The sequence below is a fragment of the Amphibalanus amphitrite genome, unplaced genomic scaffold (genome assembly GCF_019059575.1).
Source record: "Amphibalanus amphitrite isolate SeventyFive unplaced genomic scaffold, NRLGWU_Aamphi_draft 000109F_arrow, whole genome shotgun sequence".
Lineage (NCBI taxonomy): Eukaryota > Metazoa > Arthropoda > Thecostraca > Balanomorpha > Balanidae > Amphibalanus > Amphibalanus amphitrite.
Window position 1 is genome coordinate 9,540 of NW_024881604.1, and position 121,896 is coordinate 131,435.

A 121,896-nucleotide genomic window follows, 5' to 3' on the forward strand; every position below is an offset into this window, starting at 1 on the left:
AATTTACCCCCCCCAGCCCCGCGCGGGTTAAAAGCTTAAGACGACGAAGATATAGCCTGAAGTACACTAAATTTTCTAGGTGCAAAACCATAGGCGTAGGAACAGGGGGGGCCAGGTGGGCAAGTGCCCACCCACTTTTCGAGGTGGGGGGGGGGGGGCCAACCATGTGTTTTGGCCCACCCACTTTTTACTCGAGGCCCCTCGTCTCGATTTGAGAGGACGTCGTCACCTTCCAGAATAAACAAACTCGGTAAAAATAAGTTCCACGAATCCCCACGCACGGACTCCAAGGGGCCGTGATGGATCCAAGGAGGCCATCTGTTCATACTTGTCAGTCGAAGCCCCTGAGACTGATGGCCTGAGAGGCCCTAGTGGATCTGAGGAGGCCCCAATATCCACACTGGTCTGGGGAGGCCCCTGACACTGGCGGTCTGGGAGGCCCCTCTATCTACACTAGTCAGAGGTTTGAGACTGGTGGTCTGGGAGGCCCCTCCATCCACACTAGTCAGAATAGGCCCCTGACACTGGCGGTCTAGCCTAGGCCCCCTAACTTCGCTAGTCAGAGGAGGCCCCTCTATCCTCAATAGTCAGAAGAGGCCCCTGAGACTGATGTCTGGGAGACCTATCCATCTACACTGTAGTCAGAGGAGGCCCCTGAGACTGATGACCTGAGAGGCCCTTATAATCACACCAGGCAGAAGAGGCCCATGATACTGATGGACTGAGAGGCCCTTCTATTCATACTGGCCACAGGAGACCCCCAAAACTTTCGGTCTGGGAGGTCCCTCAATCCGGCACCAGTCAGAAGAGTCCCCTGAGACTGATGGCCTGGGAAGCCCTTATATTCACACTAGGCAGAGGAGGCCCCTGAGACTGATGGTATGAGAGGCCCTCATATTCACACCAGTCAGAAGAGGCCCCCGAGGCTGATGGCTGTGAGGCCCTTCTGTTCATATAACTGGCCACTGGAGGCCCCTGAAACCGGTGGTCTGGGAGGCCCTCTATCCACACTAGTCAGAAGAGGCCCTGAGACCGATGGTCTGAGAGGCTCTTATATGCATACTGGCCACAAGAGGCCCCTGAGACTGATAAGTCAGAGAGGTCCACTCGTAATGAATCTGAGGGGCCCTCTATCCACATTTACACTTTTCTAGGGAGGCCCCCGGGACTGATGGTCTGAGGCCCTTTTATTTATACTGTCCACAGGAGCCCCCTGAGATCAATGGTCTGAGAGGCTCTTCTATTTATACTAACCAGAGGAGGCCCCTAGGATTGATGGTCAAACAGGCCCTTCTATTAATACTAGCCAGAGGAGGCCCATGAAACTGATGGTCTGAGAGGCTCTTCTATTCAAACTAGGCAGATGAGGCCCTTGAGAATGATAGTCCGAAGAGCCATGCGGCGGCAACTGGCCGTGGCCATATTTCGGCTCGGTAGGGCCCCACAGAGCTCATGAGAGCACCTCAAGGGCTCCTAATCCCCATAATCCCCATAACGCTTATCCCCATAAGGGTGCCACGCTGGCTTCTGAAGGCTCCTTGTAGGCATCTAAGGGCCCTTTCCGGCCTCTGACGGTTCCATCCGCCTGTGATGGCTCCACACCAGTGTTTATGAGCGCCACACAGCGGCGCCTTTGAGGGTCATACTATGTACTAGTACTGTCCCATCCATTGTCCCATCCACTATGGATGCTGGCATCCGACTATGGATGCTGGCATCCGCTCATTTGGAACGTATTTGCCGTGACAAGACGCGACAGATGGTAATCTTTCAGGTCAATTTACGATCTTTAGTATTCGGATTCCGTTTTTTATAGATTTGCAAAAATTATTGCAAAAAAAGGCATGTAAATAAGGTCGTAAAGCTCAGTCGCATCGAAGTATTTTTCTTTTAAGAACGCGTCAAGGTCAGCCCTCAGCCACTCAGGTCAGGAAGCTTGTCAATGGAGGTCGCGTTGTGTTTTGTTTGATTGGGTAGCTCACGTTTTGGTGCCTTTTTCGATCCGCCGACTCAAAGTCGGTTGGAACATATTTACGAAAAGGCCTCAGATGACCTCAGTGACGTCATAGATGAAGCAGGACCTTGTAATGAATCATATTTGTTTGGAACTATTTACATGAATCAACATCAACGCAACACTGGCTGAAACACATATAGGTCCATTTTTATACTGATATTGTTAGATTATTCGTTGTTGACGTTTTAGGAACACTTCGTCTCAACAAGACAATAATCACCAATCACCATACCCGAAGTGCAGTACTACTGCTCTCCATTCTCTTCATTTTTTTGTGCAAGCTTTGACGTGAGAAGTCGTGACTCTGTGCCCGTTTCCACCGCTAACATGTGCATTGCGTAAGCAGCATCTTGTGATATGAATTGAGGTTTTACTTTTTCTTTTGCAGGATGTTTCTTCTACTGGTGCCTCCAGCTGTATTGTCCCAGTTCGTCAATTATGAGTACTCTATTATAGAGGTGAGTTGTCTCTATGAGCGCCGGGGCAATTCCCCGTCGTTCTCGCCTGGATTACCTACTCCAAGCGAGTTGAACTGAAGTGGGCACCGTATTGCACAACACAAGTCTGTTCAATCCCCTTGTCTCGTCACGCCTTGTGAACTTGTGTTAGTTTGGCTGGTGGGTTGGTGCGGTTCGTGTGGCTTCTGCGTGTATACATTGATGACAGATGGCCTGACGTCGCGGCACACAAGAATAAATGTATGTCAGGACTCAGGGCGCGTGTCAGTGCGCATGCCTTGATGAGGGAAGCTGGTTCGACTATGTGCCAATTCGCATGGACAAACTAAAAATGAGCACGGACCTTCTTACTCAAAACTAACAGGAGAATTTTACACACCGCACTCAATGCACATGCCATGCTTCCATCCAGACTGTTTGACCTCTAAGCTCCAACTCCATCTCGGGACCTCAATGTCCCGACACGATGTTCAAGCCGAGCCCAAAATCCCTGCGCTTCGTTTTTTGGGCGTCTTTCGTTACCCCAGCTGCATTCAATACCTGTTCTGTCCGGCTTTTCTTCAGGTGGGCTTCGCATTCAGTCAATTCCTGGAGGCTGTAGCCATGCTGCCGCAGTTCGTCATGGTCTGCAAGATGGGCCAAGCGGAGGTAACGGTGGTGTGCTATTTGAGGATGCTGGCCTCCTACCGCCTCCTGTACATCTTCAACTGGATTTACAGGTCAGTGCGAGCCTGGCCAGAGGCCCTTGTGCTGGCCACATTGTTGATACATGGCCTTAGCGAATGGCGAGGCAAGTTATCGCCTCTCGTACTATTACGACTCGAACCGGGGCCCACAACGCCGGGAGCGGACCGCTCCACCAAATGAACTACGGAGCAGACTTGTAGTATTGAGTGGTGACGCCTTGTTTGCTTGCGACCATGTTGTATTCTGACCTGACCTCAGAATCTCGTATCCAATGCTGAACTTTGTCGTTTTAGGTACGGGTTAGGAGTTCCAAAGCATGTGCTAAGATGCTGATTTTTGGTTCTGGCTTGTGTGTTTCCTAGTTTCAATGCCGCTAACAGAGTGGACAGGACTTGTGTGTTTCCTAGTTTCAATGCCGCTAACAGAGTGAACAGAGGATGGAGAGGTAGTCTGTCCGTGTTCATGCGTTCGTCTTCGGGCGCCTGGATTGTAGTTACGGGCTTATTCGTGTAACTGGATTTATGACTGCATATTTTTAATGATGATAGCAAATAGTGGCTTCCCTTAACTGTACCTAGACTAGTCTCATCCAAATTTTATTTGTTTTCAGATATAACATGGAGGGTTTCTACGATGGAATCTCCGTTGTATCTGGAACGGTACAATTTCTGACGTACGCGGTCTTTTTCGCCTTATTTTACAACGGTAAGTATTAGTAGCAGCTATTTAGCTACTAATTAAAGGGACTTCCTACCTTCAAAGAAGTTAATGAATTGGCATACAAGTGATGTACTGGTGGTTCAGAAACAGCAAAAATAAATATCTACTAAATTTTACTGAAAATATTCACCAATTTTTGATGGGTTTAACTGTTAATTTTGCTTATTTTTTAGGACTCCGCTCTTAATTTCTATGGCGTCATTTGGAAGCAATAATTACGAGCGAGCGAGCGCAGCGAGCGAGCGAGTTCATACTGAATTAAGGGAAAATCCTGAGTGCCGGCCGTGGGGACGCTCTTCAAAAGCTAATATCTTAGGAACGGGACATCCGATTGACAAGCGGTATTCTTTACTGAATGTCACTTGGACGTAAAAGTTCTGTGGTAGAATGGCCACCATGCGTTCTTGCCAATGCCAACCACCGCACGTGGCGCGTGGTAAAGTTGGACATTTTTTAAGAACCCCCAAAATTGCAACCTCAATAACGGCACAACGGTTGGGCCGATTGAATTGAAACTCGGTACACAGTTAGGTCTCCATCAGATAATTCATCTGCATGTGTTAGGGTTGGGGTGCTACAGCACGTGCGCACGTGCAGGGGGCGCTCCCAGATCTCGAGAACGGCTGGGCCGATTGCGCTCAAATTTGGTACACGGTTGGGGACCAGTTAGTAGGGTGCCGTGCAAAAGTCAGTTTGGACCCCGCTTGCACGTGCGCACGTGCAGAATGCGGCTTCCAGATCTCAGGAACGGCTGGGCCGATTGCGTTCAAATTTGGCACACCGCTAGGGACCGGTTAGAAGGGTGCTTTGCGCAAGCCAGTTGGAAGTACCCTCACGCCCTTCCGCACGTGCAGTGCTCACTATCTCGCTCGCTCGTTCTTCGCCCAAAAGGCGTTTTACTGGTTTTGTATCTTAAGTTAACCCTCGCCCGCGGTATGGGGGGGGTCGAACGGACCCCCCTTGGTTTTTCGCGAATAACTTGAGTAATAAGCGGCCGATCACGACGAAATTTTCAGTACCCTCGCATTGATCAATTTTACGCCTACCCTGAAAATTTCATGACCCTGACCTAATTGACCTTTGAACTGTGACCTACTTTCTGAGACCATGTTTGGCCGGAATCGCGATTCGGCGTATGTCGGCTCGCATTAGCCTCGCGTTTGCAAGCTTTTCGTGGTTTCAAACGTTCAAACATGTGATTTGATGTTGCTGCCATGCATTAGGGTGGGTGTCAAGGTCACCTGAAGGTCAGGTCAGATCATTGACTGACCTTAGGTGACCTCGGTTCACTTTTTCGAGTTTTACATGTTTCTAGGCTATTTTTTGGAGCTGAATTCGAATTTAGCAACCATATGAACTTTTACGAAGTAGTTTTGGTGCCTTCGTAACATGTTACAAAGCTGACGGAGGCGGTTGACACCTACTACGAATACCCGGTAGGACTCCTACTGGTTGACCTGGCCTGACCTGACCCGACCTGGCCTAAATGCATGAAGATATCATCTGTGATCAAAACTAACTTGATATTCGTGATCATCAACCGAGAAACCCCATAGCAGCCACACTTTACAACTTTCTAACAGGTCCCGATTTTTCCGACTTTTAGGTCATTGACCTGACCTGGAAAGTCAACCAATGACCTAGGACCTTAAAATTGGGTATCATCGGCTTCCTCTCGTGACGGGCAACACGCTCGTTTTTTTCCGCGAAGCTCTAGCTCGATCAGGGGCGAAAGGGCAAGGGGGGTCCAACGGACCCCCCCCCCCCTTATACGTTTGCGGCTGGAAAAACACCAATATACGGGCGAGGGTTAAAAGTGCGACATATGTTGTGCGAAAGGTAGCATATACCACCACACCAACAATTGTCTTTTACCAAGGTTTTAGTATAAGATTAAAAATCGCTAGATCTCCGCTGACGTCACAAGGTCAGAGGGGTATTCAAATGTATTATCCCCTCTGCTATCTCATCCATGCCTCTTTCTAGTGCTACAGGCTTTGAAAATAAATATTTCCGATTTAACCCTCGCCGGCACAGGCCATTTTGAGTCCTTCGACGGCACAAGGGGGGGGGGTACGACCCCCCCCTCGCGTTTGGCCCCTGATGGAGCTAGAGCTTCTCGGAAAAAAGAGCGTGTTGCCCGTCACGAGAGGAAGCCAGTGATACCCAATTTTAAGGTCCTAGGTCATCGGTTGACCTTCCAGGTCAGGTCAATGGCCCAAAAATCGGGAATATCGGGACCTGTTGCTTTGTGTTAGTAGCAGGGCCTCGGATAATATGTTAACTGGGTGGGTAATCGCCCACCCAGTAGCGATTTTTGCTCACCCAGTGGAGTGTGTTTGCCCACCCAGTAAAGACGAAGACGGAGCAGTTTTAACCGCGCTGGGCCGGTGCTCAGCGCCTTCCGCGCCGGGCCGGGGTGTGTGTCTGAACACCCCCGTCTAACTTCGGCTCCTGGGCCACGCAACGACATGCGGTAGGCGGCATTGGAAAGACAGTTAAAATGAAGAGAATACTTGGTCTTTATAAGGTCAGGTCAAAGCTCAGGTGGCCAGAGGTCATAAAAGGTCAACTTTGGATTGTTTGAACAGTTTTCGAAAACCTGGCGTATAATTTGGGAACTAATAGAGCTGCAGCGCCGCGGAAAAGCGCATTCGATAGCTCTTTCAACGCTCTTTCGCCAAAGTAGTCCTCAGATTTGACCTCAAGTCAACGGCTTAGCATAAACTCTCCATAGGGCAAAAACTCCAATAAAAGCCACTTATGAAAAAGGTTTTTTTCTGCCATAACTTTTTGCTCGAGAAAGTCATGACATTTATTTTGCCAGCCATCATGTTCTTCTAATCAAGACGCGTCGAATAAACTATAGTTTGACCTTGAAATTTCATTTTGAAATTTGACCCCGGGTCAAGGTCAAGACCTGACCGGAAAAGGTTATGTTGCATGTCAGTCGATCCGTTCAGTCGATCATGCGTCTACCAGAAGTTATCAACGAAAAACTGTTAGGCTCCCTTTTGTGACCTGAGATGACCTCTGGGATATAAGGAAGGGTCAAGTCATTTTCACGTTGGGTGTCATTTTCCAGGTCAGTGTGTCATGTTGAATTGTTAATAGGTGTTTGGAAGTGTTCAGAATGGTGTCCGTCTAGAAAAAAACGCATTTTAATTTCCTTCCATTGACACTGATGATAGATGTCGGACTTTCGTCCCGGTCTTGAGGTGAGATGTTCGTTTGTCTGGCCGCTATGTCTGCCTCGAGCGGTGGAGTATTAGTTACAACTGTCGCCTATCATCGGGGCAACCCGAGATCATTTCCCGCTGACCACAGGAGCTTTCGATAAGGTATGACGCGTACGGCGCAACGCCACCAACACTCAAGATCTTTTTATGGACCAAGGAACAACTGACGACGGCCGGAGAAGTAACTGGCCGAAATGTTGTGAAACTAACATCTCAACTCAAGACGGGAACGGAAGTTCGACAACTTACATCCGTGATACTAATGCCTCGTTTCAAGCATTCCGAAGAATTATCCCATGGACTTATAGGTAATGGGGAGGTGGCAAAATTGACCTGACCTTAGGTCACCGGTATCGAAGTTTCGAGATATACATTTTGTACAAACTGTTGGCCTTATCAATCGGTGAAATTTTCAAAGCAATCAGCCTGTCGGTGTGGGTATAACAGACATTTATACTTCAATCGTTATTCGTATAAAAAAATGTCTACCTTAAGCGCCGCTATTTTGACTTGTTTACTCCTGTGACGTCATTTTTTACCTGACCTGAAAATGACCTCAGTAAAACTTGTAGACTTTGTCCGTTTGTATCCCATGCCATTTACCGCCTGTTTCTATTTTGCTTCGTTCTCGAGATATCACGGGGAGCAGGTATCCGCCCCTCGTCGGTGTGAAGTTGGCGCGGAATGCGGATCCCCGTTGGTGCGCGGGTTAAACCATTATATTTCGGACCGAAAGACTTTCTCGCCACTCAGAGCAAAACTTCAGGACGTCCGGAACCGAAAACCCATTGACGCGGCACGAATGCGTCGATGGCTACGAAATGCTGCTGTCTGGTATAAATGAAGCGAAAAATTGTGTTCATTTTTTACAACGCATTCTGATGTACGGTAATTAGAGCAGGGGGCGCGGAAACTACTTTCAGAATGGGGGGGGGGGGGGTCGGGCACACCATAATTGAAATCAACCTAAGGTACTCCCAAACCTAGTTTTCTCACCGGTTATAGGCCACTTATTTTTCATCCCTTGGCGTTTTCAAAAAAAAATTGCAAAAAAGTGCGATATTCCGTCTTAAAGTTGTGGGGGCGGTGCCCCCACGGCCACAGAGTTAGGGGGGATAAACTGTCCCCACTGCCCCCCCCCTCGTTCCCGCCCGTATGAATTAGAGAAAGCAGTGCGTTCAAAGAATCGTAACAGTGATGCCAGTACCAATTTTGGTTGTGGGTGCCCAGAGCCCCTTGGGGGGTGCCCAACTCAGCATTGGGGGTGCCCGGGCACACCCAAAAGTATACAAATCGACACCTATGTCACGAGTCGTACAAAGGTCAGGTCAAACGCCCCAATTTGGCCTCAGTAGCGTGGAATTTGGGACTTCGTAATGAGCAATTGAGCATATATCGCCATAACCTCTGTTAAGGCCTGGCTACACTATGCGTTTTCTGCGTGCGTTTTTGCGAGTTTGCGTGATTTGCGGAACATCGTTCTTGAAAGTAAACAATACAATATTACGTTTTTGTGATGCTTTTTACATTGAATTTTAGTTAATATAAGAGTAATATTAACTTTTATATCTAACTAATGTAAAAATGATGTTATTTATAGCCTTTTTCTAGAACGATATTACGCAAAAACGCAAACCTGCAAAAAACGCACGCAGAAAACGCATAGTGTAGCCAGGCCTTTAGGATTGTGTAGAACCTTTCGCCAAAGTGGCACAACGAAACTGAAAATGTAGGAACGCCCCCCCCCCCCAGTCCCCAAGTAGCTAAGTCGCAGTTTAAAGTGCACCATTTCCTCACAGCATGCATCGCGACCATGCAGCAGTCTGGTATTGCAATACGATACACAAACAGAGTTACGTCAGGCGACCGCAACGTAAGCAGCTGAGTGTCATGGCGCGGCCGGTGTTGGCTCGGGGTGCTCACGGCTCGGCGGTGGTGTTAGTATGTCAGTGGAGGCCGGCTGCGAAGCGGTGTCGGAACGGCTGCGGCTCGGGCTCCGGGACAGCCTGGCACGGGCGCGGGGATCCGAGGGGCCGCAGGGATGTGGTCGACGCCGCTGGCGCTGGCGACCGCCGCAGCAGCACTGCTAGTGGCCCGCTGCCTCGCCTCGGGAATCGTGTTCGGCTTCAGCACCCGCTGCTACTTGCGCGACTTCAGCCTGGGCTGGTGCGTGGATACTGAATTGTGTGTGGCACCGAGCGGCCCTGCCCATGGCTGTCCTGGCCAGGTCTGTTGTGGCACCCTGGGTCTCGTCTGGTCTCAGCGGGCGCCGGGGAACTCCCCAACGGTCACCCAGCTGCCAGTCAGTCTTCCGCCAATCCCTCCACCGCCTTTCGCCCCGCCTCTGCCGGCTCCCGCACAGACACCACCGCCTACCGTGCTTTACCACGACTGCGGCAAGCTGCGAGACATCGGGAACGCTGGCAGTTCTTTTTTCTTGCCGAGCTTCGGCGCTATCACAGTGGTGCGCGGCCCTCCCGGCCCGCCAGGCCAGCCCGGCGCGCCAGGACTGCCGGGCCCGCCCGCTCCCGGCGCCAACCTTCCACCGGCGGGCGCCCCGCGTGCCGGTCCGTCCGGACCGCCCGGAGAGCCCGGAGTCCCGGGAGCGCCGGGAGCGCCGGGACTGCCCGGTGGCGCCACGTCCGAGCTGGGACCGAAGGGATATCCTGGCCCGCCGGGCCCGCCCGGTCCGCCGGGGCCGCCGGGACTGGCGTCGGTGGTGTATGGTCCGCCGGGGCCGCCCGGTCTGCCTGGGTTTCCCGGACCGCCCGGACGGCGGGGACCAGCCTCGCTGCTGTCGGGCCCGCCCGGTTCACCAGGACTGCCGGGCCCTCCTGGCCCGCCGGGCCCTCCCGGAAGGCCCGCACCGCCGGGCCACAAGGGCGAGCTCATCTTCCTGCCGGGACCTCCCGGACCGCCGGGACCGCCGGGGATGCCAGGCTTGCCGGGACTCAAAGGAGAGACGCTGCCAGAGGATGCGCTGCCAGCGAGACCCGGCCAGAAAGCTGAACGATCGGATGTTTCTCGGCCTGCACACTCAACGGAGGGCGGGGCCGCTGCCCTGCCTCCTCCGCCTCGTCCGGCGCCGCCGCCCGGCCCTCCGCGGCTGTCCCCAGGGCAGCATCGGCACCGGCGGGCGGCTGCCGATCCCGTGGCCTCTCCGCCTCTCCGCGAGCTCCCGGGGCCGGTGGGCGTGCCCGGCTCGCACGGCGCCGTGGGGGACGGGTTCCCCGGAATCGGTGGAGTGCCCGCCACCAAGGGCACCTGGCCCTGGATGGTGTCGCTGGGCGAGCGGCACGGCACGTCGGTGGAGTGGTTCTGCGGGGGAACCCTGATCTCGCCGCTGACCGTACTCACAGCCGCTCACTGTGTGCGTGGCAAGCAGGCGGACCGCCTCACCCTCCGTCTGGCGGAATATCGCCGAAGTGCCACTACATCCCCGGACCGGGACGGCGACTCGGACGCGGCGGGCACGGCGGTGGTGCGGCGTATCGTGCAGCACCCTCTCTACCACGCCAACCATCACGACCTGGCGGTGCTGCTGCTGCGCCGGCCGGCGGCGGTCGGCGCCGCCGTGGTGCCCGCCTGCCTGCCGCCACCGCGAGCCGACCACACCAACGCCACGGTCCATCTGGCCGGCTGGGGCGTGCTCGAGTGGGCCGGCGACCTGCCCGACCAGCTGCAAGACATCGAGCTGGTCGTGGTCGAGACGGGGCCGTGTGAGGACGCGTACCGCGCTGTGGTCGGCTTCGAAGGCGACTTTCCGGGCGGGTTTCAGGGGACCAAGCTGTGTGCAACCGGGACGGAGGGCACGAATCGAGACGCGTGTCAAGGGGATTCGGGCGGCCCGCTGGTCGCCAGGGGAGCGGATGGACGCTTCTCGGTGGTCGGCGTGGTCTCCGGCGGCAGGGGCTGCGGGAACCCGAAGTTTCCCGGGGTCTACACCAAGGTCTCCGAGTATATCGAGTGGATTCTGGAGAATAGTGAATAAATAGTGAGTGAGGCTTGCGCTGAAATGGCTTGTCTGTCGTCCGACTCTGAACGAAGCTTCCGGACCTCCTGCTCGTTTTACGGAAAGACCACTAAGTTTTTACGGCATTGACCTCAGACGGAAGCTAGAGGAGAAATGTTTTCCTGTAGAACTTTTGGCGACGAAGCAAAAAAACGAACCTTACATGGACAGTCAGAGTCTATGGAATATGGATATTGCTTTTGTGAATGGCTGGCATCTCGTTAGTGTGTGGTAGCATAATGACTAAGCGCCTCCGCTCTGCTGACGAGATACATCACGTCACGGCCTTCCTCGCCGGCCGAGGGGGGCGGGTGCCGCCCCCCCCCCATAGGTTTTTTTCGCGATAGCTCCGAACACGCTAGCGATAGAGAGCTGAAACTTGGCATACCTGACCTTTGATTCAAGCGGGATCTTTTGACACCAACCGCATTTTTGGGTCAGGTCAGGTCACTGACCTATGACGTCATAAGTGAACCTCTGCACGGTCTTCAGATGTCGCAACTTCGCAACGCCCTCACTGCCAGAGAAGATGTCACAGGGAAATGAAACTTGCAGGATCTAGTATCAATTATGAGTCTCACAGCTTGTATATCTCGGATTTTTCCTAAATGTCATATGAGGTCAGGTCATTTTCGTGACCTCACCATTATAAGTTAATGGGGAAAAATGAAAACTGCTATTCTGGAGCCGGGAACGATCTCCAACTATCTCAAGCACACAGAATCGTGATTTGATGAACTCCTTGCAAGGTTAGATGCGTCACTTTTGCAATGTTGACCTTGCGTGACGTTATTTATGACGTCATCAAGTTCATATTAGTTTTTCATCAATAACTCTTGATCAAAATGAGCTAGCGAGTCGGGAAAGCCACCAATGGGCTCAGGAAGACCTGCCGAATCGAATGATATGCAACATGACCTCTTTCGACCAACTTTGTGACCTACGGGCGTTGACCTGACCTTGACCTGAGGTCAACACCCCAAGTTGACCTGACCCGGACAAAAAGTATATCATTCGACGCGCCTGAGCGCGGCGAACACGATGTTGCCAAAATCGCGGCTCTGCGGCCGTTTTTTGCGAAGTTATTCACCAAAAACTGAACCGTACCTTGGGGCACTTGACCTGACCTCAGAGGTCATCGGTTGACCTAGGAACTTAAAATCGGGTACCAATCTCTGCGTCTCGTAACGGCGCACACGCTCGTTTTATCTGCGACGCGCTAGCTCCACCAGAGTCGAAACGGCGAGGAGGGGGGGGGGTCGTACCCGCCCCCCCCCCTCGGCCGGCGCGTATGTAGAAAACCAATAGGTCCGGCGAGGGTTAAAGATAGGCTGTCCGAGGACAATCTGGTAGCATCACGTGACTTCTTTTCAGCAGATTGTATATAATTTAAGGATATATTTACACGATTGCTGCTCTAAACATCATAAATAATACAATTGTAACATTCATTTTTTTCTGTTTAAGTCATAACATTGCAAAAAGCAAAGTTTATCATGGCAGTCACGTGATCAAAGGTATTGCAGGGGGTTTAGATAAACACTCGAAGGATTTCAAGTTTTTTTTTTTATTAAATTATATAAGTTTCATGATGAAATTGTACCTGTTTCTTATAGGTATCTTGGTACGGCCCCTGCGTAGTGTTTCGTTCCCACTCCTCGACCACTTCGCTTGTGCCTGATTCACCGATAAGATTTTGAGCCTCGTATCGCTTAACCCTCGCCCGGCGAGGGGGGTTGATGCACCCCGTAAGGTTTTTCGCAAATAACGTAAAACCGGGCCAAATTTGGCATACCTACCCTCTGGGGCAACATTTTCGCACCTTTCTTGAAAATTTGAAGTCCCAGTCTTTTTAGGTCAGGTCACCAGGTCACAAAAACCGGTACAAGGTCAGGGTAAAATTGGACTAGCTTAGCGGCAACTGAATTCCAGAGTTCACTAAAATTGGTAACAAAGTTTATCATTCGATGTGCACGGACGTCCTGAGTTCACTGGTGCTTTTATTTTTGCTCTATCTTTATTCTTTACTAGGTAAAAAGTTATAAGCGAAAAACTTTTGACATGTTTTAGCAAAATTTTTGCACTCATACCCCCCAAAACCCCCCTAAATATTGACTTAGAGTCACCAAACATTCACAGGGGCGAGATCTTCTAAGGACCCACCTACCCTGTAAATTTTGCGTTTTTAAGTGCCATAGGAGCCAATCGCGAGGGGGGGTCGTACCAACCCCCCCTCGCCGTCCGTGTTATGGAAAAGGCCCTCGCCTGTCGAGGGTTAAGTTCCCGTATCGCTACGTTCCGAGTACCGAGTGGCTGATCACTTGGCCTTCGTACCATTCACCGTTTAGTCTAAATTAGAATTTATCTACATAGCTTGCAGTCATAGCGAGTTGTACAGGATCCGACATAAGTTTTGTCCAATAAAAAAAAATGTACTATGAATTGCTACATAAAAGGTATGTCAATTGTCAAGGCTGGCGGCCGGCTTCTGTTTGCCCAGATCCTGCTGGACAATAGCCCAAAGTTTCTGGGTCAGGCTTAAGGCCGCCCCACACTGGACATGCGGGTTGCGAGTCTGCGGGTTTTGGATTCGCTGGTATAATACTCATTCTTGGAGTGATTAAACCATGCTTTTATGGTCACTACATGCATGCAATGAAGTCGGTACACCCTCAGAAAATTGCATATTATCGCAGTAACAGCACAATGAACCTAAATTCGACTTCAATAAAACACACCAAAACTCGCAGCCCTCGCAGCGAGGAAAATCGAAAGTTAACTCTAAATCAGCTTTTGGAATGCGATGCAAGTTGGCTCGCACGCTAAAAACATGCAGACTCGCTGGTAACATGGTGGTGTGGGTCACTCAGCATAGAATGTATTCTTTAATTTGGAAGAAACCCGAAAACCCAAAAACTCGCTACCCGCATGCGAGGTCCAGTGTGTGGTTGGTAGGTCCGGATGGTAGGCGGCTAACACCTCTTTCCTTCTGAAGTTCGACAGGCTCGATTCGTTCCTCCGCGGGGCCTTGGCAAAACGATGAGCTGGCGCGCCTTCCTGCCTGAAAATGCATGTTGATTAGTCAATCGTATACCAACTTTTTGGTAAACCGATACCAAACTGATACCTACCGGCTTGTTATGTGGTATTTCAATCCTAATATTGTGGATACTTTGTTGGTATTATGATCTGGGACGACCAGCAACGCTGCCAGCAGCCGTATGCTTATCTCTTCCCATAGACCTCTGTACACCATGTACCACCATGTACCACCATAGACCTGGTGTACAGAGGTCTATGCTCACCCTAATACCCTGTATACCCTTCACTCGATGTACCCTGTATCCCACCAGCGCCGAATTGTGCCGACATACCTATGTCCCAACCGATCGGCAATGCTACGCTGTGTCATTTCGACCTGGAGCATGCCGACGTCTGGTTCAGCTTCCCGAGACAGAAATTTCTGACCTTCATTTTGCAACGCGGCCGTTCGGGTGGACAGTGTGCGTGAAACGGCCGCAGCTCGGTGATCCATGACCCGAGGTCCGTTCGCGACCTCATTTCCCGCGGACAAGGACCGTGCAGTGCAGGGTTGCAGCCATAACCGTTATCCCTTTGGGGTAGAAACGATTAGGAATCGGATATGTGTTGCCATAGGTAGAGGACAAAACTCTTGCCGGATCCTGTGCACATGCAGTGCACGAGTACCTTGTTCGTAGTACTTAACAGGGTTGTTCAGACCGATATGAATTTCTTACATCATCACGAGCGAGTGCGAAGCGCGAAGGGAGTCCTTCCAATATAACGAAAAAATATCAGTACATTCCCCGGTAGTGACATCCCTTCTTCCCCGTAACCGACTAGTGTCGAAGCATTTAGCTGACTGTCGTGGCACGTGCCATCTGAAAAGCCAAGGGTGTTGAAGTTGTTCTGCTGAACTGAGGATTTTGAGAGGCCTATATCTCGGCAACCGTTGGACGATTGACTTGCGGTTATTTTTGTAGGGTAGTTGCATCCCTTCTTTCAAACATCGGATGCTCTATACCAGTGGGTCACCTCCAATGCACGTGCAATGTGCAAAAAGAAGGGGTGTCAAATTTGTTCTCATTACAATAACTCGGCAATTACTGGGGCTATTTCGCTGAAACTTGGCATGCCGGTAGGGGCCCACCAGGCAATGCATTCCGTGTTACCGTCAGTGTGCTACTGCAGGTGCGCACGTGCAGGCGACGCCTCCAGATATCGAGAACGGCTGGGCCAACTGCGCTCAAATTCGGTAATCGGTACGTGTTCAGGGACTGTTTGGTAGGGTGCCGTGCAAAAGCCACTTTGGACCCAGTTTGCACGTGCGCACGTGCAAGGTGCCGCTTCCAGATCTCGAGAACGGCTGGGTAGACTGCCTCCAAAATTGGCACATCGTTAGTGACCGGTTAGTAGGGTGCCGCGCACAAGCCTGTTTGAGGTACATACCTCTCGTCCTTCCGCACGTGCAGGGCTCACTCTCTCGCCCGCTCGTTAATCCCCCTCCCCCCAAAGGCGTCTTACAGGTTGTATCTTATTCACAGCGGGCATGAAGTCTCCAACATCTGAAGCTGAGCCGATGGACACGACGGTACTTGTTTCGCCCACTGACTCTGCTCAGCCACGCAGGGACAACTTCATACAAGCCAAGTAAGGCATACGATCGTATGTCATTGCAGCACACGTACAATTTTTTTTTAGTGTTGCACAAGGTATATAAAAACACTGTGTTGCATTGCAAGCTTTTCTAACTCACCGGTCACCGAAGTCCTCCGATTTAGTAGTTTGATTCATTGTAGGTGACCTAAACCTATCAGCAGATTACTGCTTTGCTTAGCGTTTAGCTCGATTTTTTAAAGGTAATAATCCTATTATGCAATCCTGGAGCCTTTAAAAAGGAAAACGCTTTAATTAAAAAGATCGGTCTTTATCCGTCTATGTCCTACGTGGCAATTGCCATTTTACGGATGTTACTAAGTATAACTACTAAAAATTCAAGTGATAGTTATGCAGGGCTGAAAAAAGTGTTTCGGTGGTTGTCGTCCAAAGGCAAACGGGCTTATTTGGTTGTCAACTCAAGATGTCTAACCCGCGCCCCGCTGAGGGTCCTTTATTTCCACGCCCTGCTCGGGAGGGGGGGGGGGATCAAACACCCGCCCTTTTAACTCGGATACTGGGTCACGTAGTGACAAGCAGTAAACGGCATTCGAAAGAACGTCCAAAATAAGGGCGAAAATATGACATTTGTTTTTAGGCTAAGTCAAAAGTCAGGTCACCAGAGGTCATTAGATGAAAGATATTGCTTTTCATTTTTTTTTTTAAACACCGGACGCACAACTCGGGAGCCAACCTATATAGAGCTATACAGCGCCGCGGAAAAGATTAGATAGCCCTTTTGACCCTTTCGGTGACCCTTCGATGGTGCGACTGGTCGACTTCACTCACATTTGAACAAAACGTGCTCAGGTTGGTACACTTCAGTCGTGCAGACGCCACGGACCCTGCGTGCGAATGTATTATAATTCCGCTCCTTTTTGTTAGCTCAGGGCGCTCAGCCGTCAGGCTCAATTGCCCGACGATCCGTGTCCCTCGACCTCGGTAGTCCTCTATCCTCGTGGGTATGACATGGCGTGCCCTCCCCTCGGCCTCATCAAAACATTACCTACCGGCACTGACATGGTCCCACTCAAGATGTCCTGCCGCGGACCTACCCCCAGGCGCCACCGGGGTGGGTTTTGACGTCACAAAAGGAGCCCCGGCGGATTGGAGGGGACGCTAACTGGCCGCCGGCCGGGGGCGGCGCTGAAGGGTGCGGGCAGGGGCCGGTCGAGTCCTGGAATGTACTAGATTTGCCAGACACGTGTTGCCAGCGGACAACCACGGCGACCACTTGGTATGCCATTGGTCGTCTTTATGAGGGTCGCCGATCGGCCGTCCGAACGATGGTCGAACGACGCAGTATATACTAAATAGCTACGGGGAGTTGGAATATGTCTGTAGCTACCAGGAAATTTTCCACTGGGATGCCGCCGCGTACGGGAAGTAACGGACTCGAGAACTACGTGAGTAGATGTGATGGGGAGGGACAGAGAATGGTTTGCGTGGGCAGAGGCGATTGGGTTGCGTGGGCAGAGGCTGATGGATTGTGCGCTTCTAACCGCATTAAGCGGAAGGAGTTAATCAGTTCAGGCGCTGCGCGTGGTCGCCATAAGATCGTCTTATCGGTTGTCGTCGACAACGACAAAACGATACAATTTTTCACCCCTGTAGTTATGATAAAGCTTTAAATTATAGCATAAAAATAAAACTACCAGATTATGTAATTATTTGTAGTGCTGGCGCGAGGTTAGGAGTCCCAAAACCTTTATGGGTTGTCATGCATAAGAAGATTTTTTTTTTTTACTTTTGTTCTGCTATGGTTGATATGTTACAACTTCTGCTGACAGGGGCTTGACGAAGTACTACGACAAACTTGCCTCACTGTGCAATTGTATTCGACTGGTCATCGCGAGGGAGTGCTTCGCTTTTTGCGGCAAACGACTGGGTAAGATTGGAGTTAAAATATTATGTTATTATAGTCATGAATGGCTGTGTAACAAATGTGTGAATAAAAAGTTTCATTAAAGGTTTTAGATACGATTTGGATTGTGCTCTTTTCCACAGATAACCTCCCGAACAGTGAAGAAGCTGGAGAAAAACAGTGCATTGTCTCAGTCGATCCCGGGCTGGCCGCCGAGAATGCAATAAATGGTAACGCTAGAAGGATGCTTAGTTTATGGTAAAGGGAAACCAGGAATGATTGAACTCTGGACATGCATGCTACAAGTAAAGATGACATCCTTTTTGCAATGCCCATGGTCCAAATCGAAGGTTAACCCTATATCTTCCCCATCGATCCAGTTAAAGTATATGTCATAACAGTAAAGAAACCATAATGGTGACAAAACATGCGCTATTATACACGTACAGGGTGGAAAGTAATTACGCGAACATACTTTTTCGTCTTATAGCAATGGAAAAAGCGGCGGTGACATGAAAATTTCATCTTTTCATATATTCCTATTTATGTGCGATACACTGACAAAGGCGTTCAGGCATAATTGACATGAGCATGTCAAGCACTGTTGGCCAAAGCTTAGTCCACGCCTCCTGGAGCTGTCTGGTGAGGCAATCGATGCTGGTGGCTACTAGCAGCTCTTAGACGCTCTCCTGAAGAGTCGCCTGGATATTTTTGATCAAATTGAGGTCTGGGCTATTCCCAGATTGACCATTATATGCCCAGAAGAAGAACGGGTTCTCAAAGCACCAGTCTTGCGTCTTTTTGGCCGTGAGAGGAAGGACTTTCTCAATCATGAAGAAGAGTTTCTTTGCGTCGGGCACAAAAGTGCGCTCAATCATTTTGCCCCTTTTGGTGCATTGATGGATTAGATAAAGAGACTCGTCTGGAAGGATGTTCCACTAGTTGTATACTTTATTTTTGGTGGCCTTGTTGGTCACTACATGCAATTCTGACACCATCCGGGCGCTCATAACACGCTGATGTGTGTTCCTTTGCCGGATGTTTGAAGGTTGGGACGGGCGGGACATCGGACGCATCAGCAGCCCCCAACGCGTTGTTCTGCAGGTTTGACGGATGAAATAGCTTCGAAGATGTCTCACCCAACCACAAAGCCAGCTGCCTGTCCTCCTCTGTTCAGGTTTGGCGGTCTTTAGAAAACTTAAATTGACTTAAATTAACAATTCTGCTGTTAATTCATGAATTTTGGCCATCTCGATTGTTTGTACGGCTTGATTTTCGAATTTTCACGGACTTATGTATGACTCGTGATATCTTAGATCGGGTACCCGGCCAAAGTAAACCATTTCGCCTGTTTTCGGGTCGACTGTTGTCGTTTGGTCGCGGAAATGGTGACCACCCATTCGGCGCCTGAATTCGCCGAGGTTTTACTGCCGCCAACGGCTTTGCTTTTTAAGTCCTCTTAAGTTTTATCATGCTTCAACCAAACGTGTAATTGAGTAATGCTGGTGCCGAGACCGTTCCGAGTCCCTTCCGCACCAATCCAGCCAAAATAATCACAAACGCTTTCCCTGGCAACTTCAAATTGAGCTCTTTGCCCATTTTGGTCTTGAGCAGCGTATGGCGTCAGCACCACTCGAAGCCGAGAGGTGTTGTAGACCTTCCAAGTCATTTTTCAAAGTAAGGTCACTTTTGTTAGATGAGGCGACAACAAACACGACCAGTCATGTTCCATAACAGCCCGCGTTCATACAAAATCTCCACTGACGGGCGAAATTGTAAGAAAATACATGTTCGCGTAATTACTTTCCACCCTGTATAGTGACAGTGATTTGGATATTGACGTCCAGGCCAGGTCCAAACAACATGTTCTTTGTAACCCGTCGTCCCTGGTTGTGGCAGGGGATGGGGACGCAGCTGATGGCTGACCTCCGTTTCAGCTCAACGGGCCGAGAGCTGCGTACCGCCGGCAGCTGACCCAGCGCCTTGTCATCCCCTCCCGGAGCGCTCCGAAAAGTCTACTGTGAACACCACGACTTAGAATGATGCCCTGCGCTGAGACGAAGCATCAGTGTGGCACCCCTTCGGTGACCGACCGGCCAGGACAAGGGACCAGAGGTGTGTGCGTGTCGGCGCCGCGACTCGTGCAGGACTATCGGAGAGGACGTCTCTGCGAGGGACTCCCCTCGGTCAACACTTCTAGACGCGGTGGCTCTGGGGCGTCTCTGTATGCGTATTGCCTAGAGTCTATGTGCTTGAATCACGCGGGTGATATCGAATACGCTTTTTGAATGTTGTTGCTTACTGCTTACCTAGACGGCTGTGGATAGTTTCTCACGATAGTGCGCGGGTCTATATTATTCATATACACATTTCTAGCCAGTCTTGTGGTGAAAGCTTTGACGAGACTTGTTATTTACATGCTGCAGTCAGTTGCCTGTAGCGCAACGATAGCTATGGGCGGCAGCAGATCGTCACGAATGACGAAGGCATAGTGTGTTTGACGTTGAGAGAAAGCTAATATGACAAATATAACAAATAGATCCATTCATTCAGTCTCCCAGAAAACTTCAAGGTCCTTTGGTGGTTCTCGTCACAATGCGGCTACATGCCGATTGGGCGTGTATTTGGCTGAACGTAGACTATTGGTCTGCGTTTGGCCGAAGCAGACGAACGGACGAACCAGGTGAGCTAAATCGACCGAGGCGGCAACCCGTCGACTAAGCACACCCCTTTCACAGCCTTGTGCACCGAGGAAGCAGTATACAGAGCCGCAGCATCGGTCGCTCTGGCAGTCGGTCTAGAACCATGGACCGGTTACATGCCCCGGCACCGGTGGGTGGTGGGATGGGACGATTCCGCAGCGCTAGGATGACGAAAAGTGACTGAGAAACCTAGGAACGCGTACGCGAACGTTTATTGCAACAGGGGCGGCGGCCAGCGGAACGGACCACTGGCCTTGCACTAGCCACTGGTCACTGGGCCCACGGCACGCTGCTGCCCGCTACCCGATGTTGCCAGGCATCGGCGCTAGGTTGCCATGGAAACATAAGCAGAATGATCACTTATGCTCACATTTACGTTTTTATGGTTCCGTGGGACATTGGTCCGCTACATTTTGCATTTACGATGCGTAACTTGGGCGTCGTTTCAGTCAAGGATTCCTTTGTTTCAGTATGGGTGAAAGAAAACTTCAGATTGGTAGTTGGTAGCAGTCTTGGGCTGCCAAATTTAGTCGAACACGGCGGCGCACGTGACACCAATACGATTGACGCGAATGTCGTTTGGGTATGCGTGGGAAAGGTGGGAAGGTATCTTAAATTTCTTATTTTTTAAGGTCTTCGATCTCGGCCTGCGGTGCTAGTACCTGTTAAAAGAAGTGTTATTGCAGAAAAACATCTGCAAAACCAATTTTTAACTCTTGGCCAAACCCCGCATCTAATAATTGTGATTGTAATCTCAGGACTCATTTCCTTACCTTACCTTACCTTACCAATACGGGAATTTTGATGGCCACTATGGCCTGTAGGGTCCCGCTCGCATCGAGCTCCTGAACTGAGGACTCTCGTGGATACTAATCTGGGATGAAGTATTTGATTCGGTTCCAGTGATCGTCCAATCTGGCCTTGAACTGGTTGAGAGTGGATGCCAGGATCACAGAAGGAGGAAGCGCATTCCAGTCATTCACAGCTCTTGTTGAAAGTGCGTGTCTTCTGACTCTTGATTGGGCCTGGGGCTTCCTCAACTTCTTGTTGTGACCTCTTGTACCAACTCCAGGGGCAGGTGTGAAGAATTTCTCAGGTTGGACATCTAAACCTCCACTGAAGATCTGGTACATGGCGATCATGTCACCCCTTCTCCTTCGGTAGTAGTAAGTAGAGGGATGGCAGGCTCAGGCATTTGAGGCGCTCCTGGTATGGTAGGTGCTTGATGTCCTGAACAAGCTTTGTGGCTCTCCTCTGCACTCGCTCGATCAACTTTTGGTCGGCTCGGTTGAAGGGTCCCCATATCAGGTTGCCATACTCTAAGTGGGGTCTTACAAGTGTCTTGAACAGCAAGGGTAGGGTAACCCTGTCGATACAAAGAAAGGATCGCTTGATGAGAGCAAGTAACTGGTTTCCTTTTGAGGATGCTGCAGCGGCTTGCATGCGGAACTTCAGCTCATCATCAAGGAAGATTCCAAGATCTTTCTCTGCACGAGTATGCTCTAGTTCGGCTCCACCCATCTTGTAGGTATGGCAGGGGTTTCTCGGTCCCACATGAAGTGACCTGCATTTAGCATCGTTAAATGGGAGCTGCCACCTGTCAGACCATGTGATGACCGCCTCAAGATCCCTCTGGAGTTCCTCTGACCCACTGCTGTGAGACACACTACGGTATATCTTTGTGTCGTCAGCAAAAATCTTGATGGCGCTGTCGACAACTCTGGGCAGGTCATTAATATATAATATAAACAGGGTAGGGCCGAGAACAGAGCCCTGAGGCACGCCGCTAGTGACTGGTGCCCATGGAGAGGAGCAGCCTCTCACCACAACCTGTTGCTGGCGATCTTGAAGGAATGAGGCGATCCATCTCTTGAGAGTTCCCGCGATGCCATAGCTCTCCAGCTTGCTCAGTAAACGCTGGTGGGGCACCGAATCAAATGCTTTTTTAAAATCAAGGTATATGGCATCGACCGGTTCTCCATTCTCTAAGCACAGAGACCAATCCTCGATCACTTCCAGGAGCTGAGAGGTGCATGAGCGCCTAGGCCTAAATCCATGCTGGTCGCTGTGCAGAAGTTGGTTGGCGGTGAGGTGAGTCATGATATGGTCTCTGATGAGTGACTCTAGTATCTTGCATGGTATGGCAGTCAGACTCACAGGACGGTAGTTGCCTGGTTCCTGCCTGCTACCCTTCTTGAAAATTGGGACAACAGTGCCAAGCTTCCAATCATCTGGTAATGACCCAGTGTCAATGGATTTCTGAAACAGAATAGTGAGGGGCCGAGCCAACTGTCCAGCTGCCTCCTTCAATAATCTCGGGTGGATTCCATCCGGGCCGGGAGAACTGGAGGTTTTCAAACCTTGCAGTAGTCTTTCAACCATGGTCTCGGTGATGTTGAGATCCACAGCCTCAGCAGGTGAGCCCCCGGGAGACAAGACTGGGACAGCGGCTAGATCTTCGTCTGTGAATACTGAAGAGAAGAAGTTATTTAGAACTGTAGCCTTCATCGTGTCATCGGTGCACAGGTGACCATTTTCATCCTTCAGGTCCTCTATGCCAGGCTTGGTTTTCAGCCTCGAGTTTGCGTACTTCCAAAACACTTTTGGATTGGATTTCAGCTCAGAAGAGATTCTTTGTTCAAATTCAGCTCGAAGTTTCCTTGTGAGGCTGCGAAGCATGTTGCGACAGTGGCAGTATCGGGCATAATCGAAGGGATCTCCTGATTGTGCATAGGCTCGCCACAGAGAAGCCTTCTTCCTTTTGAGCTTCATTGCCCTGCCATTAATGTACAAGTTCTTGCGTGACCTGGGCCTTGCTGGTGGAATTGATTGTTTGATTGCATCTTGCAGGGATTCCTTGAAGAAGCTGTAGGCCTGGTGCACGTTGCTATCATGCATCCTCGACCAATCAACTTCCCCAACCAGGTCCCTCAAAAGGTTGTAGTTGCCCTTGTTGTAGTTTGGCACAGCATCAGGCGTCCGTCGTTCCGTGTAGCATGCTAATTCAAACCTCAGAGAAATGTGATCACTGTGACCCAGGCCTGGCATGTAAGTTAAGTTTCTCATCATGCCTTCTTCATTGGTGAGAAGCAAATCAAGGGTGCTTGGGGGCTGCCCTGGTCTAAATCTGGTGGGTCTTGCCACATGCTGGGTGAGGAAACAGTCCTGAACACACTTGATCAAGTAGTGAGAGTAGTGGCCTTCTGGTTCTGGAGAGAAAACATTGGCCCAGTCAATTTGGGGAACGTTGAAGTCGCCTCCAATCAGCATGTGTGACGGTTTTGAATGTGATGCTTTCTTCAATACTTCTGTAAGCTCCAGCATGCTTTGATGTCTGTTGGTTGAGGGGCTTATATATATGCAGCCTATCAGGAGTTTGTCGCTGTTCAGTAAGTCAACATTGACCCACAGATGCTCAATGGTTGCTATGGTGCCAAATGATGTTTCTGCACAGCGTAGAGTCTCTTTCACATAGATGCAGAGCCCACGATACCCACTGCAACCCAGCCTTGGTTGGGTAATTTCAAAGTTAGTGTACAAGTTGTACCCGGCAATAGCGAGAAGTGCAGGTGAAAGGGGGAGCAGTTGTGCTTTGGGGATTACCTCGGTTATCATGATGATGTCGGGCTCTGTACCTGCTATTTGCATGCACAAGTCATCACGCTTGTTCACTAGTTGATCTGCGTTTGTATAATAAACAGACAGCTCTCTTCTGTTAACAATCTTACCATGGCTTGTTCTCTGATAGCGTCAATTTTGAGAGCATGGGTTGCGTTCACTGTTTTCGGAGGCCTCCACTGCACCTCCAGTTTGGGTCGGTTCTTGACTCACTGTGACGGGGGTTCCCTGCGCAGCAGATGATCTGGTTACCTCAACCGAGGGTGGCACCTTGCCTGCCGTCTCCCCCTTTGAGGCCTTGCTTCTGCTGTTGCCAGCCTCTTTCCTCTGTCCAGAGGTTGTAGTGGAACCCTCATCTGGCACAGTCACTATCCTTCCCCTCTTGATCACAATGTTTGTCTCACCAGTTTGCCGTCGAGCAGTGAGTTCTTCCCTCAATCGCTTTCCTTCCTCCCGTTCCTTTTTGGATAAATCAGGTGTGACGTAGATCCTCTTCCAAGTAGTTAAATGCCGGAGTATTTAACTACTTGGAAGTCAACTTGGAGTCAATTGTATTTAAGTGAAATAGACAAGATCGGCAAGATGAAGTTGTTACCTGCCTCTCTATCACACTCACAATGCAATCTGTCGCTGTATATTTTTGATTGCATGCATCACCTTGACCTCCATGTCAGCTCAATTCAATGCATTGAAATGTAAAATACTGGGGTTGCCGGGCGCAGATATCGGGATTAGGTATTGATTATCTCCGGATAAATCAGGAATGAAAGAGGTGTCCTTCATCTTGATTGGAGCAATTCTTTGGATGTGCTTAGGCCTTATAATTCAGATATACTCTTGAACGACATACTTGTCTGAACTTGGTCTGAACGGTCTGAACACGGACGATGGTGAAAACAGGGTGCCTGGGGCGATTTGATCAAGGTTTGTGAAATTTACACGTGATGTTTTACATGTAGAAGGCCCATGAAGGGGAGAACTTCCAAATGTCTCGTGAATAATATGCCCCCCGGCGCCCATTTTTCACCGGCGTCGCTGAACACAGGTTCCAGGCTTTTCACTCTGAAGGTAGAGCTACATTATCAGTGATCGTTCAGGAAATTACGTGCATGATCTGCAGACCTGTGATTGCGAGACTCCCTTGATATCGGTTTGCGATTTTAAGAATGCTTGTCACTCTATACCTAATAGGAGCATGGCTTTGATTTTGCTTGGCCTTATGAAAGTCAACAAATATAGTCCTGGAAATACAGGAATAGAGAATAACATTGAACAATGCATGTTTCAATGTCAACAGACTGTCAGAATCAGTAAGATTTTGTTAAATCCAATTAGCACTTAGCTTAGCCCTAATGAATAAACAAATGTTAACTCCATTTCTAAATGGCCCCATGTCCACAGTCCTGATGCCTACATTATGTGAGGGTAGAGCATTAACCCGCGCCGGGCCGGGGGTGTTTGAACACCCCCTATGTGGTTTTTCGCAGATATCTAAAGAACAGCCGTGCTTGGCACACCTGTTCATGCATCTTTTCCGCACATGTGAAAATTTCAGACCCAGGGCTCTGAACTCTGAAGGTCAGGTCACCTGGTCATGTTAAGTGACCTCACCCCAGAAAAAGTTGCAATCCTTGTCATAGCTACACCAACTGAACGATCCCCTTGAAACTTTCAGCGATTGTTATGAGTAACAGTATGTGCAAAATGTATACCTCAGAATTTTGATATCGGTGACCTAAAGTCAGGCCAGGTCAATTTTGCGACCTCTCCATTATAAGTCAATGTTCATCCATTATAAGTTCATTCGATGCGTCTCAACGAAACGAACACGATGCTGGCAAAAGTAAATTCGTGGGTTGCTCGTATCAAAAGTTATTCCCGAAAAACCATTTTCGTGAAAATGGCTATTTCTACAGTTTTTTGCCCTCGGGAGGCTAAACCGTTGACCTGAGGTCAAATCTGAGAACACTAGTCAGAAAGATCTGTAAAAGGACTATCGAATGCGATTTTTCGCGGTGCTGTAGCTCTATTGGTTCCCGAGTTAGCCATTGGCAGTTTCCAAAATTGTTGAAATGGACTTCGTTTGACCTTTGATGAATTCTGGCGACCTGACCTTTGACCTGACCCAAAAAATGACTAAAGTGTTTCCGTCATTATTGTTGACGCTCTTTCGAATCTCGCTTACCGCGTGTCTCTAAGGCCCAGGAGCCGAGTTAGACGGGGGGATGTTCAGACACCCCCCCCCCCCCCTCCGGCCCGGCGCGGAAGTCGTGGAACACCGGCCCGGCGCGGGTTAATGCCTTCCATCATTATTCATTTTTACCTTGTACATAATAAGAATGACCAATTATCTCTTAATTGTTATTTTTCAGGGTCCCTTAATCACTGATTTTTTCTGGTCTTTCCTGAGCCTGGTCGCAATGCGAAAGCTGCTTCTTCTGTCAAGTTCCTCCTACCACGGAGCTGAAGGGTTCCTAGGATGGTGCGGTGATCTTCTTACAGAGTTCCTCGGGAAGGAGGTTTCTCGTGTGTTATTCGTGCCATATGCCTTGTTCGACTACAATGAGTACACTAAGACTGTGCGAGACCGGCTAAAGCAGCTCGGCTATGAGGTGGATGGCATACACGAGCTGGAGAACCCGCTGCAGGCCGTGGAGCAGGCTCAGGCCATCTTCGTCGGCGGCGGCAACAGCTTCCGGCTACTGAAGACGATGTACGACCACCGGCTGGTGGACGCCGTCCGCAAGCGTGTGCTGCAGGACGGCATGCCGTACATCGGCTCCAGCGCCGGCACCAACCTCTCCACGGTGAGCATCTGCACCACCAACGACATGCCGATCGTGCACCCGCCGACGTTCGAGGCGCTGGCCCTGGTGCCGTTCAACATCAACCCGCACTACATCGACCCCGATCCCAGCAGCACGCACATGGGCGAGACGCGAGAGAAGCGCATCAGAGAGTACCACATGTACGCCGACCGGCCGCCCGTGCTTGGTCTCAGGGAGGGCAGTGCGCTCCTGGTACTCGGGGACAAGGCTGTGCTGAAGGGTCCGACAGGCGCGAAGCTGTTCAAGCCCAAGGAAGAAGCTGAGGTGTTTGAGTCTGGGTCCGATGTGAGCTTCTTGTTGAAGTGAATCGATGTCGATGTGATGAGTCGATTGGTCATAAATGAAATAGGGATCATGATTCATGATTGTTCAATATGTTCAAGTTCATAGTAAATGTCACCTGATATTGCTGAATCAAAGTCGATTTTTATTCCAGTCTTGAGTATTATCAGAAAATGGCTGAGTTAACAACAAATGGTACAATCGACATGGTTGGATGGGCGCCTTGGGTATGGTAAGCAGTAAGGGTAATGGTAAAGATGTGATTCTGTACTGGGTTGTGCGTTTTCCGAGTCTCATACAGCCATGCGCGAAAGTGTCAAACGTGGTTTCGTGATCGAATGTCAAGATTTTGTTTTCATTCAGGTGCTATATAGGTACCGGCCGTTTTTATGCACGCGAGCACATAGTTATTATTGCTGGCTGTTTCCTTGTTATCGTTGAATACGATCGGCAACATTACTTACCTACTCACTGTGGATGCTTAACAATAAAGGGATGATTTGCTGTTAGGTCGTATGTGATGCATGGTCCGCACTCCGCAGATTGAAACGTGCAGAACAAACAGTTGGAATGCAGCAATGTGATTACAAATACTTGTGCAATAGGCAGTAGCTACAACAGCGAAGAAGGTGGCTACTGGCTACCAACTGGCTACAACAGGTGGCGCGGCTGGTAAGATGCTGGTCCGTGGTTCGGGACAAGATTCTTACAGATAGTTCGGAAGGGCTGGATGGTCGACCCCCGGGTACCTACCTACCGCCCGTCTTCCGGGTTGTCGCGGTACCCAGCTGTACAATCAGGATGGATTGCGGCCGCGGGGTGCATCTTCGCATGCAGTAGCGGGCGGAACACCTTCAATTAAGGGGGGGGGGGGGCACTGCCGACTTTTGGTCCCATTCTTTCCATGCAACGCTCATAGGGCTAATGTCAAAATGCCAAAATCAAAGGGGGGGGGGGGGCACGGTGCCCTCCCCGTTCCGCGCCCATGTTCGCATGCATAGGCTGCATAGGCCTCGCATGCAAGACTTGTGATCTACTCCTGATTTTCTAACACTAACATCTGATCAGCTGCAGTCCTGGCCGGATGAATCCTATCCCAAGGCAAATTCCTCGCCACTGTAGACTGCAGTTTCCCGTCCAAGTTGCAAGCAAGCAAGTCCTTTACTTTTGCCTTCAATCTGCTTAGTTCCGCTTAGCCATGGCTTAGCATTAGGGTGTGTCACTAATCGCAATGCAAGGTGCTCCATCGATTTTATTGTGCCCCACTCATGTGGAAAGGGCGTGGCATTGTTAATTTCCCGCAAATTTTAACCCCCAGGCGGCGCCGAGCGAGAGAAGTTTGCCCTATCTCACAACATAGGCGACCCTAGCGCCCCTGGCGGCTGTTTGCGAAACTAACAGGCCGTTGACTGTATGGGCTTATCCCTGCTCTCTGTAAGCGCGTCTAGGGACAAATAATAGTATGGGCAGATTGCAGAGAGTGCAAGCTAATGACGAATACCTATAATGAATACAATATATTGTCACAGGGGCCCAGGAAAATTCTTCAAGTTGGGGTGCAAGCCCAAAATACCTGACATGACGCATATGAAATAGTAGCGTAGTCAGGGGGTCCCAGGACTCAGGAGGCACGTGCCATCTAGTCCCCCCCCCTATCGCATTCAGAGGACCCCTCGGGTCGGAGGGGCTCTGTGGCACCAGTTTACCGCTCAGGGTCTATGCTGGCCATATTTCGATTCAGAAAGAATAGGGCTCGTAACAGCACCACGTGAGTCCAAAGAAGCCTCACTAAATTGTCCATGAGGGTTACACGCCGGCTTCTGAAGGCTACTGGCGGCCTCTGAGGGCCCTTTACCGGCCTCTTATGGCCGCTAGCGTGCCTCTGAGAGTCCTTGCCGGCCCAAGAGGGGCCATATCTAGGGCCTTACGCCAACCTGTAATCAGTAATGGCCTCACACCAATGTCTCTGACGGCCCCATTACGACGACTGTGAGACTGAGGGCCCTCACTGGTGCTTCTGAGAGCCCATCCGGCCATAAAGACCCCTCCGGTACCAATTGACCTCTGAGGGTCCACGCTGACTATATTTCAGCTGAGAAAGACCTCACAGGTCTCGTAAGAGCAACTCATGAGCCCCTAAGTAGCCACACTAAGATCTCCGTCAGGGTCTACGCCGGCTTCTGAGGATCCCATAACGGAGACCGTGAGGGCCCTCAGCAAGGCCTCTGAGGGTTCACAACCAGCACCTTTGAGAGACCCACACCAGTGGTTCTAAGGGCCCATAAGGACACCACTGAGGGTCCCCCAAGCCAGTGCCACACCATTTATGCAACCCTATATTGGTGGCTCTGAGGTACCCACACCTGCGCCTGTCAGGGTTCGGCAAAAGCATATCTGACGGCCACCTACCTGCAACTCTGAGGGCCCTACACCAGAGACTGAGGGCCGCACTGGCGTCTCAGAGTTGAGAGTACCTTGTCGGTATGTAAGGACCCCACAGGGCTTCTGAAAATGCCGCCGGCCTCTGTGGGCCCCTTGCCGGTCTGAGGTCCCCCTCCCCGGTCGTTGAGGGCCCCCTGCCGACTTTTAAAGGGTTCGCACCAGCAGCTCTAAGGGTCACACACCCACATGTAACGGACCCACACCAGTGTCTCTGAGGGTCCACAACGGCGTCTGTATTCTGTGAGGACCCTCACCGGCGCTTATGAGGGATTCACACTAGCACCTCTGAGGGGCCACACGGGCGTCTGTGAGGACCCCACACCAGTGCCTCTAAAGGCCCCTAATTGGAGGCTCTGAAGGCCCTGCATCGGTGATACTGAGGGTCCTACCAAAGGCACAACACAAGCCATTAGTCTCCTTCTGAGTCCCACACGCCGCCCTCCCACCATAGGCGGCGGAACGGGGAGGGCACCGGGGTACCGTGCCCCCTCTGATTTGGGCATTTTAACATTAGCCCTATGGGCGTTGTATGGAAAGAATGGGATCAAAAGTCGGCAGTGTCCCCCCCCCCCCTCCACTTAATTGAAGGTGTTCCGCCGCTACTGCCTCCCACCGGAGCGAGTAAACCTGTATCAATCAACGACTTTACCACCGTTGTACGTCATAATGTTCTCATCACGCCAAATCAAATACCATCTGGAACCAAAATGGTCCGGTCCAGTATAAAATCTGGCCTACCAAAGTTATGATCAAGTTCAGATAAAATCAAAGTGGGATGACAATAGCAGGTGTTCTTAAATCGATGCCGAATCAGCAGAAACCATTCACATGCAAGAGAAATACCTTGTGCTGATGTTTATATAAAAACAGACATGTAGGTCCATAAAAGGGAGCAGAGATCCTTCATCGTTGCATCTATGTTGAGGGGGCGGCGCCCACTCGGCTCTCAAGTTAGAGGGGGGCAAGCGCCCCCACTGCCCCCCCCCCCCTGTTCCCCGGGGTCTATGCAGTGAACGACGCTACAAAAAAAAAACATGTGACACCTAATAGCAGGCACTATAAACATGCGCTCGTACGTATCCCGTCAGACCAGGACGGGGATCGGGGGTAGTACTATGCAATATACATTAACACAGAACTATTTCGTGCTTTAAGATGCATAACATCACATTTTCACCAACATTCTGAGTGCCAGACAAGCCAACAGCAAGGCGTCATTTCGGTAAAATGCATTTAATGATGATCGTAAGCTCACAAAGCATAGCGAGCGTGTTAGTTCAAAACATTGCCGCTAGGGGCGCTGAGGTCGCTAATGCTGGGAGATAGGCCAAAGTGTCGGCGGTCGGCGCCGCATGGGTGTTAATATTTGGGGGAAATAAAAATGTCACACGGTTTCTACGTGTCTGGGGCACGATAAAATCAGTGGAGCACCATGTTTTGCGAAAAAAGTGCCCAAAATGACACACCCTACTTAGCATAGTACCGTCATACATCGCATTTTGCAAGGCATGGGTCCTGTTTGACGGCAGTCGGCACTACGGCAGTAGCGCGCGCATCAGTGTATTGCGCTTCCGTGGAAAGGTCAACAAACTCGGACGCTCGCATACCCAAGATTCCTATAGATACGCGTACCTACCTATATCTACTACAGACTGAAGACATGGCAAGGCCCAAGCAAGGCCGAAGGAAAAGCGAAAAGCAAATATTATGGTAGAAGTTCTTACGTATAATGATTTTGCAGTAATATAAGTTAGATACCAGTATGTAAATAAAGCCATCCTTGACAAATGACAATGCCTTAAATCGTCTGTTCAGCGTTTGGCCAACGCAGCTATTTTTCCTCGCGTTGTCGCAGTAACTAACATCTTACAACTGATTCGTCGCCATGGGGAATGTATGACATCATACACTTCCAATCGCACCAATTGACTCCGAAATTCAGCTGATTTTACAAGTGTATGACGTCAGCTACCGATGTGTCGATAACGCCTATTTCATTTATATTGATATACACTGTGCCTATCCTATTTCTTGAAACAAATAGAACGCATATGTGGCGATTTGCTATCCTTTGTGTATTGTAGATATGAATTTCAGTTTATGTGGTGTTGATGGGGTGAATTGTGAGAGGCATGTACTTGTCTTAAATATTTTTTATCAATGTTCTATCATTGGGTTGATTTATTGTTATGTATAATTGCCATTGTTGACAGTTTAAAGGAAATAGTTCACTTTCCTGAAATTAGTATTTTGCTATGGATTTATGTTTTTTTTTATGCTCAAAATGATCAGAAACTAAAACAAAACGTTTTTGTAAAAAGGATTATTTTCTATATTTTAGTATAAGAAGAACTATATTCTATATAAAATAATGTTTGACGCGGAAGCTTATTACGCGTTGACCAATCATATTGCGTAGGACAAACCCATCGGCTGTAAGCAGCATTCTGATTGGCTGACGATGACGTGACTGCATTCCTCAGCAAGGCACGCATTCCTCTGCAAGGCACTCTTTTCGGAACGAAAAATGGAATATCTTCGTCTAGGGTGATCGTTGAGCCGTAAAAGCTTCTCATTTGTGCTAGTCTCAGCGCAAGCAACAAAACTGCTATTTCAGTTCCAAACCCCATGTTAAAAGTGAACTATTTCCTTTAATGGAAATAGCTCACTTTCACGAAATTATTTTTTTGCAATGGATTTATGAAATTTATGTTCAAAATAAGCAAAGAAAATAAATCCTTTTTATATTTTTTTTTGTATTTAAATATAGGAAGAATTATTCAGTTTAAAAAGAAGGAAATGACCCCTGTAAGGCACACGCGATCCTTCTTTTTATTTAACTGCTGAGTGCAGTGTGTGAGGTATGTGCAGCCTCTTATATGGCCTTGTGTGCAGCAGGCATGGGGGTAAGGGATGGGTAGCTGGTATGACCTCACACTGCTGCGTGCTGTCAGCGGTGGGCCGGTCTCGGTTGCAATGGCCGGTCTCGAGTCTGACCGATCTCAGTGGTTGCTGCGTGTGGTAACAGAAGGCTGACGCAGTGATGCAGTGCTGTGGGCGGACCTTGGAGCCTGTGTACGGTCCTACCACACACAGGGCCTGTGAACAGCCCTCAGGTGTTGGTGTTTGGTATCCATGGAAACTTTTGGAATATTCCTTTTATGCTGTTGCTGTGACTTTCCTCATAATGGGCTGTTTTGCAGTTGAGACAACCCAAGTTATCTGTTGAAAATTGAAATTAATTCTGCTAGTATGAGATTTGGGAGGTGTTTGTGTTCAACAGGAATTTTTTTGCAGATTTTCTTAGCACAAGTGCAGCTTCCATAATTCTAAAGTTAAGAACCATAGGTCTTGTTTGAAGTTGGATGGTGTAAATTTTACGCCTAGTGCCTGGTTGGTATGAGTCTCCTTTAGTCCTTTTAAGTTCATATCTGATGATTTTTTACTTCATGTCTTATGGATAAGTCATCAGTCACTTGGACTTGAAAAATGTGACATGATTGATGATCCAGAGCTCATAGTTAGATTATCATGGACTTATGTCAGTACCTACCACTCAGTTCATGGTAGTCACAAACTTATCTATATAAGGAGGCAAAATTATGTATGTATACCTATGCCATAAGCAGCACTTTATGTGTCTGCTGATGGAATGCAAGCTTTCCTGTCACCACATCACTGAGCAGGAAGTTAGGGCAGTGATCAGTTTATCTAAAAGGGAATAGGTATATGTGGCATGTAGTAAAATAAGAGTTATTAGCTGTTCTGTTTTTTTTCATAAGTGCTGTGGGCATTAGCCACACCACTCTAGTGCATCCTGTATCACACCACACTTATCAGCAAAACAATCATATAGCCTTGGGCCAAAACAATTCATGACTGAGTAAAGATGTTACCTACCTACATAGCGATTATTGATATCTGACCTCAACAGTGTGTCCCCAGTCCCCACTCAAATATTATCATCTCAGCAATAGCTTGCAAGCCTTGGCCCTGGTATGAAAAACATTGCATTTTGTGTTTTAAGGGTGTTTTCTGGAAAAATATTGATTTTGGGTATTCATGTTTCAGAATCTAATAGCATCATCACATCCTTGCAATTTCTGCATGGTGATTACTCAAGATGGATGTTGATAAATGGATTGAAGTGGCAAAAGACTGCAAGTACTTGCCAGAGAATGACCTAAAGGTACAGTGAAACTGTTCATATTGACTGACACTGTAGACCATGTACCCACCTAAGCTTTGAAAGAATCTTGGCAAGCCTAGAAAAATACTATGGGCAGCTCTTTGTATTGTATGCAGTTTACTCTTTGACGTATGACAGATAGTATGTTAGCTTCTAAAGTAGCAATCACTGTGCAGTCTGTAGATGAAGGTACAGCGGTGGATGTGGATGTAGTATTGTCATCAGTCAGGTACATTCTTAGGTATAAATATTTCGGTGAATGATATAGGTAGTATCTTACAGAGATTGTTGGTAGGAGAAATGAAATTTTACAGGATTTGCATTGCAGCTGTGAGGAAGAAATGTAAATTATTCATCTCCATTTTTGGTTGTAACATGCAACCATTTCTTGGTTCATTCCCTTGTCCTTTGTTTATCTTCCTTTCTTCAGTACAAGTTTATGTCAATATCAAAAAATGCGCAGTGTAGATAACTATGAGCCTGACTAGTGACTATGCTCCCTGGTTTTCAGAATCTATGTGACACAGTATGTGACCTGCTGATGGAGGAGTCCAACATTCAGCCAGTGCCGTGCCCAGTGACAGTCTGTGGGGACATCCACGGGCAGTTCTACGACCTGGAGGAGCTCTTCAGGACTGGAGGACAGGTCAGTCAGCCACTCCACACCAGATCAGTAGCCCTGCTGCGTGGAGTCAGCGTGGATGAAGACCTGTACCTTTTTTTGTATAAGGTCTGTATGTGTTGGACATGGCCCATGTGTAAATCAATGATCAATGTGTTCAGCCTGGCAGTTGAGACTCCTTTATGGTGTAAGCTGTGCAGAAGGTGGAGTATTAATGGCGTTCAGTAGGTTAACTGTCTGGTCTACTCTGGCCGTTTCACCAGGTTCCCGACACCAACTACGTGTTCCTGGGCGACTTTGTGGACCGCGGCTACTACAGTCTGGAGACGCTCACCCGACTGCTGACGCTCAAGGCCAAGTGGCCCGACAAGATCACGCTGCTGCGGGGCAACCACGAGTCGCGGCAGATCACCCAGGTCTACGGATTCTACGGTGAGCGCAGCTCAGCTGTCAGCTGTCGTGAAACGGCAGTGCTGCCTCTCCTGCCATCCATGATGAACCTGCTAAATCAGCAATGAGTATGGCTCGATGAGTGGTGGCATACCTAGCCGTGAGCCGAGTAGTGCCGCCTGACGGATGGATACCTGTTTGCAGACGAGTGTCAGAAGAAGTACGGCAACGCCAACGCCTGGAAGTACTGCTGCAAGGTGTTTGACCTACTGACTATCGCGGCAGTGAGTACCTACGTAACGTGTGCTTGTTCTCAATTCGTTGGAGAATCACTGCCCCGACGTCGGTGTGAGAGTTAGGGTCAAATATGTTAGTTAGCTACCTTGCGGTGCCCCTGAACTCGAATAATGATGTTAGTCTCACCTCTACCTCGGTGAATGAGGCCAATGCCGCATGCATCTTCATATTTATTGCATTGAAAATTTGAAGGACACGTAATTTCTCATCGACTTCGACAAGAAATACTTTCTTAGCTCACGTAAAACTTGAATATTTCCATGACATTTGACGTGCCTGATAGGTTATGATTTTATTAGTCGTAAAAACGCTGAGTTCACTATTGTGCTTCTGTCATAACTGGTGCCACCGGAAATCCATAATGTTCTGACGGCGTGTCGTCCGTCTGCGTGCTTTCTATCCATCAGATAATTGAGGACGAGGTGTTATGTGTACACGGAGGTCTATCTCCGTACATACGCTCGCTGGACCAGATCCGTGTGATCGACCGCAATCAGGAGATCCCGCACCAGGGTAAGTGACCGCTGGAGGCCAGGTCAGTGACTTGTCCACAGCATGCCCTGCTGGAGTCTGCTGTGTGCGGCGTGGCGAAACATGCACCGGTGGATACACCGTGTATTGCCTTGTTTCTTCGCTTGCGCAGTGCCTTTACCTAGATCACTGCTTGTCAGATATAGCGTTCAATTGCACAGTCAGCTTAAACATCAGTAAAAGGTCTTCTTGATAGGTTTGATGTTGTGCGTTTTCGATATTCCTATGACCAGCGTATATATCGAGCGGTGTTTGGCCGGCCTGCTCGCCCCTCGCGGTGTTCCGTGATCCGACATTGAGTAGTCTGACTTGAGGGCGTTGCCTCGTGACCCCGACATCGAGTAGTTAGTCTGACCAGATGGTGCCGTGCTCCGTCTCAGGGGCGTTCTGCGACCTGGTCTGGTCGGACCCCGATGACGTGGACTCGTGGTCCACCAGTCCGCGCGGCGCCGGCTGGCTCTTCGGCGCCAAGGTCACACACGAGTTCATGGCGGAGAACAGCCTGAAACTCATCTGCCGGGCACATCAGCTCGTACATGAAGGTAAGTGTGTCGCGACGTGCTGGTGTCTGAAATGGGTAAAGCCGTCTATTTTACTCCTTGCGGATCAGCCTAGCAAGTGAATGAAATGAAATCGTAGCCCAATTCCTTTGAACTCCTACAAGTCATGTTTGTTGTCAGCAACACTCGAACTGGTTTCGCCTTGGCTCAATAAGCTAACTAGTCTTTCCGCAAGTTCAGATGCAGACTGTCATGCCATTCTGCAGTTGACTGAGCCGCGACCGCTCTCGTTTGGACAGGGTACAAGTACGTGTTCGACGAGAAGCTGGTGACGGTGTGGTCGGCGCCCAACTACTGCTACCGCTGCGGCAACGTGGCCGCCGTGCTCTGCTTCAACGACATCAACAGCAAGGAGGTGAAGATATTCCAGGCGGTGCCCGAGGAACAGCGCAAGGTGCCGCCCAGCATCACCACGCCCTACTTCTTGTAGGCCGCGGCGGTGCCGGTTGGAAAGGAGAGACACTGGGACGCCCGCGTGGGACGGTCCATAGACGGCGGCGGGCCGAGGAAGCGCGCTGTGACAGCACGGGTCTGAACTGAGGCAGGATGGGAGCCGCTGGCGGAGCGACGAGCCGTGAGGTGGCAGGGTGAGGACGGCCACCGGTGTGTGCCGAGGCGCCGCGGCCGGTGGCGGGCGCTGCCGCCGGCGAGGCCGCGCAGATAATACCGCGGCGGTCGGAGCACTGCGGCACGGTGTGCAGGAAGAGCAGTGTAGTGTGTCTAGCTGTGGCCGGAACCGATTGATTCATGCCATGTGGTGTGGGCTGCGGATGAAGCCGTGTGCGCCGCGGCGCTCACACATCAGACGAGCCGTGCCTCGTCCCACAACCCGCCTGCAGGGGCGATGAGATGACCGAGTCGACTCGCTCAGACTCTGTGTTGGCGAGCTGTCATAACTGGCGGGCGAGCGAGCGTGTGCGACATGCGACAACAAAGCGAGCGCGTGCCGTTCATAATCCGTTGTACTGGGTGAGTGGAGGCCAGGGCGGGCGACCCCGCTCAGCACGAGGCAACTGCCACCGCCGGGCGCCGCGCCCGGCTCTGTAATCGTACGTAGAGGGGTGGGCCCGCACCCGTTTGCCCTACTGAACTGTTAGTATGTGACACTGTACCGTACTGTTTGGCCGTGTACGTACCGGGGAGCCGATCGACTGGTTATATGTGTACTCTCTGTGGTGCGCGGCGTCGTATTGCGCCACGTAAGTCTCCTGCGCCGAGATTGACCCGTGTGTACCTGGCCGGCGGCGCTGCGCCGGGCGTCGTTTTATTGACAGGACCGGTTGTTAGTTAGTCGCTGACGCGGTGTTCGCTGCTGCGGGACGCCGGGACGCTCACTGTCAACTGCAGAAATACAGTCCATAATTTGTACCCGGACTTGATGGGCGGACCTCCTGAATCGGGCCCAATCTTACCAAATGCCGTGAATGCGCATTCACGGCATTTGGTAACATTCACAACTATTCCAAATTCACTTATTAATTCGTTCAGGTAACATTCATAATCATTCACGTCGTTTAACTCATTTGACAAAATTAGCTGTAGGTACCTACATAAAAATAATACCGTTGAATGTTGATATTATTGCCGGTAACTCCGGCCAGTGCTGCCATCCTATTTACGGCATTGGTAAGATTGGGCCGTGATGGTACGTTGAGGGTGCCTTGCTTGAAAGGCGTTGAATGTGGGAGCTGAGGGAGGTATTATGTATGGGAGGTATATGGGAGAGTTCGGAGACATTTCTTTATCAAATGCTATGCGTACTTACACATGCCTGCGTACATATCTAATTGGATAAATCGTTCCCTCGCAGATAAGGTACTCGTGTCATGGTTCGATAATGAAGTAGCGCAATGGGGTCAGCCGCCGTGGTCCTGGTTTTATATGGTAGCACAGCATGAACTATTTGTTTATGATAGCCCAGCTGGGCTCCGGTTGCATTTGCCTGTAATCGGAATCGCCTCTATCGGGTCCTAAGTCCAGAAAGCACTCGAAGTTACATTTCAATCTCAAGTACGAAACTGTCACTCCGACTGCAAAATCATGCATCAGAATTATTTGAACTTAAATCACCACGACAGTGACCGAGCTGCAACCCACAGGACAAATGGCACCAGCTGGGCATAGGCAATCCCATTTTGAGAATTTCTCGTGTTTACGTAACCAATAGGCCAGGCGCAAGCAGACGTCATATTCCACAATGCAAAAATTGTCGAAATTGTAAATGGCATGATACTGACTGTTCGTCTGGTTTGGTGTGAGCAGTGCAGTGCATCACGATACACTCGGGTTTCAAAATGATTTATGGCGTTCAGCAGTGACCAAGCCTGACCAAATGTTACGTACAAGTACTTATCACATAGTGTATTCGCATGCAACCATAACAACTGCTTAGCATAATTCCTTACATAAATAGAGCATTCCACCAAGCCAGCGGGTCATCTGACGCCGAACCCGGCGAGCGGTGGCGAGGGTGAGAGCCCGCGCTGACCGGCGCGCCGCCACACCCGGCACTTACAACCAAGCCAAGCGAATAACGAATGTAAACCGGCTGCATACGCACGAGAGAAGGATTACGTAGTGACGGATACGACTGAGGGTTACACACTGCGGAATACGGTATCACGCCCTGCGAGATGGGCCGGCGGGGCGGGGCGCCGCGTCTCGGGCCGACTCACCGTTGGACACGGTTGGGAGGACTGCCGCGCCGTCAGCGTGCGGGACAGCGAACAGGGCGCGGCGCCGGCGCACCCTGCGTGCGGGGCACGGCGCCGCCGGCTCTCACACCTCGTGTACGGGGCGCGGCGCCACATATGGCGGTAGGGGCGGCAGGGACACCACCCGAGCCTGTCCTCAGACCCTCAGATCAGCGGCAGTCCGCCTCTGCCCGGCGACACCGCTCCGTCCCCCTGCCCAGTGACGGCAGCTGCTCGCCCCTTTGCCCGCAGACGGCAGCTGCTCCTCCGCTGGCAGCAGCGCCGTCCCGTGGTGACTGGCTCTGGCCCGAAGGGACCCCGGTCCAGAGCTCTGCGCTCGACGCTGGGCCTGCTGCCCACTACATGTTGCGGATCTTGCCGGGGACGTAGTTTTTGTCGATGACCGGCTCCTGCAGGAACATGTGCAGGCAGCGCTCGTTCTGGGCCAGCGGGTGGCCGGCCACCCTGTCGGAGAGAGAGCGCGGCCGTCAGACACCGACACGAGGACTGCGGTCAGGGACCAGACGCGGTGCGAGGGGGGGGCAGCGGTCAGGGTACGACCGGCGTCACCGCCGTCCGAGAGACCGGTGCGCCCGGACCAGGGACCGAACAGCTGGCGGCAGCAACGGGCTGATCCCGATGACATATTAGCGGAGCATTGTTGGATGGCTGGTGCGGCGAACTAGCAGGCACGGACGGAATCATACTAAAAATCGGATGATTTAAGAAACAAAAACTCCACGGACCATTTGTGAAAAAACCTTGATGAATATCTCTAGCAAAAAGGCCTTGCTGACAGAAACGGCTGGTAACGCCAGTTTTCTGTGAAGCCGACTACTCTACTCCGCGCTAACCATACGCTCGTCACCGAGGGATAAATGGATACCGGCTGGAGAATGTTTACATTCCAGCCAGGCGCCAGTTGCCAGTACACACCGAGGGCATGGTCAGTGGTCGGCCATACCACTAATGTAACTATGGCTAGAATGCCGAAAGACAGACATCACACTGAAATTGAAGAGCAAAAAAGTTTTGGCAGGGGTCAAGAGGTTCGGTGTAAGGCCGCTTAACAATGGCAGCTTCTCGAATCCAGATAAAAATGGAGCTTTTAAAAGGAAAAGAAGGTAGGAAAAAATGAGTTAAAATCGTCCTGGCTCCAACTATTTTACATTTGATAGAAACAACGTACCCTTCCTATCAATAGCAGTAGTTTCTAGACCAAATGGCCAGTGACATTTGCATAAATGGTTTAGCTTGCATCAATAAACATACGATTCACGATCAGGCAGTGGGGGTCACTTGGGTACCTAGTACCTACACAACATGCCACGTAAAGCAACAACACTACGAATGTAAACACTGATCTGGCCTCATTCCATTTGGAGCATCACGGCACTTGTCAGCCACATACCGCTTATCTATCCCAGTCGGGAATAAGGAGGCTCGATGGCGGCCATCAATTATAAACAGTCACGAACACAGCGAACACCATCGATCGTCGTGCGTCGGGAGCGCGGAGTGGCCGCAACTGACTCGCAAATGGTCCGGACTAGAGATTACTGAGTTTAGAAGACAGCTTTAACAGTGAGTGTAGGACAGGAGCTATGTCTCACAGCCAAAAAAGTATCTTCTGTGAAAGTTCATAACTGAAGTTCAAACGCCTTTTGGTATGCCTTTTTCAATGTCAAGGACGCTATTTCGGGCAGTAGAAATGCCAGTAGCAAGGAAGATCGCCGCCGGATCAACAGCCTGCCGACTCACTTGTTGATGAACACCTCGAGGGCAGTGCGGCGCTCCTCGATGAAACCCTCCTCGTAGATGCCGTCATCGGAGCGGAACGGCAGCTGCCGCTTCAGCGCCTTTCCCGGCAGCGTCGGCACCACGATCTGTGGGCACACCGACACAACCGCGTCAGGCCGGCGGCGAGCGTCAGCGGCACGGCCGCAGAACGAACGTGACCCAGACAAGGCAACAAACGCTGACCATCGCATGCGTGAAAATGTCGCAACTTTTATGTGGCGAAAGATAGACGAAATACGAAAAATATAACGTGAATAAATATTGATAGATCTTGGCAAGAAGACCAGGTAACACTACCTAGGACCAACACTACCGACAGTGACACTCTACCTAACTCATCAATGCCTGAGCTGTTGTGACCGCTAGCATTCGTCACAGTTCCGGTATATTATGTTCTCACCTTGCTGTCCCGCTCCAGTTCGCTCCTCAGCCACTCAAACTCGCTATACCTCCGGCGTACGCTCGACTCCTTCACTTTAAACACGGGGAGATTCGTCTGCAACATAACGACATACACATTCCACAGATCACCGACAAGTGCCGTGATATCAGACATCGTATGACTAACCACCAACGACAGTGCGCTATAAGCTACGATACGATAGTAGAGCAAAAACACTTGACATGATGAGGTTTGTAATCGAAAACCGAGCAGCAACAGAAGAACATAAAGGCTGCTTACCCTCATCCGAACTTCGTAGTCGGTGTACCGCTTGGTGCCAAGTCCGTGGGTGATTGGATTTACGACATCAATCTCCAGGAAGTTGGCTGGCGCTGCATACGCGTCGTCGAGAGTCTGCTTCTTGGCTGCCAGTCGCCGCGTGGCATCCAAACTGTTGTCGGTCATCGTGACACCTGCAGAGTGTAAGACACAGTATGAGCTTAGATTTAGCTTGGAAAATACAAGGTCAAAACAGCACATGAAAAGTCCAGGGAATACTTTTGACACCTGGCTGCTATCATTTTAACGTAGGTACGTAGGTATTGTGTGGTATTGTGCAATTAATGGTTGACGGTGTAATTGATTGAGAAGCATTGTGTACTGAAGCGGTAGCTATAAGGATGAATAAGTTACAAAAAGAGACCATAAGCATTGTTCATTCACCTATTTACCTATTTTAACTTCTTTTTGTGTGAAAATATTTCACATCATTGGAAGTGGCTGCACAACAGCTGTGTAGTACCTGTGTGCTGTCTTTGCATTTATTAGACCCACCCCCATCCCAGTACACTAATGGTCACCTCAACAGCTCTAGTTTGGTAACCTTGCCTCCAAAACCAATAAACCAAAATCAATAAACAAAACCAAAACCAAATTGTCCTGTCATCATCTCTTTAGTTTTGAACTTTGAAGATTGAATGAGTGCAATATTATCAGCTCCAATAGCTTGTGATTCTTAATGCATGTGACCTGAGGTCATACGTACTACTCACATCATCACTGCTAGATGTTGTCATAAATCTGTGAAAGAACTGAGTGTTGTAACTCCTGTATTCAGTTATGGTCAGCTTGTCTTGAGTGGGGTGAAAGAGGACATAGCCAAGTATTTGCAACCAGTCACATTTTTGCTCAGAAGGTTCTTTCACAGATTAATGACAACATTTAGCAGTGATGCTGCCACGAGTATCACCTCAGGTCACATGCATTAACTCTCGCCGGCACAGGAGGGGGGGGGGGTTGGCACGACCCCCCTCGCGTTTGACCCCTGATCGAGCTAGAGCTTCACGAAAAAAACGAGCGTATTGCCCGTGACGAGAGGAAGCTGATACCCAATAACATCTCTTTAACAGAACAAAATTAATTCAGCTCAAATTTTTCAATGAGACAAAGCCATGTGTCATGCTTAAAAAAGCTTGTTGAAAAGGCTCTGACCCCACACTGACCAAGCAGACAATGTCAAGATGAATCAGAAAAAGTTAAGCCACAGTTGATTGTAGGTACCCACCAAAACCAAACCAAGCATGTCCCACCCCACACAAATGTCTTCAACTGGCTGTGAGTTGTGACTGCACTGCACCCACCAACCACAGACCATCCCTGTCAGAAGTCTCATAGAAGCATCATACATTGGCCATTAGGAGCCTAAGCTATAACCATCTTTTGATGGAGCTACAAACATTTACTCACAGAGCTACAGCAGACGATTGATTGGTTACCTACATGATGTATGTTCATCAGATTGATCAGTGAGGCTATGGTGCAGTGCAATCAGACATACCTTGACCTTACCCTACCTTACCTACACTTATCAGGATTTTGAGAGGCACTATGCCGGAAGGTCCTAATCTCGTTGAGAGCCTAGGTTCTGGATAAACAAGGTTAAATCTTGAATAGACATGCAATAATTGGTTATTTCTAATATGCAGAGAAGGGTAGATAAGCGACGCTGGGAGCATTAGGCACATGGATTGTAGATAGGTATGAAGACCATTTGTCACTCAGCTTGCATTCAAGACAAGTCATGAGCAAATAGCAATAGACAATGTCAAGGCGCATGTAACTGAAACAGAGATGAATGTTAGGAATGAATGAGGATGAATGAGAAAGGATAACACATCATTACCCTCACATCATTTTGCATGCATTACACACAACACATTATTCTTTAGATTGTTTTCATTCCTTAAAGGGACCCTCCCACCTTAACATTAGATTTGAGTTGAGATAGCCAAAATGGGGTCCCTGGCTCACAATTACCGGATTCGGCACTCACAACATCGAGAAATGCCTTAAATCGGAAATATTGAATTTCAAAATTGCAGCATTTTGATTCAGAGGGGCTAATGCTTAGGAATACCCCTCTGAATGTGTGACGTCAGCGCAAATATCTAATGATTTTTAAATGTTTGACTAAAACGTTTTGTAGCACGCGGTGGTATATGGTATTTGCGCGCAACATCTGCCGCAAATGCCGCACTTCTAAAATAAAGTCGCTAGAAACAGCGGAGATCCCAAAAAAGTAAACAAAAGTAAAAGTCTAATATCTTGAAAACCGGTGAATATTTTTCGGTGAAATTTGGTAGATATTCGTTTTCGCTCTTTCTGAACCGAGCGACATCACTTTCATGCCAATTCATAAACTTTTCTGAAGGTGGGAGGGTCCCTTTAAGACCTACCTTTTGACCATCTATTGAGTAGGACGGAACCTACCTAGTACAGCCAACCGCTTAAGTAAGGTAGGGTTTTACTAATCTCAACGGTTGGCTTTGACTGGCGATTGTTTAATGCGGAGTGGTCGAAAAGATTATGTCAATAGCTAAAGTTGCAGCTGCAAGGGTGATGATGCATATAAGCTACATTCAAAGTTTCATTGTAGTCTGGCTAATCGCTCCTAAGCTTCAGAAGCAGAACATACCCATGACTGAAACCCCACATCAGTCCCACGCACAAGGGGGAAAAGCTCAAAAAATTGAGCGCTCAAAAAATTGAGCGGGCCCCATTATGAAGGAATAGGCGAAACGATGGTATTTTACAATGCCGTTAGCGTCACACTACGGCAAATATCGTATCCAAATAAGGTATCAATGGCAAGAGAGAGAGCAACAAGGTTTCTTCTCGAACACTCGCCGTGATAATTCATATCGGTGTTTTTGGAAAGAAAATGCCCTAAAGACGCTCAACTTTTTGAGCGCCACTTGTCGTTCGGGACCGCGATACTCAATAAATTGAGCGCCGCAACAGACGACAGTCAGCTGGCGCTCAAAAAATTGAGTGCCGGCCAGCATCTACACTCAATTTTTTGAGCGTTCTCCGTGACAGGTGTAGCCGGTACTGGCTGCCATTTTTGATGTTATGTTCGTTGAAATACGTTAAAGGGACCCTCCCACCTTCAAAAAAGTTTATGAATTGGCATGAAAGTGATGTCGCTCGGTTCAGAAAGAGCGAAAACGAATATCTACCAAATTTCATCGAAAAATATTCACCGGTTTTCAAGATATTAGACTTTTACTTTTGTTTACTTTTTGGGATCTCCGCTGTTCCTAGCGACTTTATTTGAAAGTGCGGCATTTGTTGCGCGTAAAGCAGCATATACCACCGCGTGCTACAAAACGTTTTAGTCAAACATTTAAAGGACGTTTGAAAACCTGATGACGTCATCAGATTCCCGTAATGGTTAAGAGATAGGGACCACGCTGGTCCCACCCTGCAAGTAAAGGGAAGAAATTTCTTGAACACCATAAAGCTGCGGGGGTTGCGACCAGGATAAATGGTGGTTTCTGAGCCTGGCCGCAAACTTGGCTATCTCAACTCAAAACTAATGTTAAGGTGGGAGGGTCCCTTTAAACTGAGTTGAAACAGAAAGTTGAATGCTACGTGGTACCTAAACTTTTCACAAACCCATGGCATCATGTCACATTTTCCGCTAGTAGTTTTATCGGTCGCCTTTCGGATTCGGCACACCTCAAATAATTATACAGGGCTTGAATAATCCGTATGAATACTGTATTGATATTCTCTGACTGTACTGGGAGAAGGGAATACGTGAATACAGAAAGATATCCACCCACACTTAAATATTGGAGAATTATAGCAGGAAAAACTGTATTGCCACGGTTACAACTTACAAGGCTATCGGCCGCAAACAAACAAAAATACTATACAATGTGGGTTAGATTCACAAACATCATCAAGTGTGGAACACAGAGACGAGCAAAACAACATCACATTATCGCATGCCAGCCCGACCACATTGGAACCGGGTGACCTGCGACCGGAACCTGCGTCTTTCCAGCATACATCACAAAAGCAGGAGGCAGTGTCGTACTGCTTTGATCCAAAATATGCCATATAACAAATGATATAAACGACCTAAGCTCGGACTAAGCTAATCATTATCAAATCCTTAACATGTAAAGGACGAATGGAAACATCGAGTCTCAGACCAGCAGTAGCAACCATCACAGTAGCAACATCACAAAGAACACGCGGCATTTTCAGACAGCCGTTTTGTTATCGGGCTACAGGCGGCGACGGCGTGGTTGCAGACCAGCTGCGAGGTAGCGGCGTGCGGGCAAAAGGCGCGGGCACACCTCCATGTGGCCGTGCGGACAGTGCGCGGTCGGCGTCGCATAGTGGGCGGCATCGGGCTGTCCCGGGGCCGTCGAAGCCGCACAGGTTGTCGGCGCATGTGGGCGCGCGCGGTCACCACGGCCAGCTGCTCACCGCCAGCACAGACTGCGCAGCGTCGCCGCTCCGCCGGCCAGAACACGCAGACAACCCTTCTTGCAGTCGCACAACACGTCGCCAAACTCATTCACCTGCTCCACCATGTTGTTGATGTCACCTAGTCGTTCAAGTTGTGGCTCGTGCCGTCGAGCATGACCTGCCCGATCGGACACGGGTCAGCGGCTTCTGCTCCAGCGAAGTCTTCATCTTGGTGACGTCTTGCTGATCTCCACAAAGGCTGAGCAGATGACCTTACCCACAGGGACGGCCGACGTCCTCGCCAGCGACCGCTTGGTTGTGCAGACCTGCCAGAAAAAGAAAAGCTGTTTGGTGATCTCAAACGATTTTTTTCTTTATGCAGTGGAACAAAATGAAAAATATGTCGTACAACAGGAACTAAAAAAAGATGCAGCCTAGGTCGTCTAAGAAATGGGTGCAACATTGATAAAATTATTCATTGAATGAATTCTGCAAATACTTTTGATAAAATGTGTGGTGATTATAAGGAGACCACTTTACTATAAAATTGCTCAGGATTCCCTATCTGGACCTGTCAAAAAATCCTGACTGCACACCAACAATGAGCATAAAATCCGAAACCTCTACCAGGTACCTAGGGACAATTAAATTCTGATTCAGGAAAATATTTCACATCATACAAATAAAAAACCTTTACTATATTGAAACTGAAAATGTGATGCCGATCCAGTGACCTAAGGGTCTCAAAGTATAATAATGAATTAATCTATTACAAATTTGGTGGTGACTGCCGACCGGCGTCTGGCGGCCTAGACCTTCAGGCTTAAAAGTGGCCTTCCTTTTCCGTTGACTTCGATCCTCCAGATGGAAATGATATAAAGGATCATTTTTATCTTATTTAATATGAGCCAGTCAGCAAAGTGGCTATCCTGTTTCAGCATTCACACACACAATAGTTGACTGTCAGTCTGTCATGCTGTCAGTGTTGTGAAGTAACGAAGGAGTTGAGTTTTGTTGATTATAAATTGTGATGTTATGTAAAGGACTGGAAAATGAATGTGAAAACTATGGAAACATATTGGCAGAGTATTGCCACTTACTATCAGGACATATGGATAGAGAATACAATCAAATTAATAAGAAATGCCAAATATCAAGGTATTCAATCACTGATAGCAGTGGACTATCACACGTTTTAATGTCAATTATATGAAAGTTAAGACTGAAACTACCTTTTACCTCATCATACCTAATGAAAAATTGTGTGAAGAAAACATTCACAGCCTCTTTGAAGCACTTAGACCACTATAAAACAAAAATTTTCACGTAAATATGTTGTGTCTCCTTCCTTTAAAACATCATATCGGATGGCGCCACTTTCGTCGACAGTTACTTATGTGCACGCAAATCGAGGAAAACGTGAATTGATTGACGTTTACGTGTTTCCAAATTTAAAATCACAGCATATTCAAACTTTTCTGTGTACCTTTTAACATTTAAGTATAACTAAAACGATAAAAACTTACCTTCAACACAAGGACGACGACAACCACGCGACCGGAGACGTCGCGACGAAATAAACAAACGGCGCCGCCAAATGAAAAATATTCTCCGATATGGGTAATGTGAAATTGAGTCGCAATCATTTTGGGGTAGTATGAAAAATGCTCTTTCCAACAGAACCCTAGTAAAAAACGTGAATGGACAAAAAATAACTTTTATTTCGACATAAATATTGGCCTGTTTTTAGGTCATCCTGGTATGCCGTAAGATTTCGACCTATAAATTGGTGTTCCCCCAATCGTTGAAGCTTGAGCAGTGAAAAATATGAAAGCCTAATCTGTTTTGCATCATTAGTGATTCTCCTAGGGTGTTGCCATTTCTCCCTAGGTGTTGCGAGTTGCTTTTGCAAAACGTGTTCCTGAAACGGCTCAATTTTTTGAGCCCTCAGCATTACGCCTATGGGAGCCTCTGACGTCACACGCTCAATATTTTGAGCGCTCAATAATTTGAGCTTTTCCCCCTTGTGCGTGGGACTGACATTACTTCTGCTGTGGACTGTACCCACACTTTAAAGATGAGACGAGAGTACAATAGTAAAATAGAGAAATGTTGATGAAAGAACAATACAATACTTTTGATAACTCATAGTGATTATATTATATTAAAATATAAAACGTGTCCAACTCATAGATGAGTTTTATTTTGATTTGCGCACCACCAACCTGATGAGATGATGAAGCCACCTTTCACAGTACCGTGACGTAAGCCACGATTTGAAAGAAAAGGAGCAGACAGCAAATGGTGTATATGTACCAAGAATGTAAAGATCTCTCAGATCACAAAAAAGAAATATTGAAAAATACGGAATTTTTGCAGCAAAACCTCCCAATACAACACCGACACAAACCGTCGTTTACGATTGCGCCATAAATGTCATCAAATCAGCATTTGTGTTCAAGAATGACCTAACGTTTGTCAAGAGCAGGAAAGGCATGAAAATTAAACCGAAAATTCGCATGAATGTGACTCATTAGATTGCTAAAAAATCTTCTCATATCATATTCATTATTTTAAAAAGTGTTGAATATTAACTAAGCTTAAAAAAGTGATGAATTTTTAGAAAAATCTATTGATTTGACGTCACTTTATGAAGAGCATGACGTAGAAAACTTACATCAACAGTCAGTAATTACAAGTAAAGAACATGGAATGTTCTCGGGCACGGCACGGGCCGGGCACTGGCACTGCACGGAATCACGGATTGGGGCACGGGCGCGCGCGTGGTGTCTGGGAAAAGTGCAAGGCCCTATATACCGAAAAGTGTGGGTGCCGGTTCTGGTTCCTCGCGGATTTTCTGAATTTTTAGAACGGTTTCATGCGTCCATCGTATTTGTTTTTATGTTATGCATAGCGAGAAAGTGACTAAATTGAAATTGATTGTAGTGTCAGTGTCGTTAGCTAGAACACAAAAAAAAAGACTGAGAACTGAGCGGAGTCGGAAACCTTAAACCACACTGACAAAATATAATGCAAATTGTGACATTCCAATTCACTAATGATTTGTGATACCTGTGCCTGGCTGCTTGAGCTATCCTATAATGTTTCATTGATGTTTACATTTTCTTCCCGTTAGCCAGGATGAATGGTAGGACTTGTTTGGCAACCACTGAGTAGAATTAATTGACATGCATCGTTCTACCCACGGTGACTATAAATACCCTGACCTGACCTAATACTGACATACCTATTTCAACCTAGTCCATGCCCAGAATGTTTTGGTTTGCTTGTGAGTTGTGTTTGTCGGAAGTTAAAGTAATATGTTTCAGAAGCTTTTTATTCCAGCTGCATTTTCTTTTGATTATCCTATAACCCACATCTATCATGTGCTTCTTTAAGAGGTGTTAGTACTGGCACCTTACCATAGTGTTATCCTACCATTCCCTTCCACACATAAGGTTTTGAAAGCCAAACTAGGGGCTTGGGCTTTGTTGTTTCAATTGCATTGAGCTCCTGCCTAATGGCATTTCAGTCCTGGACAGGAACTAGGATGTTAATTGATGCACTATTATAGTGAGGATATAGTTTAGTTGTTTGGTTGATTGAGGCATAGAGGATGAAACAGACTGAAAGATCATTCCAGTATTTGAATTTTGATAGCTGGATAGATGTTAGTTTACTCTAGCTATCACAATCATAGTACTTTTATCATCACTATCATAACATTTTTGGTCTGTAATGGCTGAATTCAGTCACTGGAAAAATTTTGTTCACAAGTGTCATGAAGCAGCTTGTTCGTCATGATATACTTCTTATATCATAAAAAGTATCTTATGTAGTTCTGATCAGATGCATCATGTTATCTGGCATTAATTGTTTTTCACTCACCTGAGTATGATAGATAGGTTGGTAAGTTTTGACTAGCAGAATGCCAGTTCTGCTATTTTCCATCGCAGCCTAGTATTTTTCTTGTTTTTTTTCCAGGTCTGAGCATAAAGTCCAATCATCAAGCACATTACCATGGATAATGAAAAATTTGATGGAATGCTCCTGGCAATGGCTCAGCAGCATGAGGGGGGCATTCCTCAGGTGAGTGGTGTGACATTCACTCAGCTCATTATCAGTGTCTCCAATCTCCAAATTTAAAGATTCAATCACACATGTTTGTCAGGATAACAAATGTCTCACTTTGGATTTGATTTCCACAATGATCCATATTGGACCAAATGGCAAGAGTGTGACATGTATTCATGACATGTTTGATACAGCATGAGGTGTACTGACTAAACTGGGTATACTTTTGGCAATGATGATGGAGCTACTATATATACAACACAATGATGTGGATCCATTGCTCATTGGCTCTGCTTGCACTTCAGCTGCTGGACACTGTGTTCAGTTTTCTGGCCAGAAAGACAGACTTCTACACAGGTGTAAGTGAAGAAACTGCCAAACAGGTGAGTCAAGCAGGACAAGTTTTTTGGGTGCTCAAACCCTTAATACATGCCTAGAGAATGCTATTCCCCTCGGTAGTATCATTTTCATAGTCTCTAGGCAATTAAGAAATGGCATAGATAATCAACATTTGTATGCAAAAGCATAAGAATAAGCTGCTATGAAGATAGGTGGCACAAACAGGTTTGCATTGTTGGATTTGATCAGAACCGACAGATCTTGCCGGAGGCGGAGTCGCTGTTGATTTCCGCCTCGGAACTCCGATGATTTGTCGGACCTTGACTCGGGATTCGGAGTATGTCGATGTTCCATGACTATAGGTCTAGATTTGTCTGCTTTTTGGAGCATTCAAGCTCTTTTTCAAGCTATTGCTCGTGTGAACCCTCTCCTGTACTGGTGTTCTGCTAGCCACCAGCGTCAGCGTGTCACACGGACCTCTGTTCTTTGCGCCCCAGCTGGTCCTGGACAAGTTCACCGAGCACGGGCGGCAGGCGATGGACGCAGCCGCCGAGAAACGAAAACGGAACGAGGAGGCGGACCGGCGGCGGCGCGAGCGTCTGGAGCGCGAGCGGCAGCAGGAGCAGGCGCCGCCGCCGCCGCCCCAGCAGGCGCAGATCACAGAGGTCACCGACGAAGAGGCCGAGCGGATCCAGAAGGAGATCGAACAGAAGGTGAGACGGGGAGACGACCCGATGGGGAGGGCGACGGCGCTTACTCGCGTAAAGGTGTTCCAGTACACGCGCAGTGGCGTATCGCAGGACATTGAAATGCAGGTCACGATCAGTCGCAAGGCATCAATATCCTACTCTGTTCACCTTCACATCGACCCATGCTCCTAAAAGCATCGGTACCTTTCTCCATACGCTGATAGGCGGGCGCGTTAGGAATTACTGTGATTGTGATTTTCTGGTTACATTTACTGAGTCACTTGGCATTTGCTTCACATCCTAGAAATAGCATATCCCAGCTTGGTACAGGTATGTGACAGCATAGTAGGATTTTGTAACAGAATCACTTTTATTTGCTTGATCCGTACGTTTTCCTGATATTTTGCAACATTGTCCGTTAGAAAGCACAATTGTGACGCCTCCAATATGTCTCATACAGAGGACACATGCGTTTCCAGCCTTCTCCGTAGCTTGTGTTTTTGCGGTTTTCAGGTGAACAATATTTTTCGCACGAATGCTTGTATAGGGTAAATTATGGGCAGTTTGCAGGCAGCCTTTTCCCGTTAACGTGTTACGTGTGTAGTGCGTCAGACGCATCGACCACATTCCTAGCGCCGTGACCTACATTTGCCGTGCTGGGAATCTGCGTATGGTCGGAATGACGCATCTTGCACTGTCCCTGGGTCACGGTCAAATAAACCTCAGAAACCGCATATGATTCTGATATCCTGATGATTCAAGATCCGAGAAAACGTTTTCCTGTGGTACTCAAACTACCTTTCTTTCAACGCAATTCTTTCAGTTAGTGTAGACTTGCTTTTCATTTAGTCGACTGCGTGTAACTGAAGTGCCATAAGTGAATCAAAGTACAGTACTTTGATTCAGTACAGTACTTTGATTCACTGGGTTGCGGCTTGTCCGTGTCCACCTAGTATGTCCGCCTCTTACCCGAACTGTTGTTTCTCGAACTAACGCCCGCTCGGCTTCCGCTTTCAGTCAAAGGCTACCGGTGACGCGCCTGCCAAAGAAGAAGAGGAGAAGAAGAAGGCCGATGCTGACGACGAAGAGGATGACGAGGACTCCAAGGGCAAGATGAAGCCCAACGCCGGCAACGGCTGCGACCTGGAGAAGTACCAGTGGACTCAGACGCTGCAGGAGGTCGAGGTAAGTGCCGCAGGGCGGCGGGGATTCGAAACAGAGGTTCGACGCATCATCTGCAGATGGCAGCACATCGATGGGAGATCCAACAACCGCTTTTTACCGTTCACCGTGGTTACGTCGTTCGCTACCGCGAAGTTCTGCTGCAGGTGAATGGTGGGCCGCTTTTGCGGTCTAAAGAAGACCCTGAACAATATTTTTGTGGGTTGAAGCTGGCGGTATAAAATCGTTCGCATCAGCTGAGTGTCCGATCACCTGACTTCCAGCGGTGCGGTGAAGGAAATTGTACGGCTCTGCACGATTGGAATTTCCTCTGCCGTGTCACTGGGCATGGCAACGATCACCTCTGTCACTTTTGCAGAGTTTTACACCGCGTTTGACGTCACTCCCGGGTGTCTGTGTTGCGGTGTCCTGAGCGGTCCCACCCCACCCACCGGGTCGGGACCGAGTCACTCCCGTGCTCCCTCCTGTCCCTCCCCTGGTGCCGGGCCGCGCCGCCTGTCCCCGGGCCGCTGGACTCGGCCGATACTATGGGAGGTCGTCAGCCTGTGGGCGGCGCTGGCGGCTCTCTGCGGACCGCCGGTCACGGTCCCCCAGGTACAGGGACCCGCAGTTGCTTCTGTACACACTAGTATTTCAGCGTATTCTTGGCCTGTGACACCGTTGGAGACGAATTGAGAAATGATTGTGTGCTGATTGAAACCACCATCTGAAGGGCTTTAAACTGATGTGCTGCTCTCCTAATTCAGTGAACTTTTTATGGCTATATCAGCAAAACATTGTTTTCAGCGCTTTTTCCTGCCCCATTCCTTCTGAAACCTGGAACCGCTTATTCCATTCACTCCTGCCATCTGACGATGGTCGTGCTGATTACTAGTTCCGGCGCTAGTTACTGCTCCAGTTTTGCACCCGGCACAAACTCAGGCGGCACCGGGCCGTGGCTCGATCAGTGAGGGTCGGACCGAGCCGACTGCCTGGGGCGCGGTTAGATCGGACGCCCTGCTGGGGAAGGGGACGGGAGTGAGGGGGAGGGGAGGTGGTCACGTGGTCCGTCCAAGCTCGCAGACGACCTGTCCCGCGCCCAGCCATGTTCCGTGATCCAAAATGGCACTTGAGAGCTGTGGAATGCCTGGAGGAGACGCTTCGAAAGCGAACTTCAGCAGCACTAATTTAACATATTATGTGGCGATAAATGAATATTATCTTAATGCAGGATAGAAATTGTATGCCTAAGCTGTATCTTTTAAAAGCTGTAAGTAGGATTATTTTTAGGGACTTATAGGTTTCGTATACACAGTGAAGTGTTACATTAAGCCGTTATGCTCTTATGGTTACTAATAGAGGTGGCAAAAGATGAAAATTTTGGGAACCAGACTCGAACCAGACCCGGCTGGACATTTCTGGAACCAGTCGGACCCGGTCTTAGTTGGAATCGGAACCAGTTGGACCCGGTCCCCAAAAGTCAATTAATACAAATTACTTGTAGACATCATTAGTTGCATCATGTATAACAGCCTATTTCCCACTGGGAATACTCATGAGCTTGTGTGCAAAGAAACATTCACTTCATTTACTTCATATTTTGCAATAATGTGTAGTGTGCAAGATGTATAGTTTATGGTAGGACCCGGTTGGACCCGTCAGAAAATGTCCAGGAACCGGTCTGGACCCATATGGGTCCAGACTGGTTCTTTGGACCGGGTCCTCGGGTCCACATTTTGCCACCTCTAGTTACTAACTGAAGAGTTATCCTTTTTTCTCACAGGGAATGACAATACAATAACAATACGAATAAAAACAGACGTTTCGCACAAAAAATGCCTCCGTCAGTGGCAAGAAATAAGTAACTATAACGGCATAGATGTTTTCTTTCGATAAAATCGGTGAAGTTGTTATCTTTATTTTTTAAGATACCTATATTTTCAGCAGTTTTTTTAAGCACATCATGGAAGCTGATAAACATTTGTGTATTTTATCGGCAACCCGGCTGGCCAGACCGAGACGGTGCCGCATATAGTTCTCATCGATGTTAAACCTACACTTATTTTTTTCCACTGACGAAGGCACGTTATTGTCCGAAACGTTTGGTTTTATTCGCATTGCTTCTACCTATATTGTCATTGTCCGTGAGAAAAACATACTCATATGGACTGGTCTCAGTTCATGTGGAAATTGTCGCACATTCATCAGCACAGATAAAATGAATATTAACCCTCACCACACATATAAGTAGAGGTAAGTTAGACCGCGCCCCCTGTTTTTCACCAATATGAAATCACGGCAAAGCGAAGGATTGCATTGCGACGATTCTTTGGTGCCCTGGAGTTAATCAATTTTACAACTTCCCGGAAAATTTAATAGTCCTTATCATTTTTGCATCTTCTCCGAGAATTTTAAATCCCTCAACCAAATTACCTTTGACCTGTGATTATTTTTCTCAAGATCATGTCAGGCCAGAATAGCAATTGAAAGTCAGCGCACATCTTCTATGTGTTTCCATAGTCGTTTCGTGATTAGGGGCGTGACAACATGTAAAATATACTATTTAATGTTTGTCTCATTGATTGTTGTGGGTGCCAAGGTCACGTGAAACTCAGGTTAAGGTCATTTACTTGAAATGATCTCCGTTAACTTCCTTTAATTTACGCCTTTTTACCGTGTTTTTTAGGAAGTGCTGGTTTGAAATTTAGCACCCATTTTAGCATTTGAAAACTAGGCATAGTTTGGTATCAGGTATAGTGCCTATGCAACATGTTGCAAGGCTGTCAGTGCTGGTTAATTAACATTCTATGGATAGCCGGCGGAACGCCTAAATCCTAATGGATGATCTGGCGTGACCCGTCCTACCCGCAATGCTTTGATACATCATCTTTGAACAAAGCAAGTGAAAATTCGAAGTCAGGAGCAAGCCAAGTCTCAGCAAACTTCACTTGGAGAAATTCTAGCAGGACCCAATTTTCCGTGCTTTTGGGTTACCGACCTCCTGATCTGGGAGGTCGACCTAGGATCTCAACATTGACCAGGACATAGGTAAAGATAATTGGCTTTCTCTCGTCAGCGATGACCAGGACCCTAAAATCATTGGATTTCTCTCGTCACGAGCAGCACGCTCTTTTTTTCTTTTTCATCGAAGCTCTGGCTCTATTATCAAGGGCCGAACAACGTAATGTTTCTACGCGCCTCCGCTACATGTTAGACGCTGAAAAATGCCTAAATTGGTGAGGTTTAAATATCGATTGTTTTTTAAGTGCCGAAACACTTTAAGTTACTTCGATAGCAGTTTTTAAGACCAACGAGCTCGAAAACAGCAACTTCTTGAATAATGTAAGCATCATATAAAATGAATCGTGAGAGAAGCGGCTCAAGATTGAGGAGCTATAAGACACTTGATAAAAAACGGCATAGATTAGAAACAGCACTTACCTAACTTGCACTGCCGTTTTTAAACCTTTCCGTTGCAGACTGGTAGATCAAATTTTAGGATGGATTTCATCTGACGCTCAAATGATGTAGAGCTTTTCATTCGTTCATTCATGCGACCATCCATTCATAAAAGAATTAAATCAAAGTTGAGAGCCCCAAATACGTAACATAATTGAGGGCATTTTAGGCCATCACAGTATTTGTCAACAATTGTTGTTGTTGGGGGAGGGGGGACTTGGGAGGGTGGTTGCTGGCTCATAAACTGTAAAAAAAAAAACGAACCGATCATCCGCGAATGAACTATTGAGCTCGAGCCGAGCTGACGAATCGATTTATAGGTATGCAACATGACTCACGATGCCACTTTTTGACTTCTTGTGTCGGTATAAATTCCATCATCTGGATAGCACGTAACATTCTATTTGACATTTTGCAATAACGTATACTATTTGGCGCGATTAGCCTCAGAAATGTTCTGAAACTAAAACCGTTTCTTTGCAATTAACTTTGCCCACGTCATTCCAGCTTATGCACTGCAAAAATAAAATAATGTTTCAGGGTCACTGGCCTGAATTCCAATGCTTAAGGTTTACTTAAAACCGCTGTCTGAGGTGATTCGCTACATCTCGTGACGGCCACCGTTGTGTTGCATCTTTTCGGTAAGCTATAACTTAATAAGGAAAGGATTGTGAGTGTGTTGAAAACAGCCCTCCCCCCTCTCCTTCTTCTGGAAACATAAGTATTCGAAAGATCAGGCGGCAATGGTTTATCCACCTCGTCTGCCGCCGCGCTGCGAGGCCTCGATTCGTTCGGCATGTGGATTCCTGAGCGGTCCTCCCCGGAGGCAAGGTGAAAGGTCATGGCCTTTATCATAAATTTATACGTTCCTGGATATGTTTTACAGTTCTTCCAAGGCCTTGGACACCGTTTTATTATATCGGATAAGCTTTGCACTTTCTTGTCAATCAATACATTTAAAGAAAACTTTATCATAATCTCATACTGCGGCAATTGTAGTTCTGCTTACCGTTGCCTCTTTATGATACAGGCCACCACTGCGCTGGAGCTCTGGCGTTCTACCCCTCCCCGCTACGGACCGGCCCTCGGGCTAGGTGTGTTAGTACTGAGCGCAAACGTGTAGTAGTCACGTGACTTTCATTCACGTAGCGGGAGCGGGAGCTATAGGCGATACCAAGGACGGGCTCTGGGGAGGCAACCGGCACAGAAAAATAGCACGATTGTAGTTTTAGAAGAATATCTGTTGCGATAAGAGAAATTATACAAAACATACGTCCTAGGAGCAAACATGTGTTATTCCTCCATACTTTGCGCTACATTTCCTTTCTCCGATGGCCAGCACTTAGCAAATAATAGCACAATTCTGAATTGGTAATATATGTGTACAGTAGCAACTGCGGGTCCCTGTACCAGTCAAGGGTGTGTCCGATGGTGGACTTAGGGACTGGTTATGCCAAACTCATGACGGTTACCATTGATATGGAAACAGGTTTGGCATTGATACTGGTATTGCTTAGTTTTTCTATACATGGAACTTTGAAATCAGCACGCCCTGCTCCATGGTTTTAACTGCTTACTATCACTTTTCTAAAGCCGACATCACGTAGCAGGCGTGTGGCGTTGTGTGGTGTTGTGAAAAATTATACCGAAACCATGTAGGAATCTGGGTGTTCTAATAATTAGTGATGAATTCTCTCTGGACCGAGATCAGGTTATCGATGGGGATTGAGCGGGCCACGTAATGGCTCATTAAATGGCCCCGATCGGACCGGGCGGGACGCGGCGGGGCGCCGAGCGACAGGTGGTGCTCCGGCAGGTATTAGCCGCCCGCGCCGCGCGTCCGTCCATTGGTCCGGTGTGGCTTAGTCACAAGGAGTCATAGGTTTTATCATAGACCTCTGTAAACAGAGGTCTAACAATGTTTACAGAGGTCTATGGTTTTATTCTTTTCATGCAACGGCTAACAGTAATTATGAGATTGATTATTATTTACTGATGCTCAAACATAAAGCGTCCGTTTTCTTTGCGTCCCTATTACAGATTAAGAGTTTGAATTCATGGATGTCGGACTTTTTATATGAATTGATTTTTTACGCGTAGGTTATGGCTGACTGTTGGAAGACTTTCACTGAATCTGGTCTTGTAGCCGGGAAGTCCCCTGGATACCTGGCTTTGTGAATTAGACCTTGCTGGCATTTTGTTTATTGTCTAAACCGCAAATGCCGGGAATGACCTTGTGGGGCTCCCCATTATCGTGTTGTGCTAATCGCCCTTAGCCTCCATTAAACGTTAAGTGTTTTCGTGGCGACAGCGTAGAGACGATTATGTCTGAGCGGCGACGATTAGCGCCGCCTGAAGCACCTGCCCCCTGCCGGTGGCGTCCAATATTCAACACGAACCGCCAGCACGATATTGTGCACGGTGTGAGACATACTCTGATCGCAAACCACTCGGGGGACCTGAACTTTGATGAGCGCCTTAAGTATGGGCACCTTCATTTTGTTTTGTGACTTCGTCTCAATGGACGCCTCTTTTGTCCAACCAGCTCCAGGGACTTTGCTGTGTAAAGACCATCCATTTTTCGGGGATATTTGGCTCTTGAAGTAATTTCATTCTTGACAACTAGGTTTGTAAATCGAGATGTTTAGGTAGAAAGGTATATCGAGGTAGACTGTTGGACGTTCCACTGGAGCTCGACAGAACTGAAAACGGTCGCAGAAAAAAGCAGATCGTTACTAAACCTAACCGATGTATGGGCGTGGCTGATATGATCCCGTTCACCAATCATTATCATATAACTGATAACACTATCATGTTGATGTGTGTAAGTTTTATTCGATCGCACCGAGACATATGGATATCGTAAGACCAACTAAAGCTGCCCCCAAAACAATGCCGTGCTGAAGAATCCAACCGACCACCGTTTTCGAGTCGGGTTACATAACTCATCGCGTCACGCCCTTTTGTGTACACATTTGATCGAGGCTCTTGACTGAGCGACGCTGATCAAACATTACCTTTGTTGGACTCTCGCTTTCGTTCAGGTATCTCATTCTGTTATTTTTTGTCGCTGTCACTAGCTCGACCAGAACTGGTACGCGTTTGCCTTGAGAAGACCAGCTGCGCACCGTTCGACCCACAGATGCAAACAGTAAATCGACCCTCAATGCAATTGTTCGTAGGTTCCTTTGTGAAGGTGGTGTGGTATGCAACTCCGTTGGGAGAAATGGATTCCTTTGTGACTGGTATACACCCTGCCCATATGTCTTGTATGTGTACTCTGGTGACCCCTGTTGTGCATGCGATCTGTGCTCGTTCTGACAGATATATTCTGTGCTCATTTATAACAGGTGTCTTTGGTGCGTCTTTATGAAAGATGATCACTGTGTTTTTAGTTTTTTCCCCTTATTTTAAACTATAATTGTCTTTTCTTGTCATGGTGCGTCTGACCCTTTTTGCAAAACTACTTATTTTTGCATGCTTATTGCATATTTTGCGTGATTGCGCAATGTCTAATATAATTTGGTGTCCTAGAGCTAGACTTTCGTACGTTATGCTTGCTGACAGCAGACCATTCGGGGTTTCCCTGAAGTGTTTTTCTCCTTGGGGCACTGAGTGACATCATCCGACCGTATTCGTCGGCTGGTATATTGTCTGGCAAGTCTGACATTCCACACAGTCTCCGTAGATATGAGCGATTTATTTACATCGACCGCATACACTCGGAGAAAATGCGAGCAAGCTCAGGTCGTTACTTACACATACAGTCTCATCTCGACGCACTTACGCCGGGATGCACACGCTGTCCGTCCCAGTTCGCATTACCACTGATCACGGGATGAATATATAGACACGCAGTGTGTGGCCATCCACGGGTCGCCTCGCCCGGCTGCGGGTGGCGCGTCCCTCTGTCGCACGCGAGCGCCCTCAATAAATAGCTCGTGCGTGGTCGTCGAGTCGGCTGTGTCGATGCCCGTCGGTGCGCCCCGGCTGGCTGCGGTGGCGCTTGGGTGGCCGGCCGGCGGCGGCGGCCGTGTCACGGACCGGGTCCGCGCGGGCTCCGGCGCGTCGGAGTGGGCGTGCTAGACGGCAGGCGGGCCGCCAGCGCTTCATCTCCTCCGCCACAGATACACTGAAACGCAGAGGGCGGGGTCAGGTCAGGGTCGCGGCAGACGCTCCGAGGTCGGTCGGGTCGGGGCATCGCTCGGGGCATCTCTGGCTGTGTGGGTGTTGTGAGGCGGCTGATTTGACCGGAGATCGTGGTGAAGGCCAACGAAGACAATTTGTCTCTCCGAGTGTGAGGACTGTGCCGGTTGTGATGGCTGTGACTGCACTCAGACTACAGACAGACGCCATTTTAGGCACAGGAAGCGAGTAGCACCGATCGGGGTGCGGCTACTGAGCCTTGCTGATCCCGCACCGCCCATCTCCCGACCCGTGGAGCTGCCCTGTTATGGGCAGGGCGTCAGGCGAGCCAGGGTCATGGCATCTTGAGCGGATGGGGCGCCGAAGCGGGTGGTTTACCCACCCTCCAAACCACCGCCTGGGACTGGCGTAGGTCATGACTCGACATGACGTCGGCCTAATGTCATAACACCGCTATCACCAATGTCCTAACAAAGCCATCAGCACACGCGGCCTTTGAAACACTGCGGGCCACTGTTGACTGGTTGAGTGACTGCCGACTTATGGCGGTCTCAGCCCACCTACCCCCGTTCAACGCGCGACTCTCGGCAGCTCGGCCAGGAAGTGCCGTCGATGGGCGGCGCCCAAGGCTTCAGTGCGCTGCTCAAAGAAGCGGCCTGTGCTTGTCGAGCGGGCGTGGATCACCCGTCTGCCGACAGCCGGCTTTGTAAACAGCGACGCACCAGTGAAATCCGCTCCGACCGACATCGGTGGGAAGCCGTCATATCGACGCGGGAGAAGCCGAATGGGAGGATTAGTGTCTCTTTCAGTTGATTTTTAGGAGTCGGCTCACTGTTAGCGGAGACCAGTCTCTTGCACGCAGCTGCTGTGCGGTGCATTTGACAAGCATTTGTACGCAGCTGTTGTGCGGTGCCAATGGGACTCTGTTTGCAGCGGTGTCCAGTGTCAATGCCATGAGGCCCGGCGCGGCCCCGCTGCGGTCGCGCAGTGTGGTTCCCAGCAGTAGATAAGCGCACGCTGCAAATGGGCCGCACACCTGGCTGTGGGAACCATTGCGGTGTGGTTGTTTATCATTACAATGTGGACCAGGTAAATTAGCCGGATGCTTGAGATACCCATAAAATCCCACGGTGTGATGAAACAGCTGCAACCGAATCGTTATGGTCCGACTCGCACTGTGCCGCTTGAGGTCACGTCTGGACTCGTATTCAAACCACTTCAAGGCCGTGGAACTCTGAGCTTGTGGGAGCTGCAGCGACTGCAGCGGCTGGGGCAGCCGTGCAGCGGCGGGCTGCAGCCGCGTGGCCTCCCCGCCGAGCCGGGGTCGCCTGCCTGGTGGGGTCGTACACCTTGTGCTCGTCGCCAGCCTGTCCTGACGGCCCAGCGCCGCCGGCAGGGTCGCAGCCTTGGACATGGCGCGCCGCACCAGCCGGCACTGACGGCCGCCGTGACGTCATCCTCGCCGTGACGTCACGGTCAGCTGGGACCGGACGGCGCGCGTGTGCCGGTGCACGTATCTCCGTGTATGTGTTTGGTCTAGTTTGGTGGGCGCGTGGGCGGTACGCACGCGCCGCACCGGTCGGTGTGCGTGTCACCGACGGTGTCGCACCAGGGGGACCTCCTCCGCCTGACGAAACCGGACCGGCGCGGCGCGGTGCGAGATAGCCGGCCGGCCGGTGGGCCCGCAGCGGCGCGGCGGCCGCTCGGTCAGGGTCGGTGCGCGCCGCCGCCGGCGCCGGCCGGCCGCCGTGCCAGCCTGCGCCGCAGCGGCCGGCCCAATTCGGTCAGGGCTGGCCGCCGTGGGCCGTGTTTGACCGGCCGGCGTGTTTGGTGGGAACCCCGGCGAGTTGGCGGCACACAGGACGGCCGACCTGGGTCACCAGAGCGCAGCTGGTCTGCACCACCGCTGTCGGGCCGCACCAGTTCGCTCGGCCGGCTCAGACAGGTGACAGAACATCGCAGAGGCGCACGGGCTATCCGTCAGTCAGTGCTCGATCTATCTGCGGCTGACACTGGGTACTGCGGCTGTAACTATTCCAAGCCGTGGCAGACAATGACCGAGGTGTCCTGGGGCCGCCCGCCGCCCAGCCCATCAGTCCACCAGCTGTGGCCGGGCCCGGCGGCGGCGCCTGCAACTGGCCGCGCTGTCCCGTCCACTGTTCACTGTTCAGTCCCTCGGTCATGTCAGACAGCTGCCGCTGTGACCCAGCCTCGGCCGCTCCCCGCGGCGCGCCGCCGACGTATTGTCCGCCGGGACCGGGCACGGACCGACTGCTGACGGCGCCGGTTAGCCCCCGTCCGAGCCGAGACGGTCAGAGGGTGATGCAACGACTGCCTACCGCCCACGGCCGGCGGGGCGGGGGCGGAGGGCCGTGGTGGCCGCACACGACGTCACGGCGCCGCTGGGCGGAGCCGCGGGGCCGCCACGCTCCGCTCAACCCGGCGCCCAAGTGGCCGCTTCCGCCAAGGGCGGCGCTGCCGTGCGGCCGCAGTTGCGTGAGATGGAGGCGATCCGGCTGAGAGGTGAGCGGATCGCTGGCGTCACCGTCCCTGCCGCCGGCCGGCACATCCGACCCGGCGGCACGCAGCAGCCGACGGCCAGGTGCAGGCCGGCCGTGCCGGGCAGCGGGAGAGAGGGGCGTGTTGCAGGAACGTGACCCTTACCGCTGGGGTGGCCGAGCTGGATGGAGAGGTAGCGGTACGTGAGTGCCGGGCTCAGCACGATTCTGACCTCGTGTGAGGTATTTGGAAGGCCTGATGGACGGTAGCGCCGATGGTGTTGAATGCACGTCCAGCTGTGGCTGGAGTTCACGGTCACGGCCGAACACTGTTGTTTGGCTCGTTGACTCCCGAGGGACAATTGAGTAACCCGGCGTATGTGTGAAACTGTTAGGTCCCCACGCCAGATATAGCATACGCGTGTGACCGCCGTGAGAGCCTCCCACAACCGACCGCAAGTGTCCCTAAAGTTTAACACACTTCGCGCACATAACCCATCTCGTGATGATCAACTGACCGAGGACGTTCAACCCGTCACCTCTCATACAGGCGTGACCCGAGTCTGCACTCACCTTCCATATAGATGACGGTGAGAATCATGCCGAGGAGGAAGGACACGCAGAACGTTAGCGTGATCTTGAGCACGGACTTTGAGGCACAGCAGCTGACGGTCTGCTTGCGCGCCGCCATTGCCGCCTTGGCGTCAATGTACGTGAAGGACGGCGTCGGACTGAGTGACTTCTTCATCGGCTGCTTGGGCGTCGGCACGCTGATGGTTGTCTGTGGGGCAGAGGGGAGAGAGCGGTGTCAGAAGGGGGCGAGAGGAGAGCATCAGCGGGGAGGGGCAGACTCACAGTTCGCACACGCGAGATCTGGCTGGCTGGCGCGGCTATTGCGGCACGGGAGTAGTTTGTGTTATTGGAGAGTGTTGAAACCGGACGGGACAAGTGGCGGCGGCCGCTGATGACCGAAATGTTTGGCTATCATTGGCGCCGCGAACGGAAGTGTCATCAGCGAATTTATGTCGTAAGAGTAATTCGCTGGATTCGCTAATTCGGAGGACCTTCGCACGTTTGCTTTCAGGTTTTCTTGAGCTCTACGTATTACTCAAGGGATGCATGCGCGTCTTTGTTAGCACTAAGCGCTTTGGGGACCCAAGCATTTGAGCTCCATTACTCCCCCAGTCTCTTTCCTCTCCTCCATCTCTTCCCCTCCACTCTTCCCCTCCTCTCTTGCTGAGCGGTGGGGTCGAATCGTCTACCAAGGGTTCGGAATGCGACCTTCGCCGAGCCTTAGTCGGCTCTGACTGGTCCCACGTCACGCGAGTCGTGTCCGATGACACATGGTGACGCACGATGACACACGGCGACACTACCTGCCGGCTGGTGACACTGTCCGACCTTGTGTGGCACGTCCTCCGTCCGCTGATCCCCGTCTCCAACCGCTACCGACCCCAGTCAGTGTGACAGACGGAGCTGCCGGGTGGCACGGTGGACCGGGCGGCTGACCAGATCACGTCAGAGATCCGGCGACTCCGGGAAGGGTAGGAGGCCGGACAGGGTCAGGTCGGGTCGGCCGGTCACCGGACATACCATCTGTAACGGGGGTGTCTGCGGCGCGTGTTGTAACCGGCGCTCGCGGGCCGGGCTACAAGGTCGCGCCCACAACCACCCTCGGGAGCCGCCTCCGGACCGCCAACCGGCCGGCCTCGTCTCGCCCGGTCACGTGACCAGGCGCGTGCTGCCGACACGCAGTCACGTGGCCGGACAATAACAGTGACGTGTTCGAGAACGGTATGATCGACTACAAAGATTAGAGGCGGCAGCCCAGTCGGTCCGCCGCTAATATCTGATATGGGAGTAGTCAGCCGATGCTGATCTTACGCAAGGGTGTAGTGTAATATTATGGTCATGGGGTTACCAGTTGGATGTCGGCAAGCATCTTCATAGAATGGTTGGCAATGCAGTTCGGGTTATGATTTGATACGCAATGACTGATGGCTCGGCCTGACCGCGTTCATCCAATGCATGATACCCAGACTGTGACCCGAGCTGCGACCTGCCTGGGACCGAGCTGTGACCTGGGTGACCCTGCGGCGCCGCCCGGGGTCAGAGGCGGCCTGAGGGGCGCCGGGCGCACCCTTGACCTAGCGATGCTCCGTGCAGAGCGGTGTTGCTTCATCATACCACCACGCGCGGGTGAAGAAACTGCGCCGGCCGCCGCGCGGCTGGGGGGTCGTTGCGGGCTGGTCTGCCGGCGCGCCCTGTTCGCCCCTCCCGGCTTGGGTAACGCGTGCCACGGCCGCGGACCGCCGGGTCAGCCGCAGTCCGGCGCGGCCATCCGTCAGCCGGTGACATGAGCCGCCGTCAGCAGCGGCAGAACACGGAGCGGCTGAGTGCAGGGGCTTAACTAACCGACCGGTCCGGCGACACGCTGCAATATGTGTTTCCATTGACACATTGCAGTGCTCTCCTACTGGCGAGGGTCAGTTGTCACTCAGACCGACCTCATCAGTCCCCGCTGAGTGACGTTTTCGTCGGAGCGTGACCGGTGGCCACGGTCGGCCGACGCTGACCGTGAATCCAGCCGGCGGACCACACCCGAGCTCTGCCTCCGCCGACACGGCCTTGGCAGCGCGCGCTGTGACGCCGAACCTGCCGAACCCATGGCCGGCGGTGGCAGCGGAGTGTCTCCCAGCGGTGAGAGACCCGTTAGCCGGCGGCTGCAGCCGGTGGTCGGTCGGTCAGGTCTCCAGGGAGTTGTCGGCCCGAGGAGTTGTTTACGCACGCCGTCTGCGTGCCGCGGCTGTCCGCCGCCGCGTGTAGTACCGCTGATTGCTCCTGGTCGACTGTTTTTCTCCGGCCGACTCTGCAGTGCCGACCGGGCCTGCGGCTCCTGCCGGGCTGTCTGGTGGCTTGCTCTGCTGTCTGGTGGCCCGCCGTGCTACTCCCCGCGGCAGGTGCCGGTGTCCGCCTGCCGCGCAGCCCCCGCGGTGGCTGATTTAGGGCGATGTTTTGCCGATGCCGGCCGCCGCGGGCGGTGATCGGGCGTTAACACGTTGGTGATTCCTGTGTGGAACCCTGTCGGCGCCGGCGCTCGTGCTGATTGCTGCCCCCGGCGGCTGCGGCGGCTCGGGTGGCGCCCGCCGGAGATGGGGTTCACTGACGCCCTCGTGTAGGTATGTTACCGTCTGCGGTTCTCCAGTCATTGCGCAGTGATCAGCGTCGAGGGCGGACCGCCGCCAGCCACGGCACGAGCTCCGTCAGCCGCAGCCGTTTTCTTTAGCGCCTGTAGTTTGGGCAGTCAAGGTTCACTAGACCCGCGACATGTGACCGATGTATCTAATGAGGTGGCCGCCTGGCCTGAACTAACCGACCGCGATTGTTTATTACCAAGCCGAACTGTGAGCATTCACCCCTGGTATATAGCCTTGGACGCTCGCCCTTCAGTGGTCGGCGTCCTTTTTGCCCTTGGTTTGATGATTGGGGACACAATTCTGAGTAAAACGGGTCTGGAACGGGCACGCCCATGGTAAATGGTTTGAGTCTCTGACTCGTCGGCCGATGACCCATCTCAGTTCACTGCCACCCGGGTTTGGGTTCAACCTGCTTGGCTCCAAGTCTAACCTGTTTTCCCAAGCTGTCGCTCTTCAATTTGAAAACTGAACTATGGTCACTATGACGTCAATCATTGTGACTCGACATTAAATGTCGTTTACTGAGATCGCTCAGCAATACTAATGCTGTTATGTGACCGTCGTGACTGCATGTATCTTTATGACAGATTCGAAATAATCGACCCTAAGATCGAGCTATTCAGGAATATCGCTCCAGACATGCCTGCGCGCCGTGCACCGCTCGTATCCCAGCACAAACAGCCCCCGCCCACGTCTCCTCGTTCACTTACGAACAGTCCTCCGGTGGATGACGAGATGGAGTCGGCATCCTCGCTGCCCGAGCTGGCGCCGCCGCTCTCGGCGTCATAGTCTCGTGCCGAGCGCGGTCCGGCGGCGAACCACGACTGGGCGCTCTCCAGCTGCGGGTGGCTCAGGTAGAACGACGGCCGGCCCGAGGGTGCCGTCTCCACCGCCGGCACCGTGAAACCGGGCAGCGAGCGCAGAGGCTGGGGGCGGACGAGCGATGGGTCAGGGTGGGAGGCAGTGCTGGCTGGGGACAAATAGAGACTGCGGCTGGGGACGGACAGACGGCGGCTGGGGACGCACAGAAATGGACTAGCAACATCATAAGAGGCTAGATAGATGTACGAGTCATTACAAGGGGGACAAGAGATCAGCATTGGTGCGACACTCCATAATTGGTATCGATTGGTTTCACGTTCGGGTCGAGACAGATTCTCTCCACCATGGTAACGGGACGTGAAATTGTCGTTAGCTATAGCGGGAGATGGAATCCATGGTGATATGAATCGCGAAAAATGTCCAGAGCCGCTGAACGGAACACTGTAAGGGTGTCTGGATCGCGTTGGATACGTGGACTTTTTCGGTAGCCTGGCAACATATCGTGTGCGTGATGAAGGCAGGATATGGGACCAGGATAGAGCCGCCGATTCGGGTGTGGTTAACGTGAAAAAGTCTCAGGGTCATCGGATCCCGTGACTGGGCGCGTGGTGCTGCGGTGGGAAAGACCGCGCTAACGGGAGTGCTCTGACTAATGGTCTGATCCGAGGCATTTTGGCAGGTGTGCCATGCTGGATTTGGAGATATCAGTTTGTCTCGGAAACCTACCTTAGTTGAAAGGTGGAATATTGAATGATCTTACTGAAAAGGGCTGGTTGATCTGATTTTGGGGCGCGGTCTCATTATTCTCCGCGGCTCGGACCCGCCCCGACCGTGGCTCATCTCCAGCGGAGGGGGGGGGGGGGGTCCTCCCCCAGTGCGACTCAGCGGGCCGGTCTGCGCGGCCTGCTCCGAACCCGTCCGAGAGGCGAGACGGGCTCGTTATCGGCAGCTGCGGCGGCGGGCCGGCCGGTTTTTGTTGACCGGGCAGTAACGGTGCCCGGAGTTCTGGTGATGGGCGAGGCAGCGGCCTCTGCCGTCGGCGGTGAGCCCCCGGCAGCCGGTCGGTGCGCGCCGCCCCCCGCCGTGCCGGTCCCCGCCCGGCACGGCCGCCTCTGTCACCGGCCGACCTGCCCGAACAAAGAGCCACCCGGGTCTGCAAAAAGCGGCCGCCTCCTCGGGAGATGATGAACCGCTCTTGCAGCCGCCTCCGCCGCCCGCTGCAGCGTGTTGTTGCAGCCGCGCGCCGTGGGTGTGCATTCCTTTTGTTGCGCCAATATTATTTGTCACAATGATTGTCAAGTTAGATAGTTGCTGCTCGTGCCGCCTAACAGGGTTGTTGACATTTGGTGGATGAAAAATACGGGTCGACCGCTTTATGGGAATTAGCTGTGCCTTTCTCGCGCAGCTAGCAAAATACCGCGGCACGTTTCGGGTCAGGGGCCACGAAAACATGCTCGGCTGTGAAATGCAGCGGCGCGCGACGAATTCGACTCACGACGTTTGAGCTGGACGACGGTTTGGGCTGATCGGTTCCGGAGGTGAACGTCTGGGACTAGTTGACACTCGGTAGCGGGACTGGGGCCTGGGCTCCCAGATTTTACTGCTGGACAGGTAGACTGTCCCGCAGTGCATGTCGCCGGCGCGGCGCGGTGACTACATTGGTGGAACTAAAGCTAACACCGGGAACTCCATCGTAGCACAGAAACGTATCACGAGAACGGACACTGGCGGGCGCGGTGTGCCACGCGCGGCCGATTGACACCGCCTCACCTATTCCATAATTTCACCATCCGCTGATTGAACTTTTAAGCGTGTGAGATTGCCTGTCATTTACAGCTGACATGCTGGGAAGGCGGAACCCTCCCCCGGAGCGGATCTACGGTGCTCAAAACTGGCCCCTGCCTGTCCCACCGGTCCCCCAACCCGTTCACAGCAGTCCGCTACCGGCGACACACCGGATTCGGCTCAAGGCTGGACCAAATTGGGAAGGTCGGCTAATCTTGGTTTTCACCATAAAGCTGGGGATGGACGAAGGACGCTGGAAACGCGTTATATCGACTAGAGGAACTCCTTGCCGCACTGTGTGTGCGGGTCGCCGGGACCCTCGGATCTACGTCTGTACCTCTGGCGTCGATCCCCGTTCACCTCGAGCGCACTGCCCCCGCCGCCGGCCACCGCGCGAGTTCGGGGAGCCGCCGGCCGGGTGGGGGCCCGGCTGACGGCGGCTCGGGGACGGGCCTTGACATGCTTCTCTGCCGAGCGGTGACGAGTCGTTCAGCCAGCCGCGCTGCCGTGTGGCCGACTATCCTCGGCTGCACCAGACCTGGCCTGCTCGCAGGAATACCCTTATGACTAGGATGGCTGCCTTCGGGTACCGCTTATCGACAAGGAAAGCCGACGGCGGCCTGCGTAGCGCTCGGATGGTTCGCTATTACGATGCTTAATGCAGAATTACTGATGTCGCCCATAGCTGGGCGACTGTCCCGAGCCTGGCTTGGCTTTCCTCATTCGGCCCGACTGTGTCCGACCCGTCTCGAGTCTGACTGCTAGCCTGGGATTGTTCTGCAGCGTTTCCGGCCGGGCGGTCTGGCTGCATTGATCGGCTCCGGTATGTAGTGTACCGAGAGCAGAATTGTGTTTTTTTTTTTAACGGCGGCCGCGGTCGTCGACTGCACCCGCACAGTCAAGGCCGGGCCACCGTTTTCACTTTCGTCGGCGACTCGTCTGCTAGCGGCGGAGCGGGCGGCTCCGGTTGGAGATCAGAGTACCGACTGAGGACAGCTGGTCGAGTATCACCCCGCACAGTGACCGCTCAGTGTCGCCGGTGACCGTGACGATAACTGCTCGGCCCGCGGTGGCCCGGGGCTGCCCAGACTGGGCCAGAGTGCGGCCGCAGCTGATTGCTCTGAATTGGCGTGCGAGCCGACCGGGCGATGAGGCAACCGTCGGCCGCGATCGTTAACCGGGGCACCGAGGGTGGTGGTGGCGGGAGTGGGGCCGGGCGGCGGCCGGCCGCGCCCCTGGGCACAATGCGCGCGCTCTGCGGGCGGGGGCGGGCCGGCCGCGCGCTGACCCTCTCCTGGTGGCCACTCCTGTCTGGAGCCGAGTGCTTACGCGGCTGCCGCAGGAGAAAGCTCGGGGCGACCTGCGACCGACCGGTTGAGAAACGGCAGCGGCGGTGGCGGGGCTCAGCTCTCGCGCTGTTGTTGATGTGACGTTTTGTAGCCTGGGGTTCGCTATCGGTGTCCCACGATAGAGGTCCATCGAAGGGTCGCAAGGGGACCGGGCCTAGGGCCTTTGGGATTGGGAGTGTTTACTTTGTTGGACTGGGACATTACATACATACGGAGTTGACAGGTCTTTGTATCAGCGAGTGATTTATTGATTTGGCAAGCATATTGGCTAAGATCATGAAGTTGTTGCTTGTATGCCTAGTTGCGAAGTCTCCTTAAGTACTCGTACAAATTTGGTAAACCATTAAGTTTGTATCGGACATGGGCGTTCGGTATAAGCTCCAGATGTTCGGTCACACCTGTGGCGCTTATGTTACTTCTACGGGTCAACAGCCACTCACCGTTCCCTCTCGTGAGGTCCACGCCTTGCTGGGAGAGCCGCGTGCCTTGTCCCTTCCGTCCATGGTGCTCGTCCGTTCGTCTGCGTGCGTGTGTGTCCTGGGCTCCTCTCGGCGGTCGGCGCTGGCGTGCCGCCTCTCCGTGGGTGCTCTATCGCAGTTCGGAGTGAACTCTCAATCAGCACGTTGGCACGCGCACAAAGTCCGGCGCTGGACGCTCCAACCACCTCTGTCGGCCGTCCGGCGCACACTGGCGCTGAACTCCGCCGTCACCGCCTGGCATAGCGGCGCGACCGGCCGGCCGGGCGGCCCGACCCGCGCCGGCGGCGCCCCCTGGCAGCCTTCTCGCCGGGACGGCGGCGGCGACCCGACCGTGACGATACGCCTTCCCTCTGACCGAGCAGCAGCCTTCCGGCGGTAACCAGGACACTCACACCGGGCTCCGACCTCCGGCTGACCCAGCGGTGACGTCACACAGGTCACGGTCGACTGGCGTCACCCGGTGATGACCGGGCACGGGGGTAGCGCCCCTAGGTCTTTTTGTTTGGTTGGTTGTTTGAAACTCATTATGCAGGCTCGTGGCTGGTGCGCACTGCACATTTTGCGCTGTTGCACGGTGAATAGGCCAAACTAGCACGTCATGCCGTTCTTTGGCGGCTGAGGTGTTGGTCAAAGCGTGACCGATGAGTCGGTTAGGATGTGAGGGGACGGTAGGGGCGTCGGTCAGTCGGGACGCCGTGACCGCCATGTCCGGTCACGGAGACAAGGTCAGATTGTGACACTGCTCTGACTGTCGCACGGACACACACACCGTGACAAAGAGGGCCGCCGGCAGTCAGGGGCGCACCTTGACCTTGCGTCGACGGCGTCCCGCGCCGACACCGGGTCGGGTGGCGATGTCACAACCGGAGCCGGCGCCGGCCTGCCAAGGTCGGGGCCCTCCCTGGGGGACGAGCAGGGGCCGTACCGGGCGGCGCGCCGGCCGTGAAATCGCACCGGTCCCTGCACCCCGTCCGCTGCCAGCGGCGCCGCCGGCGGCAGAGGGGACAGCCGGCCGGCGCTGCAGGACCAGTGACCACTGACCACCCTTTGACAGCCTCCGCCGCGCCGGCCGGTCGGCGTGACCTTGTCCCCGGCAGAGCTCTGCCGGGAGGCACCGATTGCGCAGGACGGCGGATTCTGCGCACCGTGCCCCAGCCAGCCAGCTGGCCGACCTCCAGCGGCCTCGGACAGACAGCCCTCCCCTCTGCCGACAGCCTTCTGAGGACGGGATCCCGGCTCATCCGCCTTTTTGTCAGGCCGCCAATAAAGCAGATCCGTATTTTTACCGACAGCTGTTTAATAGCTATCTCGGCAGTTTGATTAGATGTTAGTATAGTGCTAAGTAGATTGATTCTAGTCGGTTTTTGGCCGAATATATCACACTAGCGGGTGCTGGTGTTGTCCTTGCCCTTGGCAGTTGGCAACCAGGGTGCACTCACTCACTCACCGCTTCTCTTTGCACCTGGCTCGCCGCAGCAGGCCGGTACAATAACTCTGATAGCGCCGCTGTCCGTTGACCGTTCGCGTGGGAACGGCTCCATGTGAAGTTTTTGGCTCGGTGTGATGACTGGCCGTTTTGTCTGAGCGGGGTCATTATCTGCGTTCCAGTCTGGTCGCTCTCTGAGCCGCCGGCCGCAGCACCTGACACCGTCGTGCCTGTCCCTGTCTTGCGCCCCGTCCGCCGGTTATTTTGCAAGTAGGCACGTTTCTGATAACGTCGCCGTGTGTCCATGAATCGGAGAGCCTTCAGTCGGCCTGACTGTAATCCGGGCGGTTTGGGCTGATCCTCTGAGCCGTACCCACCAGCCCTGACCTTTCCCAGGTAGCTGTCGTGGCAACTCAGGTACCTTACAATCCCTTGTAACATCGTCTCCATGCTGCAGCTTAGCTGTGCCGTTCTTCAGTTTCTCTGGTATCGGGCCCACGCTGTGCCATATCCGGCTGAGTTGCTGCCGAGCCGCCCTCCCCCAGCCTCGGTCAGCCGCCCACATTATCCCCGGTCTGAACCGCCCCTCCCGCCGCCCCGGTCTGACAGTGACCTTTCGTGTCCGGCCCGCGCTGACCGTGAGCCGCGCGTGTGTGTGTATGTTCGTGTGTGTTCGGGCCGGATTTGCCGGGGCGGCGGCGGTTCTGAGATGACTGTACCAGGTGTCGGTCGCCGCGCCCCGGTCCGGCCGGACCTGGGCGGCCTTTGCGCCCGCCAGCCGCTATTTGCCACCGCCAGTGTTTGCAGCCGATATCTGATGGAGGCCGATCCGGCAATGGGTGGATTATTTGAACCGCTCCAGCAGCGATTAGATTTCCTTGAAAGTGGGCGGACCGCAGTGTTGACTGAAACGAGGGCAGATACCATGGCACTTTCCGGGCAAAGCGTGTCACTTGGCGTGGCACATGGCGTGTTGCACAACACCACCCAGTCCGAGTGGTCAAGTGGCCGTGTTTGCCCCAGTAACCTGCAGCGGTCCTGTGAGGGGTCTCATTCCGATCGCTGCGGACTGCTCACGGGCGAACTGTCCGTCAGGAAGTGATGAAGGATTTGTATGCCGCCGGCTGGAGGCGCCCTTGTGTGCCGCCTGCCCGCAGCTCACTGACCACGCCTCGCTCCGCCGGCTGACGCACCGTGAGCCCGACTTCCGCGGCCGGACACGTCCGGTTCCGCTCCCCCCCCCCCCCCGCCTCTGTCTCCGCCCGGAGCCGGGGTCGGCGGCGGCGGACCGAGCCCCTCCGGCTCCTACTGCACCGCCATGAGAGACCGGGGTGGTGAGCTGACACCCCGCAGAGTGGTGAGCTGACGCTTCCTGTGACGGCGTCTTTTCCTGAGCGGCTTACTCCGCTACCGGTCCGGGTCTGAGTGACCCATTTGCAGCATTGACGGCGGATAAGCCGATAACTCTTCTGTCCACTCTGTCTGGATCAGTCGTTTTCAGCGTCCGTTTGTGGCCTCGGAGAGGCGGCGCTGTCGGCTCGGCCTGCAGCGATGATCCCCGTTCTTTGACAGCGGCGGCCGGCGCTCTGCAGACCGCCCCGTTCCGCGGTGTCGCGGTCTGCCTGCTCGCCCGGCCGCCGTGCCGTCGACAGCGGGTCTCCGGCGGCGGTCGTCGACCCGGCGCGGCCGATTCCCACCAGACGAGTCGTCGGCCCGGCTGTCGACGGCTCTCGGCAGCTGACAGCCGGCGGATTACCGTCATTGGGAGATGGTGCGAGCCGACACACGCACATACCGACCATGCGCCGCCGGCCGGTTCTCCGCTCCGGCCGGGTGGCAACGAAGAGTTGGTGAGAGTCGCCGGGCGGTGGTCACTGATGATGGGCACTGAGCGTGCGGATTAGCAGCGATAGAGACAGCACGGCGCGTTTCCCGTCCGATGATCCCTCGTTTCCCGGAAAATTTGCAGTTGGACGCGTTCGGTTATGCAGAGTGAACCCCGAACAATGAACACAGGTATGTGGTATGCAATCACTTCACCACATTTTGATCGGGGCGATTTTTTATCGAGGGCAATAATTTTAAATAGAAAATTACTGCAGAGAACGACGACACGGCTAAGATGTGGCATTTAAATTTCTTATGCTATTTTAAGTGATGCTGAAATAATATCAGATACCTGTGCGTAGTTTACATCTAATTAACGTGTCTCCGTACTCATCACTGTGAGGTATGCTGCAGCAACTAATGGCTTGTGCAAACTGCGCAGCGCAGAGGGATTTTATTATTCAAGGCAAAACTGAGGCATGGCGAACGCCAGTATTGATACTTCGCGCACTGCAAGTGAAATGTGAAGGCACAACTACGTGATACCCACGCCCAATCTTAGATCGCTGCGATATTATATTTGTATATTTGTTGGCTAAGCTGGCTGAAGAGAAGAGGTTAGCAGCTTGGACCGATGGGATTTGCGCGGCCCCCCCAGCGAGGACAGGTCGTACAAAATCACCTGCAAATTCCTGATTCAACGGGATGATGGTTTCAATAGCTGAGGTGATGCGCACGATATATCCGACGTTTAAGTGACGCTGTTTCACCGCTGCTTTGATGAGGTGGGAGTCGCATTTCCATTTCAATCAGTATTTCATGCTTGGGGAAGTTTTATGAAAGATGACAGCGGACCCATTTTCGCCTTTTTTGCTGTTATTTGAGGGATGTTCTTTTCCTCCGCCTTCGCCGGTAATGTCATTAGAAATCTACAAGGAAATAATAGTTCTGCATGGTATGCTGCTTTTGTTTTTGAAACTAGTGTTTTTGTAACTGTTCTCACTGTAGAAGTGTTGGGTATTGGAGCGCCTGCGAAATGACATGGACGCCATGCGCCAAGGTATTTCTGCACCCGATCCTCGAGTCATACCTGCGAGCCGTGTCGATGTTTTCCCTAGACCGGTGGGGCTGCCATGAGCTGAATCACAGGTTCGCCAGTCTTTGCAACTGCAACCTCCACCAGGCTATCAAATGCTGAAATATGTTGCTATTATTGAGATGACAGCTAAAATATTTCTGAACTTGAGACATTATCGAATGGGCGCAAAATGACCTTTGTAGTCGGCGCGCCCGAAAGACCCAATACACGAACAAAAAATGAAACATTGAATAAATGTGTTTTAAACGGAGAGTTCAGAAGGGTATAGGAGCTCCGAGATCACTCAGTGGAGATAGATACCGACTCCTCAACTCCTCGTGAAAACCTTACATCACCCATCCCACTCCTGGATGACTGGTTGAGACTGTTATAACGCGTCTGTCGTGTCGGCGCCGCGCCGGAACCACGGCTGTGGCGGCCGGCGCGTCGAGCCGTGACCCGGTGGGACGGGGACGGGCCGGGACCGTGTCTCCGGCACGGTTTTTCCGTGACTGGCACCGGCGTGAGACGGGGTGTCGGGAGTGGCCGTCATGAGATGCCTACAGTCGTCAGGTGGGTCTCAGTTGGTATTGGTAACGATTAACAAGCGAATGCCGTTCCAACTCTGATATGGTGGCGCGCTCAAATCCTAATCGTTATCACGATGATGATTGGCGCGCGTTCAGCAGGTCCTTGTGTTCATGTTAGATGGCTACTAGTTAGAGTATGAAGCTAATCAGCTTCACTTGGAGATCCAGGACACAAGCTATGGGATCTTCTACTGGAATTTGTAGTCAGCGTTCTCCTCATATTGTCCATTTTTATCGGGAAAACAAGACTCGGCAACTTTGGGCATGTCAGCCCTCGTGTCTGTGTACCAAGAGATCAGCCGGGATTAGGTCGGTGTTTATCCGGTGAACGGGAGGCTGTGTGCATGCGGTTACAGATCAGGGCGTGTTTCAGTTATCCTTTTGTCTGTTTTTTATTTTGGCGGACCATTCCCTTCCGTTTCCGGAGGGGCTCATGCTCCACGGATCTTGATTTCTGCGTCTTATCTTGCGTTCGGTTTTGCCAAACAGCTATTTCCCGAAACTGTCTTGAGCCTTGGAAGGTGTTTTGAGGCCGCATAGAGATGTTATGTAAGGTGTATGCATGTTACTTACCACTTTTTATCATTTCTCAAACGCCATGTGCATTATAACGGTAATGTTCATTTTGGCACGTAGGCTGAGATCAGAAGTTCTACTGAGCGCAACCGAGGTTAACATTTTCCTTGTATGCTCGCTAAGTATGAAGTTTATTGCCATCATCATGCTTGTTATAACAATGGAACCTCTTTCGGGAGCGGAATTCTCCGATACATATTCTGTTATCTTTGGCTTTGTCATATTATCACCTTTTTGGAAGTATGGGTCCTGCTATCTGCTTGAAGTTCGGGCTGCTGGTGCGAACGTTATACCTCCTGAGCAGTGAGCAGGTCTTGTTCGTCGGAATAGACTGCCTCCCGTCCGCTGACTGGCCGGCTGTACCTGTTCAGGGGGTGCCGCTGACCGGCCGCGGCGCTGAGGTCACAGAGTCGGCGGCCAGTCGTGAGCCGCGCCAGCAGAGGTCGATCCGACCCTGCACCCTTCCCACTGACCACGGTCTCACCTCTGTCCGTGAACTTGGCAGACCACCGTGTTTGTGTATCAGCCTCGGGTGGAAGCGCTGAATAGACGCCCTCGATTCTGTAAGGTGCTGGCTTCCCCCAGCAGCACACCATATATGGTTCGGGTGGAGGAGGTGGTCGGGCATCTGGCGCTGAGCTGGTATGTGCACCTGGTTTGGTCCGGCCCACTCCTTCCCATACCCATCCGGGCATCCCCGGCGGGCGCGCCACTAGCCGTGCCCTAACATTCCTGGGCTGGCACTGCCATTGTTGTCTTTACATCTTGTGCCAGGTACGTACGCTGTCCCCACACTCCGTGCCCGGCTTCAAAAAGTTCTAGGCCGCTCATTCTTAAAAAGATAACATGTTTTTCTCGATTTCCTAAGCAATGCTGACTGCAGAATGACATCTAGGCCAACATGATGTAGTTTGGACAATTTACAACGTATGACTGATCTGTCCAATGCCATCTTATGTCTCCTAAACTCTGATCACGCTCGGCCGGATAAAGCGTGCTATGATAAGTTGGCGAGGCCCGGACTCGTGTAGAATTTGCCCTTGTTGCATTGGGGGATTAATTATAAAGTTCCCTTTTCGTCGGGTGGTGTGCCCTGGCCCGTGGCCTTACTTTCACAAGCCAGGGCGTTTCTAAGGGGACTGGACGGGGTCACTGCAGAATGCAGAAACCAGTCAGACCTTTTGCTGCTGAATGGGCTCTGGTGACCGGGAGGCGGGCTCCTCGCGGCGGCGCGGCGCGGCCTAGGAGGTTAGGCAGGCTGCAAGTGAGCCGCTGAGTTAAACGAACAGTTCTGCAGAGTACTGGAATCAGTCGGAGCAATATCCCCGGTGTGGCCTGTGCCAGTGTTGATATACCGGCCGCCCGCATTTCGGGTGGCGCTCATTCCAGCAAATTACTGATTTCAGTACGACATGTAACCTGGTGATCTGACACGGTAAAGCCCCCATCGCTGCCTTTTCGTCAGCCAGTCGAGGGCGGAACTGTCCCGGCGTCCTCGTCTGCCATACGCGCCTACTGAGCCGCCTGTCCGTGGCCCGATCGGGGACGGGGCCGCCTTGACCAGTGTAGTGACCTGCCTGTGTCATGTTACAAACTCACCTCGCCATAGCTGGATGTTTAACCTTCGCCCCAGTGGGGGGGGGGGCATATGTTACCACCCTGTCGCGTTTTTCGCGTGTGAATAAAAAACCGCGGCGCGTAACGCCGCGCCGCTTGGGGTAGCTTTTGGTACATCAATTTTGGACAATGTGTGAAATTTTTGACCCCATGTCATGTCAGGTCAGGTCACCAGGTCAAGTTAACTGACCAAGCCTTAAAAAAAGTTTGCAATCATGTCCAGCCTGCAGTGTTTGTCAGAAAGGTTTTAAACTTGGTGGATTGCATGCTGTTATGGGAGCCTACAATTTGTATATCTCGGATTTTTTATATCCGTGACCTAAGGTCAGGTCAGTGGCATGACCTTTCCATTACAAGTCAATGGAGAAAAATGAAAATGCCTCTAGATCCGTGTGTACGCATAGGAACAGTCCAAATATTTCAGAATCACAATGATTTAGTCCACTCGTGATGACCAAGGTGTCATTTTTGCTGATAGCCTCTAGAAAGGTCATCCGAGGTCATTTGAGGCTACAAACAGTTTTTTGCCAATAACTCGCGATTGGAAAGAGATAGGACGCTGGGGATGGCCTAATTGTGTTTGTCTTGTTGAGACGCATCGACTGATATGCAACATGACCTTTTCCGGTCAGGTCATGACCTTGACCTGAGGTCAAATTTTTAAGTTGACCTTTCAAGGTCAAATTATAGTTCATTCGACGCGTCTCGGTGAGGGGAACACGATTCTGGCAATAGAAATGTCGTGGCTTTTTGTAGTCGAAAGTTATTGTCGAAAAACACTTTTCGTAAAAACAGCTATTTTTGGAGTTTTTGCCCTCTGGAGGCTAAACCGTTGACCTGAGGACAATATTGATAATGACCTTTTCAAAAGAAGAGTTCAAAAGCTATCGATTGCTTTTCCATGCATTTTTCTAGCTACCATAGTTCCTGAGATAGCGGCATGTTTTCTGAAAAATATAATGACAATTGGCAAATTTTGACCTTTGATGACCTCTGGTGACCCCAATATTGCTCTAAGGTGAAAAATGACTGAAATACTTTCAAACGTACGTATTGAGAGCTATCGACTGCTTTTTACCGCGTCTTTCTAGCCCTCTTAGTTTTTGAGTTAGAGGTGGGTGGTAACATATGCCCCCCCTCACTAGGGCGAAGTTGGCCGAGACCGCCACTGGGGCGCGGGTTAATGTATACCTAGTTCGTTGTTCAGTGTCGGGTAACATCGGCACCCTGTGCCCTATTCGAGTGTCTATGGAGGGAATCCCAATCAGAATGAATTATTTATATTCTCGGATATATTACTCGCCGTACGCATGGGACATGCTAGCATGATGCAACCTATTGCATTACTCTGGTATTTTTTTGACTGTTTGTACTTTTCATTATTTTAGCGTGTGTTTTAATGAAATGATATTTATGAAAATGACATCGCCACCTCAGTTATAAATTGTGAGCAATTATATGTTGCGTCAACTATTTAATCTAGAGTCGTACTGTCTTCACGGCTACCCGGAAACCCTGGTAAATGTGAACTGGAGGCGAGCCTCGGCCGCCGATTGAGTTGTCGGCGGTGGCAGGCCCATTTCCGTCGGAGGACATTTAGTTTGACAAATCGCCTCCACTTTCCCTGAGTAGGAGTGCTTACCCTTTCTGGTTCACATTGTTCTCGGCCCTGTGCGTGTGCGTGCCCGCGTCAGTGCGTGTGCGTGCCGCTGTTGACTGAGAGTGTGTGCAGGCGTGTGGGCCGCTGCCGCTCGCCGCTGAACGATCGGCGTCGCGTGCAACTACTTGTAGTGCAACAACTACATTAGTTGCTGATAATGCAGGTCTGGTTACCTAGTCAGTTGGTGTGCCTCAGCTCCCTTGGCTGAGCTTTAAGCTCCCATTGATGACTTTTTGGGAAGAATGTCAATAATTTCCGGCATGGAAGTTAACAATATGTTTATGTAATATTTTATATAATAATTTGAGTGGATGTTCGGCATTCCGGAACCCTCTTAAACCCTTTAATAAATTACACAGCTGATTGCCAATTATCCCTGGGAGAGCTTGCGACACTGAACGGCCGGCTGCCTGTCTCACCAGGCTAGTTTGGATTCCCTCTGGCGAGCAGCGTAATTCTAATCGCGACGGCATGAGTAACACGGTAATGATCGAGTTAATCGGAAGCTTTCTCATCGTGAGTGTTCGGATCTGCAGGAAGTTCTAGATTAGTGACCTTGCATTGTCAGCCCACTGGCCGTGTCGGCTGCAGAATCTTCTGGTGTGTTCAATTACACCGGCTGCCCCTCTCACAAATCGTTAGCTCGACATCGCAACACTGCAAATTTCTGGTTTTCAATCTTCGCAATTAAATGCGCAATTGAGCTTTAGTCCTGCAGTCATTTGTAGGTCTCCTTTGTCGAGGTGCAGTTGTTGTCATTCGCAACTGAGCACCTTATCTCTCCGCTCCGCCAAGTTCACAGTTCATTTATCTGGTCGACAGCCTCATTATCCGTCCCGTTACCAGCATGTCCGCATCTCATTGTCCCAGTAGTGAGGCGACCAGAGACATCTCCACTAGCCCACGGACCGCAGTAACGCACACGGCCAGTGACCCTGCGTGCGCCGGCGGCCCGGGGCCGCAATTTTTACCGCCTCCCCGGGCACCGGCCGCTGGTAAAGGTGGATAACCTGGCCGCTCGCGCACCGCGCTGCCGTAAACAAGCGGCGGCCGGTCGGCATTGGTGGCCAGCGGCGCCGAGTGACGCCCATTACCGGCCTCTGTGTGTGTGCGTGTGTGCGTGTGTGCGTGAACTGCGCAGCCGTCACACGCGCAGAGAATGAGCCGTAACGGTGCGCGGTGGCGCCGCGGTGTCGCCGGCCCGGCGCGGTACGTCGGTCGGATGTAAATGATGCGACTCGGGATCGGCGACCGGCCGACGCTGTGCGTTGACCGGGGACCGACCAAGCAGCGCTGTGCGTTGACCGGGGACCGACCGACCGACGCTGTGCGTTGTTCCGCCAGCCGGTGACGGCAGGGTCGGAGGCCGCGCGGCGCGTGACGGATGGTGAGACGCAGCGCTATGGGTTCCCCTGATGCCCTCCCTCCGCTAGTACCGGCAATCGATCCTAGGTGCTAAGGAATGGGACATTCGCGCCTGGACAGGAGCTTAGCTGTCGCCTGTTGGTCTTCGACAAAAGACTGAAAGGCGTTTTGGTGGTGTGATGGTATAGCTTAGCAAGACGTCGAGAAAGCCACCCGGTCGGGTCAGCCATCAATTGGCGCGTCCTTGGTTGTTGTGTTGTATACTGAGCTGCAGAAATGTTCGCTCTCTGACAAAAGGGTAATGTTGCCCGATGTTGTACCTGCGGCTTTCTTACATGGTGTTGAAAACCGCGATGAGTTTTGTAGAGGGATGCGAAAAAATTACCTCAGACGATGCAAGCCGTCTTCGCTCATGGCCCTTTCGAAACAGACTGCATGTCATGAAAGTAAGTACATAGCTAGTACAGTGTGTCTAAAAGGTTATGCATTGCACAGATGCCATTTAGTCATCGATACATCATTTTATCACCCGTCATTACATTCTCCCCACTATAAGCAAAAGCGGTCAGTTGCGAACCCACCGTTGCCGCGGTGTCGCCCATGTTGCCATGCTGCCTTGCCAAGACAGCGACACCAGGGCACACACACTCCTGTCTTTGCCATTGAATACCGGTGTCCCTGGGTGCTGAGTGACCCAGAGATCTGAACGGTCCCGTCTGCAGAGACCGTGATAGGCTGGTGAGCCGGCCTACCTGACAAATGTTTTGATACGGTGTGAAACTGATTATCTTCCAGGTAAGTATCTGAGCCGTGAAATTTGAGTTATGGTGTGAAATTCATAATAGACAGGAACAATGACATGGTAACTGGTAAGGATATCAAGTTACCTTTGATGTATGTGATTTAGTGATCTGTCGCGAAAATAAAATAAGGATAAAGATCAAAATAATACCCATTGACCCCATTTCATATCTACTGAACATTGAACATACGATCTTTAAAGTGCGCTGCTATTTTAGGAGTGAAGGTAATGAATGACTGGCTTGCTAATACAGTCACATAAAAATTAAGTCTGTAAAAAGTGACAGAGCAATGGTAAGTTAATGGAAACGCGCGGCTCCGCTAATGGGTGATCATAAATTTCCGCCCGGCACTGTGTAACGGGGTCATTGCTGAGTGACTCCTTACGCACGCTACTTCCTATTGAATGATTGATTTTCGGTCAGTTTCGATCGGTGCGTGCGCGTAACGTGGTCGGTCGGCCACCGCTGCGCTGACCCACGCCGCTTACAATAGCCGGTGTTTTTCAGTGGCGTTTACCCGCTCCTGTCGATGATAGGTCACCCGGTGACTGATTGTCGATAGGTGGTGTGCGGAAGTTGACCATATTGTCGGCTGTAGTCGCCGCGCCCCTCACTGCCCACCTCTGTCTGTACCCTCCCGCGCAGAAGACGCGAGACAGCCGGTGCGCACTGCACACGGCTTGCTAGATGGCTGGGAAGCCACGTCCAATGCGTTAGCGACAGTCGAGCCGATTTACCTGGTCGTGGGCTGTAGAAGATAGGCCGATAACTGATAAAGTTGTCCAATTGTTCTGCCACTCGTGTCCGAGGTACCCAGTGAATGTCGTGCAGCCGAGGACGTGCATTAGTTATTCTGATTGGCTAGGCATTGATATCAATGGCTCCAGTTTCCTATTTAGCTTTTTTGTGCTGAAAATGTGAGGGAAATTAATAATCGGTGACTAGTTTAACCTTCATAAATAAGTCGCAGTAGCCAAAGCTTGTCAGTGGCTAAGGCCTGCTCAATGGTCATTGGTCAATGGTCATCCAAGACAACCCGAACGGTTGATTTCGGTATTCTTACTACAATGCAAATATCCCATGTTAATTTCGATGACTCGGTCGGTAGGTATGTAGATACTGAGATTTCTCGACAGTGGCAGAATACCCGCTGGTGATTCACCGTGTCCCGAGTTCTGCGAATGATGACACGCGCTCTAAGGAAACTGTCGCCTCTGCCGGCCGATGACGTCATCCTCGGCTGTGTCACCGCGGGTCACAGACGTATAGCCCTGGGTCACAGACATATAACCCTGGGTCACAGACATATAGCCCTGGGTCACAGGGTCGGTCAGAGGTCGCCGTGACGTGGCGGAGCTCGGCCACGCGACGGTCGCTGGAGGAACTGGCCAGCGAGAGGTCTCATTGTCCGAGGAGCATTATCTTCTAGGATTATTGTGCTATTCTAAGAAGGTCAGGCTGCGCAACTGGGCTCTGTCTAATGCTGTCAGTTTTTTTTTAGTATTAGCTATTGTCCTTGGACTTAAAATTAGGAATCAATGCTCGTCCCTGTTCTATTGGGCCTAGTCAGCTTTTTATTACGCTCAATTGTATGTATTTACTGCGAACGGTTGGGAAATAGTAATTAAAGCCTTACGTTTTCTAATAATGAAAATCGAGCGTCGCGATGGTGGTGAACCTTACTCCTCCAAATGCCGCTGAACTTAACCGCAGTTTTTTTTTTGGGGGGGGGTGGAGGCCGCGGTGATGATTACAATATTCCATCAACAGGGAAAAAGGCTATTGAAACTTTTTTGCTAGATGCTGGAGTGCGATAGAAGATATTCTAATGAATAGCTTGTCAGTGGTTAAGGCCTGCTCAATGGTCATTGGTCATCCAAGACAACCGGCTGTGTCACCGCGGTTGTCTTAGGAATAGCTTTGAATAGCCTTCCATTAATGTTTGTTTACCTGTATCAGCGATTAGCTGTTATGTACCCTGAGACAGGTCAAGTGGACGCTGATCGCACCCGGGATCGCTCCGTAACATTATATCCCACTTGGGTGTCGAAACCCTTATCGCAGCTCCAACGTTCTATTGTCCCATTAAAAACAGCTGAGTGCAGCTATAAGTTCATCAGCGACGCGAATGTGGTAAAATCATGTTTGCTTGGGTCAGGTGCACTGGCCGCGGGAGGTGATTGTTAGGGATGCTGAGTGCGACGCCCAAAGGTGGCTGGATGTGTCGGTGGCAGTGTAGGTCTAACTAGGTGGATAACAGTGAGCATATTACCATGGCATGTATCATGATGCATTTCTCCTATGCTGTATCCATGCGTGCTGAAATCTTTCACAGGAAACTGCAAAACCAAGTAATTCAGCGGATGGTTTTTGAAAGTTGTTGACCTTTGTGGCCGGACCCTGTATCTTTTTTCAGCTCCGCTTGGTGGCCACAGGGTACCATTTTCGAGTTTTGGGCACCCTAATTGGCAGTGTTGAACCGGTAGGTGAATGTACTGACTCTTATCGGGAATTATGTGGTAGCGGTGTGACGTCTCTTAGGCACGCGCCCTTAGAGATGGTCCTATATTCGTTGGTAGCAGTTGATCCTTTTCCTGAGAAAGTTCATGATCTTATCGTGGTCGTCTGAGCCGCGTGCTGGGTGAAAGGGCAGAAGCACGGACCTGCCTCTCTGGCAACCCGCTGACGTCGCCCGACCCGCGGCCGGTGTGACGTCATACCGGTGTGACGTCATACGGTGTGGGCGGAGCCGGCTGCCGGCCGGATGCAGCAGCTCGGTGCTAACGGTGCCGCGATGGCCCCAATGAGACGGTCAGAAACCCACGGAGGAGCGGCCCGGCGCGGGCGGAGCCACTTCCGTGTGACGTCACAACGGCCTCGGATGGAATCCGGAACCGGACAGGGGCGCATCGCCCGCGGCAAGACTGGCACGGTGGCTAAAAATGAATTCGGAGGCATATGAACGGCCGTAAAGGAGGAATGTGGGAACGGCGATTGAATCATCACGGTTTTCCCAGAAGTGAATGTGAGTGGGCGTGATAATCTGGTGGGAACGAAGGGAGGGAGAGGGAGAGACGAAGCTGGGAGAGTCGACGGCAAATAGAGAGTTTCGCAATTTGCCGTCCGCCGACTTTTTAGAGACGTGACTTTCATTTTATTTATCAACTGGTGACGGAAACTTGTCCAGGCCACCGCATTCGAGCCCTTTTCATCGCCATTGATTTGTTAATGGTGCTTATCATGGCAGTGAAATGGCGTTAGCGACAGGTAACCAGGAAGTTCCATGAAGTTATTAAATAAGGTGGTGTAGGTCCTTCCACTGCCTGCACCTGTACGTAAGAAAGAAAGGCGTGAAGGTCACTTAGCAAAACCAATAATAGGGTTATCGACCGTCATGTTCATGTTTCCTTTTGTCGCGTTTGATTTTTGTCACATTACAAGCAGCAGAATTTTATCTTTCCAACGTATAAATGTCAGAAATAGCACTGAAACCGGACAGTGGGTACACGGACTGGACCCCAGTCGTTTCATGTGTCTCTGAGGGCGTCGGTCGGCGTGGCCCCGCCGTCAGCAGACCGTGAAGGCTCCGTGTGCCACGCGCCGCCGCCGCGCCGGCCGGGTACCTACTGTGGCCGCCGGGTTCCGGGTGTGGTGGCGGGCCCGGCGGCGAGGACGGCCCCGCCTCGGCCCGTATCTCCCCCGCCCGCTCCACAGCACACCTGCTGGCACACACCGCCGGCGGAGATGGGGGCTGGCAGTGAGTCCAGTCGCCCGCGGCCCCACTTAGCACCGGGGCCTTCGGTGGCCATTGACGCCCCCGTGCTCCCGGCAGCAGTGCCTTCCAGGCGCAGTTAATCATGGAGGGTGGTTGTTATGTTGTCCTTCGATAAAAGACCTATCTGAAATAAGCTGCTTGATTGCCGCTGGCTTCTAGCCGCTGTGTTTGATGTTTTATTCCGCTTACTTCAAAGGGCAGGGCGTTATTCTGAAAATGTTTTTTTTTATTCAAGCGCTAAACTTCTTTGAAGCATTTCACTTATTTCATGATTGTTTTCCCGGGTGAAAAGAGTTCGTCGCCTTTTGGGTTTACTTTTCAGGTCAGCCTCGTGACCGGGTCGCACAGCACGCGTTCCGTTAGAGAGTGGCGGGTGTCGGTATCGCGGCTCCTTCCCCGACCCGCGCTGGGTGCCGGTGGAGTTTGACGGTCTCGTAGGGTGCCCCATGATGGATTGGTATTCAGTTTATATTATGTGATAAACGGAGGTAAGATAGGCTGCTTGGGGCTGACAGATATCGATGATTTATAATCGTGACCAATTTGGCCCAAATTGTTCAGGATAGTTCCATGTAAAGTCATGAACCGACCCGAGCATTTTATTCTTGCTTTTATTGGCTCACAGATATCGTAGGCTGTGAAGCATCTACAAGCTAACCATGGATGTCCTTTCCGTGATTCACCAATCACAGGACATTACTCTGGAAAGAAGGGACACCTTTCCCCGTGTTTTGCCGCTGGTCATTACTGTTAACGCCGGCGTCTCTGTGCCTGTTGTCCGTTCTTTGAAACGGTGGCGAAGTTATCAGCCTGTCATCACTGCCGGACCGCTCTTTCGCCCGTGGATGGTAAGTGCCGCCACTGAGGCGGCGACGGTGACGGCAGCGGTGGATAGCCGATAAAGCCGTGTGGCTGTGGAGGTAATGACGGGTCAGCGGCCGCAGCCGGCGCCAGCTGGGTGTTACCTCTGTCCAGGAGGGGTGGGGGAGACCGAGACAGGCCGCCTCCTGGCACCTCTGGCCGAGCCTGGGGGCATCCGTGTCGGGTGCCGCCATCGTGTGGCCCAGGACGCTGCTGGGTCCGATGTGCGGGGGCGCCGCCCTCTGTGCCGCTCGGTGATGTCTCCTCTCCTCTCCTCTGTCCGGCCCTCTCCGCCCGTTGTGTCGGCCGGACGTGCCTGGTGAATGGAAAGTGCTACTGAGGCTGCTGATCGCTCTCACGCGCTCTGGGCTCGGCTGGTCGTGATCCATTGACGTTGCCATGGAAAAGCCGTGGGTCGGGCAGTGGGACGTGGCGTGGGCGGGGTCAGAGCTGACGGTGTCTTCTAACGGGGCCAGCGACCCGGAGCGGATCCGGAGCCGACCCGGGGCGACCCGCCGGCTCCGACGGTAGTGACTGGGATTTCCCCGGTCCCGTTCGGTGGACCTCCGACAGGCGATGATGGTTCGGTTTGGGGATCGGATTGGACTACTCGCGGCACGCAGGTGGCTCGGCGTGCCACCCTCAGGTGTGGAATGGTGCCATGCATGTGCTTACGTCCACACAAGCGTGTTATCCACGGATTCTTGGGCTCTCTGCCATCGATGACCCAGATCTATGCCTGTTGTTGGATGCTATCGTCTTCCGTATTATGATGTCAGCAAACTTGTCTGTGGATGGAACGAGCGGTTACAGGAAAACATGTAGCGAAGAGCGTTAGCAGATTACGCCGACTGACCTCGGTACATGGCGTTTCGCAGAACCAAGTGCGGAATGTCGACGCAGATATCAGCAATGAACCGCCTATTGCATAACTAATAATGCGCTTATGTTGATCTGGCGCGTAGCGTGTTACCGTGCCCATAGCTTAGAGTTTGGACATTCCGGATCTACTAGAAACTCGCTTTGTGTGGTTTTTATGTAAGAGCTTCGGGATGGCGTGATGACTGACGAGCCTGCAGATCAACTTCTGCTCGTTGCGTTTCGTTGACCTGCTGCAGCTGGAGGCCCTGGCCTGCCGCTATGGCCTGCCACTGAGCGTGGACTGACGGTTACGGAGGGACCTCGGCGCACTAGCCTTGCTGTAGGACAGGCCCGTGGGACCGCTCCGCCCCGGGCACAGCTCACGTGTCGGGACAGACCCGCCATGAATTCAGAAAAACGTGCGATCTCTGCTGGTTCACACGGAGGCATCAACCATCACGTAGTTTGGGGGTCTCGTGGATGATCATTTGTCACGAGTTTTTACTCTTCAGTGATCTGCGTGTGACTTGTGTGGAGACTGGGGCTGAGCTGAGCTCGACAGAGGCACTGATGCTACGGTCCCGGGCACCGGACATTGTGTTGATCTGAGGCAATCTATCTGCGGCCGGAGTGGCACATCCTGCACCGCCGGGCTAGGCTGCTGCTCCCGTTCCGTCTCTACCAGTTTACCGCCCTCACACCGATCCCGACCGCGGCTCAGCTGCGGACACGGATCTGCCGGCTCCTGCTCCACTCAGCAGCTCTAATGTGCGCACGGAGAAAACCGGAGCGCCGCCCGCCCGCCGCTGACGTCACCCCCACCGCTGACGTCATCGGCCTGTTGTTGGCAGGCGCCGCGGGTGACCGGATCACGGATGAAAAACAGCCGTGCTAGGTACTCATTAGCCCAGGTATGCCAGATGAGGAGTTCAAAGACGTCTCGCTTGCGTTGTGTGTGAGTCACGCCGCTGAAGGCTGAGCTGAAGGGTTTCAATGGTTTGGTTTGCTTCAGTTGACGAAAGCAAGCGTACAAAATTGATGAACCAGCTTTTCGCTAAGATTAGTTGAATTCTTTGGTCTCTGAGTTCTTCAGTTAAGGCACTGCGTTTCGACCTAGTTTTGACTTGTATCCAAAAAATTGTATAACGTCATGAATTTCCCGTGTTTAGATTAAAACCGGACTGAGTCCGACGTATCATTTGGGTCATCTTGCATCGATACATATTCACAGAACAAAGATTAGCATAGCTTATGGTGTTGACGCTATCGCAGTCGTTGATGCACGGGCGTCGTGGGCTCTGTCACGCCAACCAGGTGCATGCAGTCTTCTCAGCAGTCTGCTCATTCATGGTCACGCCGGGAGAGATGAGGCAACCCCATGGGCCATGGGTCACGAGCGAGCGACACCGTATGGGGCTGGGAGCGAAGTCACCGCCCGCCTGGCTGCGGCTCGTATGCCGTTGAGCGTTTCGGCAGCGACGGATTGTCAGGAGGCTGCAACCTAGCCTGTATGGCTCGGCTGACGGCAGTAGTACGATTACATAATTTAGCGGAGACACGGAATTTTGACAGCGCGTCAAGGTTTGTTATTTTAATTATATTGTTGCAATATAATTCACTTCACTTTGCTTTTGCATCGCCATAGACATAGCTCGCAAACCTGACCCCCTGGTCAGACTCAGTCTCAGGCGATCTGACGATCGGAAGAAGGCAAACCACCCCTTCTTTTTTCGACGAATTATTTGTCAGGCGCAGGCGTACAAATTATGATCCCTTATTAGTTCCCCTTGCTCTAAAATCAACTCCCTCTAGTCTAAACGGCCATTGACTCGCGGCTGGCGGCTGGAACAGCGCAGCGGACCAACTGTCCCTGACCAGCCGACGGTTCCGGTCTCCTGCCGGTCGATGGTCCCATTCCGTGTGCAGACAAAAGTCCCCACGCTGCGGAGGTCGCGTCTAACAGCAGCAGCAGCAGCACCGCTCGTAGCTGGTCGTCCGCAGCCACTGGGAGACTCAGACAGGGCAGTGGAGCGGACTGCAAGGTCGCTGGCCCTGTCGGTCACTGGCGTCTGGAGCCGGGGCTGATCTTTGACCTTGCTGCTGCTGCACCCTGCGCTTTGCACAGTGGAGATGTAGGAAAGATGGCTGCGTACGATTAGAGTAGTGATGGTTGCTATGCGAGAAGCACGCTGCTGAACCTATAGGATGATCCGCTGTGTGGTGTGGAACTGGCGGCGAGTCCTGGTGGCTTGGAAGGGACTTCACCAGACTGCTTTAGCGAGAAACCGTTTCCAGTTAGCATGTTAATTGGCCGTACTGACTCTGGGAAGGCCGCCACTGCCAGCTGTTTAAAACAGATGATGTAATTACACGGCTCTGGTTGGAGGTTAGAGCTGGCTGCTCCTGGTGTTACCATGCAGACAGTAGTGCAGCACAATGGAAGCTTATTTGAACTAATTTGAACTGAGGAGTTAGCTAAGACGTTCACCTCAAGACTGTTATTTGAGAAACGATCGAGACATGTTTGTACAGTGTGGGCTGCCGGCCACTTCACGCTCCTGTTGACGTGCTGCCGCCGACTAGTGACTGTTACCAGGGAGGCCCGATCCCAGCGTGACCCTGGCCGGGGTCACGGGGCGGCTCCCACCGCCGTCAGCTCGAGTAGTTCATTTTACCGGTTCTTCATTCATGGCCCGGGTGAACCCACGCGCCTTGACGTTCCATTCAGCCGAGGAGATGTTCGAGGCTCAAAAGCTGACGGCCCGCCGCGCGTGGCCCTGAAGTGTCCGTCGGAGGTGTGCCAGGAGACTAATTTTTGCGTTGACAAGCTCGGAGCGGCGTCTTCTCCCAATCCTGCGACCAGGATGTGAGATAATCATACGTCTGTGAGACGTTCCTTCGGTGGTCCTTCACCGTCACAATAGATGGGCTATGTTTGTGCTGGAGCGTCTCGTCCTGACCTGACCCTGAACTGAGATTTCGATCACAGAACTGCGAAGTTTTTTGGTCGATACAGAAACTGCCAGCATATGTCGTTGTGGTCAGGGCGCTTGTAAATGTGTGCCTGATCTGATGGTAATATCGCCTTAACTATTAAGCACTCACTCCAGAACCAGCTTATGCACCGGACAACGAGCGCTGTTTCTTGATTGAATTGTTCCTTGGTGAATGCGGATTGATTGCACGTATCCATGCAAGTGCACGGCCAGTTCTCGGCCCACTGACTCAGTGCGTTATCTGGGTCCGGCGCTGACACCTCAAGGCCCCGGGCCATCGCACACCCTGTGCCGTGCCGTGCCGTGCACCTGGCCTGCCATTCGGTGCTCAGGGTGGACACCGGAGCGAGACGTCGCCACGGCCGCGGCCTCCGCCTGCGCGGAAACGCGAGTCCCGTCAGCGAACAGCGCGTGTAAGGCGCCGCGCTACCGTCCGGCCTGCCGACCCGTATTTGGTGGCTGGTGTGCCGCGGTCGGCTCCTGTGCCAAAACTGGACAGCTGAGTCGCGTGCTGACTCGGGCATATGACAGGGCGGTGATATGCGATGGGAAAATGTTGCAGTGGCTGAACTGCTTCGATGATAAATTTACGTTTTGCATAACTGTTTCGACAACGAGCCCACCGTTCAAACTAGCGCCTTCCCACGGACAAGATATCTTGCTCATGGTAATTATTTAAAGGAAATAGTTCACTTTTAACATGGGGTTTGGAACTGGAATAGCAGTTTTGTTGCTTGCGCTGAGACTAGCACAAATCAGAAGCTTTTACGGCCCAACGATCACCCTAGACGAAGATATTCCATTTTTCGTTCCGAAAAGAGTGCCTTGCAGAGGAATGCGTGCCTTGCTGAGGAATGCAGTCACGTCATCGTCAGCCAATCAGAATGCTGCTTACAGCCGATGGGTTTGTCCTACGCAATATGATTGGTCAACGCGTAATAAGCTTCCGCGTCAAACATTATTTTATATAGAATATAGTTCTTCTTATACTAAAATATAGAAAATAATCCTTTTTACAAAAACGTTTTGTTTTATTTTCTGATCATTTTGAGCATAAAAAAACATAAATCCATAGCAAAATACTAATTTCAGGAAAGTGAACTATTTCCTTTAATAGAAATGCTATCATCTTGAGTTCGTACTTGACATAATTGCTGAATCACATGATTTACATCGCAACGTTACAATACGATATGGAAGTTTTCATGTTTATGTGTTACCAGCTTGGTCAGAATTTCAGTTCGTGATCGGCCAAACTGACGTTATCCCATGATATATTTGATAAATCACGTCCCATCTGACCTTATCGCTGTGATCCGTCTCCGTGAGTCGGCCGCAGTCAGTGTGGAATGTCTCTGTTTGTCTGTCTGTCTGTCTGTCTGTCGGGTGACTGTGACCCTGCGACCGCCCGCCCTCAGTCCCCGTTTGTGTGTTGTCTCCTTATGCGGCGCCCCTCAGTCCCCGTGTGTGTGTGTGTGTGTGTGTGTGTTGTCTCCTTATGCGGCGCCGACTGCGTCCGGTGCCCGTTCTGCGGTTCGGCCGTCCCGCGCCGCCGCCGCCAACAGCCAGAGGTCGGCGTTTGCTCCCGGAACCGCCCCGCCCCCGCCCCCACCCCGCCGCCGCCCCCGCCCTTCGACCGAGGGCGGCCCACGCCCCGGGAGGTCACCTGGAAGTGGAGCGGTCTGAGTCGATTGGACTGTGGTTATGTGGTGCATTTTACTCAGTCTTGAACTCATTAATGATTATTTAGCATGCCGGGCTCCATTACATGTCGTGGTTTTTCAGCTGCCGGAAAGAAATACAATAAACCATTGGGTCTGCACAAGATTATTGTCAATTGTTGCCAACCTAGCGTGACTTTTTCATATCAGATGTGCCGATTACTCAGTGCCACATTTGACAGCTCTATCATCAATATGCTTGAACAAGCAAATCAAAGGGCGTCAAGGCTTCAATTTATCTTTAATTGTCAAAGCGGTTCATCAATTTGTCGCAATCGACATAATCATGCTTACCGATATCGTGAGAAATCCTGATGCAGCGAACTTCCGCGATCGATTCACCCAATTATTGCTTCATTGAATAATTTCACTGTGCAGAAATGTAAGAGTGAAGAAGTGCATTTTTCCTGTAGCCACTATTCAATTGCTCTGAATTCTATAGCGCTGATTGAGCACATACCCTTGACCAGATTGCAGCTCACCCTCGCTGCAGTAGTATCACCGTGGTATGAGCTGCGCTCGTGCTGATGCGACCCATTACAACCCCGTCTAAATCATCGCTAAGGGTCGAAGCGTTCATCGATAGCCTCAGATAAGGGCGCCGACTGGTGCCGAGGGCTGTCTTCAGAGCTCGATAGCCTCAGATAAGGGCGCCGACTGGTGCCGAGGGCTGTCTTCAGAGCTCGTCAGCCGGTATTGAGTCGTGCACGCCGACACGTTGGAGTAGGCCGCCTGCCGAGTGGTGCTGAATACGACGCTGTTATGGTGATAATAGAGAGCGGGAGTGTCCAACTACGGGGCGTCAGATAGGATGGATCGTGCCGGTAATGGCTTGTAGCTGTTCACTGTTTTATTATTTGCATACTGCCCTGCCTTGAACTCAACTCTATAGCTCCCAGCTCTCGGTTTCCTGAGGCTCGCTCATTTTGAGTTCGAGTTCACAGCTCCTGTCCGGCTCCCGTGCTCCCGACCCGTCTACCGTGCTGCAGCCTTCCAGTTGCGTCGCTCCCCCACCTTCGGCATACCGAGAATTCAGCGGCTCTGCCGGCCGCTGTTTCGGACCCCTACCTCGGCCAACGGCCTCGCCGGCATGCTCAAAGGCGCTGACGGCTCCGTCATCATCCCCAACCACCGTGTCGTCGGCCGCCGCCGGGCCGTGGTTACCGTAGCTCGGTACGCCCGCGGCGGCCGACGGGACTATCCTGGACCGATTCCGGCGTGCTGGGGTTTCCCTCGGTCCAAGAGGCACGCACGCCGCCGCCGGAAGGCCCAGCCGCAGGGGGACGAGCACGCTTGGGAATCATTGTCATTTGGGGTGTGACTGTGTGGTCCAGGCGGCTGATTCCCTGATTACAGCAGGCTTCACTACTGAGTGCTGAATGTTTGGATGGAATACGGTGGTGACGGTGACTACCCCTGCTAGTCTAAAAAAACAACGCTCCTGCGCTCGGGTCAAATGATTTGGTTGCGTCCGTTAATTCCCTATGGATGTCACAGTGGATAGCTATTGCATTACAACCCGCAACTTACAAAACATACACAACCTTCATCTTCTGCACTGACATTTACAAAGCCGACTTACCTATTATGGCACAAACACGTCTAGTCCAGCTTATCTTATCATTGGTGACGAATTTGCATCAGGCTTACAATGTTTTATCTGTTTCAAGTGATTTCCTCAAACTTTGGTGAAAGTGGCATTCCCTGTCTGGCTTAAGACTTGCTTCCCGTTGTCCTTCACCTGGTTTTGTATTTTAGCGACGTTGTGGATGTGCTGGCAATCCAGAGAAGACACAAAATAAACGTTGTTTTTTATTAGTTTGAAGGTGAGCCACCATGTCATCGTCTCCTTTTTATATATTGAACTGGGACTTGAGGCGCTTGCATTGTGGTCGACGTCAGCGATAAACTTTTTACCAACAAGTCCAGTGATTTTTATTATACCTGATATTGCCTACAGAGTTTTCCTGGAATGATGATCGTTATCTGTGGTCGTTTACGATGATGACGCTATCAAATATAGCTGACGGTTAACCAGCAAAAATGCGCCACATTCTTCTCAGTTTCACTTTCAGCAAAGTGGAAAGCCACGACTACCATTTGATCGTGGCGTAACTGCCCATTCCTTGTCACCATTATGGCGGAAAAGCAGTTCCTAAAACTTGTCGGAGGAACGGGAAGCTGGCGTTGTCCAAATGAAGCATTGAGCGGTCCGTTACGACCTTGTCCAACGGTGCCGAATTTCAGCCACGGCAGCTGTGAGAGATGTTTACTCAACTGCTTAGTATTGTCAATGGGTGTTACATAAATTGAGGAATGCCGTTGCGTCGTGTGCAAGTGACTACTGCTTCCTCTTCTGTAGAACTATGTGGCTTTTGTGTCCTCCCCCACCTCACCCCCGCACCCATGAGGTGGTCTGGCTTGGCTGGGATGCCTTCCCCATGAGCCGAGGTGGCCCTGTCGACGGCAGACGTTCCTCTGGAGGACAGAGAGGAACAATAGGTGACCGTGTACGCGGCCGGCGCCTCGCCGAATGCCGCGCTCTCATGTACGCATTCACGGAGAATTCCTGCGTTTGTTCGACGGGATCGGGCGCCGCTCCGCTCTGGCTGCTGCCGTTATACAATGACGCACAACGACCTTGTCCTAGTGATCGGCTTCGGTAGCGATAGTTCCGTTAGCCGTTTTCTTTTAGTTCGACGTCTGCCAGTCGGCGCCTGCATATTTGACGGGGTTCCGCAGAATGGTGAAATGAATCGTGCCCGATCGGGACTTACTTCCAGCATTCCTGTACATTTTAATGCCTGCCTCAGGGCTGCGGTCTCCGACACGTGTCATTGTGAAACTGGTACACGAGCATCGGAAAGGTTTTCCGAGTTAATCGGCTCGCCTCAACGTGCAAGGGTCCCCACTTAATGTTGAGTTAGGCTAACCAACACCTCGATTACGACATGAAAGGAAGCTCCAAGTTGTCGGTGATCGGTTTTATATCACCTGCCATTTTTTTTTTTTTCCAAATTTATTTACATAACTGACAATCACATAGCAGTACACACAGTACACAGAACCGGACACCTGTCGCACGCCCGGCCAGCGGACCGGTCCCAGGTAAAACCTCAGGGCCGGTCACGGATGGGAACGGGCGGGGTGTAAATCTGGCGACAGCTCAGCGTCCGAACCTCGCCCGCCCTATATGTCCTGTTATTACGCTCGTTGTCCCTGTTCGTGAGATGTGTAGCTAATGAGACAAAGTTTTTGATGCACCTCTACCTTCTTCTTTTCTGTATCGGCCATGCCCACTCGCATGTTACCAAACTCTGCCCTTGTCATAAAATCACAGAATGAAAACATATCAGCTATTCCTATACCATGTTGTGCCACTTTTGTTCTGTAAATATAATATTTCCCTAGCAAAAACAGTCTCTGAATAGCAGCTGCAGCATCAGCCATATGAAATGTCTCATTTTCCTCGAATCCAACAATTATTGCACGTTTGCTTAGAACAACATTGTAATGCAATCGCTCCCTGACCCTGCTCACCATTGCTCTCCAAACACATTGAACCTGTTCGCACTCAGCAAAAAGATGCAGAAGCGTCTCTCTATCTGCATTGCAGAATGTACACAATGGACTTTCTTCAGTGAATTTTGACACGAAAACGTTTGTCGTTAATATTCTGTGTACTAATCTATCCTGGAACCATCTAAGAGTAGTATTTTTAGTACAGCTCGCAAATCTGTTGTAAATGAGGTCCCATTCTAGCTGACACTGTAGATCGTTATTCCATTTTATTTGTGATTTTAAACCATCCCGTGTTTTAAAGTACTTATGCTGTAGCATTGTCTTATAGTATATCCTACATCCTCCCTTACATCCTAAGAGAGTTGCCAACGCTGGCTGCATTTGAGGTCCAATGTCATGAGGTGGCAACTCCCCCGTATATGCTGTCCTTATTACTCTAACAATGCCCGCGAATTCAAGCTGTTGGAGACGCAAGCCATAAGTGTTGTTTATTTCAGCAATATTCATAAACCTTCTTTCATCCGTCCAAATGTCACCTACATTGGTACAACCAGCTCTGTATAGACGGCCATTCCACATAACTTTGTGATTACGCTTGAAGAAAGAGGACAAAAACAAAGGTTGCGTCTTAACATTTTCCGGTAAGACTTCAAAACACTTTTTGAAGGCATCCCATTTACTAAAAACTTCCCGCCAGAACGGATTGATACCATCTGAAACCGAACCTACTTCTTTCGAGAAGCTTGCATCACCACACGAGAAAAGAATATCATTTTTACATAGCTGCATTTCTGCTAAAAACTTCCAAGCATCTTCCGAACACACATATCTTTTCATCCAGGAAATTTTCAAAGAATCATTATATGTTTTCAAACATGGGATATCAAAGTCCCGCATCATAAAGCGTCGCTTGATCTTATCAGGACCCTTGTTCCACACGAACTCAAAAAAACTTCTCTGCAACCCATAAATGGAGCTCTCAGGAGGGCATGGTAGCATCATTAATGTATTGGTCAGCTTTGACAATGCTAGATTTTTAAGAACTATCCGTTTGCCATATACCGTTAACCTCCGTTTCATCCATCCTCTAAGAAGATTCCTGACATCAATCGATTTTGCTTCAAAATTCACCTCTCCCATATCTAACAGATTCTGCGTAAAAATTATGCCTAGATACTTGAAGTTACCGTTTATAATATCGAAGTTTGAGCTAGCTACATATGCCGGCATCGCTTCTTGTCCAATCCAAAGTAACTGTGTTTTCTGCACATTTAATGTTAAACCTGACGCTTTGCTAAACTCTGTAATTATTGTCATGCAACTATCGAAGCTTGCTTGCGTACCATCTAGTAAAAAGGTACAATCGTCTGCGAACTACTGAATTTTCATATCAGACTCGTTGACTTTATATCCTACAACTTGAGGATTGTTTCGAATGGCTATGCTCAACACTTCAACACACAGAATGAAGAGCAATGGCGAGCAACAATCACCCTGTCTGCAACCTTGCTTTATTGGGAAAAACTCCGTTGTAGTTTTATTTTGTGCTAGGCAGGAAGATGCATCTCTCAACATAACCCTAACCCATTTAGTAAAGTCTTCGCCAAAATTAAACATCTTGAGCACCTCGTAGAGAAACTCATGATTCAAGGAATCAAAGGCCCCTTTGAAATCAGCAAACACAATTAGGCCCTTTTTTCTTTTTTCCCTATACTTTACATCCCAAACAATGTCATAAATTGTTCTGATGCATTCTCCTATGAACCTGTTTTTCATAAAACCTTTTTGGCACATCGAAATAAGCTTATTAATAACCTTCCGTAAGCGATTAGCTATCGCTGCTGACAAAATCTTTTGCGTAGTATTCAACAGCGAGATAGGCCTCCAGTTTGCTATTTTTTCTTTAGGCTTCCCTGTCTTTGGCACAAGCACAATCGTACCTTGTCTTTGTGTTTCCGATAGAGAGCCTTTTACAAAACCTTCGTTCAATGACCGAACTAAAAAACTTCCCAGTTCATTCCAGAAAGTCTTAAAGAAAAGCTTTGAAAAACCATCAGGCCCTGGAGACTTATCATTATTCAGCTTTTCCAATGCTAGGCTGGCTTCCTGCACAGTCAGAGGGCCTTCTAAACTCAACTTTTCTTCGCTATTTAGCGTAGGAAATGCATCACCTAGTAAGTGTTTTATATCATCTAGCGTTTTTGTCCTCTCACTTAAATGAAACACACCTTTAAAGTGATCATACAAACATGTCATGATTTCGTCTTGGTCCCTGATAGTTTTTTCTCCTATTTCTAAGCAACCTATGTACTTCTTTGTATACTGACGTTTCTCCATGCCGCAGAAGTATCGAGTTGGCCGCTCACCTTCCTCAATCCACCTACCCCTTGCTCTTACTAGTACGCCTTTCATTATATCCCTACGTCTGAGATGGAGTTCCTCTTTACACTTTGCTAGCTCTTTCGCTACGTTTTCATCTGACGTGGCTAAGTCTTCCAGCTGCTGTATTCTAGCTATTAGTTCATTTTCCTGCCTCTCCGAAGCTCTTTTCTTTCTGCTCCCATACTGTACACATATACCCCTTAAGTGGCACATCATGGTTTCAAAGAATAGCTGATCACTGATAGTGAACTGAATATCCCCGCAACTTCCTATAGTTTCACTAGAATATACCGGTATCACATATTGATCCTTCATCTTTCGTATTTCTCTCTTGATTAACCCAACAAAAGCTTCATCCTCAATATAACTATTGTTAAATTTCCAAAACATCTTCCTTTTAGCCCTAAAAGCCTTTTTGAACTTCAACGAGACTATACTGTGATCAGTTCTATAACCACTGAGAATATCTGCCGAAGAAATGAAACCGAGTAAATCAGCAGACACAAGGAAAAAATCTAATCTGGAGAATTTTACAGGATTCGTTCTTCTCCATGTAAATTGTCTGCTATTACTATGCTGTTCCCGCCATACATCCACCAGATTTTCGTTTTCAATTGCATTCAGAACAACCTCTCTCGCCCTTGTGTTACTAATGCTCCGGTAAAACTTCGTATCTTTTTCCGGATCTAATACGAAATTCCAGTCTCCAACGAGAATAACAGGACATATTTGTGAAGCATTGAATACTCTCTCAAACAAGTCTTCAAAAAACATCGGACAATCACTATTCGGCCCATATATCACAACAAACTTGCTTCGGAAGTATCCATCACATTCTACATCCATTATCACATAATTACCGTGATCATCCACCTCCCAACTATGAACTAATACAGGTGCCCCAGTTCGAACTAAGACAGTCACTCCTCTAGCGTTAGTTGTTCCGCAACTCATATATATTTCTCCTCCCCACTCCGATCGGACCATTGACTCCATTTCAGTCGTCAGATGTGTGTCCACTAACCCATACACAGCACAGTCGAGGCGTCTGAGGTAATTGAAGACATCCCTTCTCTTTTCGGTCTGACGCATACCCCGTACATTAACACAACAGAAAGACAAGCTCATTTTCGACATGTAACAGTAGCTCTAAACTCACATCGAGCACAACCACCCCCACCCACAGTCTCCGCTCGGACATCGGAGAGCTCACGCTGCTGAGCCAAGTCCATGGTCCCAGCCCGACTTGAATGCTGAGCCACCACTAGAAATATTCCCTGATATCTCTCGACTGCCCATCCCCCCTACGAGTTCCCCTACCCCTTCCCTGCATAGCAGACCCTGCGACCCTACCCCCACGCGGACAATCTGAGGGAGAACCACCAGGTCTCTCTACCCATCGTCCCTCAGCCTCCCCGCCTTGGGAGGATTCACGCCGCAAAACATTCGATATAGCCGACGGAGAGCCAGGTCGGAAAACAAGAGAGGCGTCTTCACTCATAGAACGCGCCCCTCCCTCAGCGCCACCTACCTTGCGACCCTCATCGCCACCTACCGCGCGACCCTTCTCCGGCTCCCCACGGTCCCCGGCAGGTGGCAGCACCGAGCCCGCCGAACCGACCCACCTCAGACCTGTGGCCGACGGTAGATCTGACCCAGACGTCACTCGCAGTGGCGCACCCAGGCCCGCCACCTGAGAGGGGCCGACCAGGGAGTCACTCGGAGAAGGCGAAAGTCCAGCTGAAACGCTCTCCGGAGACTCAAGCGGCGCCGCCAGCTGCACCGAACGCACAGCCTCCCGCGCGCAGTCTAGTAACGGCGACGACGAGACGCGCCCACGAGCCGCAGTCCCGGAGCGATTTTGCGCGTCCTGCCGCCGCTGGTTTTGAGCCTCCTGACGGCCGCCGCCGCTCCTCCTCAGAGAGTCGGAAGGGGAACGGTCACGTGACCGGGGGTCGCGACCGGGGGTCGTCACTCCCTCTCGACCGCCCCGCGCCGAGGGCGCAGGCGCATCACGTCGGAGAGCTCCTTCCTCTATCTCGCTCCTCGCTCTCTCTTCCCCCGGCTGGGCTCGCCTCTGCACGGGGCTCTGTGGTGCACTCGACCCAGCCAGCTGACGCAACGCCTCCGGGTCAGCGATCCGCAGTGGCGGTGAGTCACGTGACCTGCAGATCATTATGTTCCCGGCTCTTGTGAAAACCGAGTAGATCTGTCGTTCCTTTTTCATTCGAATAAGGTCCCTGAACATCTCCTGCCTCCGGGGGGTTAGCGATTCCGTGATGTAGAGGCCGGAACCTCGAAGTTTGGCCTTAGCTCTGAATAGCGCATCTCTATTAGAGCCGGGCGCAGCTGAGCTAAATTCAATCACGATCTTTCCATTTCGAAGTCTGGTGATATCTTGGATCTGTGTGCGGTCTAGATCCATCTTGAGGAACTCACGCGCAGCTGAACGAATCAGATCCACCGCTTCATCACGGTTGGTATGCGCCTGGAGAGCGGACCCGGAGAATAGCAAAAACACCAACCTGCTATTCTGGAGCCGGCGGTCCTCATTCAGCTCCAACTGCTGCACTCTGCTCCTCAGATTCTCTGTCACTTTTTGAAGCTCCTTAACATTCGCAACCACCGACTTCTGACGCTCAGACAATTCTGACAGCACGTCCATCGTGAATGTCAGGGAGTTCTCCATCGCCAACAGTCGCCTCTCACTGAACTCTTGGATTTCTTTAACACATTTTTCATTCTCTTTCACTATAAAGTCCTTTAATTCACGATAGTCCTTCTGCTCCCCCTGACCAGGGGAGCACGCCTTTCTTTTCTTACTCATGGCGTCCACAGACACCACAAAAACCCCACTGCTGACCGCTCTCACTCGCACCGCGCGCGGAGCGCCCTCGCCCGCGTCCGCCCCGGCCGAGGTCAGCCGGTCAACTCACCTGCCATTTTTTAGCAATGTTGTAATGAAGTTGCCGCTTATAACTTTTTTCTTATTACACTTATTATGTACGTTTTGAGATTGTTTATCGTAATGCGCTGGCTGTTACGCCAATGGGGTCTGTTCCCTGATAAACTTGTTGTAACTGTGAACGTCTTGTGACCGTATTTGTTCTTCTTCCCGCAGCTGCGCGTGCCTCTGCCGATCGTCTGCAAGTCGCGGGACCTGATCGTGGACATGCAGCGACGGCACCTGAAGGTCTCTCTGAAGGGCCACCCGGCCATCATCGACGGCCGGCTCGACCACGAGATCAAGGTGGAGGAGTCCACCTGGCTGCTCGAGGACAAACGCTCCCTGCTCATCCACATGGAGAAGGTGGGTCCGCTGGGAACTGAGACAGGTGTTCTGTTCGGGCGGATGAAGTGTGATAGGGTAATAATGTTGCTCCAAAACGCCAGTTCCATAATGTATTCGCATTTACAAAGACACTGCTGGCTGAATAGTGAAACACCCTATCCACGCAGTTCTCCCCGCGGTTAGGTTATCCCTCGGCTGTTAGTCGGCTGGCTTTCCCCCGTCAGATAGATGGATATTTTGCGGTAAGTGACCGCAGGGGTTTTGCTCGTCCGACTGTCTCGGCTGCGTCCCCTAAACACGAGGGAACGGTGAACAGAGGACGTCGCTCCCCTTTCTGCGGTTTCCGCCAACACAAGAAGTAGCTCTCACTGTCTGGAACGTGTCGGACGTGAAATCCACCGCCAACGACGCTGTCGGGAGTTTTTGCTCTGCCCCCAAACAATTCGCATTGCTAGAACCGAGCGTTCACGGGCCACGACTGCGCTATGTCCCCTAATGGAGCAGTGATTTACGAGCATTGTGGTTTTTGTGTAAAGCGCAGTTCTGCCGGGAATTTCCCCATTTCCTCTTATCCTCAATAACCGACCCATAAGTGATGTCACTCAAGATGCGCCTGTTGTCTGTAAATTATGCCTATCTGTACTACGGTTTGGGGGTTTGCCATTGTGGCATTCCCTGTCTAGTGCGATAATGTTGTTGGTAATTATACAAAAAAAAAATCGAATGTGCTACTGGCTCCAGACACCACTGACTTGGACTCCGGTTTGACCTGGCATGACTGCGGCACGGTCAATGCTGCCCTTGAACCTGCCTCGTGCAGGGTCATCGGTCTCCGTCTCGGCTTCCATGCCGGAAGGTCACTTCAGTAATGCGATTGCAGCCTGCCTGTTCCCCGGGTAGCTATTACGTGATAGGACTGGCCGTATCGTCCTGCACCGTCAGCTGGAATGTCTTCAGACGCAGCTGCATATAATTACGGGGGACGTTCGGCACTCTTGCCCAATCCTCGGTAGTTCCAGTTACGGTTGACGCAGGGAATGCGAGGACGACAGGGCGCTGAGGTTCCTCAGGAGCTGCCGCCGTCTCAAAGTCGTCGTCCGTGTCCCCGAAGTTGCCGCTCTCGGGTTCCTGTTCTATCGTCGCTGTGTCCAGTGATGAACGGTGACAGGTGGGCGGCAGATCGGCCCCTGCGCCGTCAGTGGGCGGCCGTTAATGGGGCCCAGTTAGTGTCTCTCTGTGTCGACTCGCAGTGGCAGCGGTGTGGGCAGACCAAAGGCGACTCGTTGTTTCCTAGTGATGGTGGGATTGTGACGCAAAAGTCCAGCTCGATGTAGTCTGGTACTGGGCGGAGAACGCAGCCAAGAGCTCCTTTTGTTTTCAAACATCAAGCACCATTTTGTGGTTACGGCCGCAAATAACTCTGTTTGTACCGCTCTTGAGCAACTTCTCTCCATATTGAAAGTCCGGGTCATTCTTCCCTGCCATTCCGAACCTTCAGGTGGCTATCAGGTATGATCAAACCTTGTTTGGCGGGATGACTCATCGAGGGGTTTTACTCGGTTCGATGTCCGCAGGTCCCCTCCGTGTCTGACCAGAGGAATGCACTTCTTCCGTCCGGAGAAGCCCAGTTGCCTGATGACCTCCTGCAGCGGTGGATGACCTCTGCGGTCAGCGAGGTGACCTCTGCGGTCAGAGAGGTGACCTCTGTGGTCAGCGAGGTGACCTCTGCGGTCAGCGAGGTGACCCCTGTGGTCAGCGAGATGGCCTCTAGTGGGAGGACGTGGCGCCTGCCGTCCCCCCCCCCCCCCCCAGCTCGTCATCTGTTCTCGGCCGTTGCTGTGCACGCTGAATAACTACCACTGATGGGGCCACTGTGGTGGTCGGCCGCGCTGCTGCAGGGTCTGACAGCGATCTCCCAGCGCTGACGGCTGATGTCGCCGCCGCGCCCCGCGTGACCGGCCGGTCGTGCCGCTGGGCGTGCGCCGCTCGTGCCGGCTGGCTTTCCGTGGGACACGGCGCAGACACCCGGCGAGGTGTGCCGACTCACACCCGAGCTCACGGTCAGATCTGGTCACCTGGCACCGCCAGCCACTCCGCCGCCCCTCAGACTATCACGGGAGTGCCCCCGGCGCCCATCCGCCACCTGCGATGACACGCGGATGGGCGGACGGACTCCTTTTTATTCCTTCTCCACCCTCCACTGAAGTGCCTCAGTGCTGCTACTGAGTCAACACCGACCGGGGCAGGCCGGTGTATTGTCCCCTTCCGATCAGAAAGCCGGCAGAGGGCCGATCACGCCGGGCCGCGCCGGGGTTTTACCGGTATTTTTGTGTCCGCGTCCTGCTTCGCCGCCCGGACCGCAGCCTGACGGACGAGTTGCGTCAGGTGATCTCCGCCCGTCCGTCCGCCTCTGACGGGGTGCAGGTCAGCCGCCGGTGCTGGTGTAACCCAGCCGCGGAAATGCCGCCGAGCTCGTGCAGATGCTAATGCGGTCTTGCTTCAGGAGGGAGGGAGGAGTGTTGCGTGAGCCTCTGACGTGACGTGAGCGGTGTCTCGGGGTAGGTGTGTGCGTGCCGTGCGCGCTGGGTGCAGGTAAATGGTGAGCGCCCGCCGATGGGACGGGGCCGGCGCGTGGTGACGTGCCACCGTGTGATGCGCATGTCGTCATGGCCACGTGTCAGAGTGGGGGGAGGCGAGCACGTGACGTGACTAGAGGAAGAAGAGGCCCTCACATATCCTCCTCGCTGTTGAGCGCCCTCCACTGCACCCCGTAATTTGAAAGTCAGACCAGCGATCACCGAACGTGGCGAGAATCGGGTGGATGTTCTCGGAACGTCTCGCCCCTCGCGTCGTCGGCGCCCGTGTGCGACGCTGGGACACGTGAGGTCGTTCCGGTCGGACGGGGCACCCCTGGCGCACGGAGCGAGTATCGGTGTGATTTCAGGGACAGAGCGACATCCGTGTGCAGCCTCGAGGGCTGGTCAGCGCGCGGACCGCACATACCCGATGCAAATGCCGGCTCCTGACGGCCTTGACTGGTTTGACCGAATGCAACGCAGATTGGGCTCGCATGGGTTTACCAGTCGCCTTGGGATGCCGACAGTGAATTAGCAGTCGCGTGTTCGACTGCGCCGCGAGCTGCGCTCGGCGCCATTATGTCCTGTTGGAGTGTTGTGCTGACGTCTGTCACGGCTGAGCTGAGCACGACGGCGTCCTGTAGCGGCGATTGACCAGGGCCGTTCCGGGACGGCCTAAGCGCCCGCAGCAGTCAGTCGGAATGACCCGAGACACCCGTAACGGCCTTGGTGACGTGACCTCTCGCAGAAAGGCTGAAAAAGTGGCCGGTTGACCTGCTGCTGGAACCGGACTTACTGCCGTTTTCCTACGAATGCGATGGAAGGAAAATATTTGGCATGGACGGTTTGGCAGCGGATAGAGTGATTTATTACCGATAACAGTTACAAGAGGATATTTGTATGCAGCGCTTTACATGCTCGGACTGTCCCCTTATGGTAGCTATTTCCAAGATACCAGTCATCAATTGAATGCATAAGCAAATGGTTGGGGTGCTGAATAGCATGTATGCGCAACATTTCAATGACCTCGTCCCTACTATCGCCAGTTCCGCGTGAGTCTATTAGTCCGCCTTCAGCGCCTTCTGCTTAGAATGTATTGCACAATGGTGTACTTGGTGCTACCGATGCGGTTAATGTGAGTCATCACTGCCTAAATGTAGATAATAGATATGTTGTTCATGTTCGTGTTTCTGTGAGACCGTTATCATTACCGACATGTATATGTCCAGCTTGAGGTGCTGACATTTACCTCTGTCATGTTTCTGTCGAATCTTGGGCTGGTCGACGGTCGTGACCCGCCGCAAATGTGCGATCCGTCGGTGCGGAGCTTTGCACCGGCCGTAAGCACCGCTGTGTGAACGATGGGTTGGCATTGGATTTTCAACGACGGCGACTGGTCTGCGCTGACGGCGGCGGTGTCCCTGTCACGGCCCGTGGCCGCGTTACGTCAGCTGGAGGACAGAGCTGGAGGCCTCGGTCGGTCGGCCGCGCTCCACCGCCCCTGTCGGCCCGGCGCGGAGGGCGGCGACAGGTCTGCGCCTATCTTGGGCCGCCGTCGGTGCCATGTGGCGTCCGTGCCATTGTGTTTTGGTCAGCGCGGCGGCGGCGAGGTCGGCTGGCAGCCGGACCGTGACGGCCGGCGGGGGTCGGCCCCCGGCCCGGCCGCCTGCAGGGGGCATTTCCATACCTGTGCCCGGCGCCGTGCCGTCGGACGGGTCAAGGCTCCGGGATGGGTGTAGGATGCGGAGTGTCAGTGACTCGGGGCTGGGTACCAGGAGTGGTCGGATTCACGAGCAGAATGCTGCGACCTGTGACGATGTTCAAGATAAGGGTAGATGACACTCATGCTGACTGATCTGAGAACGGCAGGTGGTTGAGATTATTTTCACTGCCAACTAGATCATATCTACTTGAGTAAAACAAACAAAGACAGTGGTTTAAGATGTCCCGAGAACGGGAACAATCGGCTTGTGGTTGGATTTTCTGCCCGTTCAGTAATCGTTCGCGTAACCCCGAGTCCGCCGGATGCGGGCCCGCCGCGTTTGACGTTACCAACGCGGTAAAATGCTGCTTGAGGGCGCAATTTGCCAATTACCCTGTCGTAGAAACGATTTCTTCGGCAACCGTGTGGGCGTCTTCGGAAGTGTTTCTGGTGAGACAGTGACACATTACGACAGCAGCCGATTGTTCAGTGGCGCCTTCAAACGTCTATTACGTCAGAGAACTCCATCATCCCCATTTGCTTCCATCTCGCTATAGGATGGAGTTATCTTAAGCATTTGTCCACCACGGTCAACTAAGACAATATTTTATTCAACATCCATTATGGCTGTAAATTGTAATGCATATTGTTTCTGTTCCGGTTTCCCCTTGCTTTGTATTGTACTTATGCCCTGTGCACTGTGCAGATATTGTTACACCCATGGCGGAAGCTGCGAATTAACCGTATAAAAGCCCAACCGTTGCAAACAGCCGCCTGTGAAGTATGAATCCATAAATTGTGACCGCATATGACACGGCCGTCACGGGGCCAGGATCACGGTGTCACGGGTCGTTCCGTGCTGCCTGCCGTGCCCCGGTGGCGCCCCTGAGCTGTGTCGGTAGCGGGAGCTCGGCTCGACCCTGGTGGGGTGGTGACCGCGGCTGGCGGCCTCGGCAACAGCCACCCCCGAGCTTGGACTGATCACAGGGGCGGACACTTGGGCACCCCTGGGCCCGGGGCTGAGCACGGGGGCGGGCGCTGAACGGGTGCAGACTGCAGATCAGCGACGGTGTCTGTTTGTGAGTCGTGACCGTCTGACAGACTGTCCGGGTACTCAAGTTGCTAGTGTGCTCCTGTCCGACTCAACAGTGACTGAGTGTCCCTCGTGACCGGCTGGGCGGTCGGCCGTGAATTGCCTCTCCCCGCCTTCTGTGTGGGTGGGGGCTCACCCCGGTCCCACTCCGACCCGGGGCGGGCCCGTCAGCTCTCTCCCCGCCCACTCACGCACCAGCTCTCCGCGGAGAGGAAGTCGTGCACCGGCACAGGTGTGCAGCCGGATTTCGAACCGACCGCCATGGTCTCATGACTGATCGGTCCGCTCTCCCCTTTTTGTCGTGACTCCGGACCGATAGCGTTTATCATTGTCGGAATGATGGTATCCGGAGGTACCGAGTCGGGAAGACTGGAGCCATGTCTAGATCACCCTGGTCTGTAAACTCTTTGTATCACATTACATTACTGCATGTTGTTCCGTGGTATTGCTTAGAATCTTAGTGTTCTGGTCAGCGGAATTCTGATATCGAGCTCCGTTGTTAGAACGTTGGATATCACAGTTGATTTGCTCAGTAATTGTAAGCTTTTGGATGTTGTTTATCGATTCGATTGGGGGGTTTGGTCTAATGATATGAAGCTGGCATTTGGCTTATGCTGTTATATCACAGTACGTGGTAGTGATTCCGGTATCAGGTGCAGAATCGTGATATTTTCCTTCGCAGAGCGCCGCCAGCGATCTCAGCTCTGCGTGTAGAGGCATTACTGAGCTGATCGGCAGCGCCCTACTGGCGCCAGACCGGGCGCGGCCAGGTCCCGTTCCAGGAATGTCTCGCAGAGTTTTGCCGCCTTAAGCTCTGCAGCAGCGTGTGAAAAACGCCTCTCCGCCATTGACAGTGCCTCAGACGGCAATAGTTTCCATCATTGGCTCTTTTGTGGTTTGATTGGATCATTTTTTGCATGCCTTTGTCAACTGTCGAGATCGCTTTTTCATTGCGGCGGCAGATAATGTAATTCACTGCAGACTGGCACACTGAGTGCTGGTTGGTTGGGTAGTTATCACAGGGAACCGTGCACATTGGGCTAGGCCCTGTAACCTCTGAATAAAGTAATGTTTATAAGAGAAGTTGGAAAGGCCTGCATCCACGGACTGTTCGGTGCTTTAATATTTTGTCGATAACCATCCACTAGGTATTTTGCCGGGCGCTTTTTGGCTACCAGACTCAGATGCCTGGCTTGACATCATTCCAAAACGTTTTGCAAAAGTCCGTAATGAATTGCCGTTCGTCGAAACACCAGTGTCCTTGCAGTTGTCGATCAGCCTAACCCGCGCCCTGGTGGGGGGGCTATTTTTTGCCCCCCCCCCCCCTCCAGACTTTTCGATATATCTCCAGAACCGCTGCGCCGATCGTCACCAAACTTTCAGTACCCTCCCGGACATCAATTTTACACATGGTGACCAAAAATTTTTCCAAAGGCTATGATAGGTTGGCCGGAAATGACGTCAGAGTGACGTCATGTTCTGCCGTTTTCGACCCAAAAAAGGGTTCCGCGGGAAGAGCTGTCAGGCCTATAGCTTTGCAAATACAGAAAAATGATAAAGACCTAAAAGCTGTAGAATTGACAGGGCTACAAAACTGCTATCTCGGATTTTTGAAATTTTTGGATTTTGACCCCCAAAAATCAAAAAATAGATTTTTAGGATATAATAGTCAAAAAATCCAAAAAGTTTTTTTAATTTCGCAAAAACCGGAATATATGTGATAGTCCTTACCGCCTTCCATCCACATACCAAATTTTAGATTGATACCTCTTTTCTTGGCGAAGTTATAGCGAAAAAACTGTTCAAAATTGATGACGTCAAATTTTCAAACTCAATTTTTAGCAATTCTAGACCTCGTAGTGCAAAACAAAGACCACCATTAGACTCCCCGTGACGAGCTGCATCGAATCGATACCAATTTAATGCAAAAATATCAACTTTAAAATTTGACCTTTTTTGACCTGACCTTGACCTGACCTCCACCAGAAAGTGACCTAAACCGTACCTGATGGTCTTATAACCAACACCATTGGGTTGGAAATGAAAAACTGGCCATAAAACATGCATCGCACAACCTTAGTAAAGTTGGGTTCATGGGGTGACCCTTGGTGACCTTTGGTGACCTGACCTGTGACCTGACCTGGTATGACCAGTGACCTCTAATAGCAACATATGTACTAGACAACTGACGTCTTATCGCTGATTTTCGACAAAATGCGTTTTACTCGGTGTTATAGCGCTTTCCCTAGAAGCCCCGTGAACGGTGAAACATTTTATCTTTGACCTGACCTGTGACGTCATCGGTGACCCCGAGGTCAATGAAATTTGGTTTCCCTGGACAAATTTGACAGGGCTATCGAACGCCGTTTGAATTTTGCGGATCCGTCCAGTAGTTTCGGAGATACGAGGGGGGGGGCAAAAAATAGCCCCCCCCCCCCCCCCACCAGGTCGCGTTATAAACAGACCCCACCAGGGCGCGGGCTAAGAACCAGGTCAATGGCAGCCAGGATCTTCCGAGGACCGGTTGCCTGGGAGGAGTGCTTCCTGTTTGGCGTGTTCGAAACGTTGTCTGACGGCCTTGGCGCACTGGCACATGGCGTCTCACATGGCTGCCAATCAGCACCCATGTATCTTGCAAGGTGATCGAATATTGGGGCTGGCTTCCGGGCCGGAGTGTGGACGACAGCGCCATCTCGACGGGCTGGCGTGAGACTCGAGTTCGGAACGTTGAGCGCTGCAGGCTAGGTGGCAGCACATTGGGTGGGGACCACTGAACTCTGTGGGGACGAATGAGTTGTCAGGGTCAGGTGCTGGCCTGTAGTGCTTCTGTTTTTTTTTTTGTTGTTTTTTTAAGAAAAAAAATGTGTTTTTTTTTGACTGGCTGGTAAATCTTGATAATTCATTTTTTTTTATTTTTTTTTCTAAGCCGCCACCCATTATCAGGTGACCAGGAGTGCCCCCTCCCTCTATCCCAGCGACACACAGAACCTTACGTTAACACCAGAATAACTTAAAATTTCAAGTCGCGGCACTCCCAGCTAGGAAATGAAATGCAACATAAATGGCAGAAAAAGAGGGAGCCCAGGGTTAGTATGGATGAATAAGAAGCAAAGTAGTCAACACTGCAAACAGTGGTGACTGCCCTCTACTGAAAGCCCCTCCTCATTCACTCGCTCACATTCGTAAAATTCATACATAGAAACCAATAGAAGAAAAAGGCTTGGTCACCGGGGAAGGTTGGTTAAGGGTTATTGCATTAATGGCAAAATCATCATCATATCCTGGTCAAGTCATGCATGTGGGTCAGGTAGCCCAGACACTCGGAGCGCCCCACTAAGCAAGGCTTGTTGTCGGGCGCTCCAAGTGCCCAGGCAGATAGGGTGACATGTCTAGCTATGTTGAAAAAAAACATATTAACACATTCCTGTGCACACCCTTGCGCACGTCTATCCTAATCACACAAAGTGATCAGGTACTGACATACAATGATTTACAGTATTACAATATATAGTTGATGCAGTTTTATGGGCGAGAACACGGAAAAGCACATAAGCAAAACACTTAGAGCAAAATACACCTACACATGAACGTACACATATACCTAGACCGATACATACACATACGTATGACTACGTATGCATACATAGTACATACACATGTCCCATGCATAGACATACCAGCATTAAGTAGGTATGCATTGCTTAAATTGCTTTGCATAAGGTACATTAAGCTCAATAATCAGTATTGATTTATATAATGATTTTTTACTAGCTTTTTTATCGTGGTTTTGGCAAATGGCACAGACTGAACGTGAGGAAAGATCAAGGTCATGACATTGTTCCACACTCTAGGACCTGTCCATGACAAAGTATGAGTTTTATATTTTTTGAAAGTGAATATCTCTTCAAAGTGTTTAACATTACGAACGTTTCTGAGTGAAGGATGAAATCTAAACAATTGGCCAAATCCATCTGGTAGGTTGTTGCATATTTTTCTATGCAGGATAAGTATCATTTGCTGATGCGCCACATCCTTAATCTTAAGGAGTTTTAGTTTTTTAAAAATTGGATCCGTATGCGCCATCATAGGTTGTCCATCTATGATTCTGACAACTCTCTTTTGAATTTTTTCAATTTTTGATAAGGTTGAAGAATAAGTATTGCTATATATATAGCAACAATAATTGGCATATGACAAAAATAGAGAATTGTAGAGTAATAATAAGTGATCAGAGTTTAAAAAGTACCTCACTTTGGTAATAATACCAACGTTTCTACACAATGTGGTGTATAGCTTGTTAATATGAGTATTCCACTTAAGATCGTCATCAATAAACATACCAAGGTATTTTACACTTTTAGAATTTTGTATCTCTACTCCATCTAGTTTCAACTTTATTTCTTGTCGATCTCTTTTGTTTGAATATATCTGGTAAGAAGTTTTATCAGTATTTATCGAAAGTTGGTTAGCAGAAAACCATTCTGATATTTTGGGCATGATTGTGTCCACAGTTTCTTGTAATCTTGTTATATCTTCACATTCCATAAAGGCTGCCGTGTCATCTGCATACAAATATGCATTGAAGTCCTTGCTTATGTTTGGAAAATCATTTATATAAAGGATAAACAGGAGTGGCCCTAGGATAGATCCCTGAGGGACTCCCATATCAATTGATACTGTATTTGATCTGATGCTGTTTATCTGTACACATTGGGATCGATCACTCAAGTATGATACTATCATATCATATGCTTTACTTTTGATTCCGTAGCATTTTATTTTATTTAATAAAACATCAATATCAACTGTGTCAAAGGCTTTCCGAATATCCAAATAGAGTCCACATACAATATTATTTGCTTCAAATGCATTTGTGATCCTTTCCTGAATGAGTGAAATGGGCATGTGTGTGCCCATACCTTTCCTAAATCCAAACTGATTTACATTTAGTATGCCATTTGTTGTCAAGTGATCGTCCAATCGTTTGTGTATAAGTTTTTCCAATAATTTGGAAATAACAGGTAGGAGGGATATTGGCCGATAGTTATTAAACTGCTGTTTATTCCCTGTTTTAAGAATTGGCTTCACAATAGCAAGTTTTAAAAGCTTAGGAAAGGTGCTTTCCTGCAGACAAAGATTCATAAAATGAACAATTTCTAACATGATGGAGGTATAGGTGGCTCTAAATATTTTCGTATTTAGTTTATCATGCCCTCCGCCTACCATATTCATGTTATTGACTATACCTGCTATTTCTTCATCATTGGTGAGGGGTAATGAGTTCAAGTTATTGCCTGTAAATTGGGGTATATATTGCAATGGATCTACATCATTATGATGTATTTTATTTCTTAATTCTTTTCCAATACTTGTAAAGAAAGTATTAAACCCATCAGCAATTTGCTGTGCTCCTTCAAGATCTCCATCGGAAGTATGGAAGGTGTTTGGGATATCTGACCTGGCAGATGGTCCTTTGGTCATATCCCTGAGAATATCCCAAGTTTTCTTAGGGTCTGCATTTTTTAACTGGCTTTTTATGTACATCTTTTTTTCTTCCCTTAAAATGTTACTAAGGGCATTTCTATATTTATTGTATTTCACAATATTTTCACGACTTGGATGTTTGTTCTTTTGTAAAAAATAGTACGTTTTTTCTGTTAATGGAAGCTAGAATACCAGGACTAATCCAAGGCTTGATTGGGGTATTTTTTCTTGTGGGTCTATAGGTAACACTGTACCTATCTATCCCTGTTGTATATGCTTCTAATAAGGTTTCACAAGCAGTGTCTGGGTCAGTTATATTGGTAAAGCCGCGTAATGTAGTCTGGAGGTATGATTTAAAATCAGTAATCTTCCTATAGTCGAAAGATCGTATTTCTTTCCTTTGATTCTGTTTTTCCCCGGTGTCAATGTTGACTGTCAGGTAAATGGGAAAATGATCTGACAGGTCATCATAGATAATGCCAGCGCTGTTGGCAATATCTATATTGTTACAATATATGTTGTCAATCAAGGAACATTTTTTGTCCCCCTCTCTCGTTGTCATGCATATTGAAGGGAGAAATCCATACGAAGTAAGGATATTAAAAAATTCCCGAATGGATTCATCATTGTCAATTTCAAAAAGGTCAAAGTTGAAATCACCAGTGATAAGGCACGTACAGCGAGTTTGAGATCTTGAGAGTGATTCTAACACTGATTCAAGGAAATCAATGAATGCAGCTTGATTTACATCAGGTGGTCTGTAAATTTGCGCTATGACTACCTTTGTACCAGGTAATTCACATTTTATAAATAATGATTCTGTGCCTTCCAAAACATTCATTTGGATTTTAGTACATGACTTTATGCGACTGTTACAAACATAAATGGCCACTCCTCCACCATTTTTCCCTATCCTGCTTTCAAAGAAAGCAGAATAACCGGGTATGGTCCTCATATTTTCAATATCACTATTGAGCCAAGTTTCGGACACACATATTATGTCCCAATTTATTCCAGTTGAGTGTAGAAATGTTTGAAAAGATTCAAACTTCTCATTATTGAGAATGGATCTCACGTTTAAGTGTATGATTGAGAGTTTATCAGAAAATGCATTGCCAGAATTCTCAGATCTTGAACCATTAACATTAATAGTGTAGTATTTGCATTCAGTGGTAATGTTCTCAAACCTTCTTTGAGTTTCTGGGTCAAAGTTACTTCCAATGCCATGAAATGGATTGATTGTTTTCTGATATAGTCTGTGCAAATCATCTTCGCTAACAATATTTAATGGCATTTACTACTACAAGTAAGTAGTATTTGAAAGAAACTTTGGAGTAAGCTCTTAACACTAACACTTAGTGTTTGGAATGAATAATCAATAATCATACTACTTGATAAAACTATCAGTGTCATTTGTATCAATAAGGTTTTATATATTATAAGGTGTAGAGTAATTACTATTTACAGATGTACGCATACCAGTAGCATTGGTGTACCCAAATACAATAAGAGAAAATATATGCAGTCTACATAGGCAGCAATATATTCTCCATATGCCTATGTACCCAATGTTGCATACACTCGGTACATACAAATGTACACACAGCACATATGTATGCGTGCATGAACACAGATGCATATGCACACTACTTTGTCCCTGTTGCCTGCTGTTTATTTATTCAGTACGGTACCTATTTGATGCGATATGTTGTGTGGTATATGTAAGTGTACCAACAATTTTATGTGTTGGTATTATTTGGGAGCTTGCAAACACTGCAAAATAATATTTGTGGGCTATTATACTTGCTTGCAGTGCATGTTATCAGTATCTGTGTAGTGTTATCTATGTGTCGAAATGAGTGCCAATTCACCCATGTTGCATGTACCCTATATTTTTGCCTTAATCATGTTCATTTTGCCTGAACATGATTAAACGGACAAAATGTCATGAATAGAAGACGCTACTGTTCTTCCAGGACAAGACTACACTGCAGTATACCTACACAAGATTTATCCGTCCTACCCTCTATCATATAGCTCTGTAAGCATCTTATTAGACCGAAAAGGTCTGTTCCCATCAACAACAACAGAAATGTGAAGCAGTACACGCGTTACACACCTGGTAGCATCTCATCATCAAACGCAAATGTTTTAAAGAAGGTGTAAGTAAGTTCTAAAATTGGGTGTCAATATCAAATATCTGATAGCATCTGCCACCAAAATTGGAAACCTTGCGTGATGGGTCGACCTTTGATGGACCCGTTATATATCTGGTGTTTTCTGAAACCTATTACAGAGCTGTTAATATCGTTACTATAATGAACTGCATGGCTTACATAAGTGGCTAAAGGTGGGGTGATGACAGTTTATTTGGGAATGCTGTCTCCTGGCTGGTACTATTACTCATACATTCGACCTCTGACTCACCCTAGACTTAATCGTCACCCGGCCGTCTCTATGCTGGCTTCTGTTCACCAAGTAAACGAGACACAGACGGAGAGTGTCACTGTTGGAAACAGACCCCTAGATCCCTGATCGTCCCCTGACCCCCGTCCCTGCTCTGTCCATCCAGTAAAACAGACAGAGTTAGATGGAGAGGGTCATCGGTGGGAACAGACCCCTAGATCTCCGACCGTCCCCTGAACACCGCCTTTGCCCCGTCCTCCAGGCGGACCAGATGGTGTGATGATCGGTAGAGACTTATCCCTGGATCTCCGACCGTCCCCTGACCCCCGCCCTCGCTCCGTCCCGCAGGTGAACCAGATGGAGTGGTGGTCGCGGCTGGTGGAGACGGACCCCGAGATCAACACGCGCAAGGTGCAGCCCGAGTCGTCCAAGCTGTCCGACCTGGACGGCGAGACGCGCGGCATGGTCGAGAAGATGATGTACGACCAGCGGCAGAAGGAGATGGGACTGCCCACCAGCGACGACCAGAAGAAACAGGAGGTCATGAAAAAGTGAGTCGGCAGACAGAGACAGAGGGGCTGGGTTGGATACGGGATTTTTTCGCACGCTGTTATCGAATCCTTTAAAGCTTCGGTCTTCTTCGGTCTTCCCTTTCCCGTACTCTGTGGCCCTCCCTTTCGCAAATATCTCCCGCTTTACCTTACTAACGTCCTCCCTCTCACTTTTCCTTGTTTTCTAGTTCTAGTTACGGTCCCTTAGCTGCACTCATATCGGTTTTTTACATTCCTATCATTTTCTGGCCTACCGCCTTCTTCTCTCGTGATATATCTGGGCCATGAGGAGCGGCACTCAAATCGCTAAAAGCTGTCTTCCTACACGCATACCTTAGACGGTATGCGTGTAGGAAGACAGCTTTTAGTGATTTGACGGCTAGCAAGTAAGTGCAGGTGGTGGGAACAGAACTGCTCCCAATGCCCATAATCTGCACTTACTTGCTAGCCGTTTTTCCATTTCATTGCAATGTATCCTCTCATTCACGAAGCAATGCCGGTCCTTTCCCTTTCGCTGAGATGCTGTCATAAACCTATCAGTGCTGTATACTGGCCGGGAATGCTCGTCACATTAGCCACCGGAAACATGACGCAACCCGGTCGGAATATTCCATTGGAAATCTCCGACCATTGTCCGCATCGTAACTGGAAATGGCCGGCCGGCCAATGGGACCCGATAATGTGTTGTTCTTTGTGCTTCAATTCCATTATTTGAAGTGCTGAACGTCATGCGCCGCGAAGTCATTTGTTTCCCGCTGGCTGTAAAATTGTTGGAATTCGATGGTGATTTGTCGACTTGTCGGGGAGCTTAGATATGTGAACTGGTGTCGAATGGGTTGAATCTGTTGGCGATTTATTGTAAGCTGTCTGGCGTTTGTCGGCTTTTCAGGAACTGACAAAGATTTGCCTAAGCGTCAGAAATAGTCTGTGATTTCCAGACCTGGGACGTGTGAATATGTCGGGAGGCTGGTCAACCGAAATGCGATAAATGTCAAAGGGATCGGTGCCTCTGATGCTTGAGATGTCGGTGTGTGCGAATGTTCTAATGGGACGATGGGTGTCTGTCAGAATTTTGTCGAGAAGATGCAACATAGGTGTATGGGTCCGGCCTAAAAGCAAGGAAGATTGGCCTACCTTAGAGCAGGGAAGATGGCCGACCCGAGAGCTGGGAAGATGTGCCAGCTCGATAGCGGGGGAGATGGAGCAGCTCGGTCACGGCATGGCTACATGCATCAGAGGACAAACTTTTCAATGGGCGCAGGCTCCGGCCGACCGCCGATCGCTCGATATCCGGCCACCCCAGACCGCCAACACGACGTGGGGCCTCAGTCCGCGGGGAGGATTTTTAGCGATATTTTAATATAATTCGGTATGTAGACTCAAGTCGTGGTATGCGTTGAACTGACAGCTGCGTAAAATTGAGGTTATTGGAAACACCTCCGACCCGAACCCGGACTACGGTTCAGCGCCGCCTACTACGGCGCGGTCTCGGGCGGACATAGCCGGTATCTCGTGTGACTGGGAACGCTGGCGACTGCGCCGCTGTGCGGCACTTCGGGATTGATTTGCGATCTTTTTCGCTGCACCGCCCGCTCTCCATGCCGTCGTTTCCGGTGCCTCTCGCCGTGCTCGTTGTTATACCCCATAAAATCGTCCCAGAGCGCCGTCCGACTCTGTCCCGGGCCGTGCCATCTGTATATTTTCTGTCGGCCTCCTGTGGCTGTCCCCGGTGACCGGCCGTGACCGTCCGGCGGCTGAAACGTCGGGCCTGTCTGACTTCGATACAGCGCGATCGCTCATGCTATTGAAAGCTGCGCTCCGTTCCTTAGTGAAACAGATCGGCGACGGGCGGTGGCCGCCGGGACGCCGCCGTAACCGATGTCGGGTCCGGCGGCCGACGGCACGCCGCGAGCCAGCTCGTTTGCCAGCCCGATGGAGGCCGTATAAATCTGAAATGGCAGCGTGACTCTATACCGGCCGACTGCGGTACGACTGGCCCATGGGCCTCAGACGGCACCGGAATGGAAGCAGACCCTGTCGACAGACTGACGTTTTTATAGTTGACCTTTTGATGTACTCCTTCAAGGTCTTGTGTTTTAGGCTGAATTGCTTCATTTTTAGCATGGTTCTTGTCTCTGTTGCCTTCTGTATATGACAACCGATTGAACGCTGAATCATTGCAATCTCATTGTTTGAATCAATAAGCAATTGCATCCTAGACTGAAAAGAAGGCGATTGACCTCATCTTATTGTGACCTCCTAGTATAGAATGGCCTGTATTTTCGTCATTTAGCTACTCAAATTCACAATCTTAACTTATGTTTCAACTCGGGACCGGCGTACATCTGCGCGCCGGGAGAACCGGCTCGCTTTTATCGGGAACTTTGGAAAATGCAAGCGTACTCTTATTGTAAGACCCATTATTAGAAATACCATCCTCAGAAGCTGTCTAGCAAGCTCCTTTATTTCGGTTACCGTGCTACTTATTGAGTCAGGTTCAAAGCAAAAGCCGTCTGATGCGCCTGATACAGGTATGAAGTACTCCGGCGTAGGGGCGGGGTTGTTCTGTGAAGAGCGGCCGGCGTTGCTGTGCCGCGCAGCTAAGGTCGGACTATCTGAATGGTACCGGATGGGATGGTACATACTGTTCCCGAGAGATCCCGTCACCTAGCGCTGGTGGAGCGACCTGGCACACCGAACCCGCCCGCTGCATGTTTGTGCGGTACGAACGGGCCTCGTGTAACGATCGCGCTAGGTAGTAAAGGTAACCGCACCGGACGGGTATGCTAACGACCTTAAAAACCTCGCACGCACAAGACAAACATGATCAAAAATGAATAACGTGATGCGTTTTATGTCGATTAGTGAACAATCAACTCAAATTTCACTATTACTGCGATGATACTGATACAAGAAGAGTTACGTTATTGTTCGTCGCAAAGAAACACGATCAACAAGCGCTTCTGTTCAACCCTGTGAATGTGATGAACCGTTTTTGAAAGTCAATCTACAGTAAGGCTAACTCGTATTTTCAGTGCCTGCTCGCTAATCTGCCCACTTATTATCATAATTTCCTGCGCTTGTTTGGCGCTGCTGCGGTGCGAATTCGTCAATACTGCCCTAGCAGCCAGCTGCCCCGTGCATTTCTGTACTGCCGGTAGCTGCATGATAGGCAAATTCGGGAACTGTTGACGCTACTCTGAGGTCTGACACTCCTTGCAATCTATAGATCTGGTATACTCGTATGGTGACTTATTTCTTCACGACATAAGTCGCCTCTTCATTCCTGAAGATAAGAACATATATTTCTTATACATACGCACAGACTTCCTTTGAAGAGAGAAGTCTGTGGTGCATTCAATTATTTTCACTTCATAGAATACTGTAGCGCAGTCATGCCTCTTCACCCGCTCTGTTTTGTCTGGCATGTTTCTATCTGGACAATACCGGGCCGAATCAATCGCGGCGGTGACAGTCGGTCTGTAGGCCCGCTTTAATTCAGTTTGTCGCCCGATGCATTTCAATTCGTGCCGGCCATTAGCGCCGCCCTGTCTGAGTGCCATCGGCGGGCGCGGCGGGGCGGTCTGTGGCGGCAGATCTGGGCCGAGTCCGGGGGGGGGGGGGGGGCGCTGGCTGGTTTGGTGGCGCCTCGCTGCTTGTGTTTTGGTGCGGAATGTGGGGCTGGCTGTGTTTGTTTATGGTGTTGTGGAAGTGTTGTGTTTGATGTGTTGTGGCTTGTCTAGTGTGATATTGTGTGTGAATGATTCGGTGGTGTAAGATGTCGATAGCTGGGGTGGTCCATGTTTGGGATGACATATCTCTAAGCTGCCGTGCTGCCGCTATATTGGTTTGACGATTACTCTTTGCAGTTTGTTTTGTGCGGACACAGTCGAACGCGTCGCGGCGCTGTGATGCTCACGACTTCGTGTGTGGAGCTCTCCCCCCCCCCCCCCCCCGATGGTCTCTCGTCTCCGACCCTTGTCTGTCGCCGATGATCCTCTGTCGACTCCGGCGGCTCGCTGAGGCGACACGCCGGCCGGCGAACACACAGACACACACGCAGACGCGCCGACACACAGACACCCAGTCAGACGCGCCGACACACGCTCGGCTGACAGTTTGACAGTTGGGTGGAGGCGTCAGACCGCGCCGTGGCCGCCCGTCAAACTTGCGCCGCCGCCGTCCGATCGGTCTGAACAGGGGCCGGCGGCGACGAGACGGGACAGTACCGGAGCGGTCGGCGGGTCGCTGGCCCACCCCAGGAGGTGACGGGCGGCCGAGCTGTGAACAATTGGACTAACGCCCGCGGAGCTCATTGTGGCTCACCAGCTCTGTGCCGGCTTCTGCTCCTGCCCATGTTAGTTATGAGCGGGTAGCAGCAACAGCAGTTATCGTTAGACTAAAGTAGATGTGTTTCATTCACAAGCCTGTGTGCTGTCGAGGACTACATTTGTGTTACTGCTACCTGTCCACTGCATGCCTTGTAATTGTTCCCATGAATTACTGCCGCTATTTCGACATTTGTGTAAAGCTCAGGCTGGAGCCAGACACCAGATTTCATAACATTGACGTCATGTAAGCCACTTGGAATTTTACCATCATTTGCTTGTGTCTTGCGACATTGCCGCTTATTTCACAAATTTGACTGTGCAATCGGGAAATGAGCAAGTTGCTCTTCAGTCTATCCTCTTCTGGATGTTAACACGCGCACCGATGGGGGGGGCGGATATCCCCCCCTGAGTTTTTTCGCGAATAGCGGGAAATTGGCGGCGCTACGCGCTGCGAAATTTGGTACGACTATTCTCTCATCAATTTTACACATGGTGTGCAAGTTTGAACCTCCTAACTTTTAAGGTCAGGTCACTTTGAATGACCCAACCTCAAGTCAGTTTTTTGCAACCTTGTCACCGTGCCAGAGCTACAGTAAATGTCGGAGACCTTTGAAAGTCGCAGGATGCTATTAGGTCATTAGTAGCTACAATTTGTATATCTCGGAATTTTGATATCGGTGACCTAAAGTCAGGTCAATTTCTCGACCTCCCATTATAAGTCAATGGGGGAAAAATCAACTCCCTGTTTTTGCCACTAAAACGGGTCGGAATGGCCCCATATACCATACATGACTTCATATACGATCAACCTTCACTACCTTGAGGTCTGTTTTGCTGTTGGGCAGCTGTAAGGTCATGTGACGTCATCAAAGGTCACCAAAGGTTTTTGCCAATAACTCCGTACAGGAACAAGATATGGCCACGCGGATGGTCTCATTGTGTTCAGCTCGTCAAGACGCATCGAACGATAAACATGATGACCTCTAGGTCACGTGACCTGAGGTCAACCTTTGACCTTGACCTTTCGAGGTCAACATATATAACAATCGATGCGGATTGACGAGAGGATCACGATGATGCCCTTAGTTTGTTCCTATCTTTATAATTCGAAAGTTATTCGAGAAAAACTCTCCATTAGCACCGCCATTTTGACTTTTTTGACCCCTGTGACGTCATCTTTGACCTGACCTGAAAATATCCTGAGTAAAAATTGTAGACCTTGTCCGTGCGTATCCGATGCCGTTTACCGCTTGTCGCTATTGTTAGGAATACCACGAATGGTAAGCTGGAGTGTAGAATACAAGGACGTGTGCACGATCTCTAACACTATCTTGCTTCGTTCTCGAGATCTCGGGGGGCGGTCATCCGCCCCCCCCCCCGTCGGTACTAAGTTGGCGCAGACCCCCGTCGGTGCGCGTGTTAAGTCTCCTTTCATTCCACTAAGTAGGTATATGCTATTTTTTCTTCTTCTTTCTTGTGAATTTGATCATGCGCCTAACTTCAACGATATTTTTATCTTCTAAACCACACTCAGGAACACATGGTCTTCACCATACAGTTGTAAATACGAGTGAATGTGTCGTTGAATTATGAATCATGATGTATGAATAATGAAACACAGTTTTCATGACTGTTTGTCGTACCTATATCAACATTAGAAATTTACTCAATTAAGCAATTTGCTCAAATGAGTTGCAATTCACAAACATTAAAAAAAAAACTCCAGGAGCTCTCCTCTGTATGATGGATATTGGATCTGGGCTGGACCATTCCTTTGGTGCTCTGTTCCACACGGTGGCAGCTGCTGCTATCTCCGCCATTGCTATCGGTGGATGTAGGTACTCGGTCGCGGCGCCGAGTGGCACGCGTCCCTCCCGGCCGGTTCAGCGCGCTCTCCACGGAATGCGATCGGCCGTGCCGGCGGAGATTGGCGGCCACGCGCCGCGCTGCCGCCGATATGCCGCCGTATGACTGCGCTATCAGCCCGGACGCTGCTCCTTCCAGTCCGCTGCCTCACCTGTATTAGCCACTCTCGAACACCGATCGACACCTGTGTGTATGCGTGTGTGTGTGTGTGTGTGCGTGTTCCAGGGGAAATGAAATCGACGCTTCCGAAACATGTCAGGCGTTTTATTGGCGAACATTGTGCTGGATTGTGCTGGATTGTTTGATTGATGTTCATACCGGTCGCAGCAATCGGTCAGTGTTGCAACTGCGATCTCTATCGGATGGATACGGGAGGATGCGCCGATAGTGGGCGGACAGCATCTTTGTCCCCCGGTATCTGCAACTCCCTGTGCTGTCGAGCTGAATGAGCGCCATGGCAGGCCGGGCTGGTCGGAAACTCGGGGCTCTGACGGCTGGTATGACTGAGAGGGGTCGGTCGGCTGATGTAATCGATGGGTTGGGAGTCGGGACGGAGGGGTCCGGTGGGACTCTGAGAGCGGCAGCCCGGTTCACAGACCGGTCAGTTGGGGTGGCTGGTGCGAGCGGGCCGCCGCGGTTTGGGCGGAGGCCCGGTCCATCGATCACCTCTGGAGACCGCCTCTGTGGCCCACACGGACCCGAGTTACTCCGCTACAGAGCGGCCGGCCGGCACGCAGCCCGTCCCTTCCGTGGCCGCGGCGCCAAATGCACCGTGACGGCAGTGGATTCGGTCTGCAGCCGCTGTCAATTTGTCGGCCGAGCCGCCGGCGCTCCCCGTGGCGAGTCTGACGGCGGATGACACGGCGGATCCACTGCGGATTGGCGAACAGAATTGGTCCGTGGGTGGGCGATTAAATTACATCGGCAATCTGCTGGGAGCTATCGCGGGTGGGACGCAGGTGCGTCCGTGGTTATACAGACGAGCAGGTGGAACTGAGTGGACATGGAATCATGCGACGACTGCTGTTATGGTTTAGCTGAGGGGCGTGATTGCAAGTTGAGCACGTGTTCAGCAGTTATCTGACGTTTTGCGTTTTTTTTTTTTTTTTGTCTGGCAGGTTCATGGCTCAGCATCCCGAGATGGACTTCTCCAAATGCAAGTTCAACTAGAGAAGGACGGAGCCGTCGAGCTGCAGCTGCCTGAGCACGAGCGTGAAGACGCAGACACCTCGAACTGTGTGATGACTCACGTGTTCAGTTTCCAGTTACGCGCACATTGTGATTTTATATTTTGTCATTGCTCATTGCAATATACGATTCCACGTGTACCTATTATTGGGTTTGTTTGCGTTTGGGTGATGGGTGATCACTGAATTGAACTTGGAATGATTGGATGTTAATGGCGAAATAGCTTTTCTTAATACCATTTTAAGCTTAAGTTGAAGGATAAATAGGTGACATACCTAGCTCACATTCGTTTCATTTGGATGGTTATTCGACTACATTGGCCGAAGACCACGAGGTTGCATCTCTACCAACGGCAAATGACGATGGCCGAGCTGGCTCGCATCGATCGATGTTTTCGCAACTGAACAAACATGGAGAGCGAATGCGAATGTGCAATTAAACCGAATTCTTCAGAAAATTTTTATTGTAAAATGGACACTATGAAAGATGGTCAAGACCACAGATTGAAATAATATCAGTAGATAAATGGTGAAAAGTGCATGGTTCTGTGCACTGTACCTATGGCTAGACTAATT

General features: G+C 50.8%; 6 protein-coding genes across 30 annotated transcripts; 4 read left to right on the forward strand and 2 right to left on the reverse strand.

Moving 5' to 3' along the window:
* Positions 1 to 9,079: 9,079 nt before the first annotated feature.
* LOC122380901 (collagen alpha-5(IV) chain-like) lies at positions 9,080 to 11,214 on the forward strand. Its single transcript, XM_043364500.1, has one exon. The coding sequence runs from the start codon at positions 9,163 to 9,165 to the stop codon at positions 11,110 to 11,112; it is 1,950 nt and encodes a 649-aa protein (XP_043220435.1). The 5' UTR covers positions 9,080 to 9,162; the 3' UTR covers positions 11,113 to 11,214.
* Positions 11,215 to 20,925: 9,711 nt separating this feature from the next.
* LOC122380887 (alpha-aspartyl dipeptidase-like) lies at positions 20,926 to 27,611 on the forward strand. Of its 7 annotated transcripts, none has more exons than XM_043364458.1 (2): positions 20,926 to 20,974; positions 26,367 to 27,611. In XM_043364458.1, exon 2 carries the CDS (start codon positions 26,415 to 26,417, stop codon positions 27,126 to 27,128), a length of 714 nt encoding a protein of 237 aa, XP_043220393.1. In that variant the 5' UTR covers positions 20,926 to 20,974; positions 26,367 to 26,414; the 3' UTR covers positions 27,129 to 27,611. The 7 variants fall into 7 exon arrangements, with proteins under 7 accessions (XP_043220393.1, XP_043220392.1, XP_043220397.1 ...); XM_043364457.1 differs by having other exon boundaries at positions 20,957 to 20,982; XM_043364462.1 differs by lacking the exon at positions 20,926 to 20,974 and adding an exon at positions 20,992 to 21,028.
* Positions 20,936 to 37,503, forward strand: LOC122380888 (serine/threonine-protein phosphatase 6 catalytic subunit-like). 11 transcript variants are annotated; one of them, XM_043364469.1, is made up of 8 exons: positions 20,936 to 20,959; positions 33,618 to 33,735; positions 34,247 to 34,381; positions 34,621 to 34,789; positions 34,952 to 35,031; positions 35,452 to 35,557; positions 35,956 to 36,117; positions 36,375 to 37,503. In XM_043364469.1, exons 2-8 carry the CDS (start codon positions 33,670 to 33,672, stop codon positions 36,563 to 36,565), a joined length of 909 nt encoding a protein of 302 aa, XP_043220404.1. In that variant the 5' UTR covers positions 20,936 to 20,959; positions 33,618 to 33,669; the 3' UTR covers positions 36,566 to 37,503. The 11 variants fall into 11 exon arrangements, with proteins under 11 accessions (XP_043220404.1, XP_043220399.1, XP_043220403.1 ...); XM_043364464.1 differs by lacking the exon at positions 20,936 to 20,959 and adding an exon at positions 20,991 to 21,008; XM_043364468.1 differs by lacking the exon at positions 20,936 to 20,959 and adding an exon at positions 31,530 to 31,561.
* A 919-nt stretch (positions 37,504 to 38,422) lies between these two features.
* On the reverse strand, positions 38,423 to 48,212 carry LOC122380889 (sorting nexin-12-like). Of its 4 annotated transcripts, none has more exons than XM_043364475.1 (5): positions 48,000 to 48,212; positions 41,311 to 41,483; positions 41,029 to 41,124; positions 40,590 to 40,714; positions 38,423 to 39,293 (listed from the first exon to the last, which is right to left on the reverse strand). In XM_043364475.1, the coding sequence occupies exons 2-5, from the start codon at positions 41,473 to 41,475 to the stop codon at positions 39,188 to 39,190; spliced, it is 492 nt and encodes a 163-aa protein (XP_043220410.1). In that variant the 5' UTR covers positions 41,476 to 41,483; positions 48,000 to 48,212; the 3' UTR covers positions 38,423 to 39,187. The 4 variants fall into 4 exon arrangements, with proteins under 4 accessions (XP_043220410.1, XP_043220412.1, XP_043220409.1 ...); XM_043364477.1 differs by lacking the exon at positions 48,000 to 48,212 and adding an exon at positions 44,251 to 44,285; XM_043364474.1 differs by lacking the exon at positions 48,000 to 48,212 and adding an exon at positions 43,985 to 44,207.
* Positions 48,213 to 48,515: 303 nt separating this feature from the next.
* On the forward strand, positions 48,516 to 121,468 carry LOC122380890 (nuclear migration protein nudC-like). 6 transcript variants are annotated; one of them, XM_043364483.1, is made up of 8 exons: positions 48,516 to 48,599; positions 49,759 to 49,863; positions 50,154 to 50,231; positions 50,685 to 50,900; positions 51,894 to 52,061; positions 99,954 to 100,142; positions 113,734 to 113,936; positions 121,252 to 121,468. In XM_043364483.1, the coding sequence occupies exons 2-8, from the start codon at positions 49,795 to 49,797 to the stop codon at positions 121,301 to 121,303; spliced, it is 975 nt and encodes a 324-aa protein (XP_043220418.1). In that variant the 5' UTR covers positions 48,516 to 48,599; positions 49,759 to 49,794; the 3' UTR covers positions 121,304 to 121,468. The 6 variants fall into 6 exon arrangements, with proteins under 6 accessions (XP_043220418.1, XP_043220413.1, XP_043220417.1 ...); XM_043364478.1 differs by having other exon boundaries at positions 48,547 to 48,575; XM_043364482.1 differs by having other exon boundaries at positions 48,590 to 48,609.
* Positions 59,182 to 70,824, reverse strand: LOC122380892. Its single transcript, XM_043364484.1, has 4 exons — positions 69,734 to 70,824; positions 66,048 to 66,263; positions 62,714 to 62,921; positions 59,182 to 59,628 (listed from the first exon to the last, which is right to left on the reverse strand). Exons 1-4 carry the CDS (start codon positions 69,794 to 69,796, stop codon positions 59,606 to 59,608), a joined length of 510 nt encoding a protein of 169 aa, XP_043220419.1. The 5' UTR covers positions 69,797 to 70,824; the 3' UTR covers positions 59,182 to 59,605.
* Positions 121,469 to 121,896: the final 428 nt, after the last annotated feature.

Bases quoted from the DNA above. Each gene is read 5' to 3' on its own strand.
- LOC122380892 (XM_043364484.1), bottom strand. From the start codon at position 69,796: ATGGACGGAAGGGACAAGGCACGCGGCTCTCCCAGCAAGGCGTGGACC. The intron at 66,264-69,733 runs GTGAGTGGCTGT...GTCCGCCCCCAG, and splicing joins GGACCTCACGAGAGGGAACG to CCTCTGCGCTCGCTGCCCGG. The intron at 62,922-66,047 runs GTAAGTGAACGA...TCTGCCCCACAG, and splicing joins CATCCACCGGAGGACTGTTC to ACAACCATCAGCGTGCCGAC.
- LOC122380888 (XM_043364469.1), top strand. From the start codon at position 33,670: ATGGATGTTGATAAATGGATTGAAGTGGCAAAAGACTGCAAGTACTTG. The intron at 34,382-34,620 runs GTCAGTCAGCCA...CCGTTTCACCAG, and splicing joins TCTTCAGGACTGGAGGACAG to GTTCCCGACACCAACTACGT. The intron at 35,558-35,955 runs GTAAGTGACCGC...GCTCCGTCTCAG, and splicing joins TCAGGAGATCCCGCACCAGG to GGGCGTTCTGCGACCTGGTC.
- LOC122380890 (XM_043364483.1), top strand. From the start codon at position 49,795: ATGGATAATGAAAAATTTGATGGAATGCTCCTGGCAATGGCTCAGCAG. The intron at 50,901-51,893 runs GTGAGACGGGGA...TTCCGCTTTCAG, and splicing joins AGAAGGAGATCGAACAGAAG to TCAAAGGCTACCGGTGACGC. The intron at 52,062-99,953 runs GTAAGTGCCGCA...TTCTTCCCGCAG, and splicing joins AGACGCTGCAGGAGGTCGAG to CTGCGCGTGCCTCTGCCGAT.
- LOC122380889 (XM_043364474.1), bottom strand. The intron at 40,715-41,028 runs GTGAGAACATAA...GTGTGCCCACAG, and splicing joins AACTGGAGCGGGACAGCAAG to ATCGTGGTGCCGACGCTGCC. The intron at 39,294-40,589 runs GTGAGTCGGCAG...TCTCTCCGACAG, and splicing joins CTCGAGGTGTTCATCAACAA to GGTGGCCGGCCACCCGCTGG.
- LOC122380901 (XM_043364500.1), top strand. From the start codon at position 9,163: ATGTGGTCGACGCCGCTGGCGCTGGCGACCGCCGCAGCAGCACTGCTA.
- LOC122380887 (XM_043364457.1), top strand. From the start codon at position 20,962: ATGCGTGGGAAAGGTGGGAAG. The intron at 20,983-26,366 runs GTATCTTAAATT...GTTATTTTTCAG, and splicing joins TGCGTGGGAAAGGTGGGAAG to GGTCCCTTAATCACTGATTT.